Source organism: Cajanus cajan, chromosome 9 (genome assembly GCF_000230855.2).
Source record: "Cajanus cajan strain Asha chromosome 9, NIPB_CcT2T_4, whole genome shotgun sequence".
NCBI classification, from domain to species: Eukaryota; Viridiplantae; Streptophyta; class Magnoliopsida; order Fabales; family Fabaceae; genus Cajanus; species Cajanus cajan.
This window is the reverse complement of record NC_138525.1, coordinates 25,540,056-25,684,234: the sequence shown is the minus strand read 5'-3', so window position 1 is coordinate 25,684,234 and position 144,179 is coordinate 25,540,056. Positions and strand designations below refer to the sequence as shown.

General features: G+C 36.4%; 6 protein-coding genes across 9 annotated transcripts; 4 read left to right on the top strand and 2 right to left on the bottom strand.

Moving 5' to 3' along the window:
- The first annotated feature begins 44,178 nt into the window (after window positions 1–44,178).
- On the top strand, window positions 44,179–45,870 carry LOC145952040 (uncharacterized). Its single transcript, XM_083064259.1, has one exon. It carries the CDS (start codon window positions 44,179–44,181, stop codon window positions 45,868–45,870), a length of 1,692 nt encoding a protein of 563 aa, XP_082920385.1.
- A 267-nt stretch (window positions 45,871–46,137) lies between these two features.
- LOC145952039 (uncharacterized) lies at window positions 46,138–47,124 on the top strand. Its single transcript, XM_083064258.1, has 2 exons — window positions 46,138–46,752; window positions 46,813–47,124. Exons 1-2 carry the CDS (start codon window positions 46,138–46,140, stop codon window positions 47,122–47,124), a joined length of 927 nt encoding a protein of 308 aa, XP_082920384.1.
- Window positions 47,125–55,667: 8,543 nt separating this feature from the next.
- On the top strand, window positions 55,668–59,267 carry LOC109805972 (serine/threonine protein phosphatase 2A 57 kDa regulatory subunit B' kappa isoform). The gene is made up of 2 exons (XM_020368284.3): window positions 55,668–57,435; window positions 58,682–59,267. The coding sequence occupies exons 1-2, from the start codon at window positions 56,290–56,292 to the stop codon at window positions 59,012–59,014; spliced, it is 1,479 nt and encodes a 492-aa protein (XP_020223873.2). The 5' UTR covers window positions 55,668–56,289; the 3' UTR covers window positions 59,015–59,267.
- Window positions 59,268–59,805: 538 nt separating this feature from the next.
- On the bottom strand, window positions 59,806–66,534 carry LOC109805444 (cyclin-A2-1). 2 transcript variants are annotated; one of them, XM_020367509.3, is made up of 12 exons: window positions 66,393–66,534; window positions 66,024–66,282; window positions 65,233–65,512; window positions 64,259–64,395; window positions 63,867–63,959; window positions 63,087–63,220; window positions 62,121–62,196; window positions 61,942–62,018; window positions 60,888–60,921; window positions 60,628–60,777; window positions 60,402–60,536; window positions 59,806–60,242 (listed from the first exon to the last, which is right to left on the bottom strand). In XM_020367509.3, exons 2-12 carry the CDS (start codon window positions 66,258–66,260, stop codon window positions 60,180–60,182), a joined length of 1,416 nt encoding a protein of 471 aa, XP_020223098.1. In that variant the 5' UTR covers window positions 66,261–66,282; window positions 66,393–66,534; the 3' UTR covers window positions 59,806–60,179. The 2 variants fall into 2 exon arrangements, with proteins under 2 accessions (XP_020223098.1, XP_020223100.1); XM_020367511.3 differs by having other exon boundaries at window positions 66,033–66,282.
- Window positions 66,535–96,386: 29,852 nt separating this feature from the next.
- LOC109806411 (2Fe-2S ferredoxin-like superfamily protein) lies at window positions 96,387–109,759 on the bottom strand. Of its 2 annotated transcripts, XM_020368802.3 has the most exons (6): window positions 109,441–109,755; window positions 109,187–109,288; window positions 103,006–103,059; window positions 97,917–97,979; window positions 97,437–97,499; window positions 96,387–96,786 (listed from the first exon to the last, which is right to left on the bottom strand). In XM_020368802.3, exons 1-6 carry the CDS (start codon window positions 109,588–109,590, stop codon window positions 96,751–96,753), a joined length of 468 nt encoding a protein of 155 aa, XP_020224391.1. In that variant the 5' UTR covers window positions 109,591–109,755; the 3' UTR covers window positions 96,387–96,750. The 2 variants fall into 2 exon arrangements, with proteins under 2 accessions (XP_020224391.1, XP_020224392.1); XM_020368803.3 differs by lacking the exon at window positions 97,917–97,979 and having other exon boundaries at window positions 109,441–109,759.
- Window positions 109,760–126,310: 16,551 nt separating this feature from the next.
- LOC109806706 (Pentatricopeptide repeat (PPR) superfamily protein) lies at window positions 126,311–131,413 on the top strand. Of its 2 annotated transcripts, XR_002240419.3 has the most exons (3): window positions 126,311–127,084; window positions 128,729–130,170; window positions 131,089–131,413. XR_002240419.3 is itself a non-coding variant. In XM_020369181.3 (2 exons), exons 1-2 carry the CDS (start codon window positions 126,505–126,507, stop codon window positions 129,964–129,966), a joined length of 1,818 nt encoding a protein of 605 aa, XP_020224770.1. In that variant the 5' UTR covers window positions 126,311–126,504; the 3' UTR covers window positions 129,967–130,451. The 2 variants fall into 2 exon arrangements, 1 of the variants encoding a protein (XP_020224770.1); XM_020369181.3 differs by lacking the exon at window positions 131,089–131,413 and having other exon boundaries at window positions 128,729–130,451.
- Window positions 131,414–144,179: the final 12,766 nt, after the last annotated feature.

Genomic DNA, 144,179 nt, shown 5'->3' with positions numbered 1-144,179 from the left:
AGGCAGTTGGCCGACGCCTTTCTCAAGCGCTATAAATACAACATCGACCTAACACCCGATAGGTCAGATCTTCAAGCCTTGAGTAAGAAAAATGATGAATCTTTCAAGGCGTACGCCCAACGATGGAGGGAGTTGGCGGCACAGATAGAGCCCCCGCTGTCGGATAAGGAGACGGTGTCCTTATTCATCAACTCGTTGACTGGTCCCTATTACGATAAAATGATAGGGAACACAACGACACTCTTCTCGGACATCATCACCATTGGGGAGAGAGTGGAACAAGGACTTAAAAGTGGGAAGCTAGCAAAGCCCTCCCAATCATTCGAAGCTAAGAAGACCTTCGGGAAGAAGAAGGAGGAAGGAGTCAACGCCATAACCATTTCTTCATCTTCTTCCACTTCGAAGTCAGGAAGATCGCAATTCACCCCTGTGAAGAAGTTTGATAAACTTCCGACCACTTATAGCGATCTCCTGCCGAAGCTAGTAGAAGCCAAACTTCTAGCTCATGTTCCACCAAGGAAGATCGACCCACCTTACCCCGATTGGTACAAGCCACAAGACAAATGTTTATACCATTCGGGGGCACCAGGGCATTCAACAGAGAAATGCCTAGCTCTCAAATACAAGGTCCAAAACCTTATTGATGCCGGGTGGGTCACCTTTGATTCGACAGCGCCCGACGTGAGCAAGAATCCTCTGCCAAAGCAGGAGTAGAGGGAAGAACAAGCCACGATAGGGCCCCTTCATATTTCTCTTTTAGGGACTCATGATCAGTACCCGAGATCATGAGAACCTTTTCATGTAAATAAGGGTTTTTGTACAGTTTTAATACATATCAATAAAGAGGCATTTTTTCACATTATTCTCTTTTTTGTTCTTTTCTCTCTTTCCTCATTAACATTAATAATTCTAAACCTAAACAGAACCAATAAAATAATTATGTCTGTAATTGTTCGCTCTGACCGGGATCCGAAGGTGAAAGGGTTGAGTTGGACAGTGATGAGGAGACCATTTCTCCGGATCTGCAAAGATTGCTAGATCAAGAAGCTCGTCAAGAGAAATTGGAGACTGTAAATTTGGGGCATGGCCGAGAGATATAAGAGGTCAATATTGGGACCCATATCAGTGATGAAATAAGGACACATGTTTCCGCTATGATTATAATAAAATCATTCTTCATTGCTTCTTTTCTTGCTTATAATAAAATTCTAAACCACATTATTTTTTAACCCTGTTTGAATAAACATGAATGAGGTTAAAATCATCTTAATAATAATAAACCCACATCATTTTTATGTGGAGGTGTGTGTGACAACTTGGAGCACCTTCCCTTGGCCTTGACAAGTGCCATCATGGGTAAAAAGAAATCTTTCAAAATAAGAGCAAAAGACCCGCTAGGAATCCCACAAAAGGGTGACCTAGGCAAAAGTCAGGGTTACAAAAATAAACAAAAACAAAAGTCCGCTAAAACACCACAAAAGGGTGTTTTAGGCAAAAATAAGGACAATCAAAAAATAAAAAAGAAATCCATGATGGTACCATGAACCGAATTCAAGATAGGTTCAAGGGAAGCTATCCAAGTTGTCAAATCACAACACGACTTTTTAACTTCATAAGTGTTTAATCAAACAAGCCTAAACACATAAGCCTACCTCGGCCATCCATTCTTACAAAAACCATTTTTGAAAAATAAATCCTCTCTAAAACACAAACTTCAGAACAAAAATATCTTTCCTTTCTCTTCTCTCTTGTCAAAAAAGATTTTAGAATAATCTAGTGGAAGCATGGAGAAATAAATCATCACTGATAATGGATCTAATCTAAACAACAAAATGGTGGAAGAACTGTGCCAAGAATTCAAGATCCAACACCACAACTCTTCCCCATATCGGCCAAAGATGAATGGGGCAGTCGAGGCAACCAATAAGAACATTAAGAAAATAGGGCAAATGATGGTTGCCTCATTTAAAGACTGGCACGAGATGTTACCCTTCGCTCTTCATGGTTATAGGACTTCAGTACACACATCTACAGGAGCTACTCCATTCTCCCTCGTCTATGGGATGGAGGCAGTTCTACCGTCGAAGTCAAGATACCTTCTCTAAGGGTAATCATGGAAGCAAAACTTTCCGAAGAAGAATGGGTTCAAAGCCGGTATGACCAGTTGAACCTCATTGAAGAAAAATGGCTGAACGCCATATGCCATGGTCAAGCCTATCAGAGGAAGATCAAAAAGGCTTTTGACAAGAAAGTCCACCCTCGAGTCTACCATGAGGGAAAGTTGGTAATTAAGAAACTGTTACCAACTCAAAAGGACAAAATCGGAAAGTGTGCCCCAAATCACGGAAGACCATACGTGGTAAAACGAGCCTTCTCAGGAGGAGCATTGATCCTCACAGACATGGATGGAGAAGAACTTCTATACCCAGTCAACACTGACGTGGTAAAGAAGTACTACGCTTGAAGACGTTGCTTGCATAGGCCCGCTAGGATGAAAACCCAAAAAGGGCGTCCTAGGCAAAAGTTGGGGCAAAATAAAAAGCCTGCCAGTACAAGGGTACTAGGCAAAACAAAGGCAAATTTACCCCGTTAGGATACGTCCTAAGCAAAAGTTAGGGGCAAAAGAATAAGATATAAAAACAAAGCAAGCAACGATCACTTGAACCGAAAACCGAAAGGCGGTTCAAGTGATAATCTTCTAGAAGCAAGCGTCTTGCAGTATCTACACTCCTGGCTCAGGCATCTCACCTGAAACGATTAGGGGAACGGGAAGAGCGACAATTACAGATATAATTGTTTAAGCCAAAAATGTATAGCCTACCTTGGCCAGCCATTCTTCAGAAATTTCCTTCTGTATATCTTTCTGTAAAAACACTTGTGAATATCAATAAAAATATCCATTTGTTTCTTTTCTTTCTTGACCATGTGATTATGCCTCTGAATTGGTTTTTCATAAAAATTGTACGAAATTCCATTAATAATCGGTCAATAAAAGAAAATTGGAGGGGTTCCTGTAAAATCCATAATCTCCTGCATAAAGGCTCACAAAAATACTCCCTCGCGTCAATGACAGAAAGTCCTCCAAGAAGAAGAGGATAGGGAGAGCCACTCACTTTTCTAAATAAATGAACAAAAACAAAAAAAATTGTATTGCATTTGTGCATCACACACACATTAGTTGCACATTTAAAGACCTTATCATGAGGCAACCGCATAAAATAGAAAAATAGAAAATTGCTTGTGTATGACAGCAGCAAGCAAAATGCAAAGATTCAGAAAATCAACAGCATCATATAGAATAACTGAGCCTGGAGAGGCTTGCCGAAAGAATACTCTCAGAATAACTGAGCCTGGAGAGGCTTGCCGAAAAAATACTCTCAGAATAACTGAGCCTGGAGAGGCTTGCCGAAACAATACTCTCTCAAAATAACTGAGCCTGGAGAGGCTTGCCGAAACAATACTCCCACAGAATAATTGAGCCTGGAGAGGCTTGTCGAAATAATACTCCTTCAGAATAATTGAGCCTGGAGAGGCTTGCCGAAATAATACTCCTACAAAATAACTGAGCCTGGAGAGGCTTGCCGAAATAATACTCTCTCATAATAACTGAATTTAATTTCTTTAGCACTTTTAATTTCTGTACAGCAAAAGCCAAAAACATAAAAAAGGCAAAATACAGAAAAAGCCAAATCAGAAGAAAAGGCAAAATACAGAAAAAGCCGAAAATGAAAAAAGGCAAGGATATAGAAAATCCAACAAACAATTTGTACAGAATAACTAAGCCTGGAGAGGCTTACCAAAATAATACTCCACATCCTCCACAGTATGCAGAATAACTGAGCCTGGAGAGGCTCGCAGAAATAATACTCCCCAGAGGGAACCTCAGCTCAAGCTCACGGAAAAATCCCCAGCGAGAGCTATCAAAGCAAAATCGACGCAATCCCCAATGGAAGTGCGATCATCCAAACAATATCCAAGTCAAAGGACTTAAACTTCCTCAGTAAAGATAGCTCTCCAGCTCAAGCGTTGAGTGAGGCTAAGCCTGCAGAGGCTTCCTAAATAATACTCTGGGATACATAAGATCCCACATTCCCCAGTCGCCTACTCAGAGGCATCCCTGCAAAAGGAGAAAAATCAAAAAACATCAATAACCATTCCCCAAGCGGAATTTGGCACTCAGCCGAACACTGAACTTCAAATCCCCAGTCGCTTACTCAAGAGGCACCCCTTCAAAAAGAGAAAAAATCAAAAAGATCAATAACCATTCCCCAAGAGGAATTCGGCATTCAGCCAATCATCAAACATCAAGATAATTCGCCTATTCAAAGGCACTCTTTCAAAAAAGAGAAAAAATCGAAAAGATCAATAATCATTCCCCAAGCGGAATCCGGCTCTCAGCCTATCATTGAACATCAAGATGATCTGCCTAACAGAAGAGGCCAATCACAACCAATGACAAAATCCCCTGGCGGATAACAGCCTACACAGAGGCAACAAAATCCAAAAATTAAAAAGAGTTACCCGAATAAGGATAACCGGGATACTCCACCAACGTCCAAAGGACGTCAGCCAATCATAAGGCACTGCTCATCTCATAAAGAGCATCTTCGTGTCTACACCCCAAGGAAACAGAAATTCCTCAATGGGCGCCAACTACTCAATGGAAAGTTGGGACACAAGAACCTATGAGTAACTGCACATCCCCTAGACGGATCCCTGCGTTATCCAGCCCTCAGTGGCACAAAAATCAAAAACAATCGTCGAAGCAGCATCGTGGACTGTGGAGACAAAATCAACATCCAGAATCCCCAGCGGATAACAGCCTACACAGAGGCAGCAAAAATCAGAAAATCAAAAAGAGATACCCGAATAAGGATAAACCGGGATACTCCACCAACGTCAAAGGACGTCAGCCAAACATAAGGCATCGCTCAACTCAGAGAGAAAGAGCATCTGTGTCTACACCCCGAGGAGTCAGAAATTCCCCATGGGTACCAACAATGCAATGCAAGTTGGGGCACAGGAACCTGTGAATGACTGCACATCCCCTAGACGGATCCCTGCGTTATCCAGCCCTCAGCGGCACAAAATCAGAAAAACAAACCGTCGAAGCAGCATTGTGGACTGTGGAGACAAACTATACTCAACTACCTCATTTTGAGAGGCAAAGTCTGGAGAGACGATACTCAAACGAAGTCTGGAGAGACGGTACTCAAACGAAGTCTGGAGAGACAGTACTCAAACGAAGTCTGGAGAGACAGTACTCAAAGAAAGTCTGGAGAGACGGTACTCAAACGAAGTCTGGAGAGACAGTACTCAGACGAAGTCTGGAGAGACAGTACTCAAACGAAGTCTGGAGAGACGATACTCAAACAAGGTCTGGAGAGACGGTACTCAAACAAGGTCTGGAGAGACGGTACTCAAACAAAGTCTGGAGAGACGGTACTCAAACAAAGTCTGGAGAGACGGTACTCAAACAAAGTCTGGAGAGACGGTACTCAAACAAAGTCTGGAGAGACGGTACTCAAACAAAGTCTGGAGAGACGGTACTCAAACAAAGTCTGGAGAGACGATACTCAAACAAAGTCTGGAGAGACGGCACTCAAACAAAGTCTGGAGAGACAGCACTCAAACAAAGTCTGGAGAGACGGTACTCAAAGTCTGGAGAGACAGTACTCAAGGTCTGGAGAGACAGTACTCAAGGTCTGGAGAGACAATACTCAAGGTCTGGAGAGACAATACTCAGCCATCAGCGTCGTCAGAGGCACGTTGGTGTTAAACTTAGCTACCGAGGTTGTCAGAAGCGCCGAGGTATGCAACAACCTGGAGAGGCTACTCAACAATTTTCCCACCTGAAGACACTACAAGTCGGAAGGATGGCACATTACCCGGACAATTGGGTCAACTCCTTTACTTGTCAATCGGTACACCAAAAGACCGTTTGACTAAGTAAAGGGGGGGCAGCTGTAGACCCCTAAAATTGCCCGGGTCGAAAATAAAGCTTGAAGACTCTCGAAGACTGAAGGAAGATCAGCCAGAAGGACTCCTGGAAGGCCCTAGGAGGGTTCTCTGTAGGTCTAGAGGTCTTAGAATAGCTCAAAATAAGGAAGTGGAGGGAATGAAGCCCAATACGGCCGTACTGAACTTAATACGGCCGTATTGAAGCTTCAATACGGCCGCAGTGAACTCAATACGGCCGTATTGAAGTTTCTGAAACTTCAATACGGCCGTACTGAAATCAATACGGCCGTATTGAAGCTTCAATACAGCCGCAGTGAACTCAATACGGCCGTATTGGGCCTGTTCCCTATAAATATGACGTCAATTGGACGTCATTCTACACTTTTTCACACAGTTTCAACCCTCTCCTTGAGTATTCTGGGGTTTTTGAGCAGTGTTCTGCCCTAGAAATCACTTGGAGAGTTGATCCGACGAAGTTCTTGAGCCCCGAGCCATTTTGCTTGAGGATCGAACCTAGTCGAAGGGAAATCCTCCGGATTTCCGTAGTCAAAAGTTTTTAGGAAGGAGCGAGCGAGCTTGTAGAGCGAGGGAACGCCAAAAAGCTTCCCAGTTTTACGAAATATATAAAAGCACGCTTCAAAGGTTTCTTCTTAAAGTCCTTCCTTTTACTGCTTTCTGTGTGCATATTTAAACTGTCATCATGTAGATAGTTAATTTATAATTGCTTAGAATAAATAGGGGTAATTTAGTAATTTTACACTGTTATTTTAGAAATAATCTGTCATAGGGAACCCGAAAGGGGCGCTGTGGGGTGCTAACACCTTCCCCACGCGTAACCGACTCCCTTACCCAACTCTGGTTGTAATGGCCAAAGTTGATTTATAAAATCAATTGCCTTATCCCTTTTTCCAATGTTTTGAGTAAAACATTGGTGGCGACTCCACGAACCCTTTTACTACGAAAACCACTAATCCATGGAGGGTCCCGCTTGGGATTAACATGGATTGGTGAGACTTTTAATAAATAAATTGGATAAGATCGACAAGGTCTCAGTTTGAGAACAAGTCATTCTAATAATCCAATACATTTTCAAAACTAAAATAAAAGCGAGCTCGACTGTCTTCGCGACCGCCGAGGCCCGTTTGGGCCGGTGGCGACAAGCAAGAATACAAAGAGTCTCTGGAATAATCGATTATTTTGGAAATAATCGATTATCTGGGCAAGTTAGAGGAAATGACTCTCTAGAATAATCGATTATTTTGCGTGACCCTTGGTTTTCTAGCAGGTTTTTGAACGATTTTATTCGCGCCAACCCTTAACTTCCCACTACTCTTCATTTGTGGAACCTCTCCTCTACCCAAAAACGTGCTAGGGTTTTTATAATCTTTGAACCCTCTCATTTTCCAAATACTCACATTCTCTCAACTCTCAAACCCTAACCCATTCATTTTCTTCATCTCCTTCATCTTCTTCATCTTCACCAAAGAACCAATCTTTAACCCAACAATGGCTTCATCTTCCAAAAGGACAAAGAAGCTAGAAGTGAGGGGGAGCAAACATCCTCTGCCAACGAAGCAACTCATCTCAAAATGGTTTTTTGATGAGAAAACCCAAGAATATTATTTTGAATGGTATGGGGGTAGAAGAATTATCCCTCCCAAGACCTTGAAGCTGAAATGGTTCAAGAATGAGGGGTTTAGCTTTCCTACTCTCTTAGAACACTAGGATCTTGGAAAGTTCTTGGAACTAGAAGGACCCTATTACCCTGAGCTTATAAGGTTGTTCTTATGTTTTGCCTTAAGAAATGAAGGGATAATGCAATCGGTGGTGAAGGGCAAGCTCATAAAGCTTGACGGTCCAACTTTGAAGGAAGCTTTCAGGCTGAGCGGAGATGGGAGTACAAAGCCCCAACCCTTCAACTTTGGAGATTTTGAGGAGCTGACAACTTTCAGAGACTATCAGAGGAACCCGGAGACCACCAATTATACAAAATTTTTGGCTGGAGGTATTAAGAAAAATTCACGTTTAATTTCTTTTATCATAGCTTGGATGCTTAAACCTCGTTTGCATAATCATGCTCAAATGTCAAGGGATGACATTTTGCTGATGCATGTTATCAAGAAAAAGATTAAGATTGATTGGGTGTCTATGGTAAACGACTGTATGTGGAAGGCTAGGAGGAAAGAGGAGGGTCCAATTCTATATGCTTTATTATTGTCTAGAATTTTTGAAAAAGCAGGTGTAGATCTGAAAGGGGAGAAAAAGATAATTCTCCATACCTCTAATAAGATTGAAAAATCTTCCTTGCATCACATGGGGATGCTGAAGCAGAAAGATAAATTGGTATTTAAGAGAGATGTCCCTCCGACTCCTGAACCTGCAACTAATGAAGATGGTGTTCCATCTCATGATGAAGATCAGCCACCACAAGTCGAAGTTGAACCTGACAGAGAACAAGAAGCGGAGCCTAAAGCATTCTCTCCATATGAGCAAATTATGATTAATAAGCTTGACGCGGTTATGGAGATGTCTAGGAGGCACGAGTCGATCTATTCAGGTATTCTTGATCGGTTTGATAACCTTGATCATGAGATTAACCGAATTAAGGCTCAACTTGGGATGCTTGAGGACTTAGAGTGATTTAGTGTTTTGTTTTGAATTAGGAAGTTTTAGTTTTAAATTTTTGTTTTTCAATTGGGTTATAATTTCGTTTAATTTTTGAATAATTATCTTGGCTTATTTTGTTGAACACTTTATATTCTGATGCAATGTGAAGGTTTATTGTTGTTATATTGTGTTTGGAATGAGTTGATAATTCTGTTTTGATGATTGATTGTGCAATGTTCTATTTTTGAACATTGATATGTGGTAGTTGATGTGTGCTGGCATATTTGATAATGTTTTTGGACTTTGAAATATGATAATGTACTGCACATTGTGATTTTGGCTGACAAATTGATGTTTTTGCTGATCATATGATGCTTATGGTTTAGATATTGTGATCAAAGTTCACAAAATTTTTTATATAAGTTGATTGGAACAATGCCTATGTTATGTTTAAATCAGTCTTGTGGCATTGATTATGAGCAAATAAGAATTGTGCATAAGTTCATACATGTGTACTCTGGACATATATATTGGTTTGTTTTTGCTGATGTCCAAAGGGGGAGAAAGGTTTTTGAGCTTGTTTTGCAGGATTTGAAATGTTGTGTAATGTGGCAAAACAAAATGGCTTGGCTTATATGGTTTGTCATCATCAAAAAAGGGGAGATTGTTGAGATTCATAGTGGTGAATCAACTCACATCTAGAGAATGAAGGTTTTGATGATAACAAAGTATTGGTTCTGAGAATCAAGCTTGACCAAGGACATCAACAAGTCAAAAACAAAGTCAAGAGGAAAATATGACTTTTATGTTGTGTAATAGGAGTAGCTCATAAATTGTATTGTTTTGTTGAGCTTATTTTTCATGTGTGTGCTTTGTGCATAAGCTAATCTTTATCTAGTCTGATTAAGAGTGAGTATGATGATGAGTTAGAAACTTGAGAAGTTATTTTGAGACATAAAACAAAGTTTTTGAAAACTGACTCAAAATAATCGATTATCATTAAATATAATCGATTATTCCAACAACAAGTAAAAAGGATACCTTGCTGCAATAATTGATTATTTGTGAAATAATCGATTATCCCAGGAATCACTCTCTGGAATAATCGATTATCCTGCAAAATAATCGATTAAATTGTTCTTGGTTGATTTCCAGAAATCATGAAGAACAAAATAATCAATTATCCTTTAAAATAATCGATTATCTGGTTCTGAAAATGTTATAAATAGTTTTTACATTTTGAAACTTCAGAACAAGAGAGAAGAACATGATTGTGAAGTCTTTGTGACCTTCTTGGAATTTTTTCTTTGTGAAACCAAGAAGTAAAACGTTTTTTGAAATGCTTTGAGAAAAGATCATCATCATCATCACATTCTTGAAAAGAGAAGGATTAAGATTTGCTTCTGAATTCCAGTTGAATTTATTCCTTTAATTCTTTGTGAATAATTGTAAATCTTGAGTAGGTTTCTCAAGTGGTAAGGAATTCTTGTAGTGGGTTTCTACAAGGGGTGCTTTCTTGGGGTCAAGAAAGTGGTTATCTTGAATGTAGAAGTGTATGCATATGTGGTATGCTTGTAAAACTTCTTCATTAAGATAGTGGAACAAATCTTGATCAGGATATGATTGAAGACTGGATGTAGGTCACATGTGGAGTGGCTGAACTAGGATAAAAGACTTGTGCAATCTTCTCTTACCCTTATCCTTTACTTTGAGTATTCTTGATTAACATGTTTGTATGCATAACATTGTTTTAAACTGAATCAAAGTATTGCATATTGATTGTTCTTAACCTTGAAATTTATCAACGATTAATCAAGAAAGCATATAGGATTCATTCTTCATTAACAAGTCTTTAGGGAACTTCTTTGAAAATTCATATTAGAAAAGTTTGAATTGAAATAAAGATCCTAAGAACTCTGATAATTTTTAAAGTGTCATAGAATCCAATTCACCCCCCTCTTGGATTGAGTCATTCTTTTCTAACAATATTATTCTTAACTTTATTAATAACTCAAAGGTACATCCTTTGTAAGTGTTTTGAGTAATGAATAAATCTTTGAACACAAATTTATATTTTACAATTTTAACTAATATATTGTCACCAATTTTAGGTGATTTGAGTCAAAGATGGGTCTTTTCATTTTATTAGTGTTTTCAAAATTAAAATATACGCATGACTAACAAACTACAATATATTTAAGAAATTGTAGTTATGGTATTTTCCTTATGTTGTGATAATGGTATTCTAAAATTAGTTTTGTCTTACTTATCCTCTAAACATATTAAAATGATCCCTTTCTTTATATTTTATAGTTAGAATCACTTATGAGTAGTCTGATCTATTACGAGTCTAATTTTGAAACTAGGATTTTGATTCTTAATTGTTTCTTCCATGATTTTAATTAATACATGTTTAATTGTGTATCATTATTTTTTCTTTGTTCATGTGCTAAATACTAATATTGTCATTTACTTATCCTCAAATAGTTATGATATTTATATGCTAAGAGGACTTTTATACTAATACAAAGTTTAATCATTGTGTTAGAATTACTGAAGTTATAACAATCCAACGGATCACTACACTTAGTATTATATAGTTATTATGCAATGGAAAACATTAAGAATTCAACTACACTAGGGTTCTCATTCAACAACGCATGACATTCATCCAATAGATATATGTATAGGGTGTAGAAAACATAAAATAGATCTTGCCAATTTTAACTGCAAAACATAAAGCCCCCTTATGAGGTTATAATAAAACCCTATACATTTGTACAATATACATTAAGTACATAATTACTAATACAAAAATAAACCCTAACATCGATCAACATCTCTATAAATAATTGTTGTGTCAGAATAGCTCAACAAAAAATAAGACTAAACTCTAGCATGATCCTCCACCAACCATCCCCTCCAACCTAATCTTATCCTACTCTCATACCAAGTATAATCATTTTAGTCCATCATATGGAAAAGCAAGAGTAAACTTGTAAAAGAAAACAACATAATATCATATAAGGAAAATATCAACATCATGAACATAATCAACTTAAGGAAACATAATAGTTTTCTAACTTAAAAACATAACCATAACTTTCAACTTCAATCACAACATATCAAACATATGCAACTTATATTCAACAATTGAACAACTTCAAATAATTCAAATCAATTGAATAAACAACTAAACAACTTAATCAACTAATGCATCATCACATATATCAGCATGAAAATCTCTTACAACTAGAGTGAGTAGTCTAAGTGGCTTGACTCTATTGAACCAGAATGTCTAACCTATCTTCTCTAAGTCAAGTATAGGCAACTTCAAGCATGGCAACCTATTTAACAATTTATTTTAGTTTCTCATATTTCGCCACTTACACTAGGAAAATCTAGTACTATTGTTAGGGATACGATAAATTTGGTGTGAGCTTATCATGACCTTACTGAACATAACTAAGCCTATATGGAATTAAACCACTGACTACCCTCCAAATACTATGCACCTTTCCAATACTTAATTAGGGATTTTGGCCTCCAACTTTGTACCTTACTCAATGGCTACTTATGACAAGTATGGTTCAACCTCCACCATACTATTTTAACATAAAACCCTAGAGGAGACAATTGAAAACAACTTCTCAATCAAAAGGTAACTTACTCGCTGACGATTCTCAACTTTGGGCTCTCAAAGCACCACAACCAATATCCATACAATGAGATATTTTAATTTTTGAAACAACTTTTCTCTCCTCTAGTTTTTATGCAACTTTAACTTAAAACATGCATCTCATGTATACTACAACTTAACAACTTCAAACAACAAACGTTCTCAACTTTACACAACTTAAATCATCATCATACATCATCATAGATTAGTATACAATGAACTAGAATCACTCATCATTATATATCATATAAATAATCAACATTAAAATAACTTAGTCAAAATTTCTCATTCAACATGACCACGCTCGATGTCATTCATCCTACACTCGGTGTTGTGAGGAAAAGAGCCTCTAGCCCATTCACACTCAACGTCATCCAAGTAGAGAGCCTCTACTTGACCCATACCCATCGCTACTCAACTTGCACCTAACGTCATCAAGGTAGAGAGCCTTTAACTTACTCACACCGAACACCACCAATATTGTGCCCGATGCCACCAAGTTAGAGAACTCCTAGGGCAATCATGCCTTTTGTCTCTTCTCCCACACTCAGCATAACCAAGTCAAAGAGCCCCTAACTGACCCACGCCTAATGCTACCTATCTCGCACCCAACGTTAATGATGCAAAAAGTCCCTAACTTGCATCATGCCTGGTGCCATGAAGTTGTGTCCGATGTAATAGTGATTTTTGCACTTAGCAGGGTTGCAATTTTAGCCTAAACTACATCAAACTCAATCTAAACCAACATGCAACCATTCATTTAACATATATACACCATAGACAACTCAATTTCAACAAAAAGAGCAACATGGAACCATATTATACCAAAACCATTAATTTCTCTCAAAATACCTTCAAAGAAGCAAAATACAAGAAGGTTCTCCATGCTTGATTTCAATCCTAACGACCACAAAAGAGTAAATTCAGATAGAAATCAGTAATCACGAATCAACAATTATCAATCTACAAACTTTTACCTCAAATTGTTTGAAAAAATAAAAAGGGAAGGAAAAATGGAGGATCCTAGAGAGTTTGTTGTATGACACTCTCAATCTTGATTCTGAGTTCATAGCCTTGAATCTTCCAATTTAACACTACTTCTCAGCTACGAGGAAGAGTTTGGAAACTTCTATGGGGTTAGTATGAAAAGGATTATCTACGTCTCTAGAGTTTATCTCTCTAACTTTTCTCTAGTTTTTCTTAACATATGAACTTTTAAAGTTCATGTTTTAAGAGAAATCTTAAATATTTTCTCCTGAACTTAGTCAACTTGATCTGACTAAAAAAATACCTCAAAATAACTTTACTCTCAAAAATCTTTTGATCTTTAAAGTTCTAAAATAACAATAAATACAACATATCAACATTTAAATATTACATAATATAAAATTAAATAATAAAGCATTTAAAAAGCAATGTTTCAACAATCAAATTTGATATTACTAACTACAACTTTAAAAGATTTGTTGTACGGCATGAACTTAAAATTTAACTAAAGCAAGTTTTTTTCTTTTTTAATTTCTTTTTCTTTTCTGTAATTTTTTTTTACATATTTTAATAAAATTTATAGGTAATATGAAAAAAAAGATGATTTTTAATAAATTTTAAATAATAATAAAATATATTAAATAACATCTAAAAATGTCTGATTCTTATTTATTTTTGTACTATGATTCTCCAAACATGTCAGTTTAATAAAATCTATACTAATAACCTCATTTGGCGTTCGTTTTTTTTTCCTTCTAATTTTACTTTTAATAATAAAAATAAATTTAAATAAAAATATATAAATTATCATAAGATTATTTTTTCTTTTAACGGCGCTATGGACTACTTTTTTTTTCTTTTTAACTAATCTATAACAATAAAGTATAGTAATAATAGATAAAGTGTTATTTTTCTAACTTTTTTTTTATTATTTCATCCATTACAATTTTCTAAAATATTAAATTAATTTATTTATATCTAAATTTTTGTTATCACACTTTAATTTTTTAACCTCTTTAAATAATTGCAAGTTACATTTATATTACAAACCAAAACTTTACTCCTGTAATTATTTTTTTCTCAATTACTTTTAAAGTTTTTGTTTTCTTTTATAACAAATAAATAAAAATATTTCGATTTCACTAATTTATATCTATTATAAATAAGATATTAAGATATGCAATTATTTTTTATCTTCACTAAAAAAATATCATTATATCTTTTAAATATAAAAAATAAATTTTTAGATCTTTTATGAATAATTATCTAATTTTTTTTAATATTATATATATATATATATATATATATATATATATATATATATATATAACTATTTAGAAATACGAATTGTAAACACTGATTAAAAATAAAGGTGATACACTCTGCTAAGTGGACACGAGTATGAATCATGTGAAGGCCCTAATTTTACGGTTTTTACTTTCTAAACTCTTTCTTACACGCGGTCAATGACACGTCATAAAATAAACCCACTCAGATTTTGTCCTTTCGCCTATACTTGGGTAACGATGATAGAATCACAAAATGAATCTCAAAAGCTATAAAAAAAATATATATCCAAAATTGCAATAACTCTGAATTTTTTACGTAAATAATATTTTTTTAAAAAAATTACAAAAATAATATTTGTGCAATTTTATTTACAGAAGTAGCACTAAACACTGTTCATGTTCAGAATTTGGTTCCCTGAAAACCGAATTCTGAGCCTCAATATTTTTTTTTGTTATCAGAATTCGGTTCCCGGAGAACCGAATTCTGAGTTGTTTAATTTTTTTTTTTCGTGTTTGTGGCCCATTTTGGGCGAATATTGGAAGTGGAACGGCCCGTTCCGGAAGCAGAACGGGTCGTTCTGCATAAACACATAGAGTGTTTTTTTTTAAATAAAAACGGGCTAAGAACAGGTTGTTCCAGAGTTAAGGTTTAACGCATAAGTTGATTTCTGAAACGGTCCGTTTAAAAGTAGGATTTTTTTTTTTTTTTAAGCTGGAACGGGTCGTTCTTGTTTTAGCACGGACCGTTCCAGAATACAAATTTAAACACTTTTTTTAATTTGAAACGGCCTTGAAACGGCCCGTTCCAGAAGACGTTTTTAGGAATTAAAACGTGGTTTGGAACGGGCCGTTCTGGTTTTGGAACGGCCCGTTCTGGGCAAACAATGAATACGCTGCTTTTCCTATAAATAGGCCCCTACCCTTCATTCTCTGCACACGGTTTCAGCTCACTTTCACTCCTTTATTCCTTCCCTGTATTGCTTCGAATCACCTTCATAGTAAAAAATTCTTTTTTTGGTTCGATTTTCATTTACCAAATACCAAAAATGTTATTGTGGAAGCAAAATGAGCATAGGTCTGCCTTCATTGGTAGAACGATAAGTTTAGTACTTTCGTTATTTACTTTAAATTTCAATGAACTTGTAACAAATTAGTACTAATTTTGTTAATTATTGCAGGAGACTGAGAATATTATTTACTCATACTGTCATTCAATGTCAGAACCCCACCCTCTAATTGTTCCTATACTAGAGAAAGTTGGTTTTTTTGGGATTGCAAACCTCAGACATCTGAAAGTGGATCACACATTAATCACAACTTTGGTTGAAAGATGGAGACCTGAGACTCATACCTTCCATTTTCCAACAGGAGAGTGCACCATAACACTGGAGGATGTTGCACTTCAACTTGGCCTAAGAGTTGATGGTTTACCAGTCACTGGCCCAAAATTATGTAACTGGGAGGATATGTGCTCCACGTATCTCGAAATCGTGCCAGTTAAAGGTGAGTCACTAATTGGCTCTATGATTAAGTTAAAGTGGTTAAGAGAAAATATGTTAGAATTACCAGAGGAACCATCTCAAGAACAACTTCATGCACATTGTAGAGCATATATATTAGGTTTAATAGGAGGTGTTTTGATGCCTGACAAAACAGGCAATAAGGTACATCTTATGTATTTATCTTTGTTAATAAATCTTAGAAGAACAAGACGATATAGTTGGGGGTCGGCTTGTTTGGTAATGTTATATAGGGAAATGTGTCGAGCTACAAATGTTAGCAGCAAAACAATGGGTGGTTGTGCATCTTTGTTACAGTCTTGGGCATGGCATCGCATGCCATATATTGCGCATATTTCCAGGATACCATCAACATTCCCTCTAGTCTGTAAATGGAGCGGGGGCAGAGTTTTAAACTTTCTACATCCGATGGTTGATGATGAACCAAATCCTTCTTAGCAACAACCTCCACGGCGTAATCCAGGTCGTAATAGACGTCGCCCTCATTATGAAACTAGACACTATTACGGAGATTGAAAAATGTATATAAATCAGTCTATGTTAATGTTATTGTTTTTTTATTTTAATGTACTATGTCTCTTTATCAATGTAATATGAATTTTAATGTTATGCATTTTTACATTTAATGCACTAAGAAGGTTATAAACTATTATAATTATAAGCATTGTAGCGAACACAATATACGATTTAAACACAAACACAACGTAGTATCCGACACTAACACCAAGTAATTAACTTTAATATTATATAACTAAATAAATTTATTACAACTGATTACAACAATAAAGATCAATGGTGGCGAGAATGTAGACACGTAATTTCGTCCGAGGCATACAAACAAGGAAATGGACCTCTATTATGAAAAGAATTGGAGCTCCCAAGCATGCAAACAACAGGACAAGGCATCAGAAGGCCTAAAGCCCAAATACATTGGTTTTAGTGGCCCGGAAAGGGCTGTTCCAAAATCGGAATGGGCCGTTCCAAGCCACTAAAAGGCCCTAAAAACCTAGTCTGGAACGGGCCGTTCCAAAACCAGAACAGGTCGTTCCAAACCAGGTAAAAGGCCTAAAAATAATAGGCTGGAACGATCTGTTCCTAAGCCAGAACGGGCCGTTCCAAAATTTGAACAGGTCGTTCCAAGATTGGAACAGGTCATTCCAAGCTCCTAAAAAAGGTTAAAAAACCTTGACCGGAACGGGACGTTCCTAAACTGGAACGGGCCGTTCTGAGATATTAAAATGGCCTAAAATCTCTTGTTTGGAACTCTCGTTCCAGTCCACCAATTTGTGTGTTAATCTTATCTCTGGAACAGGCCGTTCCAATTTTAGAACGGGTCGTTCCAGTTACGAAATTAACACATAACAGCCATATCCAGAACGGGCGTTCAAAATTTGGAACGAGCCGTTCTGGACCCTTTTTTGATGCCTATAAATAGACAGCTTGGGCACAGTTCTCTAGACTCCAAAATTTTGTCCAGACTCCTTAGGGCATCGAAATTTCTCTCTCTTTCTCTCTTTTGTATTTCTTGAGATTTTGTGAGGCATTGTAGTGTGAAAGATGGCCACAAAGCACCTAAATTTCCATATTTGAAGATTAATAGAGTTCGTTCAAGAGGTATTTCAGCTAATTTTCTTCTCTTTCTTTTATTTCTTATTTTTGATAAATATTGTTTATAATAAAAGCAATCATGTAGACATTTTAGGGTCAATTGTATAATTTAAATTTCAAGCATGTAAATAGTTATTAATAAAAGGGGATTTAATATTTATATTATTATTGTTTATAATGCTAACTTCATCATAGGGTACCAATTGAGGGTGTTGTAGGGGTGCTTAATACCTTCCTTACACGTAATCGACCCCCGAACCCAATTCTAGTTATCAAAGCCATTATTGGATTTTTAAAAAATATTTTCTTTTTCCAATATTTTGAGTAAAACATTAGTGGCAACTCCATGAACTCATTTTTCAAAACCATTAATTAAGGATTAGTCTGATGTCCGGGCATTCCTTAATTGATGAGACTTTCAAAAGGATGTCTAAACCATAGGTCGCAAGATCGAAAATTTTCGGGTTGCGACAGATGGCGACTCCACTGGGGAAGTTTAAAGAGGGTCAGGCCCATTTAATTGATGAAGTTAATAAAATAAAAATAATAATTTAAATATATTTTCCCTTTACTTTGTGTGTTTTATTTGTTTGGCTTTGATATCTGTTTATTTGTTTAAATTCTGCACCTGTTTGAATAAAATTGTACACAATCCTTTGCACACAAAAATTTCCCCTACACCCGGGGGCATGAGGATAATAAACATAGGGAGTGGTTGACGTACGACCGGCCCAAGTTTGGCCTTGGAGCCTGCGAGCCTTGTCGAAAATCACACTCAAGGTGATAATCAGTTATTCTAGCCCAAAATACTGCGACAGACCTTAGAGTTTGTCAGGTGACGGCGACAGAGATACTGGTTCCCTATAATGGGGGCACCTTGGGGGCCTTAAGACCAGTGAGATTAGAACTGTCCTATACAATGCACTTTTCTTGCAGGGACCACAGACCAAGGATTTAAACGTGACTGTTCATGGGTGTACATTTGTTTGAGCATATGTGTGTTGCATTTGTTTGTGTTTATTTATTTCAAATGGATAAGAATTACAAACAGATAGATATTAATAAAAAAAATATTATAAAAATTTAACTCCCTTCTATATTCCCAAACCTCAAAGCATCATATATAGGATAGTTTATTTAAAAAAAACAAAAAAAAAACAAATAAATATATAACAAAAATCATGCATCATTCCCCTTTAAAAAAATGATAAAATTTAGGCAAAAAACAAATATCATGCATCTTTTAGTTTAACATATACATTCATTAGAAAATGGAAGGCACATAGTATGTAAAGATTTTTGAGAAAGGAGAACATTCTAAAGTACAAGAATCGCGTGCCCTTATACTAAGGAGGCCTACTAGACTTTGGACTCTTGTCATCCTTTTAACAGAAGGCAAAGTCTACATCTTCTCAGACTTTTTCCAATTTAGAAAGATTTCATTCCTTAACTCAAATAGGAGATTATTTGAAATTTCAAAAAGGAGGCACAAAAAAAAAGGAAATTGAAGCACAAAAAAAAAAGAATTTGCTTCAAAAGACTATTGTTTTTGGAAGCTAAAGAAAACTCCGCTGATGAATGAGAAATCATGAACCTAGGGAGTTAAAAAAAAATTGATGATAAGCTCCCTTACACCTCCAATTCATTATCAAATCACTCCAAACTGGATCTTTCTTCTCTGACTCATCAACCTCGTCAATAAAGATGAAAATTTTTGCAATCACCAAAATAGTGGTGAACCCGAAAATCCTATTGACGATTACTTCTGATGGGAATAGCAAGAAGAGAATCTGAGAAGAAACAAGAACTAATTGCAAATCAACGAACGAGCAAGCATGTCTATAGGGACATCATTCAAGCATTAGCTTCTGTAGCCTGCAACAACATCATCAAAGTGCACCAAAAGATCTTGTACAAAGAATGTTCTCTAAACAAACAAATCAATGAGAATGATATTTGTTGAATTTCTCAATCATCTTTGCATTCTATTTTGCACCTCATATAGATAACATGTCTTCCTGGTAAATAATAAATAAGAATAAAAAGGAAAACCTAACTTGTGCGTGTTAATCAAATAATGAGGTCACTGGTAATCAAGTGCAAACTCGATACATCAAATTGGAAGCACTTAAAAACTAGTAATTGTGCAAGAAGACTGGGGGGCATAACACGCCAAATTGACGATTCAAACACCGAGAGTTCTCCGTGCGAAAATGAAAACTGTTGGGATAAGAGGAATGATCAAGAATGAATGAATCCTTGCTTCTAGGGAATTACAACAAAACTCAAAGACATTGCATGACAAAAACCCGCTAGGACAAAAACCCGTAAAGGGCGTCCTAGGCAAAAATTAGGGTAAAGAAATCAAAATCCCGATAGGATACATCCTATGCAAAAGTCAGGGATATATATATATATAAAAGCAATGTCTGCTCGAGTTGAAAACCGAAAGCCGACTTGAGTATTCCCTATACAAAGCAAGAATCCATAAAGGTTTGACTCTGAACTATAAACACCAAGCAAATGGAAGGGTTTTCTGAGGTAATCAAGTCATCCATGACTCTCTAGGGGGCAGCCTCCTTCTATCTCTCTGTGTATGAATCACGAACTCGAGGCATGCCCGGGCTTCAAGCTTTGCTAAAAGGGCACGTGTAAATTGAAATTACCGTTTTAAATGCCACAGCACTCTTTCGTTTCTCTTCTCCCTTTAAATATTCACTCTAGGCCTCATCCATCAACCCTTAACAAAAAAAAACGTATTTGCGACAAAGATGTTACTTGTACTATCTGTACTACGAAACCGAGTTCTGAGCTCGGCACCACAGCGCAAGACGACCTCGGACATGCACTGCGTGACGACAGCCCGACATTTAAGCGAATCGTAACCGATTCCCGAGGATCTCACCCTAGACGAGATCCGTTGTCTAATCATATTATATCTTATCTCAGGCCCAAGGCCCAAGGCAACCCTAAATCACATTAAGGTACGTGCATTACTTATACGAGACTAATACTCACACAAACCCTAACTTTAGCATCAGAGTCTCTTTTGCAGGTACCACCCTCATCTTGGAACACCAGCGTACCAGTGAAGGAGGCTCACCAATCTTGCTCGGAAGCCGTCTCCACGACAAATTCCAGTAAGAACATTTGGCGCCCACCGTGGGGCCGATCAAGACAGCTCTTATCGACCTTTCTTATGGTTTTCACCAAAAGCCATAACAGACGCGCAACCGACGACCTAGACCACTCAACTACCATGGACAGCAACCCCGCAATGTTGAGGAGGCTGATCGACCAGGTCAAACAGATGCGGCAACAACACGACGTTGACTTGCGCAACATGCGTGCCCAGCACGAAACCGACCTAGCGGCGATGCGGACCGCCAATGAAGCAGACCTAGCAGCGTTGTGCACCAAGAACGGGCGCATTCGCGCGCTCCCTCGACGCCCCTCTGACCACCCTCCGCATGAGAGCAACATTCATGAGGATGAAGCGCACTCGGTCTCTCAATCCCGGACTGCAACTAGGGCACCGACTTCACGACCCGCCACGCACCGGTCTCATGCATCGACGCACAAGTCGGGTCAAGATGCCAGCAGGGCCCCCACTCATGTCACAGAAGGTCAAGAAACCTTCCGCCGTCATCCTTTTGTGGATGGCATCATGGAGACTCCACTCCCCGCGGATGAAAGCCTCTCCATCTCGATTGCTATGACGGCACGACGGACCCCGATGAGCACATTGACCTATATACAACCCAGGTAAACCTCTACACTAACAACGATGCTATCTTGTGTAGGGTTTTTCCGACCTCGCTCAAGGGGGCTGCGCTCCATTGATACACCCAGCTTCCTGTCGAGTCAATTGACAGTTTCAGAACCCTGATCCGACGGTTCACGGCGCAATACGCCACAAGCCGACCTCACCACACAACCTCGACCGCTTTGGCCAACCTCAGGCAGAGCGATGATGAACCTCTACGAGCCTTCATGGAACGCTTCTCCAGCATCTCGGTGAGGATTCGGAACTTGAATCCCGAGGTCGCCCTGCACGCCATGCTTATGGCCCTCAAAGTCGGCCCCTTTGTCGACAGCCTGTGCCGGGACCCCCCCCCCCCCCGCGACATGGACGAGCTTCGTGCCCGTGCGGCCGGGTATATCCAAATGGAGGAGCACTTCGCTTTTCGCGACCAGGTTCGCGAAAAATCGCAAGCAAAGACTGACAGCAGCCATAAAATCAAGGTCAACAACGACACCCAGTTCAAGAATTCAGCTTAGGCGAATAAAGGAGGAAGATATGACTTCTACACTCCCCTAAACACGCCCCGAGTACATATCCTGGAGGAGGCCAGCAACAGCAACATGCTCACCCTGCCACCGCCAGGTCACACCCCCAATAGTGCCGACAAGTCCAAGCACTGTCGATACCACAGAAATCACGGTCATACCACTGAGGAATGTCGCACGCTCCGAGACCGTATCGAAGAACTCATCCAAGCAGGCCACCTCGGACACGTCCAGCGACAGCAGGGTCACCGAGGAGGCTACGGTGGACGAGGATGAGGCAGAGGTCAGGGTTCAGGAGCTCGTACGGACCAACCCTCTGACTCTCAACAAAATGCCGGTGGAGCAGTGCAAGCTGAGGTAAGCTAGGAAACAGGACCAGCTCCCCTATGGGGAGTAATCAATACAATTGTAGGAGGTTTCATAGGGGGAGGTGCCACCAGCTCAGCCCGGAAGAGACACCTGCGCAACATCAACAGCGTTCACTCCGCTACCTCGGCTTCACACCAAAGCTCGCCACCGATCACCTTCACCGACAGTGACTATGCTGGCGTCAGTCCCAACCAGGATGACCCCATAGTCATAGCTGTGGAGTTAGCAAATTGGGAGGTGCACAAGACACTGATAGACCAGGGGAGCTCGGCAGACGTCCTGTATTGGCCGACCTTCCTCAGGTTAGACATCCCACACTCCCTAATTCAACCTCACACAGAGCCCTTAGTCGGTTTTGTAGGAGAGCGAGTACACACTCGAGGATACGTGGACATGCTGACCACCTTCAGAACCTCTCCAGACTCAAGGACAGTCATGGTCCAATATCTCCTTGTGGAAGCCAATACCTCCTATAACATCATCATCGGGAGGCCGACGCTGAATCAGCTCAGAGCAGTGGTGTCCACTCCACATCTCACCATGAAGCTCCCAGGAAGCGACAATAAGATCATCTCCGTCAAGGCAAATCAAAAGATAGCTCGGCAGTGCTACGCCGAGAGTCTGAAGATATCCTCATCCGGCGAGCAGAGCAAGAAGGATCCCCCCACCATGGCTCACATCACCCACGTGGAAATCACCGATCTCGATCTGAGATCCGACTCCCATGACGAGAGGCCAAGTCCCATCGACGAGCTTGACGACCTCCAGATCGGGAAACTCCCCGGACAGTGCACAAAAATCAGCAGGCAATTGAGCCCGAACTTGCGGCAACAGCTCGAAGCTGAGATCCTTCAGAATGCCAACCTCTTCGCTTGGTCCAGCGCTGACATGCCAGGTATCAACGCTGACTTCATATGTCACAGGTTAGCGATTCACAAGGAGGCAAAGCCAGTCGCCCAGAGGAAGAGGAAGGTCGGCGGTGAAAGGCAGGAGGGCATCATCATCGAGACACAGAAACTGCTGAACGTTGGCTTCATCCGTGAGGTCAGATACACCACATGGCTGGTGAATGTGGTCTTGGTGAAAAAGAACTCGGGGAAGTGGCGCATGTGCGTCAACTACACCGATTTGAACAAAGCATGCCCCAAGGACTTATACCCTTTGCCGAGCATTGACAAGTTGGTCGACGGAGCATCCGGGCACGCCCTCCTCAGTTTCCTCGAAGCCTACTCCGGGTACAACCAGATAATGATGTACACACCTGACGAGGTGCATACGTCCTTCATCACCGACCATGCCAACTACTGCTACAGAGTCATGCCCTTCGGCCTCAAAAACGCAGGGGCAACCTACCAGCGGCTGATGGATAAGGTTTTCCACGAACAGATAGGCAGGAACATGGAAGTCTACGTCGACGACATGGTAGTCAAGACCACCTCGGCAACTGACCATGCTGCCGACCTCGTCGAGGTGTTCGCCCAGATCAGAAAGCATAACATGCGCCTCAACCTAGAGAAGTGCGTCTTCGGCGTCCAGGGAGGCAAATTCCTCGGTTTCATGATCAGCAGTAGAGAAATTGAGGCCAACCCCGAGAAGTGCAAAGCCATCATCCAGATGCAAAGCCCGCAAACAGTGAAAGAGCTCCAACGCCTAGCCGGACGGTTAGTCTCACTGTCCCGCTTCATCCCCAGACTCGCGTTGAAGGCAGGACCGATCTTCACTCTGCTAAAGAAGCCAAAAGACTTCCAATGGACGGATCAATGCGAAGAAGCTTTCCAAAGCTTCAAAACCTTTCTCACAACTCCACCAGTCCTACAGAGGCCGGATCACAAACCAACCTCCTCCTCTACTTGGCTGTGGCAGAAAGCGCCATCAGCGCAATTATAGTACAAGAGCATCAAAAGGCACAAACACCTATCTACTTCATCATCCGAGTCCTCCAAGACGCGGAGAAGCGGTATCAAATGATCGAGAAGCTGGCACTGGCGCTTGTCACCGCAGCTCGGCGCCTCTGACCCTACTTCTAGAGCCACCAGGTGGTAGTCAAAATCGACTACCCCCATCACGTAAATTCTGCGAAAGCCCGAGCTCGCCGGACGAATGATTGCCTGGTTAGTAGAATTGTCTGAATTCAGCATCCAGTACGAAAGTCGCGGACCCATGAAAGCTCAGTGCCTAGCCAACTTCGTACCCGAGCTCACACCAACTACTGCCGAGGAACCCCAGGTATGGACTTTACATGTTGACGGGTCCTCCAACTCTAAAGGTGGTGGTGCAGGCATCATTCTGGAAGGGCCAAACCAAGTCACCTTGGAGCAATCCCTCAAGTTTAGCTTCAAGGTGACCAACAACCAGGCAGAGTATGAAGCACTTCTTACAGGACTAAGGCTATCCCGCGACATTGGAGCTCAAAGAGTGAGTTGCAACAGCGACTCGAAACTCATGGTGGAACAACTCAGTGGAAAATACCAGGCAAAAGACACTCTTCTGCAGCGGTACTTCCACATCACATCCCACCAGATCTCGTCCTCTGACGAGTTCACCATACAGCATGTGCCTCGAGAACAGAACACCCGAGCTGACCTCCTATCAAAACTCGCCAGCACCAAAAGGCCTGGACAGCACCGAACCATCATCCAAGAAACATTGCACTCACCCAGCTTAAACGACAAAGTCGTCAATGTCAGTGACAATGAAAACCTGGGATGGATGACAGGCATCTGGAGCTACTTGAAAGAAGGAACCTTGCCCGAGGATAAGGACGAAGCTCGGAAGATGAGGATGAGATCGGCTAAGTTCGTCATCATTAGGGATGAATTATTCAAACGTGGCGTTTCCACTCCACTACTCAAATGCTTGATTGCGTCTCAGGCAGCCTACGTCATCAAGGAAATTCATCAGGGGATATGTGGCATGCACTCCGGAGCACGCTCAATGGCAACCAGAGTACTCCGAGCTGGGTACTACTGGCGCACTCTGAAGTCGGATTGCCAAAGCTACATCCAAAAATGCAAAGAATGCCGGCAGTTCAGCAACACACACCGGCAACTGCCCGAAGCTCTCCACCACATGATGTCGGCGTGGCCTTTCTCCTAGTGGGGAATGGACATTCTCGGGCCATTCCCTCCTGCGAAAGGCCAACTGAAATTCCTGCTGGTGGCAATCGACTACTTCACCAAGTGGATTGAGGCATGTCCACTCGCCAAAATCACCACTGAAAATGTGCGAAAATTCACCTGGAAGAATATCATCTGCAAATTCGGAATCCCTCACACCCTCGTTACTGACAACGGCCGACAGTTCATCACACAGGGATTTGAGGACTTCCTTCGCGAACTCGAAATCAAACACCTTCCGACCTCGGTGGAACACCCCCAGACCAATGGCCAAGCCGAAGCAGCCAACAAGGTCATCCTCCGGGAACTCAAGAAACGGCTAGGAAACGCCAAAGGATAGTGGCCCGACGAACTCCCCAACATCCTCTAGGCGTATCATTGCACCCCCCAGTCGACCACGCAAGAGACGCCTTACAGGCTGACCTACGGAGCTGACGCAATGATCCCAGTAGAAGTCAGAGAAACGTCCCACAGACGCCAAGTTTTCAACGACGAACAGAATGCCCGAGAACTGGCAGCTGACCTCGACTTGGTGGACGAGCTTAGAGACGAAGCTCAAATCCACGAAGAAGCCTGCAAGCTCTAAGCTTCCCGAAGATACAACACCCGAGTAAAACCTCACTCTTTCCGAGTTGGTGACTTGGTGTGGTGATTACTAGGCGAAGCACGAAAAGACACGTCAGATGGGAAGCTCGCACCCACTTGGGGTGGCCCATTCCGAGTTACAGAAGACTTGGAGAATGGAGCCTACCGACTAGAGGAGCTCAGCGAAAAACCTATACCGCGAACTTGGAATGCTACGCATCTCAAGTTTTATTTTAGTTAAATCTTGTACGAATGAGTTGTGCACTCTTTTCCCGCCTCAGCCTTTTGTCCCAAAAAATAGAAAAATGGGTTTTGGCTGAGAGGGTTTTTAACGAGGCACATATATTCATCAATAAAATAACTCATTCTCTTTCATTCACATTCTTTTACCTTCGTCGTTTTACTACAAAATACATATTACTCTAAATTTGAGGTCGAGTACGAACCGCATATCCGAGGTCGAATCCGAACCTTGACGAAATACATATCACTCTAAATTTGAGGTCGAGTACGAATCGCATATCCGAGGTCGAATCCGAACCTTAACGAAATACATATTACCCTAAATTTGAGGTCGAGTACGAACCGCATATCCGAGGTCAAATTCGAACCTTGACGAAACACATATTACTCTAAATTTGGGGTCGAGTACGAACCGCATATCCAAGGTCGAATTCGAACCTTGATGAAATACACATTACTCTAAATTCGAGGTCGAGTACGAACCACTTATCCAAGGTCGAGTTCGAACCTTGATGAAATACATTCCACTCTAAAATCTAAGGTCGAATTCGAACCCCGGCATGATCAACTTAAGGTCGAATTCGAACCTTCACAACGTGTTACTTAACAAAAATACAAGGTCGAATTCGACCCATAATACAATTCGCTCTACTTCAATTTGAGGTCGAATTCGAACCTTGGCGCTAATAACTTAAGGTCGAATTCGAACCTTCACGAAAAAACCCACTTAACGAAAAACTGAGGTCAAGTTCGGACCTCTACTTGATCAACTCAAGGCAAAAGTATCAAACAGGCATCGAACGTATGTCTCAAAATGCGCAAACAGCAAAAATCAAACGCAAAAGCAAATAGACAGAGAAAATACGTATATACAAAGCTATGTTTACCGAGTTCAATACATGAATCCAACAAAAGAAAAGGAAGAGTAAAGCAAAAGAACAAAAACGGCCTAGGTAGAGGCATTCTCGCTAGAGTTGTCCTCCACGTCATCTTCCATGACGAGCTTCCCGAAACGGATGACCTTCTCCACATGCATAGCGGAGAAATCAAACCCTGGCGCGAGGAGTCTGGCTTGGCGAGTGGCCTTGAGGAAACCCCTCTTATGCTCAACCACGATCAAGCGCTCGGTCTCCTCAAGCTTCTTCTCCAACGCCTGTAATATTCATTTTTCTAAAGGGGGTATTTTTGTAATTTTTATTAATGGCATTTTCGCAAATTTTATTAAAGTTTGAGGGGTAAATGGGTAACTTGGAACGGACTGTTCCAAAATTGGAACGGGCCGTTCCAAGCAATAAAAAGACACTAAATTTTAAGTTGGGAACGGGTCTAGAACGGGCCGTTCCAACTGGGAGAACGGGCCGTTCTGATTTTGGAACGGGCCGTTCCGGAGGGAGAACGGGCCGTTCTGGATGAGTCTAGGAACGGGCCGTTCTGATTTTAGAACGGGCCGTTCTGCTTTTTGGGAACGGGCCGTTTCGATTTTGGAACGGGCCGTTCCAGTTTAAAAATTTGCGTACATTTGAAAGATTCGGAACGGGCCGTTCTGAATTCAATACGGGCCGTTCCGGGTGACTCTGGTTGCCTATAAATAGGGGCCAGGGGGGTGAAAAAAAATATACTGAGGGAAGTGAAAATCTTAGAGAGAGAGAAAGAGAAGAGAGAGAGAGAAAGAGAAGGGAGAGAGAGAGAGAAAGAAAAGAAAAGAGGAGAGAGAAAGAGGAATCCAGTAGAGGAGGTTCTGCCAGGGGAGAGAAAAGAGGAGGGAGAAGAGGAGATTCTGCCCGAGTTTCGGTTCTTGTTTAAGCAAGAAAGAGAAGAAGGTTCTGCCCGAGTTTCAGTTCAGGTTTATCCAAGTAAGGGTAGTGCTTATAAAATTAATCTAGTATATATGAGCATGATAGGAATAGTATAATTTTAATATGCTATTTTATGTGGAGATTTTCATTTCATATAGTATAATTTGGATCAATTGATGGTTGTTTTGGATATTTAATTATTTATATTATTATTATATTGACAAATTGGCATGGTTATGGTTATGTTTAATTATGGAATATGCTATGTGTATGTGGTTTGGAAAAGTAAATAGGACTTAAAGGAGTAAGGTTATGGTATGGATTAGATCTCTTGGTGAGATCAGGATATAATCTTTGGAAAAATATGGAATTTGGGAATCCCATGGTGAGGATTCCAATGTGAAACTTTTCCAAAGGTTATATAATAAACCACTTCAGATGTTAGGTGGATTCTGAAGTACTCCTCTAAGTATTCTATTTGCTACCGGTATGGGTCTAGGCCCAGTCATACCGATGGTTGAGGTGGCCTCACCAGGGTTACGTGACGACGTAATCCAACTGTATATTTTCCATGAGAGGTTAGGCGTGGGACATGGGTTGCTGACATGTTTCACCGTATCAACACTTGGTTTGGATGGTGTTGAGGCCAACATTTGGTTTGGATGTGTTGGTTACATCATGGATTATACAGTGGTGTGACTTTGTTTTGGATATGGAATATGTATACATATGGTATGGATTGTATACATTGGTTATGGATTATTTTATTATCATAAAATATGTATACATTGGCATGGACGTGTATACATTATATTTTGGGTTGGTCTATATTTAGCTTGAAAATGACTTGTTGGTCTGGATAAATACTGTGGATAAATATTTGTTTAATGATATTTGATTATGATGTACTATGATTGGTTTTATATGTGCTAACCCTTATATTTCCATGATGTGGACTGTGATGATCTCACTATGTGGGGGAGCAGATCAGGTATGAGGCTTTGGGATAACAAGGAGTCTTTTGGATAGCTGCTTTGAGAAGTGGCTAGGTTTAGAGCTTGACCAACACCTAGGGTGTCTTATTTTGATGTTTTCATGACATTGTAATTATATTATCTTTTTGGATTACTGTATAACTTTACTAAGGATGATGACTCTGCTATAGAAAATTATATGATATATTTTGGAAACAATTTATATGTTATTGTATATTTACACTCTAGCGTAGCTGGCTTTTGCTCTATTTTCTTTATTTTATATTATTTTATTTTGGTTGGTTATTGATGTGACGGCCTAGGGTGGGTCGTTACAACGCCGCCTTCTCTGCCTCCAGCTTTGAAAGGTCTGATCTCACGATGGCAATCTCTTCTTCCCTGCCACCGAGAACAACCTCTTCGCGAAGACGCTCCTGTGCCGCCACCACTAGCTCGCCCTTCAGATAGGTTACTTCGTCCTCCAAAGAGCGAACCTGGCCCCGGGAAGATGTCACCTCATCCTCCAGGCTCCGCACCCGGCCCCGGGATGAGGCAACAAGCCCCTGCAACTCACCCACCTGGGAGGCGTAGGCCTCATTTGATCGCAGGGTGATAGACTATGGCCAAGGCCAAGGAATCCAAGAGGTGATATCCTAAAAGAACCAAGAGGAATGGGATGATCTTCAAGACCTTTTCATATATTTGTACATAGTTTCTTTGTATAGGTTCACTTTTTGCCTTTGTATTTGTGAGGCACTTTACTTACTTTTAACTAGTGTTTGTATATTGATTTTAAGGTAGGTTACTTGGAGAGTTTAACTCCATTTAACCTCCCTAGTTGATACTTTCATTTTGTATTTTTTCAGTAGGGAAATGGGGGTGACATTTAGCAATGCTTGAAGGTGTGCTTAGAAATTGGGCCTGAGTTGGGCCTAGGCAAAATTTTGCATATTGGACTCATTTTGCTCCTAATTTTTCATAGATTTGATTTAGCTAGGTCTCATCATCATATGATGAACCTAACTACCAAATCAAAGATTTTCAAATTAATTCATGGAGCATTTTTTGTTCAAGGCCGCCTAGCTCATCCTTTCCTCTTTGGCCGAATTTCTTAAGTGTTCCTTCTTGAGTTTTGAAGCTTGTCTTGCAAGCTTCTAAACTCAAGTAAGGTTAGCTCACCTTACCATGGTTCTTAAGTGAACCATGGTCAAGGTTAGCTTCTCCTACAAGCTAGCTAAACCGTAGGAGTTAAGTGAACCTTACCATGGTTCCTATTGAACCATGGTTAAGGTTAGCTTCTCCTACAAGCAACCTCCACCCTATATATTTGTTTTCCCTTCATTTGTAATCACTTTTGACATTTATGAGAAATAAACTTCAGATTTCTCTCTCAAGAGTCTTACCAAAACCGAAGAGAAAACCTTCTCTTTAGGGTTTCACCAAGGTTTTTCAAACCTTAACCTAGGTTCCTCAAGCTTCTACCCTAACTAGAAGTAACCGAACCACTTCTCATGGTTTCTCTTCCATGGAAGCTTCTTTCATGGAGATTCAAGCTTCATCCAAGGAATTAACCTCAAGAAGCATTCGGTCCTTGCATGGAATCAAGTGAAGGAACATCAATCTCCTCACCTAGTTCCATCACAGGGCGATCTTGAGAGACTTCTGCACCCTAGCAAGGTCGCCCTTTGTCGCTTGGAGCTAGGCCCCCTGCATCTTTACCTCGCCAAGGGCGGCCCCCAGAACCTTATTCTCCTCCTTCAGGGCCTTATTCTCCTCTCTTAGAGGTTGAACTCGGCCCCTCAACCTCGCCAGCTCCTCCTGCTGCCTGGACCATTTATGCTTCCAATAGTCCATGATGGCCACCCCCCTCTGCAGGAGAACCTGGGCAGCATCTAGGCCTTCCACAGGCCCGGTCGACTCGATCATAGCTTGATTAGCCGTGCTTAAAGACCCTTTGGAAAAAATTTCGCAGCGGACACCCCAGCGCTCCACCACGAGTCAATGTCCTCCGAGGCGCTCAGATGATCCAACCTCACCACCGAGGTTCCCTTCTAGAAGCACTGGGTGAGGTATTGGGTTCTGGGAGGCCCCCTCGACGGGCCAGTCGATGGCACTAACAACACCGGGGTGGGCGTCGGAACTTCAGAGCATGGCCCCTTCCCGCGAGCCTCGGCAGAAGCAGAGGCAGATGCCCCCTGCTCCACATCGGAAGGACCCACCCCCGGCACCTCCGAGCTCGGAGTCTCCAAGATCTTGGCGGCCCTACTCGCCTACAAAAAGAACAACAAAAACATTCCTTTAAAACAAAAGCCAAGTAGAAAACCAAAGCATAAAAAGAAGGCCTTAGGCCACACTACGTACCTCGGTAGCTGGGGCGCCTTGCTCAGTAGCCTGAGCCCCCACCTCAACAGCTACTCCCGCTTGAAAAAAGTACACCACCTAGATAAGCTGAGCAAAATCAAAACAAAAAGGATGTTAAAGGAAACAAGACACCTACCCTAGTGGAAGGAGCAGCCTGCTCAATAGCCGGGACCACCACCTTGGCAGCCTGAGCAACAGGTCGAGCAACCCGGCTCATCTCCTCAGTGGCCCCTTGAGGAGCCTCCCCGGGTGGCAGACTCCCAGTAAGGTCCACCGCATCAGCATCAGCAGCCTTGGAGGTCACCTCCTCGGCATTTAGAGGGGCAAAGGTCCCCCCGACCTCTTTCTCGCCCCTCTTTCTTTTTCGAATAACCTTCAAGGGGGACATCTCCTCCTCAGGCTCGGGCACCTCGAGCACAGTGACATTGTAGCGATGTTTCAACTCTCGCCACTTGTTTTTCCCCATTATGCCTGCAAACACAAAAAGCAAAACACATCAACAAAAGAAGGGGTTGCAAACCCTAACAATCTAAAGAGGATGAAGTATTCACTCTCCAGGCCCCTCTCCCTATGGGCCGAGGTCGCAAGCGACAGAATGAGCTTGCAATCCAGCGGACGAGGAAGTGCGGCAAGATTATCAATGGCGGCCGCCTCCGAGGCTGTCAACTTTAGGTTACCCAAACCGTCAAACCTAGACGGTTTGGGACACTAATAAAATGGAAATTTCGGCAACCCGCCGAAATGGAACACCTCATCCTCCAAGGGGTCGACATCCATAAGGGTGACCCGGAAGAACTCTTGTTTGAAATTTTTATATGATTGGGAGTAAAGAGTAAATAAACCCCCATCCCTACTCCCACTCAGAGACAAAATGCCGTAAGGCAGAACGCCTATCTTCAGTTGATAAAAATGAAGAAAGACGCGAAGGGACACCTTTATCCCTAAAACTGAACACAGGACTTGAAAAGCCCTCAAAAAACCCTAACTGTTGGGGTGCAACTGGGAAGGGGCCGAGTTGATAAAGTTCAAAAAATCACACTCGAACTGAGTGAAGGGAAGGCAAACACCTAAATCCCTAAAGAAACAATGGTACATATAGAAATGTGGGGGGTCAGTAGACTTCCCCATGTACACGCCCTCACCGGCCAGGCAAGGTTCAAGCCGGATCATCCAGGAAATAGAAGGGTCACAAATTCTATGTGTATTCAAAACCGCATTAACCTCAAGAAAAGACCGGAACACACTCTGGACTCCCCCCATCTCACGCCAAACCCAATCGTACCCAGGAATGCTTGGAACGAGGTTCGCTGGCGGCACCACCTCCTTCTTCTTCTCAACGGCGGCTGTTCCGGTAGCTGCCGCCTTGCCCCGCGCCTTGCCTTTACCCTTGGCAGGCGCGGAAGAACCAGCACCACTCCCTCCAGCCATGGAAAAAACAAGAAAGACTCGAAGAAGACCGGAGAAGAAGGAAGAGGAAGCGGTAGAAAGAAAATACTTGGTACTCCTCTTCAGAAAATAACCCTAACAACGACTGGGTTACCGGAAACGACGATGGAAATGGAAGAAATGAAGAGAGAAGATGAATAGGAGAACGGAGGGAACAATAGGCGCAAGAAGTCGAAAGAGTGGAAAATGAGTAAAGTGAAAAGGGGAAGAGGCGCGAGAAAGAAAGAAAAGGTTTTCCCCCAGATTCAAAAGGGTCAAGACACGTGTCAGCCAGGGGGCAGAACTGGCGACACATTAAATGAACCCCATTATGGCAAACGCAAACCATCATTGCATAACCGTCACTCCCATTAACGCGCCGCACGCGCATTCTCGAAAATGAAACGACAGTTATGCCACGTGACACTGCAACGGGCAAACGTGCGCGAAAGGTCACTTCTCTCCAACGAGCTCGGTCTCAACTCCTCGACCTATGGTCTTCGGAGCTCGGGGGGGCTAGTGTACTATCTATACTGTGAAACTGAGTTCCGAGCTCGGCACCACAGTGCAAGACGACCTCAGACACGCACTACGTGACGATAGCCCGGCATTTAAGCGAATCGTAACCGATTCCTGAGGATCTCGCCCAGACGAGATCCGTTGTCTAATCATATTATATCTTATCTCAGGCCCAAGGCCCAAGGCAACCCTAAATCACATTAAGGTACGTGCATTACTTATACGAGACTAATACTCACACGAACCCTAACTTTAGCATCGGAGTCTTTTTTGCAGGTACCACCCCCATCTTGGAACACCAGCGTACTAGTGAATGAGGCTCACCAATCTTGCTCGGAAGGCCGTCTCCACGACAAATTCCTAGTAAGAACATTACTCAATAATAGCATGGAAAGGATAACAAAGGAACAATCAGGAATTCAAACATGACTAGGGTTTAAGAAAAATAGAGCGTCCCACACAAACGCTGCAAAAATGAAAGCCCGGCAGGAAACCCACTAAGGGGGCTACGCAAAAGTTAGGGCAAGATCTGCTAGGCAACCCATAATCAAAAAGGGTAACCTAGGCAAAAGTAAAGATCAAAAGAAAATGTCCGTTAGGAAACACATCTCAAGTGACCTAGGCAAAAGTTAGGACGTTAAAGCAGCAAAGCTAAAACACAATGATAGCTTCTTTGTAGCAAATATGCTTTGTTTAATAACCCTAAACACCAAAGCCCACCTTGGCCAGCAATTCTTCTAAAAAACCCTTTTGGAAAAAGCATCCATTCTAACAACCCTTCTAAAAAAATACAAACATCCATTCTTTTAAAAAACCCTTTTGGGAAAAACATTCATTCTAACAACCCTTCCGAAAAAATACAAACATCCCTTCTTTAATTTCTCTTGACCCTTATGGCATTAAAATGGTACCGAAAATATACACGGAGAATGCATAGTGAATACTCACAGAGGAAAGATCGAGATGTCCCCGAAAGGAGTTTAAAGACGCTTGACCACACATCGAATGGATAGTCAAGGAGCCACTGAAGCTTGGGCTCAAAAGAACATATCTCGACAGTAATCAAGATTGGCATGGATAGAAAGAAATCGTCAACATTAACCTTAACACGTACAGGTTAATTTCCCGACAAAAAAAAAATTCAATTGCATATTTAGGAACAAACACATGAGCATAAACTACATCGCATGCATATGAGGTAGGGGCATATGGAAGGGCGTTACACACAAAAAATGGAATAAATAAAAGAATCATTCTTGTCTTGCATTTTCATTGCATCCATGCATCCATGCATCCATGCATTCTACTTTCTATGGGTCAGAAAGACTCATCAGGACAAAGCACTCGTAAAAGCTCAATAGCCAAGAATCAGTCGAAGCGGTGTCAAATGGCAACCCCAAGTGATTCTATGTGCCCACTAAGCAAAGACATATCAATAGTGGAATAGAATGGAATCAACCAAATAAGCAAACTCATAAGCATGAAGAGGCCATCGCGCCCTACTCCTTAACCGAATGATGGAAGATTCATGAAAATTCCAAGACCAGGAATGTTTTCCTACCAAAGCCAGGAGTGGCTTCCAAAATAATACTCATTAATAAAGATTCAGCAGATAACATCATCATGGAATAGATCCCTCCACCAATGTTGACAATAAACAGCAAAAGCAATGACATGAAAAAAAGGCAAGCTTCGTAAATGTTGAAAAAGCCAAAGCATTTAGAAAAATAGCAAAAAAGGAAAACTTCAAACATAAAAAAGCCGAAGTTAAACAAATATGAAATTAAAAAAAAAAAAAAAACTACCACAAGCAGGCGCCTGGAGAGGCATCACAATACTCACATGGCAGGGGGCAACATCGGAATCCATGTCATTCATCTATTTCTTTGCCCACCAACACAAAGGCACATCAAGCATCTCCTACCCATCCTCTTTGGGCAGCAATTTTTTATCCAACAACACCAATGAAAAGACATCAAGATCAGAAAAGGTTGCTAGATCCTCAAAACTAGTACAAGATCGGTAAGGGTTGCTAGATCCCTAAAACTAGTACAAGATCGGTAAGGGTTGCTAGATCCCCAAAACTAGTACAAGATCAGTAAGGGTTGCTAGATCCCCAAAACTAGTACAAGATCGGTAAGGGTTGCTAGATCCCTAAAACTAGTACAAGATCGGTAAGGGTTGCTAGATCCCTAAAACTAGTACAAGATCGGTAAGGGTTGCTAGATCCCCAAAACTAGTACAAGATCGGTAAAGGTTGCTAGATCCCTAAAGCTAGTACAAGATTGGAAAGGGTTGCTAGATCCCCAAAACTAGTACAAGATCGGTAAGGGTTGCTAGATCCCTAAAACTAGTACAAGATCGGTAAGGGTTGCTAGATCCCTAAAACTAGTACAAGATCGGTAAGGGCTACTAGATCCCTAAAACTAGTACAAGATCGGTAAGGGTTGCTACATCCCTAAAACTAGTACAAGATCGGTAAGGGTTGCTAGATCCCCAAAACTAGTACAAGATCGGTAAGGGTTGCTAGATCCCTAAAACTAGTACAAGATCGGTAAGGGTTGCTAGATCCCCAAAACTAGTACAAGATCAGTAAGGGTTGCTAGATCCCTAAAACTAGTACAAGATCGGTAAGGGTTTCTAGATCCCCAAAACTAGTATAAGATCGGTAAGGGTTGCTAGATCTCCAAAACTAGTACAAGATCGGTAAGGGTTGCTAAACCTTAAAACTAGCATGGGCCAGTTGAAGCCCTAAATATCAGTCCAGCCTGGAGAGGCTAAGCTCAGAATATACTCCCAATTCAACAAGCTATAAATAAAAGAACACACTACCATGAAGCAAGCAGAAGCAGTAGGAAGTATCTACATCAAGACCAGAAGCCTAAATGTTTCAGTTTACCATCATTGAACACCCAGCGGAGCATATAACCCAACACTCAGTTGCTTCAAAGGGCAAGGATATAAGGAGAGCACCATCTACCTGAAGGAAATGATGTAAGGGGCATCTACACTATTGAAGTAAAGGATAAGATTCGGACATAGAAAGCGACATGGGGCATTCACATGGATCTTGAAGCCTAGATGTTTTGGTTTACCATCCTTGACACCCAACAGAGCATACAACCCAACACTCAGTTGCTCCAAGGGACAAGGATATAGGGAACACCGTCTACCCGAAGGAAATAATATGAAGGTATTTATTGTCAAAACAAGAGTGAAGATCTAAGTTTTCACCTCAGTATCACAAGAGAAACAATGAGCTTCTACTCGAAGACTGAAGATCAGATATATAGTTTGTCACCCTTGTTACCCCATAGAGTATGCAACTCAACACTCAGCTGCTCTAAAAGGTAATAATACGAGCGAATGCACCTATCCAAGGGAAGCAACATAGAAGTATCAACACAGAGACGAGAAGAAGACCCGGACAAAATGTCTATCTTTACTTGCCTTTGGAAAAGCAACATAGCTATTTTAAAAGACAAGTAAAGAGGGGCAGCTGTAGACACCCAATTTTGTCTGGGGTATACAAACAAGGAAATGGACCTCTGTTATGAAAAGAATTGGAGCTCCCAAGCATGCAAACAACAGGACAAGGCATCAGAAGGCCTAAAATCCAAATACATTGGTTTTAGTGGCCTGGAACAGGCTGTTCCAAAATCAGAACGAGTCGTTCCAAGCCACTAAAAAGCCCTAAAAACCTAGTCTGGAACGGGCCGTTCCAAAACCAGAACGAGTCGTTCCAAACCAAGTAAAAGGCCTAAAAATAATAGTCTGGAACGGCCCTTTCCTAAGCCAGAAAGGGTTGTTCCAAGATTGGAACGGGTCGTTCCAAGCTCTTAAAAAGGGTTAAAAAACCTTAACCGGAACGGGACATTCCTAAACTGGAACGGGCCGTTCCGAGATATTAAAATGGCCTAAAATCTCTTGTTTGGAACGCCCGTTCCAGTCCACCAATTTGTGTGTTATTCTTATCTTTGGAACGGGTCGTTCCAATTTCAGAACAGGTCGTTCCAGTTAAGAAATTAACACATAACGGCCATATCCAGAATGGGCGTTGTGAATTTGGAACGGCCGTTCTAGACCCTTTTTTGATGCCTATAAATAGACAGCTTGGGCACAGTTCTCCGAACTCCAAAATTTCGTCCAGACTCCTTAGGGCCTCGAAATTTCTCTCTTTTTCTCTCTTTTGTATTTCTTGAGATTTTGTGAGGCATTGTAGTGTGAAAGGTGGCCACAAAGCACCTAAATTTCCATATTTGAAGATTAATAGAGCTCGTTCAAGAGGTATTTCAGCTAATTTTCTTCTCTCTCTTTTATTTCTTATTTTTGATAAATATTGTTTATAATAAAGCAATCATGTAGACATTTTAGAGTCAATTGTATAATTTAAATTTCAAGCATGTAAATAGTTATTAATAAAAGGGGATTTAATATTTATATTATTATTGTTTATAACGCTAACTTCATCATAGGGTACCAATTGAGGGCATTGTAGGGGTGTTTAATACCTTCCCTACATGTAATCGACCCCCGAACCCAATTCTGGTTATCAAGGCCATTATTGGATTTTTAAAAAATATTTTCTTTTTCCAATGTTTTGAGTAAAACATTGGTGGCGACTCCATGAACTCATTTTCCAAAACCATTAATTAAGGATTAGTTTGGTGTCCGGGCATTCCTTAATTGATGAGACTTTCAAAAGGATGTCTAAACCATAGGTCGCGAGATCGGAAATTTTCGGGTTGCGACAGGGAACTACATCCATGACTAATATTCGGACATGTCTTCCTAGTGTGACCAGGAGTGTGACAATAAGAACAATTTTTTACATGACTATGTTGTTCTCTAATATCCATCTCTGTTCTAATCTTGGTGGACTTTGGCCGACCCTTGGAAGTTCTCTTCAGTTCTGGATTTGGCCACAAAGTTGGACCAGCGTAAGTAGGCCAATAATCTTCATGTCGAAGCTCTCCAAACTGTCCTTCGTATACCTTTGCAACTTGTTGTAAGGTATATATGGGAGATATGTAGCTTTGATAGTCGTGATGTGCATGTAAGCATGAAGCAAGTACATGTGAGCAAAGGATATGAACTTTCTGGAACTTGTCACAATCACACCACAATTCATCAAGCCTTACTGCAAATCTCCCAGCTGGTCAAACTTCTCTGAAATGTTGCGTTTCTTCCACTAGAAATCTACTGCTTGATCTGTCAAAGGTGATAACTCTATGAGTATTTGCCTTAGACTGTGCATCTTGAATAGTTTTATTTGCAATTTCCGAGTAGACATGTCCAGCATTAATCATTACATCCACTTCCCTACCTCTTTAAACGAAAAACTTGTTGCAACGAGTGTATGTGGCCATTACCATGGAACAAATTGGCAAATTTCGTGTTTTCTTCAATAAGGAATTAATTGACTCAGCTAGGTTCGTTGTCATGTGTCCCCAACGTCGTCCATTGTCCCATGCCAGTGTCCATTTTTCCCTAGGAATGTTGTCTAACCATTGAGCTGCTTCAACATTAGTATCTCTTATTATGTTGTAATAGTAAAAGAATCTAGGTTTAGTCATCCCGTAGGCTGCAAAAAAAATTATTAAATAATGAAAAGTAATAATCAAATGGTTTAAAAAAAGTAATGATAATATTACCCATATTGACAACATCCTTCTTCAGTGCTACATTTTGAATCGTCGCATGAAATTTTGTGCAATATGTCGAATACAATAGACATGGACAGAATTGTTTTCCATCCCGCCACTTCCATCTCTTGAGCATGCAATTCGAATAGCCTCATGACGATCAGAAATAAGGCACAACCCATCTTGCGGTGTTACATACCGCCTTAAGTTCTTAACAAAAAAAACCATGCATCGCTAGTTTCACCTTCAACAACAGCAAATGCAATAGGAATTATGTTGTTGCGACCATCTTACGCAACTGCGACCAATAGTGTACCTTTGTATCTCCCGTATAAAAAGGTACCATCCACTTGTACAATTGGTTTGTAGAAGGCAAAACCATCAATGCATGGTTTAAAGGTCCAAAATAACCTTTTGAATATAAAACTTCCCTCATCCAATAAGTCACCTTGGTAAGCCGGTTGCGTATTTAATTTCCAAATAAAACCTGGAACATAAATTTGCATTGCTTGCAACATACCTGGTAACTTGTTGTATGACTCCTCCTAGTTTCCAAAGATATTCTCAATGGCATGTTGCTTGGCCAACCATCCCTTTCTGTAACTAATTGTATAACCCATGGTGGACTTGATGTGGGCTATGATGGTTGAAATGGATGTCGACAGATCAACCTCAATAATTTCACCAATGCTTTGAGCAATCATTTGTGATCCCAATTTATTATGATCTTAGGAGATAAGTGGGGAAACACATGTGTGGGGGCCCTCAAGGATCATGATTTCCTAATGTTGTTCCCTGGTGGACAATATACCACGACATCTCCAGGCACAGTCGTGGTGAACACATTCCATAAGAAGCCTACTAGTGCTTGAGTGTTTAACCTTGTAAGTGCAATGGTTGACAATTTGAAATCTATTTATGGTGACAAATAGTGTTCCAGGTGGATACACAACCATAGCACGCTCCAAAAAATGGCTATACTCAGTGTCTTGTTAGATTTCATTGGGAAACTCTAAAAAGTGTGGAGGTGGGTTGTATATGGCTACTGGTTCTAGTGGTGGATTATTTGGAAATGGGAGGGTTTCTTCATCATCATCTTGATGTGCAGAGAGGATTTCGTCTTCGTCCTTGCTAAAAAGGTTCAAAGACATTTTATGTTGGGAGACCAACAACAAGATGATCTTCAATGTTGGTTTGAACATTGGGTTGAGAAGTAGAAGGTGTAGCTTGGTCAAATGGCTGAGAAGGTATTTGATTAAGGTCCATGATTGGACCAGTTAAAAGTTGTGTATGACTCAATGTCGTAGTTGGAGGGGATATCATAAGAAGGGCCAGATGGGTTAGTGTTCTGGTAACTTTGATAAATTTCGTAAGGTGAAGTTGAAGGTGAAACTTGTGGTGCATGTGATTCAATTGTAGTAAAGGTAGCATATAATTCAATACCTGATTGAAGTTCATTAGAATCGTGAACATTGAAAAGTGTCTCAACGTCTTCATCATCAGTCAACTCAACACGGGTATAGTTACTAACCCCTAGGCCAAGTCTAATAGGTACCGAAAATGTATGCTAGCCACCCTCTCAGAATCTTGTCGATGTAGCTTTGTGTGGATGACTCTTTGTAGCCTTTCTAGAGTAATTCCTCTCTTGATACGAACTAATTTTGCAGATGGAGAGGAGAAGGTGATTCCTTCATTCGGACATTGGTTAATCGAACCATCTGAATGAACAATAACGTAGATTGAAGAAGCCATTTTATGAAAGGTTTAAAGGAAATGAACGTGATTCTAAGAAAGTGATTCAAAAGGGGTACATGGAAGGAATAAAGGAGTCAAGGTAAGCTGAAATCGTGTGGAGAGAATGAAGGGTAGAGGGTCTATTTATAGAAAAAGCAGCGGATTCACTATTTGCCCAGAACGGGTCGTTTCAAAACCAGAACGTCCCGTTCCAAACAGATGTTTTATGCCTAAAAACGTATCTTGGAACGGGTCGTTTCAAGGCCGTTCCAAATTTAAAAAAGTGTTTAAATTCCTATTCTGAAACAGACCGTTCCAAAACAAGAACGACACGTTTCAGCTTAAAAAAAATAACTAAAATCCTACTTTTAAATGGGTCGTTTCAGAAGTCAACTTATGCGTAAAAGCTTAACTCTAGAACGACCCGTTCTTAGCCAATTTTTATTTCAAAAAAAAGACTCTATGTGTTTAAGTAGAACGACCCTTACTGCTTTCGGAACGGGGCGTTCCACTTCTAAAACTCGTCCAAAATGGGCCACAAACACGAAAAAAAAAAAAAAAAAAAAATAACTCAAAATTCGGTTCCCCAGGAACCAAATTCTAATAACAAAAAAAAATATTGAGGCTCAGAATTCGGTTATCGGGGAATCGAATTCTGAACGTGAACAGTGTTTAGTGCTACTTCTGTAAATGAAGTTGCACAGATGTTATTTTTGTAATTTTTTTAAAAAAAATATTATTTACGTAAACAATTCATAACTCTGTAGTAACTAGTAAGTATTTATTAATTCCTTTTATAATTAACATTTATATTTCTTTTATATATACTATAAGGGACACTGATAAATATTATAAATTATAGAAAATATAATTTTTTTTATATATTTAAAGATATAAAAATTTATTAAAAAATAAAAATTAAGAGAATAGTTACTAAAATGTATCTTTTTTATAATATATATATATATATATATATAAATATATAAATAATGTGATAATTTTAGTTATTATTTTATGTTTAAGATAAGATGAAACATCAATTCTTGATTAAGTACATATAAATATCGAATTATTTGTGTTAAAAAATTTTAATTATCAAATATTATTTAACTCAAATAATTTGATATTTATATTTTTTTAATCAAAATTTGATGTTCAATTACCATGTAACTGAAAATATGACTTTATATATAAGACAAACCATTTATTATTATAGAAGTTCACACAGTATTAAAAAAAACAGTTATAACTTATAAATCGTTATAAAAAGAAATTCAACACAATACTAAAATATTGTAAAAAAGGTGCCGCGATAATTCCATGCTTTGATCATTTCCACCAACCAAAACAAAGAAAGGGCATGTCGATATTGAAGACTACTTTTTGTTTTTAAAAATAAAAATTGAAACATTTCGATACTTGTTTTTATTTTTTTCTATTTTAATTGTTTATAGGCTTCTTTATCTTCATTCTCTTTTCATGTTTCTAAATTTTATTCTTTAGAAATTGTACCGGGAGGACCTTATCGGTCACATGGACCAACACGTGTCGTTCCGTTAGGCACCCACGCGGACTGAACCATGCCTACAAAAACCTTGACGTTAACATCGGCTCGGCATACAGCCGAAGGCCGAGAAGAGTCTGCTAGCAATCTCGGCTCAGGTGAAGACCGATAAGATCAGCGTGATGCGTCTCCATATGCAATGTATCGGCTCGGCCAAACGCCGACCTAGTAGGATAACCGAGCAAGTACTTGTCAGCCCGGCCAACAGCTGAAGACGTCCAACATCCCAAGCCTTTTCCTATCGGCTCGGCGATGTGCCGAAGGATAAAACAAGGATTACAGTATTGATCACGGTTAACAAGGATAAGCGCATGATTAAGACTTAATCAGCCGATTAACGTCGTATTACCTAATTTGGTAAGCTTCAGAAGAGGCCCACTACTGACAAGGCCCATCAGTGGTAGTATAAATAGGTCACTTATATCGAGGTATGTCACTGTTCATTTATTACCCTAGAAAATCGTGCTTGTCCTGACTTGAGCGTCGGAGTTCCTTTTGCAGGTACCTCCCCCCTCTAAAGAATCTACCTGAAGCTTCCGTTCGGCCCTTCACCTCCCAGAAGATTACGAGTGTGCCCTCAGACAGGTACATTTTGGCACCCACCGTGGGGCCGAACCGGTAGCTTTTCAAAGGCAGACTGAGCACTACGTAGAAGAGAATCATGGCAAAGACAAGGAGAAACAATGCCGAAGACCACCAGTCGGATGATGAGCACCGATCCAAGGCAGATAATGCCGAGACAGTCGATGAGACAAACTTAGCCGAGATGGTACGGCAGATGAAGGAAGAGATGGCCACCATGAAGCAGCAACGGGAGAGAGACGCTCGTGAAATGGCTGCCTTGAGGGAAGAAAATGCCGCCCTCAAAAACCAGCATCAGGACCCCACCTGGAAACCCTCCAAGCCGACCCATACCCAGGGGTCGTTCCACTCGCTCGGGCATCACACCTCCGTCCCCCACACTTCTGGTACTGCCCCAGGCGTCCACGCTTCGGCCGCCCCAATGGTCGGCCGGCCGATGCACGCCGTCCCGGCCGGAGCACATTGACATCCCTTCACCCCGAACATCATGCAGTCGTCACTTCTCGATCACTGGAAGTCCCTACCACTTGACAACTATGACGGTACGACTGACCCGGACGAGCATGTGGATGTGTTCCTGACCCAAGTCATTCTGAGCACCACTGATGATGTAGCCCTGTGCCGAATCTTCCCAACGTCGTTGAAAGGACGTTCGCTAAGCTGGTTCACTCAACTTCCGGCTAATTCAATCGACTTGTTCAATACGCTAGCTTCTCAGTTCATCATTCAATTTGCCATTAGTCGACCCCACCAGTTGACCTTTCTAGCATTAGTCAGCATTCGGCAGGAGAAAAAGGAATCCCTTCGGGCGTTCATGAATCGATTCAACAAAGCGACGCTCGAAATCCGGGACTTGAACCCTGCGGTAGCTCTGCACCACCTCACCACCGCTTTGAAACCGAGGCCCTTTGCCAACAGCATTTGCAAGAAGCCACCCATCGACATGGATGACCTGCGGCGGCGGGCCGACAAATACATGCAAATGGAGGAATTAGCTGAGTTCCGTAACCAAGCCAGGGCAGAGGTGGCGGCCAAGCCTGAAAAGCCGGCCGAGAGCAATTTTTGAAGCCGTTAGAAAGAACTGGTCCCCCGCGGGCCGAGGTATTCACAGTATACACCGCTCAATACCAGCCGATCGGCCATACTAGAGCAAGCACTTGCTTCGAAGGTGCTAGCCATCCCGAAAAGAGCTTCGACCCCTCCAAGGGCCGATACGACCAAATCTTGCAGGTACCACCGCAACCGAGGACATTCAATAGAGGAATGCTCGGCCCTGAAGGATAAAATTGAAGATTTAATCAAGCAGGGGCAGCTACAAGGTTTTATGGACCGACAGAGCTCATCCCGCTACGCCGATCGGTCTCGCCGGCATGATCAGCATGAACAAAGGAGGACAGAAACACGCTCATACCGAGAGCGCAGTCGATCAAGAGATCGAAGAGAAGAAGAAACTTCAACACAACCCCGGCGAGTCATCAACACCATAGCTGGTGGATTCGCGGGTGGCGGCTTCTCCTCGTCGGCGCAACGGAGGCACTTGCGAGCCGTTCGGCACGTGCATGCAGTGGAGAAAGTTTGCCGCCGTTTGCCTAGCATAACCTTCACCGAGGCGGATTTCAAAGGCATCGACCCGGACCAAGATGATCCGATGGTAATTAGCGTCGAAATTCACAACTATATTGTGCGTAAGACTTTGGTTGACCAGGGGAGTTCAGCCGACATCCTCTATTGGAACACGTTCAAGCAATTGGGCATTCCGGAATCTGAGCTAGTTCCTTATGATGAACCTTTGGTTGGGTTCTCGAGCGAACGGGTCAAGAAAAAAGGATATATCAAGTTGTCAGCCCGGTTTAGGTTTGAAGGAGCGGAATACCGAGACATTTCGGTTAAGTATGTGGTAGTTCACGCCAACACATCTTATAACATTCTGCTCGGTCGGCCATCCTTGAATCGGCTTGGAGCAGTCGTATCCACTCCTCATCTAGCCATGAAGTTCCCGTCCGATTCGGGACGAGTGATCACCATCCATGCCGACCAGAAAACTGCACGCGAGTGCTACTTCGCCAGCTTGCGGTTACCAAAAATGAATAGAGAAATCATCGAGGAGCCGAGATGCATCCATTCGGTGTCCCAACAGTCGGCCATTGACCTTGACCCCCGGATCGATCAGGACGAGAGAGTTGAACCCATCGAAGACAAGCAGCCTCTCCGGGTAGGAGTCTCGAACTCTCAGCTTACTTACCTAGTAACCGTCCTCTCTGAACAAGAAAAGTCAGCTATCGAACATGTGGTTCTTGACAACAGAGATTTTTTTGCATGGCATCCATCCGACATTCCTGGCATCGACCCAGATTTCCTTTGCCACAAGCTCTCAATCAGTAAAGAGGCAAAGCCGATCGCCCAACGGCGTCGAAAGGCCGGGGAAGAGAGGAAGGCAGTGATCGAAGTGGAAGTATCCAAGTTGCTAGATGCTCGGTTCATCCGAGAAGTACACTATACAACATGGCTGGCCAATGTTGTCATGGTCCGGAAGCCGAACGGGAAGTGGTGTATGTGTACAGATTACACTAACTTGAACAAAGCCTGCCCGAAAGACGCTTACCCATTGTCGAATATTGACCGACTCGTTGATGGAGCATCCGGGCATAAATTCCTGTCCTTCCTCGATGCATACTCGGGGTACAACCAGATCCATATGCACCCCCAAGATGAAGAAAAGACGGCGTTCATTACCGAGACGACCAACTACTGTTACCGGGTGATGTCGTTCGGGTTGAAGAACGTTGGAGCCACGTATCAGCGCTTGATGAATAAGATTTTTCATGACCAAATCGGCCGAAGCATGGAAGTATATGTCGACGATATGGTCGTAAAGTCGCGCGACGTCTCCGCCCATGTGCATGACTTGGCCGAGGTATTCCAAGCGCTTCGGCAACATCAGATGAGGCTGAACCCCGAAAAGTGCGTGTTTGGGGTTTCAGGCGGGAAGTTTTTGGGGTTCATGTTGTCTAACTGAGGCATTGAGGCAAACCCCGACAAGTGCCAAGCCATATTGGATATGAAAAGCCCCAGTACTCTGAAAGAAGTTCAAAAGCTAGCGGGTCGGCTCACCTCGCTCTCCCGATTCCTCCCTCGCCTGGCCGAAATAGCTTAGTCGATCCTACTCTTACTAAAGAAAACAGAGCAGTTCAGCTGGACCCGAGAGTGTGAAGAATCATTCCAGCAGTTCAAGGAACGTCTTAGCGCGCCTCTTATACTCTCTAAACCGGTTGGCAACCTCGACATGATTGTTTACCTGGCCGTATCAAGCTATTCTGTGAGTGTCGTTCTGGTGCAAGAAAACCAAGGTAACCAACAACCTGTATACTTTATCAGCCGGACATTGCAAGATGCCGAGAGGCGCTACCAGCTGTTGGAAAAAGTGGCTTTGAGCCTCATCTACACCGCCCTCCGGTTGAGGCAGTATTTCCAGAGTCATAGGGTAGTTATCCGAACCGATTGCCCAATTGCAAAGGTCCTCCAGAAGCCAGAGATTGCTGGCCAAATGATGGCATGGTCGGTAGAACTCTCAGAATTTGATGTGGCTTTCGAGCCAAGAGGTCCTATCAAGTCGCAGCACCTGGCTGACTTTGTCAACGAGCTCACCCCTCCAGGATGTTTTGAAGACGAACCGTGGACCATGCACGTCGACGGGTCTTCCAATGCCCAAGGTAGCGGCGCCGGAGTAATCCTTGCTAGCCCCTCGGGTATCACAGTCGAACAATCCCTTCGGTTCGGCTTTCGTGCATCAAATAACCAAGAAGAATACGAGGCCTTGATAGCTAGTATGAGGTTAGCAAATGAGATGGGGGTCAAGAAAATCTTATGCTGGACCGACTCCAAAATTGTGGCCGAACAGGTCAACGATAATTTCCAGGTCAAAGATTCACACTTATTGTGGTACTATCACCTGTTCTAGCGACTAAAGGATAACTTTAATGAAGTTCGGATACGGCATATCCTGCGCAACAACAACGAACGGGCTAACCAACTAGCTCGGCTCGCTAACAGCCGAAAACCAGGGCAGTTGCGGTCCACTATTCATCTTGAGATTCCCACCCCGAGTGTGACAGTCAAATGCATGGCGATAAATGAAGACACACCCTCATGGATAACCCCCATTCGGAAGTATATCGTTAATGGTGAACTTCCGGCCGACCCAATGGAAGCAAAGAAATTACGAACGCAAGCGGCTCGGTATTTTGTGGTGGCTGACGAACTCTACCGGTGAGGATTCTCCACCCCGCTGCTCAAATGCATTGACAATCACCAAGCCGATTATGTCCTGCGAGAAATTCATGAAGGTATTTGCGGCTCTCACTCGGGCGGGCGAACCATGGCGGCCAAAGTCTTGCGAGCCAGTTATTATTGGCCGACTCTGAAGGAAGATTGCGCTGAGTTCGTCAAAAAATGTGTCCAATGTCAAAAACACGAGAATCTCATCCACGCCTCGACCGTCGAGTTACACAGTATCAGCTCCCCATGGCCATTCACCTTGTGGGGCATCGACGTACTTGGACCCTTCCCTGTGGCAAAGGGGCAGGTCAAGTTTCTCCTCGTTGTGGTGGATTACTTCACGAAGTGGATAGAGGCCAAACCGCTCGCCTGCATCTCCGCCGCCAACATCCAGAAGTTTGTATGGAAGAACATCGTTACTCGTTTCGGCATCCCGTACGCCATTATCTCAGATAACGGCCTCTAGTTCACAGACAAAAATTTTAACTCCTTCCTCAAAAACCTTGGCATTCGGCACCGGTTCATATCGGTTGAGCATCCTCAGTCCAATGGGCAGGCCGAGGCGGCCAACAAGGTCGTATTGACAGAATTGAAGAAGCGGCTAGGTTTGGCAAAAAGAGCATGGGCCGAGGAATTACCGGAAGTCCTTTGGGCGTATCGGTGCACACCATAATCAACCACCAAGGAGACGCCTTTTCGCCTAACATACAGCGCCGACACGATGATTCTGGTTGAGGTGGGGGAACCGTCATTCCAGCGATAGCACTTCCATGAAGAGTCTAATACAATTCACTCCGAGCCGAGCTCGATGTCTTAGACGAAGCGCGAGAGAAGACACAAGTCGTGGCCAAAGCATGCAAACAACGCATGAGCCGACGCTTTAATTCCAACTTAAAGCCGAGGACATTTCATGAAGGTGATCTCGTCTGGAGAGCAACTAGGTCGGCAAGGCGCAACTCTTTTGAAGGAAAACTCTCGGCCAACTGGGATGGCCCGTTACGGGTATGGCATGTTCTCCACAATGGAGCTTATAAGCTTGAGGAGTTGTCCGCCAAGGTTATCCCGAGGACATGGAATGCGACCCATCTGAAGACATACTACAGCTAGATTCCATTTTATCTTGCTTACACAATGTACATGTATCATGATGCACTCTTTTTCTTGACCGATCTTTTTTCCCCTTATAAGAATGTGAAAAGGGGTTTTTGGTCGGCAAGGTTTTTAACAAGGCATTAATTCATTAATAAGAATACATTCCAAGTACCCAAGATTGTCAATTTTCTGGCTTTTAATTTTACAAGTCTTCCCTCCCGAGATCTCTCTCGGCCAAGGATGCGGCTTACATTAAGTTTTACAAGTCTTCCCTCCCGAGATGTCTTCCCTCCCGAGATCTCTCTCGGCCAAGGATGCGGCTTACATTAGTCTTCCCTCAAAATGCAATGTATCATTTTTACATCAATATGCGACAGCAAGTAAAATTCAAATTCATTAACGGGGCACTACCGGCCCAAAAAAGTACATTAAAAAGGCACTATTGGCCCGTCATAACAAAAGAACTTAATGCAAGCCTAAGAAGCTACCTCCGGTTCACCATGAACCGGACTATCTTCAGGCGCACCTTCCTCGTACGCCGTCTCCTCCTCATTCGGCGCAGTTGGCAGTGCTGGAGCTTACTCGTCGGCCTGTTGGTCAGGAGGGATCGAGGTCAAGTCCACCAGTTTACCTTGGAAGAAATCCTTGGTCATATTAAGGTGAAAGTCAGGAGGAAAGTCCCCAAAGAAGGATGTCTGCCGAGCCGCCCGGGCAAATCCAGCCTGATGCTGAGAGAGGACCTTGTTGCGTGCCTTCTCTCTATAGGCCCCGAAGGCAACCTTCTCGGCATCCAACTCCTTGCTCAGCACAGCAACCTTCCCCGTCTCGGTCTTTAGAGATAGCTCGAGACGTTGGACCTTCAAAGCCAGGTCGTCGGCAGCCCGCCCACGACGATCCAGCTCGGCCTGGTATTTCCCATTAGCCGTTTGGGCATCGGTCAGTGCGGCCAACGTCTCTCGCAGAGACTTCTCCTGCTCTGCCAGTTGCCGATGCAGTCCATCAACCTCGCCATTCGGCTCCATCACGATGCTTTGCGCCAAGGCCACTGCCCGAACTTGGAAGTCGCAGAAGAAGCTCCATTTCTGAGCCGAACTCATCCGACTCAAGACCTCTTGACCTGATTTGGAGGTCAAATCCTGGCTCAGGAAATCCTGAGCGTTGACGTTATTGGCCAAGAAACTCGATCCAGCCAAACCTTGCAGAACGGTCGGGTTTCCCGAGCGCTGTTGTTTAAACTGACGGCTGACATCTTCGGCCCGGTTGTCCTCGAGCCTTCTTTTTTCGCCTTAGGGCCTAGTTGGACCCTTGCTTCCATTTCTCACTTTCGGGTTCGGCCCCGTTCCACCACCTTGAGGAGCAGTCTGATTACCGACCGCGCGCCCTTCAGTCGGCACCCTCGTAGCCGGAGCAGACGCCATACGGCTTCCGATCAAAGTGCGGATGTCCAAATCGTCGCCTCCATAACTCGCCATGATACCTGCACAACATTAGTCAAAATCAATGATAACGCAAGAATTTAAACAAGTAAGAAAGCTACTATACCGATTAACTCTTCTGTCACATTAGCCGACTCAAACAACCGTACCAACGGTCGGCATGGTAAGGGTCGAAGCAATTTCTCCAAAAAATTTAGACTGGCCCTTTCCTCCGGGGACATTCGAGACTTAGACACCATGTTGTACTTTCTCGGCTTCCTAGTCCAATACAGGAGAAACAGTGATCTCCCTTCAGCATCGAAGAAATACTTATTCCCTGTCGATGGCCGAATCATCACCTTGATAAATCCTACTTTAAAATTCTTGTAGGAAGTTGTGAACGGTTGTAACAAGCAATCGCCGTGCCGAACCAAGGACAACCATTTAGCCTTTTTCGTTGGCCGAGACGAATAATAGTATAGAAATAAATGAGGGGTCGGCTTGATGTTAAGTTCCAAGCAAAGGTGTCGGAAACCTTGCATCACCGCCCACGTGTTCGGATGAAGTTGGCTCGGCGCCACATTCAAGAGCCGCAATATACCCGCAAAGTATCGTCGAAGGGAAGTGTCACCTTCAAATGCCGAAACATGTAGTCATACACGTAAAAATACTGGTATTTGCACGTTTCTTGATCCAAATACACGAAGTCCAGGTTCGGCCCTCCGTCCCCTCGGCACGGTTGGAAGAAAACGGGGGAAGGTTCCTCTTCCTCGGGAAAAGTCAAGAGCTTTACAGCCGAGATGATGGAACTAGGTGAGGAGATTGATGTTCCTTCACTTTGCTCCATGCTTAGGACCGTGAACTCTTGAGGTAGACCTTTGGAAGAAACTTGAAGCTCCATGAAGAGGTCTTCAATGGAGGAGAAGCCTCAAGGTGGTTCGGTTACTCCTTGCTTAGTGTAGAAGCTTGAGGAACCAATGGTTAAGGTTGAAGAACCTTGGTGAAACCTTAGAGAGAATTCTCCACGGTTTTAGAATGGACTCTTGATGAGAGAAATCTGAATATTATTTCTCAATTTGCTCAAAAGTGATTACAAATGAAGTAATTAGAAATATATAGGGAAAAGTAGCTTGTAGGAGAAGCTATCCTTAACCATGGTTCACTAGGAACCATGGTAGGGTAAGCTTTAACTCCCACGGTTTAGGTAGCTTGTAGGAGAAGCCAACCTTGACCATGGTTCACTTAAGAACCATGGTAAGGTTGTCTTAACCTTCCAAGGTTTAGAAGCTTGCAAAGCAAGCTTCAAACCTTGAAGAGCAACAAGCTAATTTCGGCCAAAGAACAAGGAGGAGAGCTAGGCGGCCTTGGTTCATGTTTGCTCCTTGAATTAATTCAAAAATGTTTGATTTGGTTTAGTTAGGTTCATCATATGATGATGAGACCTAGCTAAATCAAATCTATGAAAAATTAGGAGCAAAATGAGTCCAATATGCAAAATTTTGCCTAGGCCCAGTTCTGGCCCAATTACTTGTTACACCCTCAAGCATTGCTAAATGTCACCCCCTTTTCCCTACTGAAAAAATATAAAAAGAATGTATCAACTAGGGAGGTTAAATGGAGTTAAACTCTCCAAGTAACCTACCTCAAAATCAATATACAATCACTAGGAAAAGTAAGTAAATTGCCTCACAAATACAAAGGCCAAAAATAACCTATACAAAAGACTATGTATAAACTGTACAATATAAACAAGTAGAACTATGCCTTCTCTTCATGATAGAGCATTCCAAGTGAAGATTACCTTGGGCTTGACAAGTCCACTAGTCTTCACAAGATCCAACTCTTCCTGTATTCTTCTAGCCATAGCTCTGGTCACTAGGCCCTTGGCCCATGGTCTATCACGAGATGAACAGAGCGATAGAGTTCTTATCGGTATACCGAGAGTATACGCTGCCAACCTCCCCGAGCACCCATGAGTATCCAGGGGTCACTATCGGGGGAAAACGCCTAGGAGCCGGGCCACCCCTACTCGGACGATCATCAGAAACTATCACCGACGAAGATTCACTCCCGCTTTCTGCCCGCTCAGACCCTGAAACAGACTTTGTGACCACTTAATGTGACACCCTCTACCCCAACATACATATACAATAATTATAAACAAATAAAAATTTTCATCAATAAAAATCAAATTTCCAGCCACGTAAGGGTAAAGAGTTCACATTCATAAACTTAATCCAAATAACATGCCAGTAAAATTACAAAGAAATAAAACTGAATTTTCCAAAATAATTTAATAAGAACATTTTAAACTAATCCTATCTATGTCCCGATGTCACATGTCCTATCAGAGCAAAACCCAACATAGAAGCCTAAGCTTCATCACCAACATCCTCAACCTCACGCTGATGATCACCTGTATATCAAACAAGAGAAACAACACAAAAGAAGGGAGTGAGAAACATCTCACTCTGGCTCACGGTGTAGGAACGCACACCGGATAGCCAAACACAAACAATACAGAGTTACCTCTTAGATCAATCAACAACAATAGTTTATTCAATCATCTAAGTCATACAAATAGTAATTTATCATCATTTAATAATAAGGATGCACATGCATGGACACGGACTTCACATTATCATGCATGTGGCGCCAGTAAAACATCACATGGCATATTGCCGCTAGCAATACACGAAGAGTAGTCTAGGAGTACATGCCGGGTCACACCCTTTGCGCACTCTCACTAGAAGGATATACTACCAGAGTCTCGTTGGGATAGCTAAGCCGCGCAAGATACATCCCATGCACACAATGGGCGAGACTGAGACTTCCAAACCGAGCTATCCCCAAGGACTAATCCCCAAAGCTTTTACACTAGGGGGCCTTCTCTGGCGGTGTATTCCATATCGTACCCTTAAAATATTTATGCAAATGATGCATGTCAAACAAGACTCTATGCATTAACACATATCACATTTTCATGTCTCATTCCCATATCACATTATCATGTCTCAACATATCTCATCATCACATCTCCTCATTATATTTCATCATCACATTCGCATTATCACATCATATTCACAATTTTCACAGAGCACTTTTATTCATATCAGAACTCATGTATTTGCAAAAGTAAACATATATTCATACATCTCATACAACAATGAATACAACAGAACAACCAGAAGCTAAAATAGAAACTATTAGAAATATGTCTGTTTCTCATAGGGTTCCCACAGGAACCCACAGAGCACTCTAATTCATATCAAAACTTGTTTATTTAATAAATTAAACACATATTTATACATTATATTCAACAAGAAATACAATAGAGCAATCAGATAGCAAAACGAAAACATTCCTATTTTGCCTGCTGCTCATAGGGTTCTCTCAAGAACCCATAGAGCGTTCCAATTTATGAATAAACATTTAAAATAAGACAATTCACGTATATAATTATTATCACAATTAATTTACTCATACAAGCATCAATGCACTCCCTTAGGGTTTCCCGTAGGAACCCATAGAAGTACCAAATTCCACAATCATAGTCTAAACAAAGTTTTTATTCATACACGCATATTAATTAAGTAATTGAAACATACAAGACAAATATGACATACAACAAACACAGGATTGGGGGCTAATCCCACTACCCAGCATACAATCCCACACCCAGAGCGAGGTTTCTCACTCCCCCTTACCTCGATAAGGGGAGCCGAATCTTGTTGGTCGCCCCCTCTAGGTTCCCCTTCGTCTTCAGAGAGAAAGGAGGAAGAAGATTAGAAAACGAAAAAATGAGTTTTAGAGAGTGCAAAACGCTTTATTTATAGGCATCAGGTCGCGGCCAGAACGGCCCGTTCCGAATCTGGAACGGCCCGTTCTGGGCACACGGAATAGGTACAAAAGCCTCTCCCAGAACGGCCCGTTCCAAAACCAGAACGGCCCGTTCTGGGGTTTCCGGAACGGCCCGTTTCAATGTGGAACGGCCTGTTCTGAGTCAAACTTTGTTCTTTTAAAATCACATCCGGAACGGCCCGTTCCTAAAGTGGAACGGCCCGTTCTGGGTTAAAATTTTACCCACAAATGCTTGATTTGGAACGGCCCGTTCCAGAACTATGAAAATCCAAATTACTGATTATTAAATAAATAAATAAATAACGTATATATATATATATATAAATAAAATATCAATACAATTTAAAACATGATTTTCTTCAAATAATAATTATAACAAAAATATCATAATTAATAATATTATACAAAATAATTTTCATAAATGATTATTATTAAAAACCTTTAAAAATTCAATCAAACTCATTTAATTAATCAAAATAATTATAAGGAAATAATCTTCATAAATACAAAAATAAATAATAATAATTTGTAGTATTAGTAGAAAAATTTGGGATGTTACAGACTCCGCATTATCCTCCCCATTGGAGGCCGAAGCCGACACATCGTCTCGGTCCGGCACAGCGTTCGACCCGGAGCCAGTGGAGCCTCCTGTGTCCCTAGAGAAGCCAATGTGAACAACATCCATATCTGCCATGTTAACGTACCTAGAAGTGAAGCTTGGTTGATCTCGATGAACAAACGCTTGAATGCTACAGTTGCACTGACTTCGGCTCGGAGCAAGTAATAAACGCATACCTTTTAGGTCCCCACCACACGCCTATTTATAGGCGTTCCTTGTAACTATATCAAACGCCACACCCCTCTGTACACCATTGGATCAGTTAGATCCAATGGTCCACAATGCATAACCTTTCGCATGCATCATTAATACCCAATGGTTATAACCCTTGGCATTCCCGCAACGGTTGCAACCCTGTGCATTCCACTAGCAGTTATAACCCCTCGCATGCGTCATTAATGCCCAACGGATACAACCCTTCGCGTCCCACCAGTTGTAACCCTTGGCCTTCCCTCAAAGGACACAACTCCCCACATTTCACTAATCCCCACAACCGAAACATCAAATTTACCCTTTGCGTCGTTTCACTCCTGAAGGTTGGGGGGCTTGTGTACCGGGAGGACCCTATCGGTCACGTGGACCAACACGTGCCGTTCCGTTAGGCACCCACGCGGACTGAACCATGCCTACACAAACCTTGACGTTAACATCGGCTCGGCATACAGCCGAAGGCCGAGAAGAGTCTGCTAGCAATCTTGGCTCGGCTGAAGACCGATAAGATCAGCGTGATGCGTCTCCATATGCAATGTATTGGCTCGGCCAAACGCCGACCTAGTAGGATAACTGAGCAAGTACTTGTCGGCCCGGCCAACAGCCGAAGACGTCCAACATCCCAAGCCTTTTCCTGTCGGCTCGGCGATGTGCAGAAGGATAAAACAAGGATTACAGTATTGATCACAGTTAACAAGGATAAGCGCATGATTAAGACTTAATCAGCCGATTAACGTCGTATTACCTAATTTGGTAAGCTTTAGAAGAGGCCCACTACTGACAAGGCCCACCAGTGGTAGTATAAATAGGTCACTTATATCGAGGTACGTCACTGTTCATTTATTACCCTAGAAAATCGTGCTTGTCCTGACTTGAGCGTCGGAGTGCCTTTTGCAGGTACCTCCCCCCTCTGAAGAATCTACCTAAAACTTCTGTTCGGCCCCCTAAAAGATTACGAGTGTGCCCTCAAACAGGTACATAAATTATTCTACAAAAAATATTTTTAAAACTAATAAAACAAATACACCCTAAGAAGCAACTTTATTCTTATTTTTGTTGAAACTAAAAAGAAAAATACAAACTCATTGTACTTTTACAAAATAAAAATAAAAATAATTCTAAATAAGATAGAAAAATTGAAATTTAAAATAAGATATGAATTTATTAAAATTTATAAGTATAAAATATATTTAATATAAATATTTTTTTAATAAAAATAAATAAAAATCGAGTCATGCGGTTTAACTAATGACTCACCAGTTCAACCTTTGACCGACTGACCCAGTACCTTAACCGGTTCGGATCTGGTTTTTAAAACTATGTTTTTCTCTCCATTTCCTCCGTTTTCCTTTCATTTTCATGGAGAATCAATAACTAGAAGAAGAAAGAAACAGCTAAGAGGGTTCTTTCCATTGCCCAAAATCTTTGCATAGCTCCATTATCTCTATCACCACCACATTCATAATTATACTTGCCCTAAGCTCTCACATTCAACCTCAAGTTTCTTTTCTCTTCCTCTCACATTCCCAAGATAATTTGGAACAATTGTGTTGAGAATGTGAGAATCTTTGATTCAAATCTAAAATTCTCATTATTCTTTACTCCTTTTGTGATAAACATATTCTTTTTATGCTCCCTTTCCCTTTCTCTGCTTCACCCTTCCTAATTTTGTTCACGTTCTTCGTCATCCTCAAGCCACAACCTTCAAGATTTGATTTTTCCATCAATGTGCGCCGCAAAATCGAAAATTTCCTCGAACCCATTTCAAATGTGGATCTCAATTTCACGCTACATCCCACATTCGGAATTTCTGGTGACCGAGATCTAGGGTTTCGGCTTCCTCCTTTTCGAAGCTTTTGCGGAAATCAACGCTCCCGGGTTCGATTGGTTCCGATTCTTCCTTCATGGGTTCAGTTTTCACCTGAAAGGTTCGTAATTCGTTGATTTCAGCATCTGGGTCGCAATGCTCAAGCAAATCCTCAGCAAGCTTCCTCGGAAGTCGTTGAAACCCGACTCGGACGAGTCGACTCGGTGTGACTCGGCCCGTTCCGCTGATTCGCCGCGCGCCGCCGGAAGATGCCACAGGCCGCACAGCGGCGGAACATCCGGAGCGAAGCGGGCTTCGTCGTCGGCGGTGTTTCCGGCGAGCATGGTGTCCGGAATTGAACCCTTGGTGCTGTTTAAGGATGTTCCTAATGGTGAGAAGATGAACCTGTTTGTGAGCAAATTGAGCCTTTGTTGTGTCACATTTGATTTCACTGACCCTGGTAAGAGCATTGCAGATAAAGATGTTAAAAGGAAGACTTTGGTTGAGCTTGTTGATTTTGTGGCTTGTGGGTCAATGACGTTTAGTGAGCCTGCTATTCTTGCCATGTGTAGAATGTGTGCTATTAATTTGTTTAGAGTTTTCCCTCCTAATTATAGGGCAAGTGGTGGTGGTGAGAATGATGATGATGAACCTATGTTTGATCCTGCTTGGCCACATTTGCAACTTGTGTTTGAATTGCTGCTTAAGTTTATCTCTTCTCCGCGCCTCGATGCCAGGGTGGCAAAAAAGTATATTGATCATTCGTTTATTGCCAGATTGCTTGAATTGTTTGATTCGGAGGATCCTAGGGAGAGAGATTGCTTGAAGACGATTCTACATAGGATTTATGGGAAGTTCATGGTGCATAGACCCTATATTCGGAAATCTATTAACAATATATTTTATCGGTTTGTGTTCGAGACCGAGAAGCACAATGGTATTGGTGAGTTGTTGGAGATTTTTGGGAGCGTGATTACCGGGTTCGCTTTGCCCTTGAAAGAGGAACACAAAATCTTCTTGTGGAGGGTTTTGATCCCCTTGCACAAGCCAAAATCTATTGGGGTCTACTTTCAGCAATTGTCCTACTGTGTTATGCAGTTTATAGAGAAGGAGCCAAAGTTAGCGAGCATTGTGATAAGGGGCTTGTTGAAATATTGGCCAGCAACTAATAGCCAGAAAGAGGTAATGTTTCTGGGTGAACTGGAAGAAATTTTGGAAGTAATTAACATGGTAGAGTTCCAGAGGATTATGGTCCCATTGTTTTTGCGGATTGGGTGCTGCATTAACAGCCTACACTTTCAGGTAAAGTTGTTATACTGAATTCCTTTGTTAAATCTTCATCATCTGCATACTTTTAGTTTTAGGTTATTTCTCCACTTAAAGGATTAGATCCATGCTCATAGTTTACATGGTTCTGTTTGTTTTCTTTCACTTACATGTTCTAACAGGTTTTGCATCTGTTAGTGTACGTTACCATCGTCTTACAGATTTGGAAATCTTCCTTATTTATGTTTTGTAATATATTTTGAGTATGAAATGTAGACATATGCTTGAGGAAATTAGTCATGCAATGTGGTTGGATGTGTATGTGTGTGTGTGTGTTTTACTTAGTTGTCTCTTATCTTTTTCTATATTTGAGTTAGTTTTGGGCATTTGTGGCCTAGCTCTTTGTGAAGTGCTGTTTTTGTGTAAATTATAATGACATTTAGTTAAATATTAATGGTACTATAGAGGATAATTTAGTTAAATATTACCATCTCTTGTTATATCACAGCTGTATTTAGTTTCAGTATTTGATATCTACCCAAAGGTTTTCACAGGATTCAGATTTTTGGGAAACAGTCTTGTTTCCTGCTGTGAATTAAGATGGTAGCTCAGTTACTGACTTGAAATTGAATTATAATGGTAATAAACTAATTACATATATAAACCTACTAAGGTCGACCTAGTGGTAAGAAGTTTGAATAATTTGGATCAAGTCTTATGTTCAAAACGTCAAATCCTATTGCTGCCATTGTACACCAAAAAAATTGATAACTTATCTGATCTTATTGGAAGTTTGAACTTGGACTTTTTTCTTATACATAAGGTCGTGTATTTTTTATTGATTGTTTAAAAGAGAATTTGTACTGATGATGGAACAAACATCAATTGGGGACATACAGTAAATGGTTCTTTGCTTGATAATCTTTTACTTTGGTTTCAAGATAATATCTATTGCATCTTCTGTTGGGAGATTTATATGTGCAAGATGCTTAATTAGATTGTGTTAATTAAGTCTATGATAGGATATGAAAGCATCTTGTCACTCTTGTCATCCTGAGTTCATTTGCAAACTCCAGTTGGATCTTAAAGTTTTATGGGAATGAGGATAAATATTCTTTCTGTTTCTACAAATTCCATATTCCTTGAACCCGTGGAAAGGAAGCTGTTTTTGTTACCTTAATACACTTGTAACCATACTTTTGAGAATCATTTGTTTCCATGGATGTGTTTGTTAATAGCTGAAAAAACATTTTCTTTTTCTGTTCAACATGGATTGTTGCAGGTAGCTGAAAGGGCCCTTTTCTTATGGAACAATGACCACATTGTCAACTTGATTGCACATAACCGTCAAGTGATCCTGCCTATCATATTTCCAGCTTTAGATAGGAATGTTCAAAGCCATTGGAACCCGGCAGTTATCAACCTAACTCACAATATTAGAAAGATGTTCTTGGAGATGGATGAAAAGCTCTTCATTTCTTGTCATAATCACTTTAAGGAAGAAGAAGCAATCTTGATCTCAGCAGCAGAGAAGCGAAAGGAGGCGTGGAAACAACTTGAACATGCAGCCAGTCTCAGGCCTGTAATTGGGAATACTGCAGTTTTAGTGTCCTGATTTGCATTGCATGTTGGATTATCAATCCTTTTTTCACTTGCCTCGTGTTATGGTGGAAAATCTCAAGAAATGTTGAATGACTGGTTATTAGGAGTGACATTTTGTTTCTGAATCCAATGTTTTTATAATGCTTCTGGTAGCCAGATTGAGTGAGAGGGTTTTGATTGCTACTATGTGGTAGTATACATGATGAGGAACATGCAGTAATTGTAACCATTTTCTGTACAAGTTAATTTCCAAAATCTTTTGTGTATGTCCTATTTGTACTTTCATTACAGTCAGCAGGCGCAAGTCTTGCTAAATCAAGGATTCATGCTATCCAGCATCATTACCTTGAAATTGCTAGACAGTGCAGTATTAACGCTAACAAACCCACCTGAGATTAAGTAATAATTATGATAACAGAAATTGATTTGAATTTAGTCGTTGGATTTTATATATATTTTTTTAATTGCAATCACAAGTATTTACAAGTTTAACAGTTACTGGCTAGTTAGATGCACAAAACGTCACAAGTATTTAATTAAGCAAAATATTGCTATTGTTTAAAAACCAAATATGATAATATTAACATGTATTATTATAAAAATTGAGGAAAAATATAATGTATAAGAATTAATATATCCATAAAAAGTTATTTTGAAAAAATGTCTTTGAAAATCACATGTTCGAATTTTTGATAATAAATGAATGATTCAATTAGGGGAAAATATAGTCATTATGGTTATATCCTTATTAATATTGTAAAATGCCCTTTAAGATGCAGCAATGTCGTCTATTTGCAAGTCATATAAAATAAAAGATGAAATAATATCACCAATTTCACGGCCAATTTTTATTACACACGAATGGTTGATACAATACAAAAGTAACCTTGAGCAGTTGCATAGCTTGTTGCCTAAAGGCTTACTGAAAATGGAGTCTAAAATAGATGCTAGAACTACAATTATCTACTTTGACTTATCATGATGTAACAATTTCACGTTACAAGGAGATCCGGAAGCACCTGAGTTTGGTACCATCCTACAAGTTACAACTACTGATCAGACCTTAATTGAGAATTAACAATGATTAGATGGTTAAATAATTACAACCAGCGATACACCATTCCTGTATCAGAAATTCCTGAAGTCAATATTTAGTCTTCAGATATGCCATTTACAATTTATACTTGAGCCTGGAAAAGTGACTGCACCGGTTTCGGAGACAAATTTGCCACACTCTTGAACTGTCATAGGAAGCAAAATTCAATGTCATGAGCATCTTCAATAAGCTAAAACTAACTTAGTTTAATCTGATGGAGACTAGGTTAAAGAAAGCAGAACAAAGGCTTGTGACATGATATATAGCAATTGGAGTCATCTTTCGGCAAATGCATTTCTCTAACCTTTTGCTGTTTATATTTTTCACGTATAGCATTCAAACAATAGCCTTTGGTATCAAGTTGCAAATCTGCCAGTGCAAGGACAGTAGTTTTAAGCTCTGACACTTTGTAATTTGTATAGTGTTCCATAGTTGAATTCTGCAAATAATTGCACAGGTGAGTCCTCAAATTTATTGACATCCAAACAAGGCAAATGCTAACTTGCAAGTAGTCATTATAAAGAACAGACCCATGGATGTTCCGACTGGTTGAGGGTCCATCTGGCAAGTAATACAGCAGATGCAGCTATCAGGGAAGGTAGAAACTGCAAGAAGCTGTATTCAACAAGAGTAAGCTCTGCTAAATAATTTGCCAGAAATTCCAGTTCGGCATCAGAAACCTGTATAACACGGAAAATTTTGCAATCAAATTAGTTTTGTTTGTTTTCCTTTTGGGCCAAATAAAAGGTTAAAATTATGGATGTTTAATAGCAACTACAGCCTTTAGTACCTTGTAAGAATATTGAGCTGCAAGGATAAACCTCCTGAAAGCCAGACAAGATTGTCATTGTTCAGTTATGCTTAAATGAAAAACAACGCAAGGACACAAAAAAAAAAAAAAAAAAAAAAAAAAACTAATAATCTTTTCCCCATGAGGCGGGGTTGGCTGGGGATCAAATGATGTCATGTTATATTGTAAACCACGTTTATACACAAACTATTTACCTCTCTTTCTGAAGGATTTTTCCTACTATTTTTCTATATCTCACTTTGCCTTTGGTGGTTGAGTCATCCTCCATCAGATCCACTCTCTTGATGGGGCTTTTATATCTCTTTGATCAAAAGCCTAAACCACCTAGGGTGAGCTTCTACCATCTTATCTACAATAAACGCAACTCCACATTATAACGCATTCATTCCTAATCATGTCACGTTAAGTATGTCCGCTTATCCAACGCAACATTCTCATTTCCACTACATCGAGTTTATTCTGTTGTTGGTTTTTACTACCAAATATCATAGGTCTTATGCAGTAAAATTTTCTATTAAGCTTGAGTACCTGTTAGTTACAAACAACACTTGAAACACTCCTCCATTTCATCCACATACTTATCCTATGATTTAATAATCTCCATCATTTAGTTTGATCAATGATGGAGTCCATATTGTCGAACTGAGTGACTTATGGTATGGTTGATAATTTTCACCTCCAAGTTAGGATTAATGGCTTTCTACTTAACTTACATTTCATGTATTTTGTCTTACTTCTACTTAAACAAAAGTCATGTACTTCCATAGCTTATCTCCACATTTTTAACTACCCATTTATTTTCAGTCTCAGCTCTCGAACCACAACTATTAGTGTGTATGCGTGTACCCGTTTAATCACGTTGAACGCCAATGACAAGTGAGAGTGGGATTGACGTTCAACGTGCCTAGGAAAGTGGGAAACATGTAAAACAAGCATACCTTACATCATCTGCAAAAACACATGCATCACGACATTCGGTCTTGGATATGCTTAGTAACATCATTTGAATGAAAATTGCATGTATAATACGCACCTGAGAAATGTTTTAGTGGTGGGAACAGATAATTGAAAATGCAATACATTTAGAATCTCACTCTCCATTTTCAATACCTGTCAAGTGCCAATGATCAGGTGTTTTATCTATCACTATCAGCCATAATGATTACAATTTGGAAATATGAAGGTTCCACAAGTACTACAAAATGTTATTACCTCTGCTTTTGTGTACGAATTATCGGTGATGAAGCAAAAATCTTCTACTCGAGGAGCACACATCTCTTCATACTTTCTTAAAGCCATTAGAAAGAATGACAATCAATTTAGAATTTCCTCACGAAATTGAAAAAAACTGAGATCATATCATACATTATCAGTTGTCCCTATTAGATTCACCAAGTGTATTCAAGATCAAAATTGTCTATAATAAATAATAATACAGCAATTTGGCTATATTCTAACTCTTCACAGTCACAGCTGCGTAAAAATAGCAAAGCAAAACAAAACAAAAATGCTACCACTTTCAAAACTGATAAAAAAAAACTTGGGAGAACCACGTCACTAGCATTGCGGTTGAAGAGGCCAAAGCCTTACAAACCCCACACTAGAATCCTTTACTTCCAATGTGAGACTCAAGTCCCATGAATTATAATTGGATCCTAGCACAAACACATTACACATTTGACAGGAGTAGCAAATTTATAATCGAAATCCAAATATAATTTCCTTACAACCTTGTTAACATTATCTTATAGAGAATAAAATTATACAATGTGAAATCTGCAATTGGATCCTAGCACAAACAGAAACACATTAGACATTTTCCAGGAGTTGCAGATTTATAATGGAAATCCAAATATAATTTCCTTACAACCTTGTTAACATTATCACAGAGAATAATGAGAATAAATGTGAAATCTGTAACGGAACAAACAAATACAAGTTAAAGATCTACCAATAAAGTAATTATATAAGAAACTATGTAAAATAACAATAATCAACTTGTCATCCTACTGGATTGGGGATGTAAAATCTATTGCAATACCAATTTTATTATAAAATGCGTCGACATTCTTAGTTTTTGGTTCAGAGAGAAGCATCAAAAAGTTTAAAGTAGAGCATGTAGAACATGAATGTTACCTAATCAGGGCCAAGCAGACATGTATAAAGTATTGTACTTACGATGCTATCAGCATGCATGTAACACCCAGCAATTGGAGCCTTTGTTTCTGAATCAAACTCTGAGAAAGAAACCGATCAATGAGATTTACTGTAAGGTAAAGAGTGTCTGGAACAAGCTTATATTCCTCAGAAACCTGAAAAGCAAATATCATAAAGCTTAAGCTAACCCATTCAGCAGCCAAAGATTAAAGCAACTCAGCTAACAGTAATTAAAGATTTTCTTTTTATTTCTAATGTGCCTTTATCACGGATAATAAGTTATAAAGATCCAATTCTTCTCGGTATCAATTATTCAACTGTTTTCATTGAAAACTATCCATGAGAATGCATTAACAAGATTTTTTGTGCATAATAGTGAGAAGCATGGCGATAATGCTTGTGATGACATTTAAGTCAAGTAGCAAAATGTAACACCAGACTCAAAAGAGAAACAATAAATGTTTTTAAATATTTTATGAACTTGCAAAAGCAAAACTATTACTTGGAGAAGAAAAATAAGCTTGGATTAGAAATTAGAATACAGTTTTCTTATTCCCACTTGACGTACACCAGGGAATCCTTTTTCTGAGATTAACTTATGAAAATTTGATAAAAGGGTGACCCAATGCATGAGGCATCCACCAGATGGGATCTAGGGAGGGTACATGTAAAGAAAACCAAACATTACATACATTCAGGAAGTTTAACAACAGCATTATATAAGAGATTTGCATCAAGTGCCAAAAGGACAAGCTAAAGATGTCGAGTAATATAGATATAGAAAACTGCCATGAGACTGACCTCCACAAGCCAATCAATCAGAATTCCCCGCATGCTTGGATTGATATCTTGCTGCAACTCATCCATGTAATTTGATAACGATCTCCTTTCAAACTGGAAAGAATTAACCAAAATTTTGAAGAGAAACTTATTTTGCTATGCTCTACCTTAGTTTTATTTTAAGATTTATTTTATGCAACAAAATTACAATATTAGTGAATAAATATGCGCGCTCCACTTTTTAAAAGAATGTTATAATGCACTCAGACAGTCACCCTGAGAAAATAGTATAAAAACAGAAATCATAACAATGTTAATAAGCCACAACATTGTCATTTGTCACTAATCACGTTAAAAGAAAATAGTATAGGAGCAATAATCCAAATATAAAATGACATTTCTACAACACTAACCTCTCTGACACATATATTTTTGTATATATCAGGGGCATATGAACTCCAAACTTGAGGATCCTTTAACTCCACTGAATCAATGTCCACAATGCCCAAACCATCTGAAGGTTTTAGTTTCTCAGAAATTATATCAATGTCTGCATAATCCAATAAAAAGTAATTTACGAAATGCTAACTTGCGTTATCTTTACAGTGAATATTGAATTTTTGTCGAAAATTCCTTGTATAAAGTTTATTTTTCATGCAATGTCAGTGTAAAGTTTATTTTTCATGCAATGTCAGTGTAAAGTCATCCTAGCTATGATTTTTAAAGTAGTTATTACAATTTACAAGAGTTAACCATTTTATCATTTGACATATTGACAGACTATAATTATTAAAAGTAATTTATATATAATCTAATTTGTAAAAGTTCTCTCATATTAGTTTCCCTTAAATATATTTTTAACTTATGGATAAGCTAAACTCATGTTAGTTTCTCTTAAATATGGTTTTAACTTATGAATAAGCTAATTTTAGCTTATGAAAAAGTTTGTCATTTTTTTTTTTCTACTAGAAGTGTTTAAGCAGAAATTTATCTAGGCCCTTACACTATCATTACATTTAAATTAAATTCATATTATCAGCAACAAAACAAACACATAAATAGCCATCAGGTGAAGTGATCAATAGCTTCTATATTAAAGCCTGTAGTCAGACAGCATGCCGTACTTCTAAGTAATATATATGGTACAAAATTCAACATGATACTTTGATAAACTGCAAAAAAATTTATACATGCGACTAAATAATTAAAAATGAAGACATAAAAGAAAAAAAGGCACAAACATGTGTTACAAAGAAACAGTTACCCTCATTTTCAACCACAAAAGTGCAATTGTAAATGTCAATTTTATAATCATTATCTCAAAAATCGCATGTCTACAGTTTATTAATGCATACTAGCAGTGACACATAAGATTATTAAAAAAAACCTTTGTATGAAGAGCTAGGGAATTCATCAGATTTCATAGAGCCCTGCATTAAAAGCAGGGAACCCGCCATAAGACCTCCTCTAATGCCCCTTGACATACAAGGTTGCACTAACATTCTGTCTTCCGGTCTTTCAGATACAACAGTGCCATGTGACTGTACCATCGATGCTGTGGACAAATCTTTGGTTAACTTTGCTCTAACATCTTCTTGGGTTGACAAAACTTGCGTGGAGACACCAGAAGCTCCCTCTGTGATTGTCTTCTTATAACCTCCTCTCGTCTATATAATGCACAGTTAACCAATATCACCAACTCACTTAAAAATTACACTAAATACCAGACAACTTAAAACCATTCTTCAATTGCACTCCATTCCCTGAATTTAATTCTATACTCGAGTTCCTAATAATATTTACAAAATCCATATTCAGCTAGTCCTCTTTAAAGATCAAATGAAAATACAAGAACTAACGTATTGGAATATAACAAATTAAGAACTAACTTCACACAAATACAATAGGGTTTAATGATCATTACCCTCTCAGAATATAAAAAAAGTTTACACAGTCAATCAATCAGAAATCACGATTTATATAACTCTAAAAGATAATTATCATAAAAGTCAACAAACTTTTCATCCCTTTCACACTTTCATATAAATGTATCACAACACATATCCAAAACAAGGGCCTCCAAACTATGTTGCCCACTTACCCATTTGGGTTATTCACATTTTAAGGATGAATGGCACCTTTGCAAAACAAAACAGTGAGTCATACACTTGCACTTACACTGCATACCTCAACTTTGGATGTCTCACTCGCAACACACTTTTTCAGTGATTTTCTGCTAATGTTTGTAACATCACCAAGTACTACTACTACCCTCTTGCCATCAAAAGAAGAAGAAGAAGAAGAAGGTTTGGTTTTCGTTTCCCTTTTAAAGGAAGGCCTTGAAGAGGCAGAAACCCTTCCGAAGGCTCTAGCCATTGCTCGAGTGACCCGAACACCGCACTCTTTATCCATCATGGTTCATGCCTCAAAGATGAACCTGAAAATCACAGCATGAGAAGAGGTAAGGGGTGGCATGAATTCGAAATTCAAATGCATAGATCTGTGAGGGAGAATCGTAACGAATTGGGAAGAATGAAAAAGGCTTACAGTGTTTGTTATTGAGAGAGAGAGAGAGTGAGAAACTCAGAAAAGGAAAGCTGAGTAGTAATAAAAGCGGAGCGTGAGTGAGTGAGTGAGTGAGTGCAGAGAAAGTGAGAGCGGGAGATACACACAGTTTAAACCCGTCAAAATCCAAACGCCACCGTTTCGATTTACCTTATTAAACCTTTCATTTTACTATAATTAAGGTTTATATATATTATAATAATATTATTAGTACGAATTATCATTTATCACCAACTTTATCAATTTTAAAAATTATGACGGATTCATCATTTTTAACAAAACTTCCTCTAATAATTATGTTATATATATATATATATATAAGGTATAAATCTGAAACTTTTTTTTTTAAGTGATTGAGTTTAATATTATTTGAAGTTTTATAATTAAGTATTGAGATGAAATTTTGATTTTAAATAAAATGTTTTTTTTTTTTACATATTTTAAGTAGAATGTCTAACATATTTGTTAGTTTATTTGAATTTTAAAATATTATAAAATACACACTTAAAAAAATTAAAAATAGATAAAGTTTATTTCATAAGTAAAATAGAAATCTACTTATTTTGAAAGAAAAAATTGGCACAATACATAATCAAATATCTTAAAAAATAATTCTATTAAAAATAATTTTTCTTTGAATAATATTTAAACATACAAGCTCATTATATCCAATTAAAAATAGAGAGAAAAAAAACGTGTTTTTATTAATGCATAAGAGTTTACTTTTGCTAATTACTTAAATATTTTTAAACAATATGAACTATATGTTAGATCTACATTAAATAAATTTTAAATCGGTTTAGTTATATACTTATTATATATATATATATATATATATATATATATATATATTCATTTTTTAAGTTATTTAACAAAATAACCAACCGCGATTCTATGTAATAAAAAAAAAAATAGAACTTAAATAAAGTTTAGATATAATATCAAGAAAAGAAAATATATGTATTTGTAAGGTTTAGTCGCAAAATAATCATGTATATTCAATTAAGTGAAGAAGATTTTCATCATAAGAATTTTAACTACAGAATTCAAGTACGTCTATGGTATAATTTGTGAAATTCAAGTGAATTTAATGACAAGAGTTCATTTTAAATAAGAAATAAGAAAAAAGAATTAATCTATAGTACTTTTAATTTCTCTATTTTTATGAAGCTTTAGATATTTCTCCAATAAACTTATAAAAAGAATGAGGAACATAAACTTAAGGTATATAGATGCATAAACTTAAAGAGACAAAATAGAAAGTTCAAGATTTTTACTTGTAGTTTTATCAAAGTTAGAGTGTATTTGAAAGAAAAAAAATTAATTGTGCTTTTTTCTTTATTCAGTTAAAATTTTATAATTAAAGTGGTACTCCTTTCTTAAACTAAATTCCCTTGTTAGGCAATATCATGTATTTCATTTATTTTACAGATTTAGCCAAACAAATTAACAAAATAACGTATAAAAATAAAATCGTTACAACATATTTGATTATTGCAATTAATTTACTTGAATAAGATTTACTTTAAAATCATTGTTACTAAAATTAAGTGTACAAAAAGTATTCCGTGAATTATTTTAAAAAATAATAAATAATCAAATTATGTAATAATTAATGGGTAATTATTAAAAATATAGGTTGTTATGAAATAAAATTTATATAAAAGAATAAAAAATTTATAATATGAATTGATGATAGAATTCAACATCTGAACGAAACTGCAGAACCCAAAATATTATTGAGATTAAATTAAATATCTTGGTAATATTTTAAAATTTAAAGTGATGAATTATTATATGAACTAAAACTGATATGATAAATTACATGTAATTAAACCGTCAGAAAGTAAATTGCATTAAAAAAAAACTGACTTTTTTTCTTCTAAATGAATTTGTTTAATCAGACGTTGTAATCTACAGCAAGTTTTTTTTTTGTTCATAATAATTGTGAAAGAAAACAAGGATAATATCATAATAACTAAATTTCATAATCATGGCCTCTTGGTAAACCTCAACAATCACTAATTTTGCAAAAAGAATAAGCTCGAATTTTCATGCCCAATCGAAAATGGTCAAATTAACTCAATGTGATGCAAGTAGAGATTTTGTGATCAATGGTCAATTGTTTGCATAGTGAATGATTTAAACTACCACTATATTATAATGACCATTTAATGAAGTATGATTGCTTCTATTTAAATCTATCTCCTCACTGTAAAAAGAAATCACTTTTTTATTTTATTTTAACAAATCTCAAAATCATTGAATAATTAGGAGAGATTTTGCACACTAGTCACTACGATCTGAATTCAAATTTCACTTACAACTAAGCAGTCATTTTTTTAAGCATAATTTTCAATGTTCCACTTCACGGTTGATTGAATAAATTAACCCTAGACTAAAAAGAAATAGAATATAAAAAAAATAACCCTAGTTGTTGACTTGTAGCAATAACTTATGTATAGATTTAGTATCAACAATAAATTTATTTTTTATATATTGTTGGCGTAAAATATTCTTTTGCTATTCATATTAATTATGACTTTTAAGATATTTATTATTAAATATTTTTTGTCTAATACTATTTATTATTGAGTAAAAATTATCAAAAATTATAACTTGTAAATTTTGGTGGAGTCTATCTTTCATTTGATGAATTTCTTTCTTTAGAAGTGGATTACACCATAAAAAATTGGTTTTCAACAAATTTCTATCAAGAATAAGGAGATTGTTATTACTAATATTCCTTATCAAAATTATCAAAACATGTATTATATATATGTTAATATGTACCAGTAACAATAACTAGATGCTCCTAATATGATCCTTAAGATGCATTTCCTTTCATTTACTTATTTTTTTCATTCATGAAAATCAAACTTGGTATTAAGATGGTAATCAACTAACTAGAAGCTCTTTACATACTTTATTCACACAACTAAATTACATAACTTTAGTATATTTTTTCTTTTATCTATTATAAGATTATAATGATGAGAATAAAATTTTGGTATGCATTGCATTTAGAGTTAATGTCGTGTGTCATGTTTTAGTGTTTTATTGGTGAGGCGGCTAACAACATTAACACATCCTTTACGTTAATGTGGGCTTCCCTACATTTGAAGTCATTCATATGACTATACAATTATTAGAGTATGAAAGTTTCATGGCCCCGCCAATGTGATTGAATTGAATGTTTTGAAATACAAGGTATTGGGAAATGGGTGGATTCAACTACCCCAACTACAACTATAGATTAATTATAAATAATTCTTCCAATATCACTAGTATAAACACATTGACCATGAAATGCCACACCCTTAGTAGTTTCAACATTTGAAAAATATCTCAAAATAAATAATAATGATAATAATAATTTTAATTTATTTATTTATAAATTATTCAACTATCATGTATTTATTAAAAGTGTTATTCTAATAAAATTGTATTTATTATATTTCTTAATTTGTATTATTAATCCTTATGCATAGACCCCATAAAGAGTCTCCTTCACTCCCCGCTCCCCCATATGTCCTATTTGCATTCCTCAAAACCTAAGGATAAAAAGCTAAGGGCCATGTGGGGACAATGATTAACATCTCTTAATTCACATCTTTTTATATGTTTTGATTTAATTATATAGAATTACAAATTGGAACCATCACAAAAAAGCACTCTAGCTTGTGGGAGCAGTGTGCAAAGCCACAGATTGGAGGCTTATGTGTTCTTTGAGAAAGGCCAAAGAAAAAAGGGTACAAAATTGCATCCCCACATAATAAAAGGCCAAGAATTTGAAGGTACCCACTTTTTGGGACCCTCTGGTTGTTGAGTACAACCAATCTTGGGACTTATTATCTCTCAAACAGTGAAGTCATAACTCCAGAAAAATTTAAAATTTTGAAAAAGGTCTCAATGTTGGAGCTTCGACTAGAGGTGTCTAGAAGACTAAGACCACTCTTTCTACTATAAAAATGTGACTTTTTCTTCTTTTTTACTCGTAGCATGTTAAGCATGCCATGTGACTGTTGCACTTTTTCTTCTTCAATAATTCAATGCTGCTTATTAAATTAAAACAGGACTTAACATTTTTTTTTATTCTTATAGATATAAGAAAGTCTAGTTTTAGTCGATCATCCAAATAGATGTTAGCTTTTATTCTTATCATTCTAAATATTTTTGAAAATAGTTACTATTCTTATTTACTATTAAATTGGTTATTCATGACATGGACGTATTATTTTGATAACTTATATAATATAGTATCTAACTTTCTTTTGTTGTGATAATTGTCATATAAATAGGGTCATTTATATTGTTCATGTCAAGAAAATTATGTTAAGGTAGTATTATAAATTATTTAAAAAATATATTATATTAAAAGTTAATTTTATTTCATCATTTCAAATTTATTTCATTACTTTTTATTAAATAATATAACTATTTGCATTTGTTTTAAAATATGAGTAATGAAATTAATTTGATACTTATTTTGTTTTATTGTGATTTTTCGTATACTTTACACATTTAATTTGTTGGTTAAATATATTAAGATTTTTCTCCTAAAGTAATTATAACACTTGTTGGTGTTTACTAAAAAAATACTTGCTAGTGTGATATCATCATATTACTTTATTCTTTTCATCTTACCATTCATACTCCTTTTGATTTGAGTAGAAAATTTTTGTCAAAAATCTTCTTATAAATTAATCAAATGAAAAATTAATGTAAATACTACAATATTTATTACTATTATTAATAACAATATCACAATTATAGTAATTTTATGAAAATATCAAAGATTACAATGAAACATTGCGATTGAAAACTTCAAAATTTTGTTAATAACTAATTTGATTGATAATCATTAAAAAAACAGACATTTAATAAATCAAATATTCAGATTCATTGAAGTAAATTTTCATAATTAAAACATCTAAATTTAAGAAATCAATACTCCTCTAGCATCATATAACTCAAATAACAATGAAATTAAAATAGAAAATAAATTAACATCAAAAAATAAATAGAAAAAATAAAATAAAAATAAAAATAAAGGAAAAACCACACATAGACCTTGAAATAGATGTTATCAACAGGCTTAGAACAATGGTTGATGTGCATTGTTATTTATATTAATTTTTATTGTAATTAATTCAAAATAATATGAGAAAGATGTGCAAATAACTAAAATATGAGTTAACTAAATAACCATATTATGAGAATTATGACATTACTCATACAATAACAAACCTTTAATTTTTTCATAGAAGACTTTACTTTCACAATATGTACAACTAACATTGGCTCACCAACTTTTCTCAAGGGGACTATATTCTGAATTTTAGATAAAAATAAATAAGGAAAGATTTTTCTAGTAGATAAATGGTGATTAGTTGTAATACAACTTGCAATTAATGGATTTTCATTACAAAAGAATATGAAAGATTATGAGAGAATTGATAAGTTTTAAATTTTGGATGGAAATATCTTGAGTAAGAAATTTTGAATATTTTACTTTTATGTTTAATATTTCTAGATTTTTTTTTCCTAATGTCTATTATATAAGTATTTTATGGTAACTTTTAAGATAATAATTAATAATTTATATTTTATATGTAATTTTTTATTTATATTTATTTTAAAACTGAAATAATTAATAATTATGTATATTAACATAATAAATAATTATTATTATAATTAATGTTTTTGATGTTTTAGAGAGAAATTTTTTTTTCCAAAGTTGCTTACTTTTCTAATATGTTATTTTTATCGCTAATATACCTTAATTTTTAACATATAATAATAAATATTTTTAATAATTAATTTTTAAAACCAAAAAAATAATTGAAATGGAAAATATTAAAGGGTTTAAATGTGAAGTCCCACATCGGTTAGGAAGGAGAACGAAGCATGCCATATATATGGGTGTGGATACCTTCCTTGTGAGGACGCGTTTTGGGGTGGCATGCGTGCCATTGCCAGAAGCAAAACCGTGAGGGCTGCGGCCAAAGCGGACAATATCCACATGCGGGTTGCTGGGCTGTTACATTTGGTATCAGAGCCGGGACCCGGGCCGGTGTGCCAGCGAGGGCGCTGGACTCCCTTGAGGGGGGGTGGATTGTGAAGTCCCACATCGGTTAGGAAGGAGAACGAAGCATGCCATATATATGGGTGTGGATACCTTCCTTGTGAGGACGCGTTTTGGGGTGGCATGCGTGCCATTGCCAGAAGCAAAACCGTGAGGGCTGCGGCCAAAGCGGACAATATCCACATGCGGGTTGCTGGGCTGTTACATTAAATATTAAAAATTTGTTACTTTTGATCAAGAAAAATTATCTTTATATTGCACAACACATTCTTATTATTGAACTCAAATTTATTTCATGGATGAATGACACATATATTTAATCTTTTGGTCAAATTTTCCAGAATTGATGTCTTTTATAAATGTTTGTTTGTTCCATTTTAAAAGAAAATAATATTGGTTGAGAATATATTATTTTGGATACATTTCCTATATCAATATAATAAACAATAATTTTTATAATTACTATTTTTTGATATTTTGGAAGAAAAGAATTATTGCGGAAGTTGTTCACTTTTCTAAAGTATTATTTTTTCACTAAAATACATTAATTTTTGGCATATATTAACAAATAGTTTAATAATTATTTTTTTATGAATTTTATAAATCTTTTGGGTGAGAAATTTTATAAATTTTAATAATTAAATTTTTTAAACCAAAATAATTAAAATGAAAAATATCAAAAGGTATAAATATTAATAATTTGTAACTTTTGATTGAGAAAAATCATCTCCATACTAGACAACACATTCTTATTATTGAACTGAATTGCATTTCAATAGATGAATGATACATACATTTAATCACTAGTTGATTTTTCTAGGAACAATGTCTTCTACAAATGTTTATGTATTATCTAGCTCGGTCAAGCTAAGCTAACCTCATGCCAAATTCGGATACAAGCTCACTCACATTGAACCTCTAGCCCATCATCATAAAGTGAAACTCTAGATGGTTAACTCCTAATAGCTAGCAGGACATCTTGACACGAATATCTTTCACACTATCGTAGATTACGAGCCTCCAAGGTCTTGTGTGATTCTAAACTTCTGAGCTTTCATGCCTTAACGATTATAAGCTTCCAAGATCTTAAGCGATTAAGAGCTAATCAATTCTACAAGCACTTCGAATGCAACAAATTTAACCTTCCACAATGATTCCACCATAAAGCCAACTAAAATGTGATCCAACCTCTATACCCCACCCTTGCCAACAAAACTCAGCATTTCCACTACAAAAGGGTAACTTCACTTATAAATTCTTCACTCTAAAAAGGTTGGAGCTTAGGGAGCTTATGCATTATCCAACTCAGCCAAGCTGAACTGACCTCATGCCCAACTCAGACAAGTCGAGTTAGGTAAGCTTGCCCACACTGGTCCCCTAGCCCATTAATGCCACAAAATGAAACCATAGGCGATTCATCCCTAATAGTTCCAAGAGTATTTGTATCGATCATAACAATATCTCCACTTATCAAGAACAATTTCTACATATAATCATCAGAATATATCTCTAAGATATCATAGAATATTATCTTTGTATATTATATCTCTTAAAATTGGGATCACATTATGAAGAATAATATTCTTTCTTATCAATAAAAATATCTCCTATAATTATCCAACATTATTTCGAAGCCTAAAGATAAGATTAATCACACATACACACGCACATATATATGGGACACCAAGTGCCCCCACTACTATCGATATGGAACAACTAGGATGCCATCCCCACCGTTGGAGTAGTAGATTTTGGTAAGAACAATTTGCTTGTTTATATTTTGAAAGCAAATAATATTTGTTGATAATCTATGATTTTGGATACATATCCTATATTAACATAATAAATAATAATTTTTAAGCTTAAATATATTTTTAATCCTTAAAATTTAGGATAAATTAATTTTTGATCTTTCAAATTTAAAATTGTTATTTTTAGTCTCTATAATTTTCAAAAGTCTTATTTTATTCTCTCATGTTAACAATAATATATTTGAATATGATAGATTGAGACAGTTATATACCATCAATTGAAGTTAATATGATGTTTTCACTAATTGAGACACTAATAGGTAGATTTTATAGGACATTATTTGATAGATTCCTTAATAAAATTTGAGTATAAAGACTAAAATAAGATTTTTTTAAATTATAAGGACTAAAAATATCAATTTTAAATTTGTGGGACTAAAAACATATTTACCTTTAATTTAAGAGATTAAAAACATATTTAAGTCTAATTTTTATAATTGTTATTTTTTATTTTTTGGAAGAAAAAAATTGTTGTAAAAGTTGTTAACTTTTCTAATGTGTTATGTTTTCCCCACTAATATACATTAAATTTTAGCATATAATAATAATAATTAATTTATGTGAATTTTATAAATTTTTTGAATTTTTACTTTAAAAATATTTCATAAAAAATAGTAATATTTTTTTTATGTGAATTCGTGTTTAATTAGATTTCCTAATGTAATAAATAATAATTTAATAATTAATATTTTTTATATTTTGGAAGAAAAAAATTGTTGTAGAAGTTGTTCACTTTGTTAACTATTTTTCTCTCTCATTAATATACATTAATTTTTGGCATATAATAGTAAATATTTTCAATAAATACTTTTATGTGAATTTTATAATTATTTTTATTTTAAAACTACAATAATTTAAAATCAATGTAATTAGTGTTTTATGATACTAGTTTTTCTTATATTAATATGTTATTATATTATATATAATTATATAAACAATAGAATCTTAATTTTATTTTATAAAATTTTTATACAGTATGTTGGAGAAAAGTCTTGGAAGAAAATAATTGCTGCAAAAGTGATTCACTTTATATATACTATAGATATTTATTCTCAATATGTATTTAGATATGTTACATCATACGTTATCTTTGAATGCTTACTAACATAATTATCAAAAGTTATTAGTACAAATACTTCAAAAATCATGTTCCTTAACTAAATACAAATGTTTAATCCCGACTTAGGTACGAGGTCTTGAATAAACTTAAAGAGAAATATTACCTACATATATAACATATCTAAATATATGTTATATCATTACCATAACACTCATTTTTTCATAAATAAAATTAAATAATAGGTTTTCAAAAATAAATGGGCCAAAATTAGATTTTTATGATAAAAAAAGATTTTTTTAGTAAAATAATGTTATGAAATAAAGTTTTTTTCTCGCTATTAGGTTTCATTCCTTGTAAACACAATACATTATTTATATAAATAGGAGTCAGTTAGGTTTAAATATAATTTGCTCTCTTTATTTTTTTGTGGTGCCATCTTGAAATCCTTTTAGAAATTATTGAACTCGAAAAGAAATCTAGGGGAGGTCTTTTTGTTATCGTCTTGTCTTGAAATCCTTAAATGAAGTTTGTTTATCCATATAAGGGAGAAATGAGTTTCTTACTTGTGGATATAGTACAGGTTGTGGGTAGAGGAGTTGGTCCTAGACCCCATAGGTTTTATTGTATGTTTATTGGAAGGATTGTGAATACCTTGAAACTTGATTTATTCTATGATTTTTCATTTGTATTCCTCTTATATTTTGAATGTGGAGTATGTTGGAGGGTTTGAGTTTGACCCTAAAAAGAATAATGGGAGAATGTGTTTGAAACCCTTAAAGCTTTTAAATTAATTAGAATGGATTGAGTAATATATTTAACTCATAATTGGATTAAGATTAAGTTATAATCCTTAAAGTAGGCTTAGGATTTGTACCTTTGTGAGATATAACATGTTAAACACGAGACTCCTAAGGGAGAAAGTTGTTCTTGGTTTCTTTGGTGCTAAGTGTGGATGTATTCATGCTAATCGCAAAAGTCACAAAGAGTACTAGTGATTTTGGTGCTAAGCCTAAAGATATCACATTAAGCGCTTACACCACAAATAATGACCCCTAAATGGATGTTAATTAAGCTCTTTTCTTGCTAGGTGCCATTAGAAAATCTATATGTTTGGCGCTAAGTGGCATGATCTTCTTAAGTTCCATAACCACATAAAGTCCTAGTGGTTTTGACACTAAAAGCAAAAAGAGTCATATTAAGTGTGAAAGCCATAAAGAAAAACTCTTGCTCTTTTTACCACACTAATTAGTATTATAACGAGTTCAGTAGTTGCAATGAGATGAGATGACTAAGTGATGAAGATTTTCGCAAACCTATCACTTGGCAAGTGAACCAAGTTTCGAAGTAGTATTTAAAGATCGTCCTCAGGGATTTGCGTGTTTAGTAACTCTCGCTCAAATGATTTAAAAGAGAATGAGTTTAAAAATTCAATTGAGTGAAAACAGATTCAAACAACACAATAAGGCAAATGTAGTAAAGACAATGATTAAGAAACAAGGATTGGCTCAGATGCACTTGCTAACTCATAGATCTTCTTAGCATAAATGCAATTCTAATTTCATTATTTCCACGTTCATTAAATAATCCAACAAGATTCCTCAAGGTTGAATCCTAAAGTCATTAAGCTCAAAACATGATTCCTCAATGTTTTGAGTCTAACACTTCGCATTAAGAACAATAACTTGAACAATGTGACTAACCAAATCAAGTCTATTCCTAGAACAAGAGGTGGTTAGGTGCAAGATTCAGTTCGGGTTTTCGAAAGCGTTTTCCAACTGGATTCAAAAGCCAAAAATCATACAACGGTTGATCAAGCCGATATAAGCGTTAAGCAAAGAATCATTACACAAATAATGAGATCAAAATGCATATATTTAAGAAGAAGAGGAGTTAGTAGTTACATCTAGCCAATCCTTAAGAAGTTTAGCCACCCATGGCCATTACAGAATCAAAGAGTGAAAAGAAGAAATTACAAAGCAAAGGATGAAGAAATGGAGTTGATCTTCGTTCCCAAAGGATCCAGCTTCCAAGTCTCTGTTCTTCCTTCGTTCTTCCTTCTTCCCAAGCTTTTCCCCTGTTTTTCTCTGTTAAATTCGTGATCCCTCTTCCGTTCAGGTTCTCCTCCTTTTTTCCCTTTTATATCAGCTCTAAAACTGGGCAAAAAGTGAAATTTTTAACTCCACCGCTGCAGCTGTAGAACCACAGCTATGGCTGTGGAGAATCCTTCAAGGTGAAGTAACTTCTGGCGCTGCAGCTGTAGCTTTGCAGCCATGGCTGTGGAGACTCCTTCATTATTAAGCAACTTCCTGAGCTGTAGCTGTGGAACCACAGCCATGGCTGTGAGTCTCTGTGGCTTCTCTTGATTTCCCAAGCCTCAACGCTCAAGCCTTGGACCCTGCAGCTGTAGCTTCAAGTCTCTGGAACCAAAAATGAGCACTCCAGATTTCCACAGCTATAGCTGCAGAACCACAGCTATAGCTGCAAGTCTCTGGACCTCTAAATCCTTCCCAAACTTCCACAGCTCAAGCTCCAGATCCATAGCTATGGCTGTGGATCTCTGCCTAGCCAAAAGATCCTGCACAAAATGAGAAAATTCATTAAGATTGCTACTACTTCTCTACTCTTATAGTATGACTTAATTCTATAAATTAAAGGGGTGAAATACATATATATTATCTACAATTATATATAAAGATTGCCAAAAATTGAGTGCAAAACTACAAAAAAAGGACACTCAACACTAAGCATAGATGAGAATATAATTTCATACAAAATAGTGAGCTAATGATAAGATGTTAAGATGTACAAGAATTATGATGACACTTGATCTATAACCTCTAAGATATAAAAAAAATGTAAGAACCATATTACTGATATAAACGTTTGTATAAAACATGCCTCATAAGTATAGAAAACTATTTTGGAAGTATGAATCTAAATCCTATGTCAAGGTGGTCGTTTAGGATCTTGACCTTGAGGATGAACTTAGTTTAGCCTTCGTATTATTCATCACTGATCTCATGTGACCAAGGTACCTTTGCAAGACTTTGAATCCTTGACAAATCGTTGATGGATATTACCATGGTTGATAGTGATGTTGGCAGATACCATGATGTGGTAATCCATTGGTAGTCATGTATTCTTGGGATACTTTCCATGTAATGGTATTTCAAGATAGTGCCACATGCATAATTGCATCAAAGTTTTGTTGAAGCATAATATGATGTTGTATATGAACTTGAGATTTGTTTTTTGATGTTTCATGAACAATATTATATTAAATAATATTTATCTATATGTATGTGAGTTGCCAGAACTTTGTTTCACATTGGGAGCTTGAGTGAGATACTTCTCATTACTTTTTGTTATTTGTTTTGATTTTGTTTGGGTTGAATGTCACTTACAGGTGAGGATAAACTTGAGTTGGATGTTGTTGAAGAGGCTTACACCTTAACTTTACTACATTGGGTTCCTTGCTTTAATAAGATGTGACGTTAGTTAATAAAACTTTATTTAATTTGTTAAAATGATTACTTATGTCTTGTGATTTCTATTAGATATTTCAAAGTGAGCTAACCTAACTCACACGAGTTGACTCACCACGGATTGATCCTTAAAACAGGTTAACTCAACTCAATTTACTAACTAGTGAGCTAGGAAAATTTTGATTAGACTCAACCCACCATAGGTTGGTGGGTTGACTCACCAGATTTAAAAAAAAAATAAAAAATAAAAAATCAATTACATGTTCCTATTTGTAATAGGTAAAATAAGAGATACCATTTTTTATCAAGAAATAAAATCTATCATTGATTCTAATGCAAATACAAAAAAAAAATATCAATTAAAATTTTAAATGACAACTATAGAAAACATAAACGTAGATTTTTCTAATTGTAGTTGGTTAAATAGGCCAACCTAACTCTCTTTGGCCTGAACCCATAACTTGTCTAGGTTGATATATAACTAAAATTGGTGCACATTTTTTCCTGACTTGGCCTAGATTTATGGTGGAATAAATTGACTCACTTTAACATCACTATTCTATGTTACTCTTGGTTTTTGAAACATTTATATAATGTTTGAAGTGTCAAAAAAGTTTAGTTTTATCTTAAGTTTCTTTTGATCACTACTTAGACATTTGATGAAATGATGATGTGATAACCTTTATCACTTTAAGAAAAGTTTTAAAAAACCACCTTTTTTTATTTTTATTTTTGTAGCTTACTTATATTAATTAATGGTATGGGAGTTTGAGGTTGTCAAATGGGTCACATAGGCCAAAATATGTTTTGAAGTGCAAAACACAAGTGAAGATGATATAATTAAATTTGCAAAGTTGATTATAGAGTGGTCAATCGTCCATTGGTTCAATATATTAAGAGAAACTAGGACAACCTTAGCTTGGGAAAATTTTAAGAAAGTCAAGGTTTGGAGAGAGGAATGCTGAAAAATCCCATTTGTTATCTTCATTGTATTGATTTAGTATGGTCAATTGAGAGAGTGAGTGCGAGAGAGATTGAAATAGTTATGCCCAACCTGTCCATACGTGCTTGTTGAATCCATTGTATTTCGATAGTGCGGAAACTCGTGTTGTTTATTCCTTTCTTAATCCAGCATCCAGTAGGTCGCTGAATATGGGCATGCCCGAACGCAAGGTTATCCGAGAGACTCTTTGGTTCCCTCCCAAGCAAGGCTAGAATCCAAGGAGGAACTCCCGACTCAAATAGGTGTGATATCAAAGTGGACTCCATTGCCCAATCTCTTCTTTTATGCTATTATTTCGTCGAGTACTCAAAACAAGATGAACAAGCGAGAGGAAAAAACCTCACATAAGCAAGCAGTTCGGTCTACTCGCTTTTGGCTTGGGCTTTGCGAATGGTACTTGCATTCTCGAAAAACAAGGCTCGTTCACTTGGCTTCTAACTTCGGAATGCTAGAGGAATGGTTGACCTAATACATGAACCAACTATCCGAGATTCTGCCTTCCGCTTTGAAAATATTGGGGGGCTTTCAGCTGATTCGAAAGGGATCGTCAAGCCAAGCAAAGATTCGATTACCTGTCTTTAATGGGTAGGCAACCAAAGGAAAGATTCAATAGGGATTTGAGCTTGCTTTTCAGATTCTACAGGCAAGCGGAAGGTCAAGTGGCTTTTGTTAGATACACAATGTCATGGATGGATATGATAATGGAAGGAAGGGCTTATGAACCGACAAGTTACCCCTACATGTGGTAGGGGGCATCAACATAGCAATTGTCGGGTTTTTTCAATCTTCTAGAATAGATACAGGAATGAAATCAGAACATGAGCTAGTGCCACCATACCCCTTGGAGGGACTCCTTTTTCAGAATAAATAATAAAAATGAATAATACTTTTTTTGGTGGGAAGTAATGTACCTATAGAACAAATCTTTATTTTATTGCCGGATTGTCACTTATGAACAACTTCTTTCTATTTTCAATTCACGGATCAGACTTGTTGAAAAGAGCAGATGAAATTTTAATGTGGGTGGTTGGCTCAAGAAAAGTGGAATACTAACAAGTGAGGAGAGGCTTTCTTTTTGGTTATCCCGAATGAAATGCTTGTTCACTTTTTTTCTGCCATTTTATTTTCTATTAGTATCAAAACTCGACTTCAAATGGAAACATTTATCTCAACTGGAAGGATTTTTTCTTTGTCTTTGTCAAGCAGGCACCATAACAAAACTACACATCGGGCAGCTAGCAGTAGTAGCAAAAAAAAAGATGGTTGAATCTCAGTAGTTGTGGTCGTGACAGACACTCGGGCTGACAACCATCTTAGTGAGGTAGTATATTTTGTTGAAGTAGCGGGTCTCCCCCATCTGGTACTTCTCGTTCTAGTCAACGAAGGAACAATCTTTCGAGGAATAACCTATTATGTAGTTGGACTACCAAGATTATTCAATAGTAGTAGGTTTAGGATCATCCTCTAATACTAATAAGAAAAGGGCTTCCCCTTATTTATACCTTTAGACCTGACCAAGAGAAGTAACACCGGTGGCCCTTAGAAAGAAAGGTCCCTCGAGCTTTATTAGTAGTTACACGAGTGCTCAAATCAATATCGAAACACATATGGAGTGTCTGGCCTAGACCACAAAGAAAGAGCACAAGCAGGACTCCCTACACCCGCGTGAGGGATGACTTAGAGAATAGACGACTTGAAAAGGTCTCCATAGACAAAGAGACGATCTACACTGAAATAGAGAAAAGACATTAGGAGCACTCATTCCTTGTACCCGAGGAACTAATTCATAAGAAAAGGGATCTACACCAGAAAAGGAGTTTACGGTCGGTGCCCATATAGACACTTTCACTCACATTGCTTTAGGCAATACTCTTCTTACTAAAGAAGAAGACTTACTGAAAGAGGGAGCAAATTTGTCATTGGACAAGGAAGGAAAGGAAGATCTATACAAGAAAGAAAAAAGATTAGAAAGTGTTAACAAGACTATTAGACCAAGAACAGAACTGCTGGAGGAATAACTACCTAAGGCATAAAATGACATAGAATAAGTAGAATCTCATGCAAACTGTGAGGGAGGTGGTTAACCGGTGCTTAGAGAACTACCTGGGATGCTTTACAAAAGATAGACCAAGGGAATGGGTACATTGGTTACCTTGGGCATAATAGTAGTACAATACCACTTCTCATTCAACAACCAAACAAACACAGTTTGAAGTGGTATATAGGAGCCCACCCACCACCTCTAATTACGTCCTATACTCATTAGTCTAACAAAATGCATCAAGTTGATTGCGACTTACGCTAGGGATTATGTTTTGCAACTTTGAAAGGCAAATTTGCATGGAGCTCACAAGCCCAGATGATGGAGGACCATCCTTGAGACATCATATAGGGCCTATCACAAGGTCCATGGCTAGGAGAGTTGAGAAAGATGAAGAACACACCACACCAAAACCCATGATCATCATATGTGTGGATTTTAGGCCCTCTCTTTAGCTTGTTGCTTTCCTTTCCTATTTTGCCCTTGTATTTTGGGGTACATTAGATATTAGGATTTTATTTTGTATTTTTATTTAGCCTTTGTATTATGGGGCAAAATTAGTCTTAGGATTTATTTAGGGACTTAACCTTGACTTGTGAGGTCAAAAGTCCATTTCTTTCATTTTCTTGGACTAAGGGTACTTTAGACTTTTTAGAGAGATGAGGGCCATTTCATTTGGGCTGCATCAAGGGTTCATTTAGGGTGCGTTTGAGCTTGAAATTTTTGGCCAAATTCTCCCAAGAAACCCTAGATGCTCTCCTCTCTCTCTATAAGTACTCTAGTGCCTCCACCTTGTACTCACTTTGGAATATATGCATTTTGAGTGAGCCTTGTGCCTCAAAAAAGCCTTCCTTAGTCTCCTAGGGTTCTCATGCCCATTCTCCTCTCCTCTCTACCCTAAAGAGAGTTTGAGTTCCCTTGAGTTAGCTCCACCATCCCTTGGTGGAGAGAGCTAGCTCCACCATCCCTTGGTGGAGAGAGCTAGCCAAGAGCACCATAAACACCTTCCACCTTCCCACCTCCATTTTCGCCCACCTTCACCTCTACCCTTCAATATTGTTTTTCCACCACCCTTGAGGAACATCCAGCCATCATCCTTCTTCCTAGACCGTGGAGAAAGAGGGAGCTCCTTTTTAGAAGCCAAAGAACACACCATGGAAAGAAGGAGCCATGGTTGTCTTCAAGGGTGACTTGTTTCCTTCTCTTGTGTCTTTAAAATTTTTCCTTGTCATGTCTTGATGTTATATTTAATGTTTTCTTCTCAAATCTTTTTTGAAATATTGTGTTCTTGTTAAGTGGTTCATTACTTGTTCATGAGTCTCCTTGTTCTCCTTTAGGTTTCTCTTAAAATAGGTTCTTTTGTGTTTTTCTCTATTTTGTCTTGGCTAGAAATTTTTGTTTCAAGAACATGATGAACATGTTGAACACTACATGAACTCTATTTTGATCTTTCCTCATCCAAGTTATGTCAAAGTTTATGTTTCCCTCTCTTTTTCTTTCTTCTTAAAATTCAAAATCTATGCATGACACACATTGGTTAGCATGAAACATGAAAAATGATGCATGACACCTCTCTCCTTGTGGCTGGCTAAACCATATATGTCCATCTTAGAAGTCAATCTTGCATGATAATTAGTCTTTAACATGCTTCAAGATTTTTTGAGTTTCTATGTGTAACTTGTATCTTGCACATTTATGGTTAGCCACTCTTGCATGCCACCATCACCCCTTGTCTTGTTGCCCATTTTATGAGTCAACCAAGTGAGTTGTAAGTCTGAAATATTGCTGAACATACTACAAAAATCTGCACCTAACAAGAATACAAAAGAACCAAAGACACATCACCCAAAACTTGCCATTTACATGCTACTAGTCCTTTTTGTCCCCTTCCTTTTTTTTGTGCAACCTTGTAAACCACCACAAATGTAAAAATCAAGCAACATAATAAGAAAAAAACAGAGAATCAAATCTGATCCTATGGTGCCCAAAAAGCTGGCGTGAAAATTGAAAACAAAAGAGAAAAGAAAAGAAAAAAAATTAAAAGGAATTGTTGCTAGACTTGTGGGCTTGGACCATTATACCCTTGCACATTTGGACTTGGACTTGGACTATTTTGGACCCTATTTCAGACCAAAACCTTGGCTGGACTTGGACAAATACCTTGGCTTGACTTGGGAGGATGGACATGAAATTATAAAGACAAGAAACACTAAACACTTAATTCTACTCTAGAGCCATTCTAGGATTTCCTTTAAGTGCTTTCCTTTTTTAAATCTGCCTTAATTTTTTGCTTGTTTTTCTTGGAATTCTTTGTGTTTCGTCTCATCAATATTCCCTTTGAGTTTAACCTTTCTAATTGAGCATTTTTATTTTTCATTTCCTTGGCCTCATTTCTTGCTCTTGGTTGGTTTACTTGGTGTAGATGAAGTACACTTCAATTTTCCCTTACGTTTGGGGAGATTGAGTGAGAGGAGTTGTTCGTGTAGCCCAAAGTTCTTTGGAAGGATTACTAAAAGTCTTGGAGTGTAGACACCTTGGGAGAGGACTAACCAAGTTTGCTCATTGTGAAGGAACCACCATTGGAGGCTTGAAGACTTTAATTTCTTGTTTTCTCTTTTGTGCCATTTTTTTCTTCCCCTTTCTTGTTGTTTTTGTTGGGCCACTTGTGTCTTGGTCCCTATTCAGTTGTTGGGTTGTAATTGGCCTTTTAACTAATTAATTTTTGTAATAATTTCATTTAGTACTTGTGGAAGTGTCTTGAATACCCCTAAGGTCACTTCAAGCTTCCACCCTAAGGCCACCGACTAGTCTATGTTTTATTGCTTTCCTTTACTCTTTCTTATTGTTAGTATGCATGCTTTAGGTTCCCTTGTGCATTTAGAAGGCTCTAAATTTCCCTACTAAGGGTCTGTGCACACACTCACACTTTGTGCCAAAATTGATTTTTGTGAGAAATGTGTAAGGGGACTTAGTAATTTCTACTAGAAAAGGCTTGATTTTTAAGAGATTCTTAGTAGTCCACCTCCCTTGATAGTTCACTTTGTGAACTTAGGCCTTAAATCACTATTCTTGCACTCAAAACCTTTTTGTGAAAACTTTTATCACTCACTCTTTGTGAAAATATTTCCAAGAATCCTTTGTGAAAACCTTTCTTGATCAAAGATAAGTGATCATTCAAGTGTACGTGGTCAAAATACCCTTAGTAGTAGACATAGTCTTAGGGATGAACTTAGAGAACTTAGGGAATACATAAAAAGAAAAGAAGAAGAAAATGAAAAAAAAAGAATATAAGAGAAAAGAGAGAGAAAATGAGAAAAACAATAAAGAAATAAAAAAGATGCTAGCAAAACTAGTCATGGAGGGGGGAGTTGGGGGATCCAACCCAAAGGTTCCCCCAACTAGGCCCCAAAGAGGGGTAAGAACCCCTAGAAGTGAAAGTGAGGGTAGTCAACACCCTACAAACCCCCCTCCCCAAGTGATAGCCAATATAGTAGTCATCACAATGATGATTACTATTAAAGGCCACCAAGAACACAAAGATCAAGGGAGTCTTCCAATAAGGAACCCAATATTACTCTTCCCTCATTTCATGGCAAAGACAATGTTGAAACATATTTAGATTGGGAAATGGAAGTTGAACAACTTTTTTCTTGCCATGGAATAAGTGAGGAGAAAAAGGTTTCTTTGGCAACCTTTAGCTTCCAAGGGCATGCTATGTATTGGTGGACCTCCTTGGAAAAAGAAAGAAGATTGCATCATAAGCCCCAATATAATATTGTAATGAACTCCGTAGTGCCTTAAGAAGGAGGCATATTCCCCCATACTATGACTGTGAGCTTATGGATAAGCTTCAAAGGTTAAAACAAGGGTCATCAAGTGTGGAGGAATATAGGCAACAAATGGAGTTACTCGTGATGAGGGCTGGGATAAGGGAAGAAGAGAGAACCATCATTTCTAGATTTCAAAAGTGGTCTCAATCTTGAAATAAGAGACAAAGTTAAACTTTTGCCTTATAGTGATTTAAATGAACTTGTTCAACTTTGTTCAAGAGTAGAGCATCAACTCAAAAGGAAAAGTTTTAGAAAGGACTCCACTCCCTCTTATTACAAGAATTTCAAGAAGAAGGGATCCTTTTCCAAACCTTATTTCAAAGAAAAAGAAAAAGACCAAGAAAAAGGAAAATCTTTTCTTAAAGCTCCTTCTATATCAAGTGATATCAAGTGCTTCAAGTGTCTTGGGAGGGAACATATTGCTTCTCAATGTCCCACAAAGAAAACCATGATTTTAAGAGGCCAAGACCATTATAGTAGCCTTGATGAAGCTACTTCTTCTTCATCTACTTCAAGTAGTGAAGATGAAGCCATAGATTTGAAAGAAGAAATCTTACCTTGTACTGGAGACTTACTCATGGTTAGGAGGCTTCTTAACAACCAAACTAGTGATATTGACCAATCTCAAAGGGAGAACTTATTTCACACAAGATGCAAGGTTTTATAAAATACTTGTTCTCTCATTGTGGATATTGGGTCTAGTTGCAATTGTTGTAGCACTAGATTGGTTGAGAAGTTAGCCTTAACTACAATACCCCATCCTAGACCTTATAAGTTGCAATGGATTAATGAGGAAGGAGGAATTGTAGTCAACCAACAAACAAACATACCAATCTTCATTGGAAAATATAAAGATGAAGTTTTGTGTGATATAGTGCCATTGAAGGCTGTTAAGTCTCAATTATACCTCTTTTTGGTTGAGACTTAGTGAATTAATCCACTCATCCTTTGCACCATTGCAAGACAATTGTCCCCTTTTTGATTCACTTTTTGTGCAGATATAACTAACCCATATTTAGCTAACAATACCTTAATACACCTCATTTTTTGTGCAGGTATTGAGCTAGTGAATTGAGGATGGAAGACCTTAGGATTGGAAATCTAAGGAGTAGGGAGCAGAGCAGAGTGGCTGCGCCGGGCGCAATATGACCCACGTCGGGCTTGATAAGAACAGAGTGTTCCACCTCTGAAAGTCACGCCTGCGCCGGGCGCGAGACTACCTCCGCCGGGCGCGATCGAGACCGAGAGTACCTTGAACTCTTTGGAACACATTGCGCCGGGCGTAAAAGGAAATTGCGCCGTGCTTACACTGAGGCAGAGAGTGCTCAAAAGACCCTGCGCCGGGCGCGAAGACTTATGCGCCGGGCGCGGAACCCTAATCTAATCTCCCCAAGCTCGTATTTGAAGCCATTTTCGAGGGTTTTCTCCCTTATTCACGCAGGGGCGCCTCCTTGGAGCTGTAGAAGGAATTCTCAGAGCTTTGGAACGTTCGTGTGTGGATCTTTCCTTCGGTTCTTCACTTTCCCCTTCATCTCTATTTTGTATTTACCCTCATTGTTGACTGGTTCCACTCATTTTTGTGGGGTTAGATGTAACCAACGTACTCTATTGTAATCCTTACGTTTTTAATGATATATATATGTATTGTTTCATTCTTTGTTGTGTACGTTTCTACGCTTAATGCTTGCTTTGGATTAATCACCCTTTGCATGATTTAAGGTTCCATTGAGTATTGGGAAATACCATTGAAACTAATTCTGGAACATATGCCTAGTGGAGATTGTATCTAGGGATAGAGCTTGACCCATTAGTAGTCTTAAACCCTAATCGGTAATGCGGGTGTAGGTATTGGGTACTCAAGGGATTGATATTCAATATCCGCACCTAGGCTCTTTCTCTAAGGGATTAGGTTTGAGTAAACGTATGGGTTGACTAAGCAATGTATGTAACAAGAGATTAAGGATTCATTAGTGTAACGTTTGGTGAAATCTGACCCCCACAACCTCACAAAACCATTATACCATTTCTATCTTTTTTCACTCACAAACCAATATTTATTTATAGTTTTCATTCCAACAGTCACAACTTTGAATTCACATGACAAACTATGAAATTGGAATTATTCTTTAGTCACGAATAGTCAATAAATGCTTATTTTACCTTCTAATCCCTGTGGATACGATATTTTTACTACTTGAACGGCCGGTATACTTTCCGTGTTTGAGACCGTTGATAGAATTAAACGAATTTACAAATATTAACAAAAGTGTTTCAACGGAAATCTCAACAAAGGCTAGTCATGTTTTGCTTGGGAGGCCTTGGCAATTTGATAAGAAAACCATCCATGATGGCCTCACCAATAAGATAAGTTTCCAACACTTTGGGAAGAAAAATCATTTTGTGTCCTCTATCACCTTCTCAAGTGAGTGAGGATCAAATCAAAATGAAAGCTAAGAGGGAAAAGAGGAAAAATAAGGAAAACAAAAGCAAAAATCAAAAAAAGATAAAAAAAGGTCCTCTTTCATGGACTAAAGAAAAGGGAAAGGAAGTATCAAGTTTAGAGGCAAGTTTCCCCTCTAAAGAACTTGTTCACAAGAGTCACTTATCTATCAAAAATGATATTAATAAAACGCTCTTGCTTGAACAACCTTTATACCTCCTTTGTTTCAAAGAGACACTCACTACCACTAGTCATGAAATTGAGTCTCTACCTCAAGAGGTACAAACACTTTTGAAAGAATTTAATGACCTATTTCCCCAAGAGGTTTCAAGTGGATTTCCACCTTTGAGGGGAATAGAGCATCAAATAGACCTCATTCCGGGTGCAAGCCAACAAAATAGGCATGCCTATAGGACTAATCCCCAAGAAACCAAAGAGATAGAAACTCAAGTTGAGGACTTGCTGAAAAAGGTTTGGGTTCAAAAGAGCCTTAGTCCTTGTGTTGTTCCCATTCTTTTGGTGCCTAAAAAGGATGTCAAATGGAGCATGTTCATGGATTGTAGAGCCATCAACAACATCACCATAAAATATAGGCACCCAATCCCTAGGTTAGATGATATGTTGGATGAATTACATGGGGCCATCATATTCTCCAAAATTAATTTTAAGAGTGGTTATCACCAAATTAGAATCAAAGAGGGTGATGAATCGAAAATCGCTTTTAAAACCAAGTTTGGTTTGTATGAATGGTTAGTGATGCCTTTTGGTCTCACCAATGCCCCTAGCACCTTCGTGCGTCTCATGAATCATGTACTTAGGGATTGTATAGGAAAATTAGTAGTTTTCTATTTTGATGACATTTTAATTTTTAGCAAATCCTTAAATGAGCATCTTGGACATCTAAGAGAAATGTTAATAATTCTTAGGGACAATCACCTCTATGCCAACTTAGAGAAATTCATTTTTTATAAAGAAAATGTGAACTTTTTGGGTTTTATAGTTGGAAAAGAGGGAGTGCAAGTTGACCCTAAGAAAATAAAAGCCATCTAAGATTGGCCCACCCCAAAAAGTGTGGGAGATGTGAGGAGCTTCCATGGTTTAGCAAGCTTCTATAGAAGATTTTTCAAAGACTTCTCCACACTTACATCCCCTCTTAATGAGCTTGTTAAGAAAGATGTTCCTTTCATTTGGGGTGAAGCCCAAGAAAAATCTTTCCATGATCTTAAGGAAAAGCTTACCCATGCACCCATACTAGCTCTCCCAAACTTTGCTCAAACCTTTGAGCTAGAATGTGATGCATCCAGTTTTGGCATAGGTGTCGTGTTACTTCAAGGAGGCCACCCCATTGCTTACTTTAATGAAAAACTTCATGGGGCCACCTTGAATTATCCCACCTATGACAAAGAGCTTTATGCCCTTATTAGAGCCCTCCAAGTTTGGGAACATTACTTAGTGACTAGAGAGTTTATCATACACACCGATCATGAGTCACTTAAGTACATTATAGGGCAAGGGAAGTTGAACAAGAGACATGCTAAGTGGGTCGAATATCTTGAGCAATTCCCTTACATTATCAAATATAAGAAGGGAAAGAATAATGTGGTGGCGGATGCTCTATCTAGAAGACACTCATTACTCTTTTCCTTGGGGTCTCAAATTTTTGGGTTTGATAATATAAAGGAATTGTATGAGAATGATCAAGATTTCCAATCCACCTTCACCAAATAACTCCAAAAGCCTTTTGATGGGTTTTATCTTCTTAAGGGGTACCTTTTTAAAATGGGAAGACTTTGTATACCCCAAGGATCCATTAGAAAGGTTTTTCTTAAGGAAATTCATGAGAGAGGACTCATGGGCCATTTTGGGGTTGATAAAACATTAAGTATTTTAAAGTGTAAATTTTATTGGCCACATATGAGAGTAGATATTCAAAGGCATTGCTCTAGTGCATCACTTATCTTCAAGCAAAATCAAGAGTGATGCCTCATGGACTCTACAACCCTCTTCCTATAGCTAGCTCCCCTTGGGTTGACATTAGTATGGATTTCGTACTTGGTCTCCCAAGGACCCAAAGGGGATTTGATTCTATCTTTGTGGTAGTAGATCGTTTTAGCAAAATGGCCCATTTTATACCATGCCACAAAGTAGATGATGCTAGCTATATTGCTAAACTTTTCTTCAAAGAGGTGGTCCGTTTGCATGGGTTACCCAAGACTATTGTGTCCGATAGGGATGTTAAGTTCCTTAGTCATTTTTGAAAAATTCTTTGGGAAAAACTAGGAACAAAACTTGTTTATTCCACTACTTGCCACCCACAAACCGATGGGCAAACCGAAGTAGTGAGTAGTTCCTTATCCACATTGTTAAGGGTCATTCTCAAAGGGAACAAGAAAACTTGGGATGAATGCCTCCCCCACATAGAGTTTGCCTACAATAGAATAGTGCACAAGACTACTAACTTATCCCTCTTTGAGGTTGTATATGGCTTTAATCCTCTTATCCCTCTTGACTTGCTCCCACTCCCTAATACTACTTCCTTGTATCATAAAGAAGGAGTATCTAGGGTTGACTTTATAAAAAAATACCATGAGAAAGTCAAGAGCCAAATTGAAAAACAAACTAAAAAATATGCCAAATACAACAACAAAGGGAGGAAAAAGGTGACTTTTGAAGTTGGGGATTGAGTTTGGCTTCACTTGAGGAAGGATAGATTTCCTACTCAAAGGAAGTCCAAACTAAGCCCTAGGGGAGATGGTCCTTTTCAAGTCCTTAAGAGGATTAATTACAATGCATATATCCTAGACCTTCCCTCCAAATATGGAGTTAGTTCATCTTTTAATGTTTATGATCTTACGCCATTTGTAGGGACTAATAACATGGATGAGGTTGAAGATTTGAGGTCAAATCCTTCTCAAGAAGGAGGGGATGATGGAGGACCATCCTTGAGACATCATATAGGGCCTATCACAAGGTCCATGGCTAGGAGAGTAGAGAAAGATGAAGAGCACACCACACCAAAAGCCATGATCATCATGTGTGTGGATTTTGAGCCCTCTCCTTAGCTTGTTGCTTTCCTTTACTATTTTGCACTTGTATTTTGGGGTACATTAGATATTAGGATTTTATTTTGTATTTTTATTTAGCCTTTGTATTATGGGGCAAAATTAGTCTTAGGATTTATTTAGGGACTTAACCTTGACTTGTGAGGTCAAAATTCCATTTCTTTCATTTTCTAGGACTAAGGGTACTTTAGACTTTTTGGAGAGATGAGAGCCATTTCATTTGGGCTGCATCTAGGGTTCATTTAGGGTGCATTTGAGCTTGAAATTTTTGGCCAAATGCTCCCAAGAAACCCTAGATTCTCTTTTCTCTCTCTATAAGTACTCTAGTCCCTCCACCTTGTACCTACTTTGGAATATATGCATTTTGAGTGAGCCTTGTGCCTCAAAAAGCCTTCCTTAGTCTCCTAGGGTTCTCACGCCCATTCTCCTCTCCTCTCTACCCTAAAGAGTGTTTGAGTTCCCTTGAGTAGCCTCCACCATCCCTTGGTGGAGAGAGCTAGCCAAGAGCACCATAAAAACCTTCCACCTTCCCACCTTCATTTTCTCCCACCTTCACCTCCACCCTTTCAACATTGTTTTTCCACCACCCTTAAGGAACATCCAACCATCATCCTTCTTCCTAGACCGTGGAGAAAGAGGGAGCTCCTCCTTGAAAGCCAAAGAACACACCATGGAAGGAAAGAGCCCACCACCAAACCATCTAAGTATGGGGAGTGCCACTACTACTATCATTGTTCTACTAATGAGTGCAAGTCTCGCTCATTGAATTGCCGTAGTGCTGCCTTGAGAAAGGGAATCCCGACCTACATCTCTATCCGTGTTAGAGTAAGAAGTAGAAATAGTAATGTTTGACGTAAATGTAATTATTAGTGTAGTGAAATCTTTATGATTGAAGTTTGCTTCTCCAGAGCTAAAATCGAACTACCTACTGACCACCCCTATAACTAACTGAAGCCTGGAGTAGATCAGAATGAAAACTCATTTCGTTTTCAAGCCAAAGTAAAGTTAGAGCCCCTACTCTATTTAACGAACCAGGGAAAGGAAAGAGGAGAATCAGCGTTAGCGCAAGTGATCGAATGAGGAATCCAAATTCTTAAATTCACAATGGGCCAAAAGAAAGGAATTGCCTTGCCCTCGAAACCTGAAGCCCTAACCTTCTATCTTTCCCAATAGCCAATTCTGACATATCTCTGTTCGAATCAAAACTTCCTCTATTTGTTGGAAAAAAGTCCGCTCTTCAATCATCTACTCGGTCTACTATTTAAGATAGAAGCGAACCAGCTACTATAGACAGGACTTAGGGGTAGGTAGGCAAGAGAGGCTGGAGACACGGAACTATCCGCACAGTAAGAAGAAAGGACTAGAGCTTCACAAAAAGGCCATCAAGCTAGGTCAGAATCCTCAACTTAAGGCTAATGAAAAGAGAGTATAATTCTTTCAATAAAGGTATACCCCGGAACCAGCTCTTCATAAAGCCAGCTATTAAGAGCAATAAAACGGAGCGATGAAACCTTGAAGGCCATGAATAACCATCATGTCGTTGTTGAAGTGATCAGGTTGCGTGATCTCCACCCTTCTTAGAAAGACCTTAACACTAGCAATTGTGTTGGTCTTTCTATTAACCGAATCAGAGGTGACGATGATGCAACAACCTAGACTCAAGGTCTTGATCTTGGTACCAAAAGCAAGTCTCCGCATATAACAAATTGTGAAGAGACCAAGAAGCGCTCATGAAAGAGGTTAGAGAAAGAGCAAGAGAAGTAGGTGTAGAGCGAGGCATCTGATGGAACGAAGATCGTAGAAGGACCGATCCAAGCAGAGGCAGCGGTGGCCTCAAAGTCAGAGAGTGAAGGAGTCGTCATGGCTAGCTCGTGGAAGCCAAGATGGGACAAGATCGAAGGGATGAGTATTGTGTGAGAGAAAAATGAGTGTTCTTGGAGTTCTTATGGAGTTGACGGTGTAGTTGCCGTTGTGGAAGGTGTGAAGCTTGATTCCAGTCCTTCAATGGCAGTCACCCTCGGGTCGTAGAGCATTGCGAGGATCGAGATTGCGAAGATCACTATGAATCGCAAAGAGATATCCGTGGCAAAGAGAGAAAAGGGAGAAGGCTAGTAAGAGAAGGGTTTCCTTCAGCAAATAAAAATGAAAGAAATGAGGAGGTAGAGGTATTTATGCGCGAAACTATGAGCGAGGGAGCGATTAAGAGGCAGTTGTTAAAGAATGATCATGTGCGCGTGAAAGGAGCGTGGAACAGGAATCAGCGAAGCATGACTGTTGTGTGGTTGTTAGAACGTTCTTGAATCTTATTTCAGTTATATATATTTGGCCGAAAATGTGAAACGGAAGGGACAAGTTTGTAATTTTCTTAATTCAATCAGAAAATTGTTACAAGGCTCAGGAGGGCCAGGATTCATCACTCCAACTTATGATGAGTCAGGCTGCAATGCTGTGAATTTTCGAGCCCAGTTATACTGGGTAAAGAAAGCCTCAACCAAAACTAAATGTTCCACGGGAAAAAGAATTCTTAGCCCTCTCCTTTTCTATATAAAGGTCCATCATAGGGCCTAGAAAGACAGCCGATAAGTCCATTTTCCTAAGGTGACAAAGAGTAGGCCCAACATAGAACCCCAAGCAATCTAACAAGCACACGCAGTCACATAAGACAGGTTTTTCCCATGGGAAATTGAAAGATTTGAAAGTAAACATGGTTTATGGATGATTATATAGAAGCTTTCAAGTTTTTGTCTTCCTAAGAAATGAATTTGTTAGAGGAAATATACATTGGTTTCATTGTTAGAGGCTTGCAACAAAATGTTAGGCGAAAATTGCATATCTTCAAGCTTCAATCTTTGGGTTCAAACCATTCAATTGGACAAGAATATAGAGGTGCATATATATATATATATATATATATATATATATATATATATATATATATATATATATATATATATATATTTGCATGCTTTTATGTGTAATTTTAGTGCTATAATGAGGCCATTGAAGAGTCGTAAAGGAGAAGAGATTGGAGACTATAGACACCCAATTTCGTCCGGGGGCATACAAACAACAAGATAGGACATCAGAGGGCCTAAAAGCCCAAATCAACTATTTTTAGTGGCCCAAAACGGGCCGTTCCCAAGTTCGGAACGGGTCGTTCTTGAATTGGAACGGGCCGTTCCGAGGCTCCTAAAAGGCCTAAAAATTGTAGGTTGGAACGGGCCGTTCCGGACCAGAACGGGCCGTTCCAAACCAATCAAAGGGCCTTAAAAACTTGGTCTGGAAAGAGCCGTTCCTAAACCCGAACGGGCCGTTCCAAAAGGTTAAAAAGGCCTAACAAACCTAGTTTGGAACATGCCGTTCTAGGAAGGGAATTTAGTGTTAATTTGTCCTTTGGAACAAGCCGTTCTCATTTCAGAACGGGTCGTTCTAGGGTGCCAAATTAACACATAACGTGCAGATCCGGAACAGGCTGTACCGAATCCAGAACGGGCCGTTTCGGCGCACATCTGATGCCTATAAATATAAATCTCGAGCACAGTTCTCCAGGCGACCAGAGAAATTTCGAATAAGACTCCTTTGAGCACGAAAATTCTCTATATCTCTCCCCTCTATTGTATTTCTTGAGATTTGTGTTGCATCTCTATCTTTTCTCTCCCTCCTATTGTATTTCTTGAGATTTGTGAGGCACACTGTAGTGTGAAAGGTCGCCACAAAGCACCTTCTCCATATTTGAAGATTCAATAGAGCTCATTCAAGAGGTATTTCAATTAATCTTCTTCTATATCTTTTATTTCTCATCTTTATCTCTACATTTCATTTATAACAAACGCAATCATGTAGATATTTTAGGGTTAGTCGTATAATTTAAATTTTAAATATGTAAATAAATAACAAAGGGGATTCAATATTTAATTTATTAATTCTTATCATGTTAACTTCATCATATGGTACCGATTGAGGGCGCTGTAGGGGTGCTTAATACCTTCCCTACACGTAACCGACCCCCGAACCCAATTCTGGTTATCAAGGCCATTGTTGGATCTTTAAAAACCTTTTCTTTTTCCAATGTTTTGAGTAAAATATTGGTAGCGACTCCATGAACCTATTTTCAAAACCATTAATTAAGAATTAGTCTAGTGTCTCGGCATTCCTTAATTAACGAGACTTTAAAAGGATGTCTAAACCATATGTCGCGAGATCGGAAATTTTCGAGTTGCGACAGAGACTTCTTGTTGTTTCCAATTCTATAATTGTTAATAACTAGGATTAGGTAAAAATAAAAATTTTGGACCGAATACATTGGAAAATTCACAAAATAGAAATTTTCTTTCAAATTCATCATTTTTTAGGAAATAAACAAGGGGAGACAACACATAACGTAAGCATGAAAAATAAAATGCTCCATCATTAACATTTCAAGAAGTGATTGATCAAAAATGCAAAGGTCTTTTTTAAGGTGTGGGGAAAAGTGTCACTTGCGGCATCAATGTGCTTCTAGCTATCAATGATGGTGATTTTAGGGAATGATGAAGCCTTAAATGAAGATGGGGAGGTGATTGCTAAAAAGTGGTGTATGAAGAAAATGATAAGGGAATCATTGAGTGCAACTTGGGAGGAAAAGTTACTACTACAAAATTAGTTTTCTAATTTCACCCTTAAAGACAAAGCTGGTTTTTTAGGAAGCAAAAACGATTAGAACCAATAGTTAGAGGCAATTATGGTAGTTATGTATAGAAAATGTTCGCTTTAGAAATCAAATGAGTTAAAAACTCCTTGGTGACAATTATGTAAGGAAGATAACTACATGTGGTTATTTATTTATTAGAATTTATAGGATGAAAGTTATGTGTATATATAGATTGTAGGTTGTGTAATTAGACAATATGAAATTGATTGTAGTTTGTGCTTGTGTGGACAAAAAACTCTCTTAGTAGGAGACTTTTGTCTAAGACAAGAAGTTTGTTATTGCATTATGTGATAGAAAACTTTTGTCTCTAAGGTAATTAGTTTATTGTTATATTGTATGTGATTTTGGTATTCAAAATATTATATTTTATTATATTTATCAACTAACAGAAATACTATTTACTTATGAAAGACACCATCTTTTGGAAATTGCGCATCCTAATGTGCCATTTACACTCTAACAAAGATTCTTAGATAACGTCTCATACATTTATGAAAATTGTAATGGCTATTTCTGTTCTCTCTTTTATGCATTCTTTGCACATAACCTACATATTGCCTTATTGTTTTAGATAAAGCATACATAGTATTGTTATACAACAAATGTTTATACCCTAACCTAAAAAACAAAAACCAAGTGGTTAGCATTACAAAACATGAAAGGAAATAGATATTTGCAACTACAAGTTTTCATTAAAAACCAAAGCTAAAGTTTTCATAAGTTTATGATGCAAACATCAATGATTTGTAATGGTGCTTTTATGATAAATCAAGGAAGATCATATGAGCTTTTCTTTTTAAGAATCAAGAGATCTTGCTTGACATGGACTATTACTTCTTCCATTGAGGAATCCTTTGAACTACAACCTGAAAGGCCACCATAGAAAAATTGTTAATCCTCTAGATCAATTGTAGGCAAGGAAAAGAAACTTTAATATTGAAAGTAACTTGAGGTTTCAATATTTTTATGCCTTATTCTTTTTATGAAAATTATACAAATAGAAAAATCTTCCCAACTTATTAAATCTTGTTTACTTTAAGGGGAAAGAGACAAGCATATGGATATTTACATTCTCCATGCTATAATTACCTTCATCATTGAGGGTATTATCATAAACTTCAAGCATGTTTGAAAATCATTTTGAACATAAAGTAACATGAATTTTCAAAAGCAAGTGTATGTAACTTTCACATCAATTGTAACAATTTGATGTGAATTCAAAGGTGATAGTGGATCACCAAACCATATATCTAAACACACTTCATGCAGGGGTAATAATTTCTTGTATTCATAGTGAAATGGGATCAATTTACAGAAAATATTGAAACTTTGTGAAATATGAGATTCAATCAAGATAAATCAAATAACTTTTTATTTAAAATTTCCAAAGAAAGTAGATCATGATCATGGTATATGCTCTACTCTTACACTCGTGACACCACTCTCGCTACACAGAACATGTAATATAATACCAAAAAAAAAGCTATGCAAAATGAACCATTATTTTGAAAGATACCTTGCCAGAGTTTTCTTTATTTCCAACAATAGTTTGACATGCCAGCCTCCAAGATTCGGGTTTCTGTTTAAAATAGCCAAAGTTTAAAGGATTAGAAAGTTCCAAAACTTAACATCATATCACCCTCAAAAAAATTAAGAGGGCCTTTCATAGGGGTAGTACAAAATAAAAAGGGGGTAATCACTCATCATCACCTATATCACATTATTCCATTGGATAACCTGGAAATGCATTCAATTCAAGAACCATGATTTCAAATGAATACTTGACCCAAAAAAAAAATAATGTTTTCAAATGACTTTCATAGAGATTATGAAATTTCTACATTGGCTTAGGATAGGAGATTTTTTCAATCAATTATGTCATTCATTCTAATATTATTCAATTCAACTACTGATTTAATAGTTTAAAATTGAGGCAATGACTTGAACAAAGAAAATGTTCTTGTGTGTGTAAGTGTGAAAGGGAGCGCAAACATGCCTTCTTTAGATATTTGAGTTCAGTATTTGTTCTTTCATTTAAAAGTTCCTTTCCTTCAATAATCTGCAACAAAAGAATCAATATATACTTACAGTTAGAGATTAATTAGTATATATACTTTGTAAAAAACTAAAACTATATTATGTTATGTGAAAAACTCAAGTGTGAAGATTCACATTTATGATATGTTACATTGATTAATTGGCTAAGACAACATATTCATGCTTCAATTAAAAGAATAACTATACTTGAGTGTGTTTACAAGTTAGAACTTAGAACATTGTCTATAAAGCGGGAGAAGTTGATTTTTAATCAAATGATTAATAAATCAGCCAATATTACCCCCAATAATTCGTTTATATGGAAGAATTAAGGTATTTTGTGTGAAGGATTCTTAACATATTATTTAAAGCAATTGTTAGTAGGGGTAAGAATATCTTAATTTAGTCTAGACTTTTAATATATAAGTCATACCTGTTCTATAAAATTAAAGTTTAAACTAGACTTATTATTTATCTTAGATTTTTTTTATTAGTTTGACTTGACCTATTAGTTTATTTAAAAAACTATTTTGCAATTAGCCTATTTAAAAGTTTATTTTGCATCAGCAACTTTGGATAGGCCAATATATATTTAATTTTAAACAAGTCAACAATTATATATATATATATATATATATATATATATATATATATATATATATGCGAGTCTTTGTTTAATTAGTATGATAAGTCTTTTTTAATTTACGTGATAAAAAATAGTTTATTTTATTATTATTAAAATTTATAGTTTAAAATAATAATTAAAAAAGAATAATTAACTGAGGTACAATTTGTGCAAACCCATGTGATGGAATAACACTAAGGCCAAGAAATCCAAGAGGTGATGTATTGAAGGAGGCAAAAGGAATGAGTTAGTGTTGAAAAAAAAACCATAGGAGGAGTGAGCCCACTTTTGGGCCTTAGCTCCTAAGATTTTCTTAGCATAACATTTATTCCTATTTTGCCCTTGTATTTTGGTGTATTTTAGTCTTAGAAATTATTTTACTTGTATTTCCAATTTTACCCTTGTATTTTGAGGTATCTTAGTCATATGATTTATTTTCTTTTGTATTTCCCATTTTACCCTTGTATTATGGGGTGCTTTAGATCATAGGATTTTATTTTTGGGTTAAGGTATTTGATTAGGGTGGGAACAAAAACCTAGACATATTTTTGTGGATATTGGACCTATTTTTGGTGTTAGAAAGGCTTAGGCCCAAGTGGAGGGCAAAGGTTGCATGGTCTTATCATGCACCTAGATGTAGCCTAACTAAACCCAAAGATTCCATCCTTGGCCACCAAGTTACATCTAGAGTTAATTTGGGTTTCATTTGGTGTGCATTTGACACCCTAAATGCAACTCTAGATGCCTCTCACTCCTATAAATACCCTAGGCACCACACCTTGTAAATACTTTAACTAAAAGACACAATTAAAAAGGCTAAACTCAAGTAGATTTGTTGAGACAAACTTAAGAGTAGAAAGAAAGACTCAAAAACTAAAATTACGGCAATTTAACAAAAGGCAAGCACACAAAAGAGTAAGTCCAAGAATGGCACTAGAATAGAATTCAACAAGTAGGCTTAAAAGAAAATAATGCACTTAAGGTGTTTGATTAAATGTCTCATAAGGTAAATAAGCATTGTCCAATGGTCCAAGATTAACTCCAAGTGCCAAGGTATGAAAATTTTGGGTCCAAACTCCACAAGTCTAGCAAAGGTTCCCTTTTTCTTTTGTCTTTGATTCTTTTGATTTTGTTTCTTTTGTTTCTTTTGACACTGGACTAGGTCACGGTTTTGAGGTCCAAAAGTCCATCCAATACTCTTTTTTTTTTTTTAATTTTATAGTTCTCCTTTGCTTGGATTTTACACTTGTGTTTGTTAGTTTGATGAGTAAGTCCTTGGAGTATCTTTTTAGCAACTTACAATGGCTTAAAGAGACAAGTTTTGAGTGTCTTCTTAAGGGTTTTTAATGTGCAATGTCCAGCAACAAGAACTTTCACATAAAAGGCATTTTTATACTCAAAACATCAAACAATACATAGACATGTTAAGTGCACAAAGGAATACACAAAGTGGCCGAAAATTTTAAAGCAAGTATGTGCAAAGAAATTAATCACATGATATTTTAAGAATGTAGAACATGCTAGAACTAATTAGCATGCATGATTGACTCTCTAAAGCACATCAAGGACTCACGACCATTTTATCAAACAAGTGGCATGCATGTCATTTTTTGTTCATTTCAAAGGCTAAACATAAAAACTTCGAATTTCTTTCAAGGTAGTTAAAAGGAAACAAGCTTATGACAAAACCATATGGATTATAAAATGAAAAACATCATTATATCATGCAGCCCAAAAATTTCCAGCAACTCAATTTTAAAGAAAAAATGGTAGGAATAAGGAGGAAATAAAACAATTACTTGCAAAATTAGTTGAGGGGAGAGAAACTAGTGGATCCAAACCTAGAGTTTTCCCAACTAGGTATCAAAAATACAAAGAGGTTAGAATCCCTAAGAGTATGCATGAGGAAGAAAATACAAAAAGAGAGGAAGAACTTAGAAGCAAAGAAAAAGAAAAGAAAGAAGAAAAGTATAGGGAGGGTTAAAGAGTGGTTAGAACAAGAAAAACAACAACCAACACTCTTAGAGAAGAGTAAGGAGGATAATGTTTCTTCCAAAGGGCTTATGCTTGAAGAAAGTCACTTTCCCATTGAAAATGATTTAGAAAATACTCTCTTCATTCATCAAGACCTTAACTCTTTCTCTCACATTGCCACTAGTCATGAAGTGGAGATTCAAAAACAAATCCTTTTTAAAGAAAAAAATCTCAACTTCAAGATTTAGTGAAGAAGAAGTGGAATTCACTTAGTCCCACTTCTTGTGCTACTTCCTTGGTGGTGCCCAAGGAAGATAAGCATTCCTTCTTTAAGACTCTTTCCACTTTAGTTCCCTTCATAAAGCACCCAAATTTTGGTTTGTATGGTTTGTTAGATACATCTCATGGTGTTGTATCTTCTATTTTTGATCTTGAAGGAAGTTCACACTTATTTGAACTTAACTTGGTTACTTCCTTACAAGACAAACTTAGATTATATGAGTTTTCTAGACTCCTCTTAACACCTTTTTATCATATGTATCTAACAAATTATGCAATACAAAGCTATTTAGGTAATTTTTTAGTTAAGTTTTCTTTATTTTCCAATACATACCTAGGTCACTACATTGGGTACCTCCAACGAGGCATTTTAGTTTTTAGGACTAATGCATTAGTGTGCTATAGTTTTAGTCTTTTTACTTGTTTAGGTTTTAGTTATACACTTAGACTTCACCATGGGGAGGATCCTATCTTTCGCATTAGAGAGTCTAGTCCTTTTAATTTAGACAATCTTTTTAGCATTTTTAGGGGAACTCCTCTTAGGATACACTTCCCATTTCTATCATATACTATTACCTCTAATGCTTATTTTTATGTTTTTGTTGGTCATGATGCCCACCATGAGGAACCTCTTGATTTGAGGTCAAATCCTTTTCAAGAGAGAGGAAATGATGGAATAACACTAAGGCCAAGAAGTCCAAGAGGTGATGTATTGAAGGAGGCAAAAGGAATGGGTTAGTGTTGAAAAAAAAACCATAGGAGGAGTGAGCCCACTTTTGGGCCTTAGCTCCTAAGATTTTCTTAGCATAACATTTATTCCTATTTTGCCCTTGTATTTTGGGGTATTTTAGTCTTAGAATTTATTTTACTTGTATTTCCAATTTTACCCTTGTATTTTGAGGTATCTTAGTCATAAAATTTATTTTCTTTTATATTTCTCATTTTACCCTTGTATTATGGGGTGCTTTATATCATAGGATTTTATTTTTTGGGTTAAGGTATTTGATTAGGGTGGGAACAAAAACCTAGACATATTTTTGTGGCTATTGGACCTATTTTTGGTGTTAGAAAGGCTTAGGCCCAAGTGGAGGGCAAAGGTTGCATGGTCTTATCATGCACCTAGATGTAGCCTAACTAAACCCAAATATTCCATCCTTGGCCACCAAGTTGCATCTAGGGTTAATTTGGGTTTCATTTGGTGTGCATTTGGCACCCTAAATGCAACCCTAGATGTCTCCCACTCCTATAAATACCCTAGGCACCACACCTTGTAAATACTTTGGATATTGAATATAAAGAGAGCCTTTTGTGCCTTTATATCTTTCCTTAGTCATCCTTGGCTAATTCGGCCACCTCCCTCCCATCTCCATCTTGAGAGAAACAACCCTAGAAATGACCTTCATCATCATGAAGTGAGCCAACCCTAGAGTACCCTTCTCAAGCATTTCCTCAAACACCTTCTACCCAACCTCCATTTTCGTTCATTCCATCATCATCCACCCTAAAACCTTGTGCCAACTTTGAAGAACTTGATCCTTGGAGTAGGCGTCCTCTTTCTTTGCTCATCTCATGTTCATGCAAGTAAGGATGCCATCACCATGTTTTCTAAATATTTCTTAAATCACATTTGAAGTATTCTAAATAATCAAATACGAAGATGAAGGGACAAAAAGAAGGTAAAAATATGATTACAAGAATTTTTATTTTCGATATCTTAATTTCATAAGAATAAAGAAAGTAAAATGTTTAGATGTAGTGAAAACGTAAAACATAATTTGATTTTTTGTATTACAAATTTATTTATATTATTAATAATGTCATACATATATGTATTTTTTTATATTATAGATAAATTAGTTGACCTATTAAGTTTAATAGATTTTTATAAGTTTAAATCCAATCTTTTTAAATAAATAGACATTAAAAAAAAAAACATATGCGATCCTTTTATCAAATAAATCATATCAAGTCAAACTTTAATAAATTAGATTATAAATTCTTATTTAAAATTTGACTTATTCTCATTCCCATTTAAATCTGAGAAGATATTATCAAACAATTGACTTGCCATGTCACCAGAGAAAAGAAAATATATTGTATAAAAATATAATAATGAATAATGAAAGCATGCGTAAGAACATGTTAACATGACAACAATAAAATTTTGTACCTCTACGATACAAGTTCCACAGCTACCACCTCCCCCGCAGTTCATCAACTTCCCCTGTTCTTGAAGCAGTTAAATTGAATGAGTGTTTGTTGGTAAAATTAATTTCGATTAAAATTGATTTTGAAGTAATGTGATTTAGATTCCAATGTTTTTTTTTATATATATATTAAATCTAAGTTATTAATAAAATTCAGTATAAATATTTTTATATTTAAAGCTGTTTCAACTCAAAATCCATTTTGAATTTAGAATCAATTGTTCGATGAAAAATCAAATATATGACAATTTATCTAAAATTTGGTTAAGTGATGTTTTAACATTATAGAGAATTCAGTATAAAATCAAACACGCCCTAAAACTAAAACAAGTTTGCAACATTTATGTAAATATGATTTAAATATGTACTCGATCCTGATAAGAAATTTGATTTTAATTCACATAATGTTTGTATTTTAATTTATCTTTATTATTTTTAAACGGTGTTGTTAAAAAATGGTTAATGAATTAATAAACTTTTTATTTAAACTAATTACAATGATGCATTGATAGTATTAAATATTATATTTTTAATAAAAAAATCACTTAATTCTTTAAAAGTTGTCATTACAATAATAATTAGCAAAATCATTTTTTCAAATGGAATTTTGATGCCGGATAATATTATATAGACAAAACTACACTTTTGATCTATTAATAATATTAAATTCGTAATATTAGTCTTTTATTTTTTAATTTTAAAATTTTAGTCCTTAATTCTATAAAATTCACTATTTTAGTCTCCTCACTATATATTCATTCATTAATAATTAAAATTGTAACATTCATCATATCTAAAATTAGATGGATAACACAAGAATTAATGTTTGATAGTATTTAAGTCAAATTACACTTGTTTTTCTCGTTCTATTTTCATCCCATTTTATTGCATTTGTGAGATAAAAATAAGGACTAAAAGTGAATTTTAGCTTGAATATTATTAAATATTAATTGTTATCATATCTATTTAATGTTAGATCATGTTGCAATTTTAATGATCAACAAATGAACATTTAATAAGAGAACTATATTATAGATTTTATAAAATTAGGGGACTAAAATTACAAAATTAAAAATAGTGGGATCAAAATTACATATTTTATATTATAGAAGACCAAAAGTGCAATTTAACCTATTCTAAATTTAGTTAAACCATTGAATTGAAAGTCTTTAGACAAATTACTACTTATAGGGATGTAAGTTGGTCAGATTGGGTCGGGTTTAAATAGATTCGTTACCCAAATCAATCAAAATTCAATGAGTCAGATTGGATCAAATTTGTGCATTTTTATTGTGAAATCCAACCCAACCCAATCACAAACGAGTTACGTCAACATAATTATTTTTTATGTAAAATTTTAAATATTTCTTAATAGATCTGAATAACTTGATTTCTTACTATAAATGCAATATTTTCAACTCATAAAAAAATAATGATACAAACTAAATTCTAAAATAAATTTGTAGATTTGATACATTCTTTAAACTCACAAAGTCAACATTAATACAAAATAAAACTTAAAGCGAACTTGTATTGAGTATCACTAACACTAACTTGTAGATTATTATCATTGTTGTTGTTATTGTTGTATATGACTGAATAAAGTTGGATCACAAGTTAAAAACACAAAACTTGTTATTCAACCCATATAGTGTTGGATTTTGATCGAGTCAGTTGAGTATGACACGAACCCTCAAAAAAGCAAACCAAACTCATTAGATTGATTTGGTTCAACTTAAACTCATTAGATTAGTTTGAGATAGTTTTAGAAAATTTTATAAGGTGAATTATCAAAACAAAATTCAAATTTTGATTAAAGAATTACATTAAAAATTAAAAATACTATGAAATTTAATGAGATTATCTAGCACATCCTACCAAATCTTGTAAGATTTTTTTAGATCATTTGACATATCTTGTAAGATATTTGGTATATTCATACATAATCAAATGGTGTATTAGACCAATTTTTTGGACAAATTTCTAGAGAGATCCTTAGATATTTTCATGACAAATTTCTAGATAGATTCTTAGAGGTTTTTATGATAGATTTTGAGGTATTGTTCATGTGTGTGTATATATATTCAAATATTTGTGGAGAAAAAACAATAAAACAAGATTATTGTTTTCCAAAATTAGAGCTTTTATTTGTATCAGAGCATAGGTTAAGGCTCTAAGAATGATGGAGTATACTTTGAGATGATTTACTCAGGAGGAGATAATTTTGAGTCGACTGAACTAATGACTAAGTAGTTATAGATGTTGATGGATTTGTTGAAAGGTCAACAAACATATTGCAATGAGAAGAAGAAAGACAAGTGCAATACCACTACATGGATTATTGATACTGGAGCTTTAAACCACATGACATGGTGCTTAAACATTGTGCATGATTTGCATATTATTCAAAGTTGCTCAATGGGACTCCTTGATGAACAATGCACAACAAAAGAAGTTGTTACATTGGATGGAGGTGTGAAACTCACTAACGTACCCTATGTTCTTAAATTGCAATGCAATTTGATATCAACCTCTCAAATAATGGACAAATTGGATTGTGTTGTTCAATTCACTAATAAATTGTGTGTTATGTAGGATTGCACTTCAAGAATGATGATTGGTGTGGGTGAATGCATGGATGGGCTCTATTTTTTCTAAGGGATTTGAAAAGCAATGGTTTCTAAGACTAAGGGAATGAGCTTGATGGATCTATGGCATAAACGGATGGTACATCTATCGATGCATAATGCGCACTTAATTCTTGGATCTAGTATACATAAAGATGGTGTGATAATAAATAAAGCATGTGATATTTGTTTTAGAGCAAAACAAACTAGGGGTAATTTTTTGTTGAGTGAACATAAAGCTATTTGAATTAATCCATTGTGATTTATGGGGAGACTATAAGACCCTTTCAACATATGGTGCTTTCTATTTCTTGACAATTATTGATGATTACTCACATGTTGTTTTGATATATTTGTTGATTTATAAAAAAGTGGTGTCATAAACACTTAAAAAAGATAGCCTTAGTTGAGAGGCAATTTCATAAACAAGTAAAAATATTTTGAAGTGATAATAGGACTAAGTTCACATGCATGAGAAAATATTTTCTTGATCATGGAGTGATTTTTCAAACATATTGCATTGCAACTCCCCAACAAAATGGGAGAGTAGAGAAGAAACATAGGCATATTTTGAATGTAGCACGAGCGCCACAGTTTCAAGGAAATCTTTCCATTGAATTTTGGGGAGAATGTATTTTGGCTGTAGGTTATCTAATAAACCGAACTCCCTCCATGGAGTTGAATGGAAAGACTCTTTACGAGATGTTGCCTATACATAATTCCATGTATGAACATTTAAGCGTGTTTGGACCATTGTGTTATTCACATCATCAAGGAAAGAAAGGAAATAAATTTGCAAGTCAGAGTAGAAAATGTGTTTTTATTAGGTATTTGTATGCTAAAAAGGGGTGGAATTTGTTTAATTTGGAAAATGAGAGATCTTTGCCTCTTTGAGATGTTAAATTATTCGAGTTAGTGTACTCTTTAACTAGTGACAATGCACTAAAGAACAAGGTGACCAAAATGTTGATGAATTTGTAGAAAGGTGGCTCGTGAGGAGCTTCAACAAGATTCTGTGGAAAGTATAACTGTCGTGGATTATAGAGGGGGTGCACCAAATGATGAACTTGTTGAACAGATAATCTCTAATGCAACAAATGCATCCCCTAACACATTGTGCCACTAGAGGAACCTTTTGGGTAGAGGACACAAAGAAAACAATCATATGTTCTTATACGAGAATTTGTGACTCACACTACTTAAAGAAAATGAACTCATCCAACCACTCATCCCCATCAATAGTAAGCTCCGGTGATCCTTATCTCATATCACATTATGTGAATTGTAATAATTTATCTCTAGCACATTGTGTTTTTCTTGCTTTTATTTCATAGGAAAAGAAAGTAGTTTCTTATGTTGAAGCAACAAAGGATAGTAGATGGAGGAAACCTATGTTAGGCAATGTTGACACACTTACCCACTTTACAAAAAAAAAGCATAAAATTTGATGGGAGCATATAAAGGTTTAAAGTGTGATTAGTTATTCTTGGCAATCATCAAGTGGAAGGGATTGATTCCACCGAGACATCTTCTCATGTTGTCAAAATGTTGACTATGCATACAATGTTAGTGATAATAGTTGCCAAGGACTGGGAATTACATCAGATGGATGCTCATAATCCATTCTTGAATGAGGAACTTGAAAAGGTGGCGTATATGAAGCCACCACCTAGCTTCACTGTTCATGACTCTAGGATGGTCTATTAACTCAAAAGGTCTCTTTATGGGCTTAAGCATGCTCCTGTTGGTTTGCAAAATTTTCTATTGCATTAAAGGAGTATGGCTTCAAACAATCATTTTTTGACTATACTTGTTCCTTGTAGTTTTGGCTTATGTAGGCGACCTCATCATTTTTTAAATGATCATGCAGTTATTAACCTCTTTAAGGATTATTTTCATACTTGCTTCCATATAAAAGATTTAGAAAAACTCAAATATTTCTTAGGTGTTGAAGTGACTCACTCCTCTAGTGAAAATTTTCTCTATCAATGAAAGTATGCTTTGGATATCATAGAGAAACAAGACTTTAGGAGCAAAACCATTAAGTACTCATTATGATCAATGTAGGTTATTTGGTGGGAGGCCTCATTTACCATCGTTTTATTGGACCAAAATTGTCTTACTATGTCCATAGATTGTCTTAGTTCATGCAGCAACATAGAGAAAAAACATTGAGAAACTGCATTGTGAGTAGTTCACTACTTAAAAAGGAATTTGAGGCAAGGTATGCCCTTGAGCAGAAATTGATTTACATTTGACTACATGGTAATGATTTAGATTGGGGAAGTTGTTCCCTTACTCGCAAATCTCCCATAGGATGACTTATTCATTTGGGCAACTCTCCTGTTTCTTGGAAAACAAAGAAGTAACTCACAGTCTTGCACTTATCCATTAAGGTTGAATATCGTTCAATGACAGCCACTATTCGTAAGCTGAAATAGTTAAAGGAAATTCTTTTCAACCTTAGTATATCACATTCTTAACCTACACTTGTTCATTGTAATAGCCAAGTTGCTCTCCACATTTCCAAAAGTACAATTTTCCATAAACGTATCAAACATATTAAAATTGACTGTCATTTTGTTAGGGATGAGATTATAAAAGGCAATATTGGACCTACTTATGTCTCTCTCACCGTACAATTAGCTGATATACAAACCAAACACTTGGTTCTACTCAATTTACTTCCTTTTTACATAAGTAGGCCATTCACGATTTGTATGTTCCAACTTGAGGGAGGGTAATGAGATCATTTGGCATAACTTGGCTTATCTTGTAAGATATCAAATTATCTGACATATCTTGTAAGATATTTGGTATATTTATACATAATCAATTGGTGTATTAGAGTGATTTTTAAAACAAATTTCCAGAAAGATCCTTATAGAATTTTAGAGAAATTCTTAGAAATTTTTATGACAGATTTTAATGTATTATTCATATATATATATATATATATATATATATATATATATATATATATATTTGTGAAGAGATAAGCAATAAAACAAAGTTGTTCTTTTCCAAAATTAGAATTCTTTAAAATTGCATCTATGCATTCTCCTTTTAAAAATACAAATTAAAAACATTTAATTACTCAAAAATAAATATTAAATAACTTTTTTTTTTGTTAAATAGTTTTTCTTATCATATTTCCAGAGCACTTCTTAAGCTATATAATTTAATTATACCATTATATAAAGATGATCCTTCTTTTAATAGCTATATTTGGTCTTCACTATTACATGAATATTTTATTACTTAATTAACAGTTCATAAATAATTATATTATACAATTAACTTCCTATTATTTTTTTTTATTTTATTCTATTACGTAACAGTTCATAAATAACGACTCATAAACTACTCATTAATTTGATTTTTTTAATGCATGCAAGAAGTGTTTTGTTTTTGTGTTAGTAAATAACTATTTAAAAAAAAAAAAAAAAAAAAAAAAGACATAGCAATTGAGAATGTGGTGCAAAAATGTTAGTGGCTGTAGTTGATTGAAACGTACATATGTGGCATAAAGCTCGATCTTGTTATCCAACATGATGTTCCTCAACAGCTTCTCTCCGCTCATTGCTTTCGCTTTCTCCACCTCACTCTCCGCTTTCGGCTGCAACAACAATTTCACATTCTTCATTCCATATTCCAACAAACTATATATTATACAATAACTCCAATTTAATTCAATTTAATTTAAGCTAGGTCGAATATCAATTATCGATCATATATACGAATATGATTAATTAAATAATTAAATGGTACCGCGATGAACTCGAGCTCTATTTCGGGAGCAGATTCCGGCGAAGAGGCGGCGAAAGGGACGGAGATTGGTCGCCGCCGGGGGAGATAGGTGCTCGGAGTTCGGCCGTCAAAGGTGGCGGAAACGGCGGAGAATAAATTCATTGACGCCATTGTGGTTTCTGTTATGAACGAAACTCTCTCTCTCTCTCTCTCTCTTTTTATCTTCTGTGAGGAATCGTGGAGCGAACTTCAAAGGCTATAAAGGCCGATGAAAAGTGCGTGTGGGATTTCAGACTTTCTTTCTCGTTTCTTATTTATTCATATTCTAGAGTTCGCTCGTTCTTATAAGGCCAAATGAAGAAATATAAATTCTTATTTTGAGTAGTTTCTCGAAGAATTTCATTTTTTTTTTCACCTCATATTTTTAAATTAGCACTAATTCGTGACTTTGGATAATTTTTTTAAAAATATAAATAAAGTAAAAGTAAGTTGTGAATAATTAGAGTCTGGGCAGTTTTTAGATAATTATGATTATAATTTTTTTTTAAAGATTTAAATATGTTCAAATTATATTTAATTAGGTTGATTTTTAGATTATTATCTATTAATTTTTTTTTAAAATATCTTATTATTATTTTTTTATGTTAATACCTGATGTTAATCTCCTTTCCTTAAGTGATAATGTGGCTGACGAACTGCTACGTCATCATCCAACAGTATCTGCCACATCATTTAAAAGACTGTCAAGTGAACATTTAGATGGTGTGGTATGTTGAGTAATGACGTGACAGTCCGTTTACTATGTCATCACTTAAATAGAGAGGGACCAACATAGGTATTAAATTGAAGAAAAAAAAATAGTCAAGTATTTAAAACAAAATTTATTTTTAATAGGTAGTAATCTGAAAATCGATCTAAGTAATAATATGAAAATAAACCTAATTGGAGGTAGTAATCTGAAAATCATCACTGAAGGACAACCTATTTTGAAGCCACCATATTTTGATGGCATAAATTACATTGAGTGGAAGGAGCGTATGCAGATATTCATACAATCCTTCGACTTCAAACTTTGGTTTGTCATAAAAAATGGACCAAAAATTTCAACAAAGATAGTGAGTGGACAATGAAGAAGTAGAGAAAAGTGAAGATGAATACAATGCAAAAATCTCCAAGTGTGGCTTAAATATGTTCAAACTACCTTCAATTAGGCTGTTTTTCAGATTAAGACCTATTAATTTATTATTTTTTGTTTTAAATACCTGACTATTTTTTTTTCCAATTTAGTACTTGACGTTAGTCTCCCTCTGTTAAGTGATGACGTGATTGATGGACTGCCACATCATCACCAACAATGTCTGTCACGTCATCTAAATGTCCATGTGACAGTCCTTTAGATGACATGGCAGACACTGTTGCATGATGATGTGACAGTTTGTCAGCCACTTCATTACTTAACGGAGGAGGACTAATGTTAGATACTAAATTGAAAAAAAAATAGTCAAGTATTTAAAAAAATTAATAAGTAATAATCTAAAAACTGACCTAATTGAAAGTAGTTTGAACATATTTAAGTCATTTTTAAAAGATAGTGGAGAGTAAAAGAATGATTTGAGAAGTACCAATATATAGAGATAAAATTGTTTTCAAAAAGGTGTATAAAAAATGAGTTAATCTCATTTATTAGTAATATATATTATATTTTAATTTAGTATAATTCATTTTCAAAAAAAAAAATATGAAAAACTATCCATATCATATAGTTAAAGTAGTTACATATTAAATGATTTAGATAAAGTTTAATAATTTTTATCATGAAAGAATATTAATCTGTCTTAATATATAATTGATGATAAATAATAAATATGTAAACAATCTTAAGTTCAAATCTTTTAGTTATTATTATAATTTAAGTATATATATATATATATATATATATATATATATATATATATAATTGTCAATATAACGAATTAACATAATTAAAATTTAAGGATAATCTTCTGCATCAGTAGTCGGTACATTTTAAAATAGGAGTTTAGACAACTTAAAATAAACTTAATTAAAAGTTTAAAATTGAATTGTATAAATAAAATAAAGCTTGAGTTTGTATTTTATAGTTTATTTATTACTTCTACTTTTGGTTCTTATAATTTTGTGACCTTATAATTTTTAGTCTCAAAATTTTTTATTGTAAAATTGATATCATAATTTTCATAATTAAGTAATATTGGTTCATCCATTAACATGTCATTCAAAGTTAAACAAAAAATGTTGACATGTCTATAAATTATATTGTTCAGCATATAATTAGTTATTTAGGAAAATAATAATATTAAAATTTAAAAGAAACTATTTTCGATTGATTATAAATTTCATTTTAAATTATAAAAAAGAAACATAATATATTTATAAAAAAAACAATTTTATTCTTTATATGAAAGTCAACATGATAAAGTAATTGTAACATTGTACTTTTTATGTATATGTTGATTATAAGTTGAATGATGATTTATAACGTTTTAAGTTGTTGAGTTGTATTTTAGTTATTTTATAGAACTCTAAGAATTAAGGAATCTTTAAGAGTTAAATTGTTTAGAGTTAGGTGAGTTGAGGTCAAGTATGACCATAAATGAGAGATGTATATAGGATTTTTAGAAACAAAAACTTCACAAGCTTATTTCTTAAAGCTTTTAGAGAGAAGTTTAGATAGATAAGTACTAGAGTAAAGGAAGACATTTTCTTCTTAGGATTTCACAAGGAGCCCTTGGATCCTCCCTTGAAGTTGAGTTGAAGTTGTTGGAGCGGATTCAACCCTTGAGGAACTTGAACTGTTAAGAAGTCAACCTTAGAGGATTTCATGATTCTTTCCTTTCTCTTTGACTTCTTGCTTCCAAGAAACAAATTAAGGTAAGAAAAGTTTGTTGTTTAATTCTATAAGTTGAATCATGTGGTAAATGTTGCTAATTTCATCCATCGGTGGCATTTAAGTTGAATTTGAATTGATTAAAGTTGTTGTAGAAAGTGGGATTTTGGGGTTGTTGGACCAAAATCCAATTATTGTTGAATTTCTTTTCCTAGATGGTTGCATGTTGTGTGAGTTCAATTTAAAGTTGATTAGAACCAAATCCATGGTTTACATGTGGATTTTTGGCACTAGAAAGAGGTTGGAGAGTATCTCCATCATGTAGTTGTAGAGCATTCTTGCTTAGTGGGGCATTACTCATAGAGTGATCCTTCATGGAATGAAGGCCAAAAACCTATGTATCTTGTTCTCGCTTAGCAACGTATTGGTCACTCAACGAGAATGCGCTATTATGATGAACACCTTTGGAGCTCTATCGAGCAACATATTGTCGTTGAGCGAGCTTGGCCCTTTGGTTAGGGTTGGTTGTGGTCATTGAGTAAGCCCCAATCTTTGAATTGTGGGTGGGTTTATCCTTATTAAGCAGTGAAAAATCGTTGAACAGGCTTAAGACTCTAGTAGGTATGAGTTTTTAAGCTCATTAAGCTAGGGATTTTGGTTGAGTGAGCTGAAGTCTTTGCCAATATTTCATTTCTTGAGGTCGTTTTGTGAGGAAGGTCTCACTAAGCAAGTGCTTCTAGTGACTTTTGTTCATTAAGCGAGGGAGTCTCTTAGAGAAAGACTACCCCTCTAGAACATGGGTTGCTTAGTGAAAACCCAATTCCTAAAAACATTAAAGAAGTGATCTATGAGGATATGTTGTGACCTTTACTTATGCTTTAAGTTGTATACATATATATATGTATCATGATGAATGATGATTTTTAATGATGAGTTGGAATTGTTTAGCAATTGAAGTTGTATATTGTTTATGATGAAATAATTTAAAGTTGTAATATGTATGTCGTCTCAAGTTGGATAAGTAAAATTTGAATTAAGTTGCTAAGTTGTAATGATTGTGCATTATGTATGATTTTCTAAGTAGAAAGTTGAATAACAACTAGAGAAGAGTCCAAAAAGGAAATAAGTTGTGGTGCTTTACAAACCTAAAGTTGAAATCTGTCAACAAGTATATGTCTCTTGATTTGAAAGTTGTTTTTAAAGTTATCTCTAATAAAAAATATGACCTTATTCAAGAGAGACAGGTAAATTGGATATTTAAAAAAATTTATTCTTAGGATCTTTAATTTTCAAAAACTTTTTTGAAATCTTTCCAAAAACTTTTATTGATTTAGATAGTGCATGATGAAATGTTGAAATTGATTTCTATATTCAAGAAAAAATTATATGTTAAATCCTATATGGTATGCAAAATTCAAATATAAGAGATTTAACACACTTAATCAAAGTTAACAAGAACTCAAATAAATAGTATAGAGATAGAGAGGATTGACATATACCACTATGACCTACATCTAGTCCCCAATCAATTTGATTGAGATTTTTCACTATCTTTAGATTTAGAATTTTACAATCACACGCACATGTAATAAACTCCAAAAATCCTAAAGATAAACCTATTTGTTGAACCCCAAGAAATGTCTCTTGTAGTCACTCACTACAAAATCTTTAATCCTAAGAAACCTACTCAACAACAATGGTAAAGAGAGTTATAGAACAAATTCACCTTATAATCAATAAAAGAGGTGAATCAGATTCATAGTAGCTTAGCATTTCTCTCTAGTTGGATGATGATGATTCTTTAACCCTTTCTTAAAATTACCCATAAAAGATTAAAGGTTTCTTTCACAGAGAAAACATAAAATTTTAAAGAGTCTTTTTTGCAAGAGATTTCACAAATTTGCAAGCATTTCAGATTGATATGTTATGAGTTTGGAAATTGGTATTTATAGAACTCTTTGATTGAAATAATTATTTTCATGGATAATTGATTATTTTGTTCTTGGTGAATCTAGAAACCAGTCAAGAACACTATAATTGATTATTTATTGGAATAGTCGATTATTACAAAGAAGTGACTCTAAAATAATTGATTATTGCATAATGATAATTGTTGGATCGAGCGCTTACCACTAGGCCAAAAGCTATAGCTGATAGTTAAGGCGCAACTCTTTTTTACTTAAGAGCCCATATCTCTTTATGAGTAAGTGAATTTTCGGGGACGAAAATTTTTGTTGTTGGGGAGAGTTGTAACAACATGGAAAATACTAAGTTATTTAGTATATATGTATGTATGTATATGTTATTTATGTGGATTTGGAATGTACTTACTTCTATGCATGTTGTATGTTAATGTGATTTTGATTAGTTATTTAAGCATGATAGTGATTTTATAGTATGAGATGAGAGGTTGATGTTTTGATAGTTTGTATAGGCATGTGTGTGCATGAATTTGGTGAATGATGCATTGTACACCATTATACTGAACCAGTATTAAGAGGGAAGAAGACTGATCACCTTCCTCCTCATCTTGGTTAAGTGAAGTATTATGGCATGCAACTCATTATTCCAAGCATCTATATCTGAAAGTGATATTTGTTTGTGTGTTGACACATGTTGCATTTCATATGGTGGTGAGTTGTGAGTATTGCATGGAAAGGAATAAGATGGGTAGGAGATCGAAGGATAGGAACATAAGATAAATCTGGTCTTTCTGAGTGAATTTGAGGTTGTTTCAGAGCTTAGGGAGTTGAAATACTTCAAGGAATAGGATATTTGAGGTGAATAGGTGCTAAGGGTGAAATTTGGAAATTTTGAAAAATGGCTATATATAGGGACTTAGGACCGGAGGATTTCATTTGTCAGACAGAGACAGTTTTTAGAGAGAGAAAGTAGAGAGAGAAAGGCTCTGGTCTGGAGGGAAGCTGAGGACATATTTGGGAAGCTTATCAAGCCAGGATCAATCTTCACAACTGGAGTTTCAGGAGATTTGACCTCTAAAGCCTTGAAAATTGAGATTGAAGTTTGAATTGGGAATTTGGGGGTTTGTCCAAATCTTGCATTTCTGAAGTTTCTGAGGTAAGGGTAGTACTTATAAGACTTAATCTAGTATGTATGGGTTTGAAATATCATATTAATTTCATGATTTAAGCTTGATTAAGGATGGATTGAGGAAAAAGGGGTTTGATAGGGTTTTCATGATTTCTTCATGATTTGCATGAATTAATGGTTAAAACTTGATTTTATTGCTTAAAATGTTGTTTCTGGATATTGTTTATGCTTTATAATGGTTCAATTTCGTGTAATTTGGATTGGATTCATGAATTGGAAGGAATTTTGATGATTTTCAAGTTTTCTGTCGTGAAAGTTACTATTCACATGAATAGTACTATTCATATGAATTCCGTCTGATTGCATAATTTACTATTCATTCAATTTACTATTCATTCAATTTGAATTTACTATTCATTCAATTTGAGTTTACTATTCAGTCACGAATTGATTTCAGAAATTACTGTTCATGTGCATAGTACTATTACTATTCACATGAATAGTATTTTTCATGAGTATTTTGATTTTGTCATGAAAGTTGTAGCCTTAGATGTTAGCTTTCTAATGGCATTGGAATCACCCAAAAAGGAGGTCTAGAACTCTAGATATGATTGTTCTAGTGAATGATTTGGCATGGTTATGGAAAAGTTGTATGTAATTATGAAATATGCTATGTGCATGTGGTTTGGAAAAGCTAATAGAACTCAGAGGAGTAAGGTTATGGTATGGAAGATCTCTTGGTGAGATCAGGATATAATCTTTGGAAAACTATAAAATTTGTGAATCCCATGGTGAGGATTCCAATAAGGAACTTTTCCAAGGATTATATAATAAACCACTTCAGATGTTAGGTGGATTCTGAAGTACTCCTCTAAGTATTCTATTTGCTACCGGTATGGGGGCAAGGCCGAGTCATACCGATGGATGAAGTGGCCATGATCACCAGGGTTACGTGACGACGTAAATCCAACTGTATATTTTCCATGAGAGGTTAGGCGTGGGACATGGGTTGCTGACATGTTTCACCGTATCAACACTTGGTTTGGATGGTGTTGAGGCCAACATTTGGTTTGGATGTGTTGGTTACATCATGGATTATACAGTGGTGTGACTTTGTTTTTGGATGTGGAATATGTATACATATGGTATGGATTGTATACATTGGTTATGGATTTCTTTATTAAATATGTATACATTGGTATGGATGTGTATACCTTAGATTCTGGATTGGTTTATATTTGGCATGGAAATAACTATTTTAATGTTCATTTCCTTGGTATGGATATGTATTGTTGATGAATATCTAGTTTAATGATATTTCATTTTATTGTACTATGGTTGGTTTTTATACGTGCTAACCCTTATGTTTCCATGTGGTTTGGACTGTGATGATCTCACTTTGTGGGGGAGCAGATCAGGTGTGAGGCTTTGGGATAGCAAGAAGTCTTTGGTAGCTGCTTTGAGAAGTAGCTAGGTTTAGAGCTTGACCAGCATCTAGGGTGTCTTATATGATGTTATTATGGGATTACTGTATAATTTTACTAAGACTGACTCTGATATAATTATGTTTGATATTATGAAGACAAATTTTTACACTCTAGCGTAGCTGGCTTTTGCTCTATTTTCTATATTATATATCATTTTATTTTAGTTGGTTTTGATGTGACGGCCTAGGGTGGGTCGTTACAATTTTGGTATCAGAGCTGGTCGAGTCTCTTTAGGATTTGTGGGAAATGGTCTTGTTATGTTTCTGTTATGAGGAAATGGATTTTGAAAAGAATTTCTTATGTGTTTTGGTGTAAACTCATGGGTTCCTTGATCTTTCATCTTGATTAGGATGGTTGGTAGGGGAAACAATTCTAATCCTTCTTCAGGCGTGGATGCGCAACAGATTGCTCAAGCTATGGAGCAAATTGCTGCTGCTATTGGACAACAGAATACTTTGTTGGCTCAGATGGAGACCAACCGGGCTGCAGCTGAAGCAGCTAGGGCTGAGGTACCTAATGAGTATAGGGGCTTGTCAGAGTTCAGAAAAGGGAATCCTCCTCAATTTACAGGTGTTGATGGACCTGAAGTTGCTGACCAGTGGATTGAGGAGATGGAGAAAATTTTCATGGTGATGCAATGCCCCGAGGAGAGGAAGCTAGTTTATGCTGTTTATATGTTGGTGGGTGAGGCTAGTTTCTGGTGGAAAGGTGCTCAAGCTATGATGGAAGCTAGAGGGGAGGTGATAAATTGGGAGAACTTTAAAAAAAGTATTCCTAGAGAAATATTTTCCAGATAGCGCCAGGTATGCTAAGGAAGCTGAGTTTTTGAGACTGCAGCAAGGAAATATGTCAGTACAAGAGTATGTGGTCAAGTTTGAACACTTGGCTAGATATTATTCTCAAGCTATCACTGAAGCCTGGAGGTGTAGGAAGTTTAGTGAGGGTCTAAGATTTGAGCTGAGAAAGACTATTGTTCCTATGGGAATTATGGAGTTTTCAGTTTTAGTTGAAAAGGCAAAAACAGTGGAAAGATTTGAAGGAGGAAATAAAATGGCAAAGGGTCCAGAGGGATCATCTGGATTTGGTAGGGGGAAACATCCTCAAAAGAGACCATCTCAGTTTCAAATTGGAAATGCTAATAAGAAACCGATGGGGACTACTACTACAAGAGATGTTCAGAGTATTAGATGTTATGTCTGTGGAGGCCCACATATGATGAAAGACTGTCCTACAAAGAACTATACGTGTTTTAAATGTGGCAAGGTGGGTCACATGGCTAAAGATTGCAATGTCAGAAATATTCCAGCTAGAGAGAACCAGAAAGTGGATCGGCCTACTGTAGCAGGTCGTGTCTTTGCTTTAACAGGTGCTGAAGCTGAAACGTCATCTGAACTGGTAAAAGGAAAGGGCAAAGCTAATGGTAATGATATTTTTATTCTATTTGATTCTGGTGCTTCACATTCTTTTATTTCTTATGAATGTGTGAGAAGGTTAAATTTGGTTGTGAGTTCCTTGTGTGTGGATCTAGTTGTTTCTACCCCAGCTTCAGGGTCTGTTTTGACTTCTGAAGTTTGTTTGAGATGTCCAGTGGAGGTAGAAGGGCGTAATTATAAAGTGAATTTGTTTTGTTTACCTCTATCTGATTTGGATGTGATTTTAGGGATGGATTGGCTTTCTACCAATAAGATTTTGATAGATTGTTCAGAAAAGAGATTAATCTTTCCTACTGTTGAACAGGAGAGGTTTATTTCTAGTGGACAGGTGGATGGGTTGTTGAAGGATGGAGCTCTTGGGTTTATGATCCTCTCTTTTATCAGTGTAGAGAATGAGAAGTTGTTGAATAGTATTGATGTTGTTAGAGATTTTCCAGAGGTTTTTCCGGATGATGTTCCGGGGTTACCACCAAAGCGAGAGTTGGAGTTTAGTATTGATCTTGTACCAGGGGCAGGACCAGTATCTATTTCTCCTTATAGAATGGCACCAGCGGAGTTGTTTGAATTGAAAAAGCAGGTTGAGGAGCTTTTGGAGAAGCAGATGATCAGACCTAGTGTATCTCCGTGGGGAGCACCAGTGTTATTGGTAAAGAAGAAGGATGGTGGTGTGAGGTTATGTGTGGATTACAGGCAGTTAAATAAATTGACAATCAAGAATAAGTATCCTTTGCCAAGGATAGATGATTTGATGGACCAATTGAGGGGAGCTTCTGTTTTCTCCAAGATTGATTTGAGGTCTGGGTATCACCAGATTCGGGTAAAGGAGGAGGACATACCAAAGACTGCTTTCAGGACTCGGTATGGTCATTATGAGTATGTTGTTATGCCTTTTGGAGTGACGAATGCTCCAGCTATTTTCATGGATTATATGAACAGGATTTTCAGACCCTTTCTGGATAAGTTTGTTGTGGTGTTCATTGATGACATTTTGGTTTATTCTAGATCTATGGAGGAACATAGAGAACATTTAAGGACAGTTTTGCAGGTATTGAAGGAGAAACAGTTATTTGCAAAGTTGTCAAAATGTGAGTTTTGGCTATCTGAAGTGAAATTCTTGGGTCATGTGATTTCTGCACAAGGAATTGCAGTTGATCCTACTAAGGTGGAAGCGGTTTTGAGGTGGGAGCGTCCGAAATCAGTTACTGAAGTTAGAGGTTTTGTGGGATTGGCTGGCTATTATAGAAGATTCATAGAAGGATTTTCTAAAATAGTTATGCCTTTGACACAGCTGACTAGGAAGGATCATCCTTTTGTATGGATAGAGGAGTGTGAGAGGAGTTTTCAAGAGTTAAAGGAAAAGTTGACTTCGTCTCCAGTGTTGATACTGCCAGATCCCAATAAATCTTTTGAAGTTTATTGTGATGCATCTCATCAAGGTTTAGGATGTGTTCTTATGCAAGATAGGCAGGTTGTGGCCTATGCATCTAGGCAGTTAAAGACTCATGAACGGAATTATCCTACGCATGATCTAGAGTTGGCTGCGGTGGTTTTTGCTTTGAAGATTTGGAGACATTATCTTTATGGAGCAAAGTTTGATGTGTTCAGTGATCACAAGAGTCTGAAATATTTGTTTGATCAGAAAGAGTTAAATATGAGGCAGAGGAGGTGGATTGAATTTTTGAAAGATTATGATTTTCAGTTAATGTATCATCCAGGTAAAGCGAATGTGGTGGCAGATGCTTTGAGCAGAAAATCCCTTCATATGTCTTACATGATGGTTAAAGAGATGGAGTTGGTAGAGAAATTTAGGGATATGAATCTTAACGTTGTTGTTGCCACAAATTTTATTAGTTGTGGTATGACTACCATTACTAGTGATTTCTTGGAGATGGTGAAACAAAAACAAGTTCAGGATACGGGATTGAACAAGGTTAGAGAATTGTTGGGTTCTGAGAAAGCTGAAGGATTTGAACAAGATATGGATGGAGTTTTGAGATACAAGGGCAGAATTTGTATTCCACAAGATGAGGAGTTGAAGAAATTAATACTTGAGGAAGGTCATAAGAGCAAGTTGAGTGTACATCCAGGTATGACAAAAATGTATCAAGATTTGAAGAAAATGTTTTGGTGGAATGGTATGAAGAGGGAGGTAACCGAGTATGTCGCATCTTGCATTGTATGTCAGAAAGCTAAGGTAGAACATCAAAAACCAGGAGGTTTGTTACAGATGATGGAAGTGCCAGAATGGAAATGGGATAGTATAACCATGGATTTTGTTGTTGGATTATCAAGGTCTGCTAAGAATTGTGATTCTATTTGGGTGATCGTGGATAGATTAACTAAGTGTGCTCATTTTCTTCCAGTGAATATAAAGTGGTCCTTGGAAAAGTTAACTCAATTGTATATTAAGGAGATTGTTAGATTACATGGTGTGCCCTCCAGTATCATCTCTGATAGGGATCCTCGTTTTACATCCCGATTTTGGAAAAGTTTGCATCAAGCATTAGGGACTAAGTTGAAACTCAGTTCTGCTTATCACCCACAGACTGATGGGCAGTCTGAGAGGACTATCCAATCTTTGGAGGACTTGTTGAGGGCTTGTATTTTAGATCATCTAGGGAATTGGGAAGCAATGTTACCTTTGGTCGAGTTCACTTATAATAACAGTTTTCATGCAAGTATAGGAATGGCACCATTTGAAGCTCTGTATGGGAGGAAGTGTCGAACACCTTTATGTTGGTTCAAAGAGGGAGAATCAATGATGGTAGGGCCAGAGATCATCTTACAGACTACTGAAAAGGTGAAGCAAATTCAGGAAAGAATGAGAGCTACTCAGAGTAGGCAAAAGTCTTATGCAGACAAAAGGAGGAAACCTTTGGAGTTTTCAGAGGGAGAACATGTGTTTTTGAAAGTAACTCCTACCACAGGTGTGGGAAGAGCTATCAAAGCTAAGAAGTTGAATCCTAAGTTTATTGGGCCGTATCAAATTCTCAAGAGGATTGGACCAGTGGCATATCAGATTGCATTACCTCCATTTCTGTCTAATTTGCATGATGTGTTCCATGTTTCACAGTTGAGAAAGTATATTCACGATCCGAGTCATGTCTTGGAATCAGAGGCAGTGCAAGTTAAGGAGAATTTAACTTTTGAGAAACAGCCAGTTTCAGTGGCAGATAGGAAAGTTAAGCAATTGCGGGGTAAATCTATCAATTTGGTAAAGGTTATTTGGGATGAGGTTACTAATGAAGCCACTTGGGAGTTGGAAGATAGAATGAAGGATCAATACCCATATCTCTTTATGAGTAAGTGAATTTTCGGGGACGAAAATTTTTGTTGTTGGGGAGAGTTGTAACAACATGGAAAATACTAAGTTATTTAGTATATATGTATGTATGTATATGTTATTTATGTGGATTTGGAATGTACTTACTTCTATGCATGTTGTATGTTAATGTGATTTTGATTAGTTATTTAAGCATGATAGTGATTTTATAGTATGAGATGAGAGGTTGATGTTTTGATAGTTTGTATAGGCATGTGTGTGCATGAATTTGGTGAATGATGCATTGTACACCATTATACTGAACCAGTATTAAGAGGGAAGAAGACTGATCACCTTCCTCCTCATCTTGGTTAAGTGAAGTATTATGGCATGCAACTCATTATTCCAAGCATCTATATCTGAAAGTGATATTTGTTTGTGTGTTGACACATGTTGCATTTCATATGGTGGTGAGTTGTGAGTATTGCATGGAAAGGAATAAGATGGGTAGGAGATCGAAGGATAGGAACATAAGATAAATCTGGTCTTTCTGAGTGAATTTGAGGTTGTTTCAGAGCTTAGGGAGTTGAAATACTTCAAGGAATAGGATATTTGAGGTGAATAGGTGCTAAGGGTGAAATTTGGAAATTTTGAAAAATGGCTATATATAGGGACTTAGGACCGGAGGATTTCATTTGTCAGACAGAGACAGTTTTTAGAGAGAGAAAGTAGAGAGAGAAAGGCTCTGGTCCGGAGGGAAGCTGAGGACATATTTGGGAAGCTTATCAAGCCAGGATCAATCTTCACAACTGGAGTTTCAGGAGATTTGACCTCTAAAGCCTTGAAAATTGAGATTGAAGTTTGAATTGGGAATTTGGGGGTTTGTCCAAATCTTGCATTTCTGAAGTTTCTGAGGTAAGGGTAGTACTTATAAGACTTAATCTAGTATGTATGGGTTTGAAATATCATATTAATTTCATGATTTAAGCTTGATTAAGGATGGATTGAGGAAAAAGGGGTTTGATAGGGTTTTCATGATTTCTTCATGATTTGCATGAATTAATGGTTAAAACTTGATTTTATTGCTTAAAATGTTGTTTCTGGATATTGTTTATGCTTTATAATGGTTCAATTTCGTGTAATTTGGATTGGATTCATGAATTGGAAGGAATTTTGATGATTTTCAAGTTTTCTGTCGTGAAAGTTACTATTCACATGAATAGTACTATTCATATGAATTCCGTCTGATTGCATAATTTACTATTCATTCAATTTACTATTCATTCAATTTGAATTTACTATTCATTCAATTTGAGTTTACTATTCAGTCACGAATTGATTTCAGAAATTACTGTTCATGTGCATAGTACTATTACTATTCACATGAATAGTATTTTTCATGAGTATTTTGATTTTGTCATGAAAGTTGTAGCCTTAGATGTTAGCTTTCTAATGGCATTGGAATCACCCAAAAAGGAGGTCTAGAACTCTAGATATGATTGTTCTAGTGAATGATTTGGCATGGTTATGGAAAAGTTGTATGTAATTATGAAATATGCTATGTGCATGTGGTTTGGAAAAGCTAATAGAACTCAGAGGAGTAAGGTTATGGTATGGAAGATCTCTTGGTGAGATCAGGATATAATCTTTGGAAAACTATAAAATTTGTGAATCCCATGGTGAGGATTCCAATAAGGAACTTTTCCAATGATTATATAATAAACCACTTCAGATGTTAGGTGGATTCTGAAGTACTCCTCTAAGTATTCTATTTGCTACCGGTATGGGGGCAAGGCCGAGTCATACCGATGGATGAAGTGGCCATGATCACCAGGGTTACGTGACGACGTAAATCCAACTGTATATTTTCCATGAGAGGTTAGGCGTGGGACATGGGTTGCTGACATGTTTCACCGTATCAACACTTGGTTTGGATGGTGTTGAGGCCAACATTTGGTTTGGATGTGTTGGTTACATCATGGATTATACAGTGGTGTGACTTTGTTTTTGGATGTGGAATATGTATACATATGGTATGGATTGTATACATTGGTTATGGATTTCTTTATTAAATATGTATACATTGGTATGGATGTGTATACCTTAGATTCTGGATTGGTTTATATTTGGCATGGAAATAACTATTTTAATGTTCATTTCCTTGGTATGGATATGTATTGTTGATGAATATCTAGTTTAATGATATTTCATTTTATTGTACTATGGTTGGTTTTTATACGTGCTAACCCTTATGTTTCCATGTGGTTTGGACTGTGATGATCTCACTTTGTGGGGGAGCAGATCAGGTGTGAGGCTTTGGGATAGCAAGAAGTCTTTGGTAGCTACTTTGAGAAGTAGCTAGGTTTAGAGCTTGACCAGCATCTAGGGTGTCTTATATGATGTTATTATGGGATTACTGTATAATTTTACTAAGACTGACTCTGATATAATTATGTTTGATATTATGAAGACAAATTTTTACACTCTAGCGTAGCTGGCTTTTGCTCTATTTTCTATATTATATATCATTTTATTTTAGTTGGTTTTGATGTGACGGCCTACGGTGGGTCGTTACACCTAGCCTCCGCCACGGGACAATTGGTGCAACCCGCAACAATCGATTATTATAGTGAGTTTCTCAGAATGAGAAAACACAATGTAAATAATTAGTTATTTAAAGTAGATAATCGATTATTTTGAGTGACACACTCAAATTCTTGATTTTTTAAGTTTAAAATCAGTTTAAAAACTTTTCATCATCAAACATCATTTAATAAGATATATATAGCTAAGTTACTCATAAAGCACAAAGAAAACATGCTTAACAAAGCATAAACACACATCAATTCAATGTGCACTCTCTTAAACATGAGAGATACTCTTTGTAATCATCAAAACATAAACAAAAATTAAGTCTTCATCTTGAGCTTGGTCAACAGTCTCCTCTAGGTTTTTAAGTTGAAAACTGTATGCAGCCAAACCGAGTCATACTTTACATAAGCAACCAATGAGTAAGGTACAAAGTTAGGGGGTCACAATTCCTAAACGAGTGTTGGAATGGTTAGTTTGATTATAAGCAAGTTCTCAAAATTTTGCCCACCCTCTTTCATGGGTGATTGGGGTGTGAGCATGAATTTGCATGTGTGGTGGATGCTTTATTTGACAATTCACAATGCAGCTTTTTGTTCACAAGTATGTTTGTGCAATGATGCAATGTTGAAATTTGAACTATTAAATTTTTTTTTTTGAAAATAAGTTTAAGATTTAATTTTTGAATGAATTGAAATTTTTACTTCCAAACATGACAATGGCTAGCCCGTATCTCGATATTAAATGGTTTACTATGGACAACTTCAATTTTCATTTTCTATTGTTAGATTAAATAAGTGTATAAGATTTTAACATGTTCTTTCCTATAATACCACCTTTAAACAAATCCTAAGGTTATCCAACTCCATTAAACTAGTTTTCTACAAGTCTAGTATCTTCAACATTTTCTCAAGCGTTTTCTTGCACTTTGTCATGTTATAGGCTATGTTTGGTTACATGGTTAAAATTTCTAACCTCAATTAGCTAGCTTCGAACGTTGTACCTATATGTTTGACAATTTTTTCTCCTTTCTCTTGAGTGTAAATTACAATCAAACTTATGTTGAAGTAAAAGCTGGAATTATGTTACTTTTATTTGAAAGTTGGTTTGGAAAGTTAAGTTTAACTCAACTTAATTTTCTAACTATAATCCAAACACTCAAAAGTCTAAAAATAATTTTTTAGAAGAGTATTTTTAGAAAAAAAAAATTACAAAAACATGACAGAAAATGTAAATAGAATCCCTATGTACCAACTTGAGATAACTAAGTGTGAGAGATTCATGTCGCTTAATCAAGTGACGAGGGATCAAATCATAGTTCTTACGATTGGATTCATGTCACATAATCAAATAGTCAAGGATCAAATCCTAAATCTTGGAGATATAGAAAACTCAAGTTGGGAGGAGATATCTACCTACTCGATGTCTATCAAATTTTCAAAAAGGATTAGTTCTCGTGTTCAATGAGAGAATACTTCTTGCTAACGAATAAAAAAATTAGAAAAAAATTAGATATCTTGTGAAACACAACGAATGTATCATAACGCATGGAAGCACTTTTTATTCTAGATCTTGAAATTGGACAACATGTGCAACAAGACTTGAATGATTATGAAATTTGGAATTACAAAGTTAATTTGGAATTACAAAGTTGATTTTCTTGGCCTTTTTAACCATATAGGTTAAGGTTTTTGTTGGATTTTGAGGATTTATTTGAGGGGATTTATTTATATAAAGGGAGGGTTATAACTTTGTTATTTTTATAAAGTTATTTTACACAACTTCACAATAGTGAGATATTGTTCGCTTTAGACTTAAGTCCTATGATTTTACTTTTGGTTATCACCAAAATGTTTTTCAATCATTAGAGTATGTGTGTATTTTATAAATTTTTATTTTTCTACTTATTTTATTGCAATTGATTTTATTTGTATCCCAACAGTTCTGTAAGGAGGAGACTAACACATTAGTCAGATTTTAAATTTTGAAAACACAAATAATGATATTATTGATTTTTTAATATTTTTTTTAAAATAACAAAGTTAACAATATCATGATCAATTTTTTTAAAAAGGGATAGGTTTGAAGGAATCGACTTTCTTCTAAATTCAATAACCTAGTGATCGACTATTTTTAATAAATTCTCAAGTTATACCTTTTATGAAATTTCAAACATTTATTCATATTGGGTAAAAAAAAAAAAGCATTCAATAACTTTAAAAATACATATGGTAGAACCATCGAAGCTATCTCAAATTCTCAAACAGTGGAAGAATAGTGAAAGAAGTAAATTTTATTTTCGTCGTATTGAAGCATCCCTCATTATTATCGTGTGTTGTTTCCACTTCTATACTTCACTGGTAAGTGTTCACTCCTTGGTTCCAAGTTCGAAACCCAATGCTCTCTCGCTCCCTCAAACCTCGTCACATACTCTTCACTCTCCGTTCATTGCCGTTAATCCTCAACCCGAACCCTAACCCAAACCCTTCACTCCGATCCTCCCCTCACCGTCAATTCTCTTCTTCATGGCTTTCCGAACCTGGAAACCCAATCATCCAGTGGCCCTCACTTCCCATACCAAACTCCAACCCAACGTCCGAACCTGCTTCTCCCAACCCAGACGCCTTATCCGTCATCGCCAACCTCTTCACCGACCCTTCCGTCTCGCCCGGTCCGCCCCTCCACTCCCGACTCGACCGGTCCGGAATCGAACCGGACCCGCCCCTCCTGCTCGCGGTGTTCGACCGCTTCGGCTCGTCCCCCAAGCTGCTGCACTCGCTCTTCCTCTGGGCCCAGACACGGCCCGCGTTCCAGCCCGGCCCGAAGCTGTTCGACGCCGTGGTCAACGCGCTCGCCAAGGCCAGGGAGTTTGACTCCGCTTGGAAGCTCGTGCTCGATCACGTCGACGGAGGGGAAGGAGAGAGCTTGGTTTCCGTTGGGACCTTCGCTATCATGATTCGGCGCTACGCGCGTGCAGGTAACGGAAAATGGTTGCGGTTTAGGGTTTTCAGTTGTTCAGTTTGGGTTTGGTTGTTCTGCCAATGCGTTTGGGACTTTTTCGCGGATCAAATTAATATTTTGGTTTTTCTTTTTGCAAAGGATTAATTATGATTTTAGTCATCCATGTTAATTATTTTCGTCCCTCAAATTTAAAACTTGTCATTTTAGTCTATGTAATTTTAAAAATATTATTTTAGTGTCTCGTTCTCACCAATAGAATAGCATAATTGACCGTGATAAATTAAAATAACTTTGTAATATTAGTTAGTTTGATATTTTTACGAATAATGACATTAGTAATAGCATAATTGGCACTAGTAATAACATAGTTGACAGTGACATATTTAGATAATTTTGTAGTATCAGTAATAACATAATTGACAATGATAAATTAAGACAGTTTTATAGTATTAGTTGTTCTAATGTGATGTTTTCATTGACAATGACATTAATAAAAAAATTCTCCGTGATAGATTAATTAATGACATTTGAGCAGATGGATTAAAATAATATATATATATATATATTTATATTTATTTATATTCTGTTAAATTAAGGGACCAAAAAGATAAATTTTGAATTTGAGGGACTCAAATAATATATATATACATATATATATATATATATTATATTATATTTTAGGGACAAAAACACAAGCTTTAAATTTTAGGGAAAAATGTATAACTCAAATTTGAAGGATTAAAACATGATCAATTCTTTTTGAAAGTATATTGGGAATAAGTAAGGAACATTGTTTGGATATATTGATAAAAATCACCTTAGACGTGTAATTATTGTAATTAACATATAGGACTTATCAGTTACATTGGGATAATATGCATAAGGTTCTAAGTTTGAATTTTGATGCCATTATTTTGATTCCCATGGATAAAAAAAAGTATGTTTATATATTGTTAAAACTTAAAAGTAATAGTATGAGAACTGAGTTAGAATGTATTTGTCTTTCTTTTTTTCGCTAGGGATACCTTTGTTCATCTGAAAATAAAAAATGCATCATCATGTATATTATGTTTGTTAATTGTTAAATTTTATAATAATCATTTTTAAAGTGATATCCAGGATAATTTATTTTTGACAACGTAAAAATCTTTATATTGACAATAGATGAAAATCAAGCTCATAATGAAATATTAATATTTTATGATACCTGTTAATGTAATTCTTGTACATTTTTTGTTCCATAGACATGATTCACACAGTGTTCCAAAATTGACAACCAAGGATTAATGTCCTTGTGAGACGTGATTTCAGCTTGCCAAACATTATCAACTAATAAGAAAATGATTTTTAAAATAATTATTATAAAATTTAACAAACTTATCGTATGCAGTTGTCATGATAGTGCATTCAATTTAAATATTTTTTTTTCACCTCCAGCAACGAAATACTAATTGGTTGTGGTAGGGTAACAAAAGCATGCAATTTAGGTTTTCAGATTGTTGAATTTAAATTTGGTATATTGTAAGTGCGGTGTAGTTTTTCTATGTTTAAGAATTTTCGTATCTCAAATTATGTGTAGTTTTGTACAAAATTTTCTGTTTCATTTTTTATTGATAAATGCACTTTTTTTTTTTTTTTTTTTTTTTGTAAAAAAAACCAGGAATGTCAAAACTTGCAATTAGAACATACGAGTTTGGCAGAAATAACAAGTCAATTGTGGATTCTGGCTCAGGAATGAGTTTGTTTGAGATATTGATGGATTCACTTTGTAAAGAAGGGTCTGTGAGGGAAGCTTCAGAGTATTTCCTTTGGAGAAAGGAGTTGGACTTAGGTTGGGTTCCTTCTATTCGGGTGTATAACATAATGTTAAATGGATGGTTTCGATCGAGGAAACTCAAGCAGGGTGAGAGACTTTGGGAAGAGATGAAGAAGGAGAATGTGAGACCAAGTGTTGTGACATATGGTACCCTTGTGGAAGGATATTGTCGCATGCGCCGAATCGAAAAGGCACTTGAAATGGTTGGGGATATGACTAGAGAAGGAATTGAACCAAATGCAATTGTGTATAACCCAATAATTGATGCATTAGCAGAAGCTGGAAGATTTAAAGAGGCCATGGGCATGTTGGAACGTTTTCATGTTCTGGAAATAGGCCCTACTAATTCCACATATAATTCTCTGGTAAAGGGGTTTTGTAAGGCAGGAGATCTTGTAGGTGCTAGTAAGATTCTCAAAATGATGATAAGTAGGGGTTTCCTCCCAAGTCCAACCACCTATAACTATTATTTTAGGTACTTTTCAAGATGTGGGAAAATTGAGGAGGGGATGAACCTGTATACAAAGATGATTGAATCTGGTTATACCCCAGATCGGCTAACTTACCATCTTTTGGTGAAGATGTTATGTGAGGAAGGGAAGTTAGACTTGGCCGTTCAAGTTAGCAAGGAAATGAGACATAATGGGTATGACATGGACTTGGCTACAAGTACCATGTTAATTCATTTGCTTTGCAAAATGCGTAGGTTGGAAGAGGCTTTTGCGGAATTTGAGGACATGATACGGAGGGGTATAGTTCCTCAGTATCTCACTTTTCAGAGAATGAAAGCTGAGTTAAAGAGACAAGGTATGACTGAAATGGCTCAAAAGCTTTGCAAGTTGATGTCTTCTGTTCCCTATTCTACCAACTTGCCAGATACTTATAGTGAAGACAGAGATGATGCACATGGACGAAGAAAATCTATAATTAAGAAAGCCAAAGCATTTTCTGATATGTTGAAGGACTGTAAGGACCCTAGTGAACTTCGTAATAAGTATAGAAGTTCATCAGAAAAAGCTGTCTCAAATGCAAACTGTTTGATAGAGGACAAGGGGGAAAAAGTGCAGGATGAAAATCTGTGATCTTAGTATCAAAAGGGAGCAATTGTGGACAGTTTGAACTCGTGGGAATCAGTTTACATTTGTTCAAAAAATTTCTGCTGTACTTCCCTATGCAATTTGTAGGCATCATAGTAATAAAGTAAGCAGATCAGTGCACGAGTTACTATTGTCTACATTAGCATGTGCAAACAGAGTTCGTTATACAGAAATAGCCTACACTTTCAGGTAAAGTTGTTATACTGAATTCCTTTGGTAAATCTTCAGCATCTGCATATTTCTAGTTTTTTGTTATTTTTCCACTTGAAAGGATTAGATCCGTGCTCCATAGTTTACATGGTTCTGTTTATTTTCTTTCACTTACATGTTCTGACAGGGTTTGCTTCTGTTAATGTACATTACAATCGTCTTACAAATGTGGAGATCTTCCTTATTTATGTTTTGTAATATATTTTGAGTATGAAATGTAGGCAAATGCTTGAGGAAATTAGTCATGCAATGTGGTTGGATGTGTGTTTTTTTTTATTTTTTATTTTTTACTTTTCTAGGTTTGCTCTTATCTTTTTCTATATTTGAGTTAGTTTTTGGGCGTAGCATTTGTGGCCTTGCTCTTTGCGAAGCGCTGTTTTGTGTAAATCATAATGACATTTAGTTAAATTTAATGGTACTATAGAGGATAATTTAGTTAAATAACCATGTCTTGTTATTTCCCAGCTGTATTTAGTTTCAGCATTTGATATCTAAGGTTTTCATGGGATTCTGAGTTTTTGGAACAGTTTTACTTTTGATTATTACTTTGGGTTCAAGATAATATCTATTGCAACTTCTGTTGCGAGATTTGTTTGTGCACGACGCTTAATTAGATTGTGTTAATTAAGTCTATGATAGGATATGAAAGCAGCTTGTCACTCGTCATCCTGAGTTCATTTGTATACTCCAGTTTGATCTTAGAGTTTTACGGGAATGAGGATAAATATTCTTTCTGTTTCTACAAATTCCATGTTCCTTGAACCCGTGGAAAGGAAGCTGTTTTTGTTACCTTAATGCACTTGTGACCATACTTTTGAGAATTATTTGTTTCCATGGATGTGTTAGTTAATAGCTGAAAAAACATTTTCTTTTTCTGTTCAACATGGATTGTTGCAGGTAGCTGAAAGGGCCCTTTTCTTATGGAACAATGACCACTTTGTCAACTTGATTGCGCATAACCGTCAAGTGATCCTGCCCATCATATTTCCCGCTTTAGATAGTGTTCAAAGCCATTGGAACCCGGCAGTCATCAACCTAACACACAATATTAGAAAGATGTTCTTGGAGATGGATGAGAAGCTCTTCATTTCTTGTCACAATCACTTTAAGGAAGGACCTTTTAACAATTCATTCTCATGATAACAACCTTAGAACAACCTTAGAAAATCTTTCTAGAATCTTTTAACATAAAAATAAAATAAACTATTTGTGACAAAAAAAATATGATCAAGCTGTGTTCATAAAGTTTTTTCAACCAAATTATTAAGGTGGGGGATGGTAAATAAATATTTAAAGACCGCTAACACACTGTTCTTGTCTCGAAAAGTTCACAACCCTTCTCAAGTTAATGGATCATCTACTTAGGTAATTTGTTTGAAACTTGGTATATCCAATTCCGACTGTCCCACACCAGATACAGAAATTATGGAAATTACACATGATATAGATGCAGAAAAGTTATAGAATATATGCAAAACAGTTAAGGGTCAAAAACGGAAGAGTTGAATAAACATACAATTGAATTATAATTGGAATTGAACTATAATTTTTAATCGAAATGTTGAATTACAATAGGATTTTTCTTCTTGAAACGCAAAAGTTATAATTCAATAGAAAATACCAAGTCCAGCACAAGAAGTATTGATACTTTGTCAAATATCTGCTAAAACCCTAAACCCTAAAAAACCCTAAACCCTAAAAAACCCTAAACCTTAAACCCTAAACCCTATAAGAATACCTGAGTTACTCCCGCCTTTACAAATATAATTCCCCTTATATTGGTTCTGTCTACAAACATTATTTCTCTTACAATTACCATTCTCTGTTTTTCAAAATAGCCAACAACTTTATTTTGAAATATAATTTTATTACGAACCACCCAAATGACTCATAAAAAAGCAAACCAAATTACTTGCCACATATCCTTATTGATGTTAACTTGACTTCACAATACCTTGAATTGTAAAAAAAAAAAATATTCATTACACTCTACGTTAATGTTGATATACCCACCCACTCAATTAGTTGATAATTTATGTAGTTTGTTGAAACGATTACACGATAGTTCCCCAATTTTCCGACAACTAATCACATCCTTGAGCAAAATAGCAATGTTAGTCTTGACTTTGTTGTACTACAATTGCAATTAATCTAGTCAAGAATTTCTCCACCAAGTTGTCCTATGAAGTGAGATTGTGGCTAGGGAATGATTGCAACCATGTCTTATCTCTTCTAGGAAGGGAAAAAGGAAGTAACCTTAACCGGGTAGCTTCATAAGACACTTGTTGTATCTTCATTGTATTACATAGCTCAATAAAAGGAGTGAGATGAGCATATGGATTTTAATGGTCTAGCACATAAAAATGATTGTGTTGGACCAAATTAAGAAAGACGGAATTCATCTCAAAATGTGTAGCAAAAACAGTTGGCTAGGCAATACTAGGGTGTTTGTTCTTCAACCATTACTACCTCCTCTTGATGTGAACTCAATTTATAGGTAGAAAATGAGTTTGTTTTCTCCTTGGTTTGCTTGTTACTCCTTCCTTCTTCTACTGATGTTCCTCCTAGCTATCTGTGGTTGAAAAATAACTTATAAACTAGAATGGTATCTCTCATACAAAAATTTCACATAGAACTAGAAGAACAAATGAGATCAAGATGATTAAAATTTAAATAAAAATTAAAGAAAATTAAATTGGAAAAATATAAAACCAAATAACAACAAAAATAAATTTGCCAAAGTATTGAGATGCAAGTCTCGAGCATCAGCATCATTTACTTCTTATGACTTTGACAAGCATACTAAGTTGAACAAGTAGTAAACATGGTGAGATCAAGTTTTGTTTGCCAAGAGACTTAACATAATACTATTAAAATTTACTTTTAGCATATCTAGGTTAAAAAATATATTCAAAATTGTTTGAGAATTAAAATAAGAATTTAATTTAAATAAAAACTTCTAAAGAGTATTTTTAGAATTTTCAACTATTTAGAAGTGAAAAAAAATTGTTGTGAATTAATATGGATAAAGATATTGGGGTTTGATTTCACCGATTGCGACCGTTTTCACATGTATCATATAATTAATTATTAGATTTTAATTTATGTTAATCTAACAATCAATAAATTTATTTAAATCTTAATTCGTTAAGTGTGAAAATATAAGCCCCTTAGTTAATGATTATCAGAAAAAAGTTTCTTGATTAATCTCTTAATTTATTGTAAAGGTTAATAAAACGACTTGCATTAAGATAAGAGATTATAAAATATATGGATTCAAGTTAGTTATATCAACTCCCAACAAGGATGAGTTTAGATACTTACAAACATAGAAAAATAAAAGCAAATGAAGATAATGACACAATGGGTGTGAAAGTCATGAATGTACTATATAGTAATCAATTTTACTAAAAAGGTTTTCACCACAAATATCAAATAGATTGTCCTCCATTTTTAGCATTAAAATATTATCAAGAACAATAATGCCAAATAGAGGCGTGCTTAAGCAAAGCATAGCATAAACGAGAGTACTTAGTCTTTTATAATTTGACTTGCTTAAGCATGAGTACTTCTTGCTTAATTATTGTGGCTATTTTTTCTGTCTCCTTCAAGTAACAAAAAATAGTTTGATTAAGTTAGAGTTAATATTTTGATTAACTCTTTCATTTGTAAAATTTAACCAAAATTAAACAAAGATCAAATAAAATTAACAAACAGCAAATAATTTAAATTTGTTTGTTTGTAATTTAGATGAAAATTTAACTTCCAAAATAGGCAATTTTTTTTTTAAAAATAAAGCTATAATATATTTAAAAAAAGTAAAACATATATAACAATTATCATTGGCCGACACTAATTTGATTTTTTCTTACTGTGGCTGATTTTTCACAACGTGGACCAATGTTTGAAATCCGTTGCTAGAAAAATATTCATATTTAACATGAAACAAAAGGTTGAACAAAATTGTCTCCAAAGCAAACATCTAATAAAAAATCATTTTTTTAAAAAAATAATGTTATGAATTGATGATGATCTCCATATATATATATATATATATATATTGAAGTACCTATCTTAGAAATTGGCAACAATTAAAGAACAACAAAAATTAAGGCAATTTTCTTTTTAAAATATATAACAAGTATCATTTTAAAAATAAAAAATTATATCACATTAATAAAAAATATATTTAAACCTTTAAACTACTACCCTGTCCCTAATTATACATCCTTTTAGAAAATTAGTTAATTTAGTTAAGGATGTTAAATTTGTCAATAATTTAAACCAACTTTCAAAATTACCATTTTCATCTCTTAAAATTAATATTTTATCTTTTCAAGTAATAATTTTTCTCATAATTAATTAATGTTTATTTTTGTCAAAAAATTAATTAATATTTAAAAGAGAGATATTTATATGTCTATTTATCTTTTTTAATCTTAATAAGAGAGAGAATTTTTATCCAATTAATTTTAAATATTTATTATCTTTCGTCTAAATTTTTTATAAATAAATAAAAATATTTTTTTAAAAAAATATAATCAATACATGTGACACTCAAATGAGGGTCTTATAATAAGAAAGTGAAAAATGTTATTATTATAAAAAAGAAGGAAGGTAATATTTACATATAAAACAAATTCGAAGATGCCAATGGTGGAGTGTGGCATTACTTTCAAACTATATATGGTGGGTCTTTGTTTGGGATAAAGAGTGTTTGCAAATTTTGTGGCCAAAGCCGAACCTGTTATGGTTTTGCTTTATAAGAAAGACAATAAAGTCACTCACTCACTCACACTTTATAACTTATTTGATTGTAACTTTTTTTTAATAAATAAAATATAGGTATTTGATCAATCGAAAAGAGCTTATGCTCCATAGTTGTACAAATTTTACCTTTTAATTTATATATACTTTAAAAGTATTTATTTTAAAATTTAAATTTCTATACAAATACTTTCAATTCTCTTTTAGTTTGTAATCACCATTAAAAAAGTTAAAATTATTAATATTGAATGACATGACATTCATTATATGTTATTGATATGGTACTTACATGCATTGGATACTTCGCGTTTTAGTTTAGATATTAATATTAATACCATTTTTATATTTTAACCTTTTTACAAAACATTTACCAATAATTTTTTTAATGAATTAACTAATGTGATACTAAGCATATATATATTGGGTGTGTTTTGTCTCGCATTTGTATCCATGGAAGGTGAGTTTTGACTCATCAAACGTGATTACAATATGACAAGATGTGTTGGATCTCATTTGAAATGTCACCCTCAAACACAAGTTCTAGTCAAACTTATTGCCAATAAATCAAAGCAAAATCAATTTTCTTTTTCAGTATGCTATTTGCTAGCTCATCTTTACCCTTCACCATAAATACGATAGACCATAATTTTCACCAGTTTCATCATCTCTCGAGTTCAGATCAAGAACAAACACACCCGAATTGCTTTCATTTGTGTTGGTTCAATTCGTTTGAACTGTAATTATTCTTCTGTTTCATAGACTTTGCACTACTAGAAAAATATCATTTTCTTGCAAATTTTTCTGCAAAAAAATATTCGCAGAAATTTTTTGCGAATTTTTAATTTTCCTGCAAAAAAATATTTATAGAAATTTTTTGCGAATTTATTTGCGAAAAATAATTTACAGATATTTCTTACAAATTTTGCTATAATTTTAATAATCATAAAAAAAAATTTCATGGTAAAAATTTGCAGAAAATATTGTAAGAATTTTATTTTGTTTCTTGCAAAAATAAATTCGCAAGTAATGTTTACTAAATGGTATAAAAATTTTGTAGGTAACTTTTTTTTGCGGATTTTCCTGCAAATTTTAATCCGCAGGAAAAATAAAAAAAAATATATATTTAAATATATAAGTTTAATATTTTAAAAAAACTTCAAGTCCCACATCGATTAAAAATAAAGCAATTAAAGAGTATATAAGTTGGGGCAACACTTACCTTACAAGTTGATTTATATGGTTGAGTGTTAGGCTTATAATCTACAATCTTAGAATTTAAAAGATTATGTATCACATGTTGGAGGCATGGAAACAAATGTTTCGGATGAATTCATTGTGAGCATTTGAAAGTTGAAAAATTATTGATAGAATTTATAGTAATTTCTTTAATTTTTTTCGTAAAAAATATTCCTGCAAAATTTCTTACGAAAAAATTCGTAGAAAACTTTCTTACGAATCTTTTTTTGTAGGAAACTTTCCTGCAATTTTTTTTTTCACAGGAAACTTTCCTGCGAATTTTTATTGCAAGAAATTTCGCAGAAAAATTTCCTGCGAATTTTAAAATTCGCAAAAAAATATTATCCACGAAGGTATTATCTGCAGATAAAATTTCGCAGGAAAATTTGCAAGAACAATGTTTCCTGCGAATTTTTCATATGTAATAAGATAAATTCTAGTAGTGTTGCTGGTCTTAAAAGGTGACATGAGTCAAATTGTGAGTTGTCATTTCCTATATATGTATTGTTTGCAAAAGATATATGGAAAAAATCTTAGATGACATTGGTACTATGTTGGTAGTGAGGATGAAAGTAGATAGAAGTGGAGGGAATAGAGTATAGGTGACAAGAAAAGAAAAGTAGGTAAAAAAATAAAATAGAAATTGTGATTGTTTGATAGGAGAGAGGTAAATTAAAGAAAATTGAAGATCAAGTTTGTATTGGATTAAATTAAATAAATTAGTTAAAATGAGGTTATAAATTAATTTACATAAATGTATTTTATAATTTTTTTATTATTTATTATCAGAATTATAATGATGATATAAATTTAAACTTTAGACCTCCACAAGACCAAGGACACATCAATATTTGAGACGTAGTGGTCTTGACTTTCTTAAATTTTTCATAATTTATTTATTTTAATGTATATTTTGTTATATTTTAATGCTTTTTAACAATTATTAGGAGGTTAATTTTGAAGATAATGATTTTATGGTCTTTTATAAAGTATTTCATTTTTTCTTGATATTTATTAGGAAGATAATGATATTTTTAAACAAATACTTTATTTCTATTTTCATAGTCTTTGTTGTGGACATAATTGCATTTCTTCTCATATTTAGATAAAAATATTTAAGTATCATTCATTTTTTTAAGAGTTTTTATTTTTTATATTTTGTTACTAATTTAAAAGTAATAAATGATTATGAATATTGTATTTTGCTACTAATTTAAAAGTAATAAATGATTAAAGACTATTTCTAATTAATCACTGCAAATAAAACAGAATATTGTATAAGTGATTAATAACTTAAACTTTTGAGACACTTGATAAATATTATTTCTTTTTACCACTATTTTCATATAAAATTTCTCTAACTATTTGCTTATTCTCTTCCCTTATTACTTTTTTTTGTTTGTCTTTTCTCTATTGTGCTTTTAACTTCAAGTGCACAAGTTCACATTACATTATTGTGTAAACTCTAGAAAATCAAACTCAATATCAAGTTACACCATACAATATGTCTATTGAACACTAGTGGAAAAACACTTTTAAAATCGGTCATTTTTTACTTTTAAAATCGGTTCTCTGACCGATTTTAAAAGAGCCGATTTTAAAAAGTGGGACTTTTAACATCGGTCGCTGACCGATATTAAAAGTGACACTTTTAAAATCGGTCAATAGTAACCAATTTTAAAAGTCTCACTTTTAAAATCGGTCAACAGTGACCGATGTTAAAAGTGAGACTTTTAAAATCGGTCAATGCATGACCGATGTTAATAGTCTCACTTTTAACATCAGTCATGGCATGACCAATGTTAAAAGTGGTTAATTTTTTTTATTTAAATATTTGACTTATTTTAGGAGCATCCCTGAACAAAACCTGCAAATTAATAAAATACCAGACAATTTATGTTTTTAATAGACCAAATTACATACAAATGACAAGAGTTGGTAAATGTCAACCATATATTTAATCAAAGTAACTTACAAATTATGATGCATCCTAAATTACAAAATGAGTAAAACTATAAACATAACTCGTAGCTAGCCAATGTTTCAATGAAAAATGTAGTCCATTGCTCTCTAATGGTGTTGATATCTTCTAGCGACAATGGTGATCGATCTATAAATATCTGTTAAGAAAATTTAGAACAATTAGAAATAACTCTTAAAACATGATAAAATGCAAACTTAAAATAAAAAATTTTAAAATTCTAAAACGTACTTCAGTCCACCCAGATACTATTTTTGAATCAACAATAGTATGCATTACCTTCATTACATAGTATCCGCACTCATAGTTTCCTTTTTGCTTATGAGACTACAAAAAGAATATAAAAACCAATTTTAATAGTAATGGTAATTCAAAAGAAAATACCTTAGAAAAAATATCATTACTAAAATAACTTACTTTAAGAGAGACCCAAAGCATTTTTTTCTTCAACTTTGAACCTTTAAGTATATGGTATCCTTCCATAGCCCTAATGATAAAAAGACATCATTATTATATTTTAAAATAAAATGTAATGATAAATAAAATAAAGTAGTTTTTTTAAAACAACTTACTTATCTAATAATTGTTTAAAGTATGCAGGAGGAGGTTTGTGCATCGAGCAAATGCATACAGATATATTATCCATAGGAAAAATAATCAGAAGTTGCCAATGAGCACTGCATCGAACAAATGCATACATATATATTGTCCATAGAACAAATCCATATTCTGATTATGAGGTTAGTGCTCACATCATAATCAGAATCATCTTGTTTCTTTTTATATCGTGACAACCCACATCTTGGACATTGATGCAACCCTTCAAACTCACCATGATATAACATACAGTCATTTGGGCACGCATGTATCTTCTTATACTCCAAACTCATAGGACACAACACCTTTTTTGCCTCGTAGTTATGATTAGGCAATGTGTTACCCTCTGGAAGCATTTCTTTCAGTAGCTCTTACAATTCTGTGAAGCTCTTATCACTCCATCCATTTCTTGCCTTCAAATTGAACAATCTTAATATCACTGAAAGTCTTGTGAATTTTGTACAGTTTGGATACAACGACTTCTCCAAATCATTGCACATAGTTTCATACATATGTGCACGCTTGAATGATTCTGGACCCACATCATGAAGCATCTCCTCTAACCGATCATCCATATCTATCTCTTGTGTAAATGTTTGAGTTTGAGTTTCGACTGATACACTTTGAATGTCAACATTTTCACCATGCCATATCCAACGTGTATAATTCTTAAGAAATCCATCACACAAAAGATGTTCTCTTATAACATCAAGTTCTAGGCGAGTCGCATTACAACAATTAACACAAGGACAAAAAAACCTTCCATTCATGTCATCATTAGCATTTTAAATTACATATTCAATAAAATATTCTACTTCAGTCTCATACTCATCACTTATACGTGATGCATGTATCTAACTTCGATTCAATAACCAACTTTTATCCATAACTTCTGTTCTTCATAAAAAAAAACATAGACCATGAATGTTAATCTCACTATTTTAATCATTTGTATTAAATTTCAAATGGGAAACTAAGGTTCACTCAATATGTGCATAAATATAACATCATATTAATTTATAAAAATCAAATAAAGCACTTAATTTTTCCAAACACAAAATTACTAGGTAGACATTAATTATATCACAAATTATTAATAAAATACAAATATATAACACATACAGACAAGGGGTCTAATTTTCTAAGTTGGGTACCTAATTTGTCTACTAAACTGGAACGGGCAGTTCCTAAACTAGAACAACCTGTTTCGGAATTCAAAAAATGCCTAAAAGTTTAGTATGGAACGGCCCCAGAACGACCCTTACTGCAAGCAGGACGGCCCATTCTACTTTCAGTATGGTCCGTTCTGCAAGCAGAACGGCCCGCACTGCAAGCAGTACGACCCGTTCTACGCTCAATACACCCTGTACTGCAAGCAGTACGGCCCGTTCTGCTTGTAGTACGCCCCGTACTACAATCAGAACGGGCCATTCTGGGGCCATTCCAGACTCAAAATTCGCCCAGCAATAACAAAATAAGAGACAATAGAAGACAATGTTACCTTGATGTTGTATTCTTCTGAGAAAATGAGAAGCTGCACACTTTAGATGAGAGCCCGAGAGAGTAAAGAGAGGAATATATGAACTATTGAAGCCAAATGGTAGAGAATGGAGCTAGGGGGAGAATGGAAGCGGAGATAGAAGTTTAAGTCTCTGATGCTACTTTTAAAATCAGTTGTTCAATAACCGATTTTAAAAGTGATACTTTTAAAATCGGCTATTTGATAACCGATTTTAAAAGTTCACTTTTAAAATCGGCTCTTGAAGACCGATTTTAAAAGTCCACTTTTAAAATCGGCTTCCAAGAGCCGATTTTAAAAGTGGAACTTTTAAAATCGGTCTTCCAAAATCGATTTTAAAAGTGGACTTTTAAAATTGGCTCTTGGATAACCGAGTTTAAAAGTATCACTTTTAAAATCGATTATTGAACAACCAATTTTAAAAGTAGCGTCAGAGACTTTTAAAATCGGTTACCTTATAACCGATTTTAAAACCCTGATTTTAAAAGTCATTTTTGTACTAGTGGAAGTTTATTTTTATGATGTTTATCATTGTTAATACACAACATTATTATTTTTCTTCACAATATTATTATTTTTTCCTTACTTTCTAACTATTTGAAAGCAAATTCTAATTGTTAGGTTTCTCTTATTGTAAAGATAATATCTATTTTGTATGTGTTCATAGTCTCAGACATGGATTAGTCACTACTCCTAGCTATATCTTGACATTTTGTAAGCCTATATTGATATAATAGATAAAAACCCTTTATATATATACATATTTTCAAATTTAAATATATATTATAAATTACATTTTAAATAAACAACTAAACATGTAATTTCAATAAAAATAATATCTTTTTTTGACATCCTCTATCCCTCATGCTATATCAAATAATATAATATAAAATTGAATTACCTTGTATGAATAAAAGAACTCAAACTCCATATTAATTGATAGAAAGAATCATACTGATAACATAAACTAACTTGCAAAAATAACAGTTTACAAAGGAAATAAAATAACATGAATCAAATTTTAACTAGTCCTAACTACTCCCTCATGTCACATGTCTTATCAGAGCGACCTAACATTAAAGACTACGCCTTATCACCAACATCCTCAATATCATGCTGATGATCACATGTAACAACTACAAGAAAACAACACAAAGAAAAAGGGGGTGAGAAATATCTCACTCTGGCTCACAGTGTATGAATGCTAATTGGTTAGCCAAACACAAACAACACATACAATATAATATAACATACACAGTTACACATCATCACCATACTTAGTTTATCCACAACATAATAAACAACAACAAATATAATTATAATATGTATGCAATGGACACATACAATATGTTATTATGCATGTGGCGCTAGTAAAAACATCACACTTGTGCATTACCGCTAATAACACACTAGAACATTCTAGGAGTACATGCTAAGTCACATACGTACTCTCATTAGAAGAACATACTACCAAGATCTAGTCAAGATAGCTAAGCCGCATAAGATACATTCCATGCTCACGAGGGCAGGATTGATACTTCCAAACTGAGTTATCCCTAAGATTGGTTCCCAAGTTTTTACACAAGGGATCTTTCTTGATGGTGTATTCCATATCTTACCCTTTAAAAAAATCATCTTTATGCACATGATGCACGCCAATCAGACTCAATACACTACATTATCATGATTCCATAACTTCATAGCTCACACATTTCTCATATCACATTATTCATCATTCATATTCAGGTACCTATATATAGGTATCCTTTCACATTCACATCAACATCACAATATAGTAACTACAACATGGAATTTAACAAAAGAACAACAAAAGGTGTGCATGCAGGACAACACCCAGTGGCACACGCCTTGAGCCTAGTGTGGGTTCTCCAGACATTGGCCTTTGTCTGAATCGTGTTTGATGTGACCAAGTCCACACCCGATAAGAACACCATCGAGAGCTCTATGGAGTGTTCGCCCCCGATGAGAGTTAGCTCATGCCTAGCAGAAGCATAATAGGGAATCCCTTGGAGCTTTCGCGTTCGACAAGGGTCATCCCATGCCCCGCGTGAGAGAACCCAAGAGAAAACTTTACTCTCTGCCTTGATGACGCCCGATGCATCCCAAGTGGTGCTCGACGATGTATAAAAAACAACACGCACATTAGAAAACACAAAAATTACGACACATACCAATTCACCAAAATACACGATTCAATTGGTATAAGCTTTCTAAACCATGTAATAAACATTTTAAACAACATAATTTATGCATACAATTACATACTCAGACAATTTCTTCATACAACCCCCAATGTTCCTTTAGGGTTCCCATAGGAACCCACAAGAACATCAAAACATATGATTTACAACATAATTTCAAAAAGTACTAACACATACAAACAATTCACATCGATTAGAACATACAAGGAGAATAAGAAGTAAAATAGATACAATTAGGGAAAATCCCTCATCATAGGCATACAACAAATATAGGATTGGGGACTAATCCCACTACCCGACTTACCAACCCACACCGAGAGCGAGGTTTCTCACTCCCCCTTACTTGGATAAGCTCTAGACAATGAGTGCACGACTCCTGGTGATTTCCTTCCTGCTCCCACTCTTTGAACTCTAAAGCGTGTACATGAAAATAAGGGTGTAAAAAGGGTTTGATTAGAAAACTTCTCTTTTAAAAATCTTAAGCTCCCTTTAACCCTCTAGTTAAATGTATTAACCCTAGTTATCCTAAAGATCCCTTCCCTTTTTAATAAAATATTATATTATTATGTAATAATATCATATATTACATTCTAAGATATATTACATAATTAAAACAAATATTTAACAACCTCTATTAATAAAATAAAAGTATCAAAATTATTAATTAAATACTTATATTATCTTTTTATGAAAATGGGGTGTTGCATTTTTTTTACACAATGTGAACAAAATTTTATAAGTCTTTAAAATATGTATAGATTTTTTTTCTTTAAAAAATATCTTATGCTATCTTTATCATCAACAAAGTCTGTTCTTTAAAATTTTTGAATTGTCCATCTGTTATAGGACAAAACAAGATATTATAGAAATAGATATCTACAAATGCTATTATTTGAGAAAACCAAAAAATGAAATGGAAGAAATAGAAAATTGAGAGAGAGACAGAGTTCTGCTGTGAATGACATAACTTTTTAACTTTTATAATTTTTTTTATGTATTATCATTATTTTGAATAGAATCACATTATAAGCCTTATATAGGCTTTGTTAGCATCTCTACTCATTAACTAGTTCAATTACATTTTGTTATAAGGTAATAATAGAAACAATACTAAGCTAACAATATAAAGTCTTAAGCCAACTAACAATTCCCCACCTTGGCTTGACTTTACATTACACAAACATATGTTAACTAAAGAATTGCTAGGTCATTTTCCACCCATGGAATTCCCTCCTTCAGCTCGAATAACCATTTGCAACTAACAAATTTCTTACCCTTATAAGCTTATCAACCAACACCTAAGTACCATTCTTATGTAGGGAATTGCATTCCTCATTCATGGTTGTAATCTAGTTTGGAGATTTCTTATTGTTCATTCCTTCTTCATAGTTGTTAGGCTCAACTTCTCCAATCTCCTCTATGTAGTAAGTGCAAAATCAACCATATCAGCATAACCAAATTTATTTGGTGGCTTAATGGTTCTTCTACATTTGTCTTTGGCTAGAACATACTCTTATTGAGTAGTGTCTCTAATCTGTGCATGATCTTCAACTCTAGATTTTACAATAGGATTTTGAATTTCATATTTGTGCAATGACTCCACCTCCAAATGAGCATTTTCATCAATAGCCAATTCATGATGTTGCTAACTTGAATCCTTATTTGA

Coding starts and splice junctions, on each gene's coding strand:
- LOC145952040 (XM_083064259.1), top strand. CDS start 44,179: ATGGACCGACAGAGCTCATCCCGCTACGCCGATCGGTCTCGCCGGCAT.
- LOC145952039 (XM_083064258.1), top strand. CDS start 46,138: ATGATTGTTTACCTGGCCGTATCAAGCTATTCTGTGAGTGTCGTTCTG. Junction 46,753..46,812: donor CCAAAATTGTGGCCGAACAG/GTCAACGATAAT, acceptor CACCTGTTCTAG/CGACTAAAGGATAACTTTAA.
- LOC109805972 (XM_020368284.3), top strand. CDS start 56,290: ATGCTCAAGCAAATCCTCAGCAAGCTTCCTCGGAAGTCGTTGAAACCC. Junction 57,436..58,681: donor TTAACAGCCTACACTTTCAG/GTAAAGTTGTTA, acceptor GGATTGTTGCAG/GTAGCTGAAAGGGCCCTTTT.
- LOC109805444 (XM_020367509.3), bottom strand. CDS start 66,260: ATGATGGATAAAGAGTGCGGTGTTCGGGTCACTCGAGCAATGGCTAGA. Junction 63,221..63,866: donor TGATTGATTGGCTTGTGGAG/GTCAGTCTCATG, acceptor TTTGCTTTTCAG/GTTTCTGAGGAATATAAGCT. Junction 60,537..60,627: donor ACCAGTCGGAACATCCATGG/GTCTGTTCTTTA, acceptor AATTATTTGCAG/AATTCAACTATGGAACACTA.
- LOC109806411 (XM_020368802.3), bottom strand. CDS start 109,590: ATGGCGTCAATGAATTTATTCTCCGCCGTTTCCGCCACCTTTGACGGC. Junction 109,289..109,440: donor TAGAGCTCGAGTTCATCGCG/GTACCATTTAAT, acceptor TTGTTGTTGCAG/CCGAAAGCGGAGAGTGAGGT. Junction 97,500..97,916: donor AACTCAAATATCTAAAGAAG/GCATGTTTGCGC, acceptor TATTTTAAACAG/AAACCCGAATCTTGGAGGCT.
- LOC109806706 (XM_020369181.3), top strand. CDS start 126,505: ATGCTCTCTCGCTCCCTCAAACCTCGTCACATACTCTTCACTCTCCGT. Junction 127,085..128,728: donor TCGGCGCTACGCGCGTGCAG/GTAACGGAAAAT, acceptor AAAAAAAACCAG/GAATGTCAAAACTTGCAATT.